This window comes from Mesoplodon densirostris, chromosome 10 (assembly GCF_025265405.1).
Source record: "Mesoplodon densirostris isolate mMesDen1 chromosome 10, mMesDen1 primary haplotype, whole genome shotgun sequence".
Lineage (NCBI taxonomy): Eukaryota > Metazoa > Chordata > Mammalia > Artiodactyla > Ziphiidae > Mesoplodon > Mesoplodon densirostris.
Window position 1 is genome coordinate 37,170,930 of NC_082670.1, and position 134,408 is coordinate 37,305,337.

General features: G+C 45.0%; 2 protein-coding genes across 2 annotated transcripts; one reads left to right on the top strand and one right to left on the bottom strand.

Moving 5' to 3' along the window:
* The first annotated feature begins 28,639 nt into the window (after positions 1-28,639).
* CCDC167 (coiled-coil domain containing 167) lies at positions 28,640-43,977 on the top strand. The gene is made up of 4 exons (XM_060110041.1): positions 28,640-28,723; positions 41,836-41,930; positions 42,130-42,182; positions 43,626-43,977. Exons 1-4 carry the CDS (start codon positions 28,682-28,684, stop codon positions 43,727-43,729), a joined length of 294 nt encoding a protein of 97 aa, XP_059966024.1. The 5' UTR covers positions 28,640-28,681; the 3' UTR covers positions 43,730-43,977.
* A 1,241-nt stretch (positions 43,978-45,218) lies between these two features.
* CMTR1 (cap methyltransferase 1) lies at positions 45,219-106,893 on the bottom strand. The gene is made up of 24 exons (XM_060109479.1): positions 106,741-106,893; positions 104,623-104,760; positions 94,886-95,037; positions 93,236-93,394; positions 87,960-88,052; positions 86,481-86,552; positions 85,251-85,345; positions 85,060-85,132; positions 79,848-80,046; positions 78,966-79,084; positions 76,842-76,938; positions 76,390-76,522; positions 75,526-75,705; positions 55,672-55,728; positions 54,850-54,907; positions 54,277-54,345; positions 53,152-53,283; positions 52,125-52,247; positions 51,355-51,446; positions 50,427-50,495; positions 49,010-49,057; positions 47,953-48,065; positions 47,229-47,337; positions 45,219-46,587 (listed from the first exon to the last, which is right to left on the bottom strand). The coding sequence occupies exons 2-24, from the start codon at positions 104,753-104,755 to the stop codon at positions 46,455-46,457; spliced, it is 2,508 nt and encodes an 835-aa protein (XP_059965462.1). The 5' UTR covers positions 104,756-104,760; positions 106,741-106,893; the 3' UTR covers positions 45,219-46,454.
* Positions 106,894-134,408: the final 27,515 nt, after the last annotated feature.

Genomic DNA, 134,408 nt, shown 5'->3' on the forward strand with positions numbered 1-134,408 from the left:
CTAAGTGCTTTACATTTGTTATCTTATTTAACCCTCCCAATAACACTATGGGGTGGTTACTCTTACCACCATCATTCATTTTACGGATAAACCAAGTGTTGGAGCTCAGAGAGGCTGAGAAGCTTTCCCAGCATCACACAGCTGGTAAATGGCAGAGACAGATTCGAAATTTCTCAGTGTGGCTCCAGAGCCTGGGCTGTGGATGCTCCCAGGAGGCTCTCATGGGCTCCCTGTTTACTGCCTTATCATGTGCCCCCAACTCCTCTAGGCACTGTGGGGACGGGGCACAAGCAGAGTCCCCTCGAGGCATTAGATCCATCCTTGAGGAGTCAGAGACTGATAGAAGGTCAGAGCTCAAAAGGACTACAAAAATGCTTTTCAAAAGGGGGTCTCTGCCCTGGGGCAGTAAGGGAGAGGTTGGAAATGTGAGGGGTGGTTCTGGTTGCTTCGATGCCCGGGGGTGGAGGCGGGGCACTACTGGGATGCTAAACTGTCCCTCCCTGCATGGGAGGGTCTCACAAAGAATAGACCCCCTGAAAATGCCCACAGCGCCCTCATTGAAAAACTCTGGGACCTTTCATTCTTCAGATGAGGAAATAAAGGGAAGATCTGCTTGGGGCAAAAAAGGCAGTAAGGCCAGTCTGCTGGGAGGCAAAGTCAGGACTAGAAACTGCTCTGCTGACCCCCAGGCCAGGGCTCGCGGCACTCTGAATGCTGCATGGTGCTGCCCCTTGCACACACTTAAACAAAGAGAAGCTGACCAAGCAATTTAGTGTGGGGATGGGACGGAGGGGTGGCCTCATTTATTAAACACCTGCTGCATACACATAATCATTAAGTTCTATGATAACCCTGTCATCTTGCAGTCCCCAGCTGGAGGGGAGTGCTGGGAGTTGGAGAGCATGAGGGTAAGTGGAGGCAGATTTGGGAGAAGCATGGACTGCAGTGAACTAACAGGGCTGACTATTGGTTTTGAACCAGGACATAACTTTACCAAATTTGTGTTTTAGGATACTAACTCTGGTGGCAGTGCTTTGCACATGCTGTTCCCCTTGTTGGAATGTCTTTCCCAGGCTTGCAAGCTCTCTGCGAAGCATTCCCTGATCCCTGGGAGTTTGACCAGGTGCATCCATACTCCTTTGTTGGATGGGAAATGCCCAAAGGCAGTGGCTGGATCTTTTTTTTTTTTTAAGTTAATTTACGTATTTATTTATTTTTGGCTGCGTTGGGTCTTCGTTGCTGTGCGTGGGCTTTTCTCTAGTTGCGGTGCACGGGCTTCTCACTGCGGTGGCTTCTCTTGTTGCGGAGCACAGGCTCTAGGCACGCGGGCTTCAGTAGTTGTGGCACACGGGCTCAGTGGTTGTGGCTCACGAGCTCTAGAGCGCAGGCTCACTAGTGTGGCACACGGGCTTAGTTGCTCTGCGGCATGTGGGATCTTCCCGGACCAGGGATCAAACCCGTGTCCCCTGCACTGGCAGGAAGATTCTTAACCACTGAACCACCAGGGAAGTCCCCAGTGGCTGGGTCTTATCTTTGCATCCCCAGGCTCTGGTCCAGTGTCAAGTACATAGTGGGAGCTCCATAAATGCTTATGGAATGAATGAATGAATGAATGAATGAATGAATGAATGGAGTGATGAAGGCCTGACTGAGACAGTGACAGCAGACAGAAAAAGGAAACATGAAGGCAAATTGAAGGAAGATGGACACGGCCTCTTGACAGGTTAGATATCAGAACTTATATAGCACTTACTGTACAACAGGCACCGTAAGGGAGGTACTATATTTTATCCCCATTTGACAGATGAGGAAACTAAGGCTCAGTGAGATTATGCAGCCAGTAAGTGCTTGAGGTCACAGCTAGTTAGTGGAAGCGCCAAGCTTTAAACTCAGACAGTCTGGCCGAGGGTTCATACTCTTAACTTCTCGTCTGTTGATATTTTATAAGACTTACAAGGGCTGAAACATGTGAGTAAAGTCGAAACCATCCTTCCTGGTAAACTAGGATAATGATGCTCAGGGACCCCAGGTCTTCTGAACTGTAATCAGTGGCATTATCCCCACCTGTTCACCTCCCTCCCATGCGTCACCTCAAACATTCCAATAGGACCCAAGCTTCAGTCCCTACAAAAGGTACAGCCTGCATGCACCTGAAACTATCACAACATTGTTAATTGGCTATACCCCAATATAAAATAAAAAGTAAAAAAAAAAAATGCCTGGACCAAAGGGAGAGAGTCCTCACCTTTTCAAGACCCAGTGTGCAGAAATGGGGGCTGGGGAGCCTGCTGGAGTGCCAGCAGGAGTCAGAGCCCCCCGCCCAGCGGCTTTTTGCTGCCCCAGCAGGCTCTGGGCGGACAGCCAGTCCGGCCTGTGGTGCCATCTCTCTGCGGCGCCTCCTTCTTCACCCAAGACACACTCCACACGCTCAGGTTCCTTTGTGGTGGGGGTTTTGATTAATTTTATTCTAATTAATTCAGTAATCTCAAGCTGTTTGCAAAATCTGCACCGAGCGCTGCTCTGTGATGGATCTGCAGAAGGTGCTGCAGACAAACACACGATTCATTGCTCCATTGGCGCTATATATATCTTACAGCTGGGTGAGGGTGGGTTGGGGAAAGGAGCATGAATGCTGCCCGCCTGCCGGCTCTCAATGTCACTTCCCAAAGGCCCTCTCTTTCCCGGGCTGGGCTTGCTGACTATGGTCCCACTTCTGCCTCTTCTTTTTTTGTGGGACCTCAGGTGGTTTGCTTAACCTCACCAACTTCAGCACCCTCACCTCAAAAGTGGAGATGAAACACCTGCCCTGACTACCTCATAGGTGCTCAGAGCCAGCTAGAGTGTGGGGACAGGCTTGAGAAACTGTACAGAAAACTGAAGGACTGCTGATGTCATTACTGGAGAGGAGAGGGTGACGGTTAAGGCTCAAACTAGATTTCCTGCCTCGACCTCTTTCTAGCTGCATACCTTGGAGAGGTTACATCACCTCTCTGTACCTCAGTTTCCCAATCTGTAAAATGGGGGTGAAAATAGCACCCACCTCATAAGGTTCTTGTAAGGAGTAAATGAATATGGGTTTTTAGAACAGTGCTTGGCAAGAAGTCAAGCACTAAACAGAATATTATTACGGTTATATTTGTCATCTTCATCCCTTTAAAATCTTCCCCATGCAACACAAGTGCTCAGTTATGCAAGAAGCCTTTTCTGATTAACTTGTACCCCAGTCCCAAAGAATTCATCCTTCTCTCATTTCTCTGAATGTGTTGAAGTCTTCACCCATAATCTCTGTGTCTTCTTTAGGTGGCCCATTTTCCTTCTTGCTCAATGGAACACCCCAGGTTACAGGGCCTATCTTATCCTAAGTCTATAGCTCTTACCATGGTGGGATTAAAGGGGCTTGGTCGTTGGCTGTTTCAGAAGCCCCATCCAAAGGGACTTAGATGCAGCAAGATGATTAGAAGGGAACTCACCCTAAAGCAGGGTTTGCTAAGTATACACAATGATTTTACTTTATATCTAAATAAATATAGAAAGTTTTTTTAATTGAGGCAATGTCAATTTTCTATGCGAACGATGATTATCTTTTATACAGAGGGACATATGGAAATGGTGGAGGAGGATCCCTCCCCTTGCACCCTTGGAATCTGTACTAGTACTGTGAAGAAGAAAACCAACCAGCAAACCAACCAACCAGCAAACCAACCAAACAACAAACCAATCAACCAACAAGGTGACAGAATGAGAAGGGAGGTGATGCTTTAGATGGGTGGTCAGAGAAGGCCTCTCTGAGAGGGTGTCATCTGAGCCAAGCCCTGAGGAATGAGAGAAAGCCCATTGCGTGACCATCTGGGCAACCAACACTCCAGATAGAGGGTACAGCTGTGTAAAATCCTTGAGGCGGGAATGAGCTTGGGGCGTTTGGAAGAATGGGATAGTGGCTGAGGGAGACAGCAGGATAAATTAGAGAGGTGAGGCCACAGGTCCTGATCAAAAGGCCTCGTAGGCCAGGGTAAGGAGCTAGATTTCATTCTAAATGCGTTGGCAGCCCCGGGAAGGTTTTAAGCAAGAAAGTGACACAACCGTATTTATATTTTTAAAGGTCACATTAGCTGCCTTTCTAGGATTCATCTATCCATCCTTCCATCCATTCATTAACAAGATTTACGGCACATCTACTGTGTGCCAGTCTGTGCCAGGCACTGGTGGTTCAGAGTTAAGCAGGACATTACCCTCCCCTCATGGAGCTCAGCTGATGAGAAAATGAACACAGACATGTTTAAAGGCAGGGTGGCAAGTGCCACGGTAGAGCTGTGTAAAGGGCTTGTCCCTGGAGGAATGGTCTGGGATTGGGAACAGGAAAAGCTATTGGTTAGAGAAGTGGTTCTCCAAGCTGAGGGGCATCAGAATCCCCTCCAGGGCTTGTTGAAAACGGATTGCTACTGCAGGCACCCTTCCGCCACAGATTCTGATGCATTAAGTCTGGGGTGGAGCCTGGAAATGTGCATTGCTATCTGGTTTCCAGGTGGTGTTGGTGCTGCTGGTCCAGGGATTGCACTTTGAGAACCACTGGGTAGGAGCCTTTTAGCTCCTGTGACCAAAAAATGCTATTTCCAGGAATCCGTTTCAGCACTTGGGACCTGGACAGCTCCCAGGATCTCCCTTCAATGTTAATCTTCCACCCATGCCTGAGACAAGGGAGCCCACTGAGAACAGTAATTTCCCCACCATCTCCCTCCACCTGCTGTGCCTTGGATTCCACTCACAACCCCTCTTTTCCCCTCTACCTCCTTGGGAGGCACGTCTTCAAAGTCTGTCCTGAAACTGAAGGAGGAATTTCACTCTCAGTTGCCTTCATTGATTCCTTTCAGGCTACAGAAGACCTGTTACCACTGAACCCAGCTCCCAGCCAGCCAGCCAACAGCCCTCATCTCCCTCCTTCTCCAATCAGTGCCCTGGGCTGGAGAATTCCAAGTCCCCCAGCCTTCATCTGCTTGTCACAGTTATTCACCTCACACCCTGGTGGTCAGAGTCTCCCCACCCCCTTCCTCTCTTCCTGCCCCGTGCCTTTCTCTGTGCCCTGAATGTCCCCTTCTCTCCCTCACCAGCCTCCACCTGTCCTCACCCCTTTGCCCATCCCCTCTGTGCTAAATTTGGCAAGCTCTCCCATGAAAACCTAAATAACCAGATTCCTGTTAATCTTAGCCTTTAGTCCGTCAAATGGACAGGACTGAGGCCTCTAATATCAATCAGAGCCCCTAATTTCAAAATTTACAAAAATTCCCAAATTGGAGGTTTTCCCAACTATCCTTCAAGACCAGGATTCTCCTTGGATTTCCAGCAGTCAGCTGATCCCGCTCCCTTCTCCTGCACCAGATTGTAAACTCCCCAAGAGCGAGGAGCTTGGCTTGGCTACTCAACTCTGAGATAATGTGCTCAGCACAGGGCCCAGCACCTACTAAAGGCTCAGTAAAGGGCCCCGTTATTATTACTGTTATCATGATTGCAGTGTTGTTGTTATTGTCACCTACTCTCCTTGTGCCTTGCTCAATGCCTGGCACACAGGGTCTCAAAGTCTTCCAGGTAAACACATAACAGAATGCAGAGTTGTCGTTCTCACCTCCCCGGTCTCACCTCCTAATGCCTCATTCGCCTGTAACAGCTCCTCCCTTGTTTGCCTTTTTTTTTTTTTCTTACTGCCTCTGTGTTCCGAGCCAGAATATTTGAATGATTTTTGTGCCATAACTCACCACCCCTAATGCCCAGATCTTGGAAGCCTGGGAGATTAGTGTCAGGAGATTTGGTGGGTAATGGGTTCTGGGCAGTAGAAAATGGCCCCCTTTACAGAGATACAATTATACAGGCTACATTTCCTTGGCTTCAGACACAGCCACAGACCTCGGGAAACCTGGCAGCAGCACAGATGGTGCATAGGGGCCACGTTCTGTAGAATATTCTCCACTTTCTCTAAACAAGCTGTTGACAAATATATAAGAACCGAGATGGTTTTCTTTTCCTTCTTTTTTTTTTTTTCCCACTTTAGCCAAACACTGCAGGCCCTCGTGAGTCACAAAAGTTTTCAGATATTACTCAGGAATGTAGGAGGAAAACTCCATATTTTCTCCTGTCAATGGTTTGGTTTTCTTTTTTATTTACTAGCATGCCACTGGGTAAATTGAACCCTGAAAAACATTAAAAGGAAATAAACATATCTCTCAGCTGCTCATGGACCTAGCGCTCGCCAGGGAGCTGAGTTATCAGCAAGCCTCCCCAGCCAGGGATAAACTTGCAGACTGGAGGTGGGGTGGGGTTCTGGGGGCCTGCAAAGCAGGAAACCTTCAGGTCCTCCCTCCAGGCATGTTGGAGCTCCCTTCCCATCCACCAGCCTGCAAGACCCATGAAAAACAGCTGCATTCAGTGTCCACAGTAGCTCTGGGCAGACAGAATGATTCCCTTTTATCCCCACCTTTCTAGTCCCTGTGCTTCTCACCAACCCACTATACACACACACACACACACACACACACACACACACACACACACACACCAGCAATGACAAACAAACCAGAACCACAGGAGGAATGTCATCTCAGAATCATACCTGCATGGTTGAAATCAGAGTGTGGGTTGCCTGAGAGCGTTCTTATGGCCTGTTTACAGTCACTGAGAATCAATACTTACTTTTGGGAAAGAAAAAAAAATATATATATATATATATATATACACATACACACATATATATATCTGTGGTGGATGGAAGGATCTCTCTCACTCTGAAAACCATGACAGATGAGTTTTGTTCGGCCCTTTATGCATTTTAAAGGTGCATTTAAACTCATTACATTAGAATCTGGGTCAGTGGTGGCACCCATCCAGCCCTGGCCTGGACGCCTTTCTTTCTCAGCCGGGGGGCAGCCAACCAGGGCCTTGTTCAGAATTCAATCTCTCCTGAGTGGCGTGACTGCTTCTTTCTCTCTCTGCTCAGTTTCCATGAGGAGAAAAACTGGGTCCTCTCCCCAGGTGAGCAACCTGGGCGAGGTGGGTTTATAGGGGTGAAGGCAGAAGCTCCACTGCCCTGTGGTCTTCAGAGGCCACAGCCCCACCACAGTTGTGACTCAAGGCTGATTGGGATCATGGCAAGTAGCCCACACAGGCTCCAGGAATACAAAATACATTCTGACACTCATTCTCCGGCTCAAGAACACGCAGTGGCTCCCATTTACCCACAACAACTAAGTAGGCAGGGACTGCCTGGAGCTTTGGGTTGAAAAGGACTCTAAGGCCCGTGTGTGGCTCAGCAGGGAGAGCGCAGTGATTGACTAGTGATGTCTGCCATGAATGGAGGAAGGAGATTGGAGGCACCCATGCTGAAGAGCTATCTTCCCTGGCTTACAGAATTAAGTTCAAATACCTCTGTTGCTCTTCCAGACCACTTCACTGTCAGGCTTCTCAGTTCCTCTGCAGGGTCATTACTTACTCCTCTCCAACAAGGCCACTCTAGTCAAGCCAGGCCTCACATCGTACTTGGCATGTGCCACCTCAGTCCAGCCTCTGTGCCTCAAGCTGGTACCCCTACCCTCCTGCCATCTCTCCATCCTTTGGGTATGAGTTTAATTCCTACTACTTCTTAAGGTCCAGCTCAAATCCTCTTCTCCCATTAAGCTTTCTTAACTGCTTCGGTCCATACTGGCTCTCAAGGGCATTACCATATATTGAAATGTTTGAGTGTTAGATGTGTTTCCTGTTTTCAAGAGCTCATCTCCCCAACCCGATTGGAACCACCCTTACCCCAACCACCATTGCCTCCAGATAAGAATCACATCTTAATTTCTTTTGCATTCCTCACAGCACTTCCTGCGATGCTTGCCAGGACTCAGCCTGGCCACAAGCACTTGCTGATTACGAGGCCTTCCACAATTTTAACTAGGTGCTTTGAGATCTCTGGGGTCCTAGAAACCAAACCTATGGGGCCAATGATGGAGTCAAATGGGCCTGCCCTGGACCGGTTATCCCCGAGATCCAAGTTCCATTCCTGACTCACTGTGTAATCTGTGGCTTGGGCATAGCTTAACTAAATTTCTGGGCCTTGATGTGCCCATCTGCAAAATGGGCAGCCACTTTCTGCACACCGGGCAAGGGGCAGAGTTTCACCCTCCATCCTGCCACCAACTAGCCGGTGACACATGGTCAGGGACCAGGTCTCCTTGAGCCCCATTGTCCTCCCCTGTCAAATAATATTCTCAGTGGGGAATAGGTGTCCAGGAAGGGTTTGTTCCTTTCTATTTGATCCCTGAAGCACAGTAGAAGAAAGAGGTGAAGAAGGGGGAGATGGGGGCTTCCCTGCTGGCGCAATGGTTGAGAATCCGCCTGCCGATGCAGGGACACGGGTTTGTGCCCTGGTCCAGGAGGATCCCACATGCCGCGGAGCGGCTGGGCCCGTGAGCCATGGCCGCTGAGCCTGCGCGTCCGGAGCCTGTGCTCCGCAATGGGAGAGGCCACAACAGTGAGAGGCCCGCGTACCGCAAAAAAAAAAAAGAAAAAAAAGCAAAGAATGAGTTGGAATTTTCAAGATGGTGAGATGTAGGGGGAGAGGGGTGAATGTGCTATAACTGAGACATAGCACATTCTCAGCATATATGCTGAGAGCTTGGGGAACTCTGGAGAGAGAGATAAATTTTGTCCTGAGAGACCAAGAAAGGTTTTCCAGAGTGAGTGGAGCCAGACTCTGGTGAGAAGGACCTGGACAGGCCAAGGCTGGGAGGAAGGGCATTCCTGGCTGCGAGACAGGGTAAAGAGGCCGTGACTGAAGGACAGGGATGGTCGGGTGTAGGTTGAGCACAGTGTGCACAGGAATGGGGCAGGAATAGTGGAAGATGAGTTGTGAGTGTTTTAAACCCCGTATGGGGTACGACTTGGAAACTCTGTACAGATGCCTAGTGTGTAACATGTATAAACTTGCTTAACCTCACAACAGCCCTATGAGACAAGTACTCTTATAATCTCCTTTTGCAAATGCAGAAACCAGGCAAAGGTAGATTAAACTTCTTGCTCCAGGCTTCACAGCAGGGAATGGTGGGGCTGGGATTGGAGTCTGGGCAGTGGAGTTCTCAGCCTGGTGCTCCCCTGAGACCCTATGCACTCTCACAGGGCCGTGGCTTCACAGAAGCTACTCTCAGCCCTTTCCCTCTACCCACCCTGACCCCCACTTCCCTCCCCATGTGGTATCGTCTGCGGGCAATATTAGTGCCTGGCTGGCTTATAGCAGTACCAGGTGATTTTGATCTTGGTCCTGAGGGAAAGCGAAGAGAAGGGGCTCCAGGGAAGCCCAGGTAAGTCCAAAGCAGCCAAAGAGAAAGGCACATCTGAAAAGCAGACCCCAGATTCGTTCAGACAGGGTCCTCCTTTCATTTTAGGGGTAACATTTCCATCAGGAAACATCATGTGTCTAATCCTGTGTATAGGATAGGAAGATAACAAACATCCATATATTAGTGTGTTTCTTATGTTGTCTTATTTATACCTCCCATCAATTCCATGAGGTTGACATGCTCACCCTCGTTTTACAGATGAGACAAAGCACAGAGATGGTAAGTAACTTGCCTGGGTTTGCCCAGCTCATAAATGACGGAGCCGAGACTGGCGCCAGGTCTGCGTGACCCCCAAGCCCACACTCAGAGTCGCCTGGCTCTTACAAGTTCTCTGTCAGAGACCTTTATATCCATGACAGAATTCTGTTCAGACACTGCTGCGTCTTCCCTCACCACCCTCCCCTCCCCCTCCCATCCTGCTACCACAATCTGTAGTCAACATAGGTCTTGAAAAGGCGACAAAGCCACAGACCTCCTCAGAGTTTTGTTAAAATGTAGTATTATCATGCAAGAGCTGAGAGAATTGTTGCTAGAAACACTACTTGCTTTACTCAGTCCTGGCACGTTCAGAAAGCCCGTCCTAAGACGTGAATCTGAGCGACTTCGGGCACCAAAGACCTTGGACTGGTTCTCCTCCATCCCCCGCCTCTGGGAAGGACGCCTCTTAAATACTTCTGAGCAGGAGAAGGGCCACTCCCCGAGATGGAGATGTGCGCTTCCCTCCCTTTGGCCACAAGTCTATAATAACCTCTCCACAGGCAGAGGCCCAAAGCCGGAGTGCCATGCTGCACAACTCCAGGGGGCGCCATTCACACAGAGCGCAGCGTGCCTCGGTCCCTGGGGCTGCTGCGTCAGCCCACCTCCTCACGGACTGGCCTCGGCCTTCCAATGCCCCATTGTCCATCCCCTCAATCCTTCAGGGACTTTGTACTGGTCCGAGGCCCACCCACTCCAAGCTGTGAGGCATCTTTTTTTTTTTTTTAACACCTTTATTGGAGTATAATTGCTTTACAATGGTGTGTTAGTTTCTGCTTTATAACAAAGTGAATCATCTATACATATACATACATCCCCATATCCCCTCCCTCTTGCATCTCCCTCCCTCCCACCGTCCCTATCCCACCCCCGTGTGGCATCTTAAGCCCAAACTTGATTCTGACTGATGGCTGGATGCTGGGCAGCCCACATGTCTGGAGTTCTTCCCGGGAGAAGCCCCAGGTACAGCCCAGTAAATCAATAAACAAATTAATAAGCAAATACTGCTGTCTACTGAGCAGGACTGGGACTCCGGGCGAAAAGATTTCAAATCAACGACAGATGGCCACAGGGCATGCCGGGAACCAGGGCACCATTTTTCGGTGGAATTTTCAAAGCCCCCGTTGCTCCCAGGACTAGAAACAAGGTTGGGGGCAGAGGCCAGCAGGGAGCAGCAGGGGGACAGAGCCTGTTGTCAAAAAAAATGCCTTTCCATCCTCAGCTTCATCTTTCCTCCTCACTTGCTCCAGTTCACTGTTTCCTGCCGAGAGCAGGGCTCGGTGCACAGCTGGCAGGAGCTTTGATCTGGGTACCAGGAATGATGTTGTGGGTGACAAAGGAGCCACGAATCACACGAGGTACCAATTAAGGGCGTTGGCCCTTTATCATTGACTCGCAAGTACACGGCAGCGGCTCTCTTCTCTGCTGGTCTGTCAAGTGGAGGGAGGCCAGGTGGATGCAGGTGCCTGTGGGAGGGAACTGACCCCTGTGGATGCCACCCCCATCACCCCATTCATGAGAGAGTGGGCAAGTAGAGTGCCCAGGGCCTCAGATCGGGGTAGCCAGCACCGGGTTCTCTAGGCAGGGAGGTCCTAGAAGAAATCTCCATGCCAGCCCCCTCCCCCCGGGTATGCAGAGGCCCAGAGGCCAGGGTCAGATGTGAACAGAAATGTCTGGACAGCTGAAAATAGACTCAACCGGACCCCAGGAGAACCTCCAGCCAGGAGGCCTGTGGCGCCCTTTTCTGAGTCTCCTGAATGACCTCGTCATCTCTTTTGTGCTCACAAATGCCACCCAATGGCAGCCCGCTACAGCTGAATAAGGCAGAGAGAGTGTCTGCCTGGGGCCCTGGCCTCTGGGCTGCCTGCCAGGGCTGTCAGGCTGCCCAGACTTCAATACCAACAGAGTTAAGGGACAAGAAAACAGCTCCGGTAAAGACTTGGAAGCTGGGGAGGGAAGTGACCTGTCTTGTGAGGCGACAGAGTTCAGGTGCCCAGGGCTTTCTGACACGAGGCTGTCGTGAGGCCCATGCAGGCGGGCTCCCCCGCCGGCTGGGCACAAATGGTGCCTGTAGTCAGCAGAGCCAGCCTCATGGCGCTGCCCTGTCTGGCTGCCCACGGCTTGTGCTGCTAAGGAGCCTGGGCCCACCATTTCCTTTGCGGTCATTGGGGAGGGGTCTTCCCGAGCTGCCGCAGCTCTTGGCAAACACTCTTCAGAAAGGGGGGAGGATGCCCCCCTAAACGCTCTGGGACCCTTGGAGAATTCTGATCATGAAATGCACGTGCCGAAAAACCTCTGATGACCCATTGATGGCCCAAAACAACGTCAGAAGTCACAAACAGCACTACGTTCCGTTCCTTTGCTGATTCCAGCAATCCCTGGGTGCCTGCTCTGTCTGTCCCAAGCACCTTTGGGGAAGGTGTCCAGGTGGTGACAGTAAGCAAGACTTATGTGGTTCCTACCCTCTCTGAGCTGGCAGTGAGGAGGGGGGCCTGACTCTGAGATTCAAAAAGTGGGCTAGGGTGTGTGCGGGAGGGGAGATACTCCCTAGAGGGAAGGTGGGACCTCAACTGAGCCTGGAAGGCCAGCTGGGCTGGGGGCAGGAGTGCATTGCAGAGGGTGGGGAGGGGGCTGGCTGAAGGCAGAGGTCAGGAGGAGCCAGTCAGCCAGGGAGGGAGAAAAGGAGGCCAGCCTGCTGGAGGGAGAGGGTGTAGTGCAGACATGCACCTCTCCCTCTCCAGGTTGGGTGAAAGCACAGAGGCCCAGCCTCAGGCCCTGACTGCGGCCTCCCAGGCCACTTGCCCTCAGGTGCTGCTAGTTTGTCACCCCCTCCCTCCCATACCAATCACCACGTGAGAGGAAATTGGAGAAAGTGAGAGAGAAAAAGAGATCAGCTTCGGGGGACAGGCTGAGTCTGCTTCCTTCTTGGCCCCAGGGAAGCCAAGAGAAGCCACACAGCTTTGGATCAGAGCACAGACCCTGGAGCTGAATCCTGCCTCTGCCTCTTACTAGCCGTGTGGCCTTGGGTGAGTCACTTCCCCCTCTTTGTGCCTGGAAAAAAGAGGTAAAAATAGTACCAGTGTTCAGAGGGTTGTTGTGGGGATTAAATGAGTTAGTGCATATTAAGTGCCTGGAGCAGCTCCCAGCTCGTGGCAAGAGCCCTGTAAGTGTGACTCATTCATTACCCTGAGAGAACAAGGTGTCAGCCTCCTCCAGAGGGAGGTGCCCTGGGCTGGGCCACTTCAGCTGGTGCAGGGACAGGGAGACACGAGTGAGAGGAGGAGAAAGGGAGAGAAGTAGCCCAGGAACCACAGGCTGCTCCCACCTCCTGAGCGAACAATGGAGAAAAGTGGGAACCCACGGGGCCCAGAGGTACATGTGCATGTGTGTGTGCATGAGAGATTTACACACAGGCAAATGCACTCATCTCAAGTGTCCAGCTTGATTGGTTTTTACACACTTCCATCACATCAGAATGTTCCTTCAGGGACATTGGTCCTCAACACAGTGTTCATCAAAGCAGGGAGCCCACACCTCCAAGGGGACAGGAAATAATCTATTGGGGCACAACTTCTATCTCTTCTCTCTTGTCCTTTTCAATTTCCCTCCTTGTATGTACTTTATAATGTACATAATATAGTAGCACAGTTGTGCATGTTTAGAAGTTATTAATAGATAAACATACATTTGCGGGGGATGTGACTTACTCTTTCCTGCTTGTCCCTTCAGCCCTCCTCAGCCCAGCCCTCAGGCTCTCTGCCCTACGGAGTCAGGTGGGATTTGGCCAATGGGAGGGCTAATGGGAAGAGGAAAGTGCAGTTGGGGAATTTATTCCGATGGCTCCTTCCCTGCAGGTCCACTTCAGGTGGCCGTGTCCCTTACTGGAAAGCTCCTCACAGTTTGGCTGTCTCCCTCCAAATGTGGGTGTACCACTCCCTCTCCTCCCCTGTGGACCGAGGGGTGGTCACAGCTCTGCTTACTGCACTACCCCTTATGGTGCCTCCACACCCACACCTTTATAAAGAATCTTTTGTAAATAAACTTGCTTGAATTACCCTAACATAAACAGGGCATCTGTTTCTTCTTCTTTTTTTTTTTTTAATTTATTTATTTACTTTTGGATGCATTGGGTCTTCGTTGCTGCCCGGGGGCTTTCTCTAGTTGCGGCGAGCGGAGGCTACTCTTCGTTGCGGTGCATGGGCTTCTCATTGAGGTGGCTTCTCTTGTTGAGGAGCGTGGGCTCTAGGGACGCGGGCTCAGTAGTAGTGGCTCGCGGGCTCTAGAGCGCAGGCTCAGTAGTTGTGGCACACGGGCTTAGTTGCTCCGCGGCATGTGGGATCTTCCTGGACCGGGGCTCAAACCCGTGTCCCCTGCATTGGCAGGTGGATTCTTAACCACTGCACCACCAGGGAAGCCCAGGACATCTGTTTCTCGCTGAGACCCTGACTGATATACAGGCACATCCTCAAATATGTTTTACCCACAGGGATGTGTGATCAAAATATTTGGAGATTACCGTTTACTGCACAGTATGGTGCCCATTTGTGGATCAGGACCCATCAGGGCAGTCTTCCTCTTCCTGGGGGAGAAGCAAAGGCAGCAGTTTTCAGAGTTTGCTCTCTCCTCCAAGTTTGGAAGCAGCAGGCATTTAGATAGTCTGCTTTACAGGGTGGAGTTGACTGGACTCCCACTTGTGGCTTACCAGGGGTTCTTCCCCCTGGGAGACTGATGGCCAGGAGGTGGTGACAGCGCCCTCCTGCCCAATGAGGCTGTCTCTCTGGGTCCCGTTTCCTGTTGGGGATTCAGCTGACTCTCAACTGGCTGGTACTTGATTAGTTCGGGGTCTTAGGGGCAATGAGATGACAGCCTCACCCTGGATGACATGAGGAGAGTTTAGTAAAGAGCTTGTTTGGAAAGATGCAGGCAGGGTTTAGGGAAACTGGCAAGGGTGCTGCAGCACCCAGGGCTGGCAAGAGTGGGGAGCCCCTGAGAGAGCAGCAGTGTGGGGAGGGCTGCCTGATGGTGGGTAATCACGGGTAGAGGGACATGGCCAACCAGTGGTGACCTTGCAGGGAGGAAGCTGGAGTAATAAATTCCCTGTCCTCACTCCCCTCCCTTCCTTAAGCCCAACTGGAAGCCAGAAGGCAAGGGAGCCCTTGGATGCGTCCAGAGAGGCAGTCGTCCAGGCCTGGGAGCAAGGCACTGAAAACTCACATCCCAGGGAGCACGAGGAATGTCAGAGGAAGACATCTGCGCTTCCCCCTGGGCAGAGCAGGGTAGGCAGCTAAGCAGTGATCCGACTAACTCCAGGCGGGAGCCACCACAGGGAATCCAGGCAGGAGGCAGGAGGAGGGGTGCTCGCTCTCTCTGATTCCTTACAACCTCAAAGAGAGGAGGCGAGGGAGACGGGAGGCCATATATAAAAACACTGGTGCCTCCAGCAAGCCGTTTAGGAAGAGCTCCAAGCCTTGTTCACTGCAAAACACACCGATCAGGCTTTCCCTTCCTCCTGAGAAGGGGAGACCTGAATGAGAGGTGGAGCGATGGGGGAAGGGGTTCTCTCTCCCTCCTCCCTGGGAAAACTCAGAACTCTCAGACCCGGCTCTGCATCTGTCTAACTGAGTAGCTCTGAGCAGGATCCTGCGTTTCTCTGGGCCGCAGTGTCCTCCTCTGGAAAGTGGCAATAATAACACCCACTTCCTGGGGTTCTTGGAGAAGTGAATGTGACACACGTGTGAAAGCACATGTTCCTCCCCAGAAGAAACAGAGGATGGTGGGCAAGTGCCATTTGATGGAATACCCAAAAGGAATACTCATCTCTAAATGTGTCTTGTTGAAATAACAGGACCTTTCCTTCGCCCCCTAAGGGTTTTCTGACCATCTTCATGGGCACCCCGCCTTGTGGGCTCCAGGAGCACAGGAGGGGATGGAGGCTGGATGTTGGGTTGGAGATCAAACAAACACAGACATGAAACAACGTGAGAACTCTGGAAGGGACAGGCAGGGTTTCGGGGTAGTATATATATAGGAATTCCGAGAAGGGGGAAATAGGGCCAGGGGAGCCAGCAAGGAAAATGTCAGAATTCCAGGTGAGAGGAGTCACCAAGTAAAAGCAGGAGTCTGGAACAGGCAGGGCAGGGAGCTCTCTGTGTGCTGGGCAAGCTGGTGGGAAGGGCCAGATATGGGTCCTGGAGTCCCTGCTCTCAAACACCACATCATGTGACTTGATAACCACAGATGTGGAGACCCTATCCCAGAGAATCCCCTCCAAACCTTTGCCCCTCCTGTTCCCTTTCTGCTGCCCTCTCTGAGCAAAACCCCATCCCTGAATCCATCTAGTCATCTGCTTTCACCCTCCAGGCTGCTGACGTCAACAAGAGAAAATGATATCTTCTTGTCAGTCTTGGAGTCCCTACAAATAAATTTATTCATTCACTCATTCAACAAATATTTATTGGGCTTCCCTGGTGGCGCAGTGGTTAAGAATCTGCCTGCCAATGCAGGGGACACGGGTTCGAGCCCTGATCCGTGAAGATCCCACACGCCACAGAGCAATGAAGCCCGTGCGCCACAACTACTGAGCCTGTGCTCTACAGCCCGTGAGCCACAGCTACTGAGACCACAAGCCACAACTACTGAAGCCCACGTACCTAGAGTCCGTGCACCGCAACAAGAGAAACCACTGCAATGAGGAGCCCGCACACCACAACGAAGAGTAGCCCTTGCTCGCCGCAACTAGAGAAAGCCCTCACACAGCAACAAAGACACAACGCAGTCAAAAATAAATAAATATATTTATTTTTAAAAATATATATATTTATTGAACATCTCCTATTTATATCCACTATTCTAGGCCCTGGGGGATACATCAGTGAATTCTGACCTTTCCAGCACTGCCTCCCCCCACCCAATTTCCCAGTTTTACGTCCTAGTGTAGAGAGACAATAAACAAAACAAATAAGCAAAATACATAGTAAGTACTATGGAGGAAAAGGAAAGAGACTTGGGAGGGGGTTCAATTTAAAGAGAACAGCCAGAGAGGATCTCACAGAGAAGGTGAGTTCTGAGTAAAGACCTAGAGGAGGTGAGAGGGAGCCATGTAGTCATCTGGAGGGAGAGCATTCCAAGCAGGGGGAACAGCAGGTACAAAGACTGTGAGGTGGGAGCATGCCTGGCACGTTCGAGCAATAGCCAAAGGCCAGTGTGGCTGGGTCGATTGAGCAAGTGAGAGTAATAAGAGGTGGGGGGGACCCAGTTGTGGAGGTCCTTGTAGGCTATCCTAAGATCCTCTTTCTCAGCTGAACCCTCAACACTGTATTTGGTTTCCCTCTTTCAAGCCACACTGCAATTATTTCAAAATTTCAAATCCCCTATACTGATTAGGGTGTAATTGGCCACAAGTAATAGAAAAACCAACTGGCAGTGGCTCAAAACATAAGGACATATATTATGTACTGGACAAGTATCTGAAGGTAGCGGGTCCCAAAACTAGTTTAGCAGTTCACAGATGTCATCAAGGACCCAGAGGCTCTTCCTATTTTTTCATTCTGCCATCCTCAATGTGTCTCCTCAATGTGACAAGGTGGCTGCTGCAGTTCCAAGCCTCACACCCCTTCCCAACAGCTTCCCAAGTAGAAATGAAGGAGTCAGGGAGAGAAAAATGTACGTGTAGAATGAGAAGACAGGAAGGCTTTCTTCACACATATGTCTCTTATCATGGAAGAAAACAATTTCCTAGAAGTCCCAGCATATTATTCCTTATGTCTCATTTTCAGAATGAGGTCACATGTCTATTCCTAAGCCAATTACTAGAAGAGAGAAATAGACGGTCATCATTGATTTGTACCAATCATGATTAATCTGGGGGCTGGACACATTGACTCCTGGAGAAAACTGGGCTCTCCTAGCAAAGGAGGAGGAATGCTGGGGGGTAGGTGATGGACAGTATCTGCCATGCCCATCCCAGTTCCCACTGCTCCCCTCCTGGAGCACAAAGAAAACAAAAAACTTCAGGGTCCTTCAACCACCTGCCTGCCCTCCCACTCCATCTATCATCCCTCCAGCTACATCCTGGATCCCCGCTCCATTGAACTCACCACTGCTCTTCCAAAATCTGCCACTCTGCCTGGATTTCCTGTCCCAGCAAATGGCAACACCATCCATTTGTCTGAGGCAGAAAGGTGGGTGGCTTCCTAGACTCTCTCCCTCACTTACTCTCCACATTCCCTCTTTAATCACCTCCTTCGTAGCTCTCCAAGCTCCTTCCCATCCCTACTGTGACTGCTCAGGCTCAGGCCCTGGACCACTGCCACAGCCTCTTAACCTTGTCCCTGCCTCCAGCTTCACCCACTTCCAGACCAGGGCTGGGAGTAAACTGAGGCAAGCGAGACACCTGGGGGCAAGATGTGTGGCAGCCCTGCTCCCCACCATCCTCCATACTGCAACCAGCTGATGCTTCTAAAACACAAATCTGATTACAATGCCACTGATGCTCAGAACTGCCCAGGAACTCCTCTCTGCCTCAGTAAGGAATCAAACTCCTTAGAATGGTCCAAAGACCAGCCCCCCATCTCATCTTCCCAGCCTCCTCTCCCCATGCACTTCATGCTTCAGTCATTCTAGTCTTCCTCATGCCTCCATCATTGCATCCTGGGTCCTGGGCCTAGAACACCCTTCAGCCATCTTCTGTGCTCCCCTAACTCTTTTTTTTTTTTCTTTTATGAAATATGAAAGACTTACATAAAAGGTATAAGTAATAATAAAATTGATACCCTTATATGACCAACATCACTCAGCTTAAGAGATAAAACATTACCAACACAGTAGAAACCCCCTGAGCGCCTGTCCCCAGTCACATCCATCTCCCCAGTTATTGAGATAATCTCTAGCCTTCTAGTGGCATGAGGGATCTTACTTTCCAGACCAGGGATCAAACCCTCACCCCCTGCAGTGGAAGCGCAGAGTCTTAACCACTGGACTGCCAGGGAAGTGCCAGCCTGCTTTTGACATTTACTGTTTATACAGCGTATGTTTGAGTAGTTAAAGCAATGTATAGTATTGTTTTGAATATTTTGCATGTTTTGAAACTTTAGGGAAATGGTATTATATGGTTTATGTTCCTCTGCAAATTGTTTTTTCAAACAACATTATGTTTGTGAGATTCATCCGTGTTGATGTGCATAACTCTAGATCAGAGGTTGGCAAACTTTTCTGGAAGAGACAGGTAATAAGTATTTTAAACTTTGCAGGCTCAACAATCTGTTGCAACTACTCAACTCTGCCACTATAATGTGAAAACAGCCATAGACAACATGTAAATGAGTGAATATGACTGTGTTCCAATACAAGTGTAATTGCAAAAACTGTAATTACAAAAAAAAAAAAAAATCCAGCAGCAAGCTGGATTGAGCGTAGTTTGCTTATCCCTGCTTTAGACCATCATTGCTGTATAATTTTTCATTGTATGACTACACTACAATTTATTGACCCATTTTTCTATTGATGGATATAGTTGATTGAATTATTGTTCCCAACTCTTTACTCCACGACTATATAGAACTATACATTTACATCTTTTGCCATGTGGAGGGGATGGAAAACATATCCCTGCTCCATTAACTTTGAGTTTGACCCAGCGGAATTTAACCAAGAGAATACTAGAGAATGTGATGCATATAGAGGTTATAAATGGTTTAGTTTGGCCTCCTGCCATTTGCCATGAGAAGAGCATGCTCCCAGAAAACTGTTATCCCTTCAGCCTGAGTCTCCAAATGAGAGATACATGGAGCAGATGCAAACCTAAGCAGAATCACCCCAGCTGAAATCCTGTGAGCAAGAATTATATGTTTGCTGTTGTAAATCACTGAGATATTTTTAGGATTATTTGTTACACAGTATTATTGCTGCAGTAGTTGACTAATATGATGGACATTTAAGTTTAAGAAACAATTCTTTGCTATTGCAACAATGTACATGATTGTAGTATGTCAGCTGGTGCACCAGTGCATCTTTAACTTTTCTAGTTAATGCTGATTTGTTTTCCAAAATTTTGTACGAATTTACACTCCACCAGCAATGTATCAGAGTTTCCATGGCTCCACATCCTTGTCAACACTTGGGTTTGTCAGATGTCTGCAGATCTGATGGGTGCGAAATTGCATTGCCTAACTCTTACTCATCTTTCCTTTTCTCTGAGACTCCTTCCTTAACTCCCCAGTCTGAGCTAGACCCACATTCTCAATGCATTCATAGATCCTTAGGCTTGCCTCTCTCACAGTGCTGGGAACATGGTATTGTATTTATCTTTTAGTCTGTCACCACACAGAAAGCCCCTGTCCCCCAGCCCCAGTACAGAGCTCAGAACATAGTAGGCACTTAATAAATGATTGTTGAATGTAGGTTTGATGAGAAACTTTAATCAGGCTGGTCAGCTCTTGCCTTAGGGGAGTGTACTAGCCGAGACAACTACCTCATCAGAGGTACAACACACACATCAATGTGTGTAAAAGGTCAGAGACTGATTGCTTTTCATGTGTGTATCTGATTTGGGCTTTGAATGCTACTTGTTTTTATGCTAAAAATGTGATCAGGCCAAGGTGGATCTCAGGGGACTAGCAGTAGCTAGAGAAGTGAGTGAAAGCTAAACCTTAAGGGTCTGGGAATGTTTTATAAGCAAATGCAATCTAAAAAATCAGGCTGCTTGCATAGTAAATAGCTAGCATTAGTTGTACACGATTCCAAGCACTTCATACATATATGGAGACTTACCACAACCCCATGGGGGTAAATATCAGAGGAGGAAACTGAGAAAATCGACTTGCCCAAGGGTGGAGGACCTGGATTGATCTGAACTCAGGCAGTCTGGCTTCAGGGCCTGAACTTTTAAACACCATCCTCTCCTGCTGTTCTGGAAACCATCACACACACACCAAAAGCAATTGCTCTAGAGATCAAGGGGCCTGGCATCTCCCAGAGCCCCCTTCTCTGAACGCTGAGAACCCCTTTGGGTGGCAAGGTTTCGTTTGGCAAATCCAAAGGCCAGAGTTCTGAGAGATCCTAGGGAAGGCATCTCTGCTGCCAGTTGGCATGATGGAAAGAACACAGGTCTGGGAGACAGGAGGCTTAGGTTTTAATCAAAGTTTGAACACAGGGGCTTCCCTGGTGGCGCAGTGGTTGAGAGTCCGCCTGCCGATGCAGGGGACACGGGTTCGTGCCCTGGTCTGGGAGGATCCCACATGGTGTGGAGCGGCTGGGCCCGTGGGCCATGGCCACTGAGCCTGCGCGTCTGGAGCCTGTGCTCTGCAACGGGAGAGGCCACAACAGTGAGAGCCCCGCGTACCGTAAAAAAAAAAAAAAAAAAAAAAAAGTTTGAACACAGTCTTACTTTAGTTTATTTTTTTTGTTGTTGTTGCAAGAAGAAAAAAAAACATTCAAAACTCCCAAAATGAAGAGGAAAGATATAAGGGATGGGTGGTACTGGTAGAACACCCAAGGGGAGATAGATAGACTATTGATAGGACCGTGCATTCCTTCTGTTCCTTTCTCTCTGGGCTGAAATCAGCATCTCATACCAGGGTCAAATTCCTGGGAGATGAAATCTGGTTGGCTTAGCTTCAGTCAGGTGTTTTTTTTTCCCCCGGTCCAATCAGCTATGACAAGGAAGGTGAGATCACGTAAACCTCAGAAAAGGGGGTGCTGCTGTGAGCTAGGCAGATACATCTAGATGTCTAACAAAGTTACTAACTCACTGTAGACCTTAGGGAAACCATCTTCCTTCCTAGGACTTGGTTTTTCTCAGTTGTAAAATGAGAGATTTGATCTGTGTCTTGTTCACCGTAACATCTACTATGCATGACACAGAGTAGAAGCTTCACAAATGTTTGCTGAATGAATGGATGGACTCGAGCAATCTCTATATTACTTTCTGATTCTGGCAGTCTGTCTTCTAGAATTCTTATATGTGAGATGTGTGGGTGCTGGGAGCTGACAGGGAGGATGAAGAGTTAGAGGAATATAGATAGACACTTGCTGGAGGTGACCAGGGAAGCCAGCTTAAGCAGTCTTTTCTGTGGGCATCTTTCCAGTACCAATCCTCTGTCCTCAGCAAGCAGCCTCCTGGACAGAATTTGGCTTCGCTAATGGACTCTGTGCCTGGAGGGATAGTGCCCTTTATAAGCTGTTAAACTGGCTTCCTGACAATAGCCAGCACAGCACCACTTGGTAACATGGTCCAAAGGAGAGAACACTGGATTTGACTCCAATATCAAGAATCCAGACTTTTCCACTTATTATGTGGCCTGCATGGGTCACTTAACCCCTCTGAACATCAGAGTCTTCATTGGCCAAACGAATACGAGAATATTTGTTCTGCTTCACGTTCATAGAAGTTCTCGAGGGATAGTACATGTAAAATTATCCAAAATACTTGAGCTACATTTATGGTGTGCTAATGAGGTATGAGGCACAGCATTATGTGCTGAAATGGATTATTTTAATATAATCTTCACAAAAATTTTATGAGGTGCCTACTATTTTATCCCCATTTTACAGATGAGGAATCTGAGACTCAGAGGTTAAGTAACTTGCCTAGGGTCACACAGTTGATGAGCAGCAGAGCCAGGTGCCACATTCTGAACCACTAAGCTCTACTGCCTTTGTTTATGTTCCAGTGGCAGATGCATGACAATGGGCTGGTAATTATTATTATCACTTCCCAGGGCCTAAGCTCCCTTGCATAAGCTAAACACTGAGATTTAAACATTGAGAGTCCAGTTGTGTAGACACAGGAGACCAAAATTTGGATTCCAGAAAAGCAGAACTTCAGGGTTCCCTCAGAAACAAAAACAAACTCAGTCTCCAAACTATATGAATTCAGAAATCTCTAGGCTGTAAGTGAGAGAAACCCAGCTCAAACTATCTTACTCAAAAAAGGGGATGTATTGGCCTCCATCCTGGGAGGGGCAAGGGTAAGGAGCCTGGAATCTCAGCCCCAAACATCCACAAGTCACTCTCTCTCACCACCTCTCACAGCTGCTGCTTTATTCATGCTGCTGGCCTCCCCTTATACTCCTCAGGAGCCTCTTTTCATAGAAGGGAGCACAGCTATCAGCAGTTCCAGGATCACATCTCAACAGCTCTGCAACCAGAGCTGAGATGAGGTTTCATTTCCCAGCTAGAGATTAAAAATCTCAGTGAAGAACTCCTATTGGCCCAGCTTGGGTCATGTGTTCTCCTGTCTGAATGAATCACTATGGCCAGGAGCATGTGGTTCTATGACTGGCTACCCTGCTTGAGTTATATGCCATCCGTGTGACAGGTGGGAGTGGGTTTGTTATCAAAAGGCAGGAGGCGGTAGAAATGACAACACAGATATGGACTCTGGAGGAATCTCTGAAGCCAATGGTCACCCCAATTTGTGTCCTCTCCAGTGGTGACCTCCAAACTTTCCTCCTTCTCATTCCGCATCTCTACAAAAAGGTCACCTAATGGGCTGTTTCATATTCCTGTCTCCTTCTTCAGAGGGGTTCAGGTGATCTTCTATACAGATGGAAGAGTGGGTTTGTCCTCTTATGCAAACCATTTTATTCATGGATGTACCTCAGCTTCCTTGTCTGCAAAATGAGGGTGACTGAGCCTGCTTAACTTTCCTTACAGTGCTATGTGAGGACCCACAGAGCTAATGGCTGTGAAAATTTGCCTTAGAAAGAACAAAGTGCCATATTTACAAACACAGGATGTATTTATTGATTTATTTATGCTCCTTTGTGTTCTAAAAAAGGATTTGAGGTAGTTTATCAAAATGCACACAATACAGTGAGATAAAAATAGATAAAGTGATAGAGCAAAGTGAAAACAAGGGTAGAAAAAGAAAATAAAGCCAGGGAGAATGCTAGTACGTGGAAACCTCTGCTCAAAATCCTTGAACAGGTTCAGATCTGAGCTTCATCATGTACAAAAAAAGTGCGAAGCATGATCAGTTACAAAAGGTAGAGTAGCCATGAGGTAAAGACCTGTTAGCATGCCAGGAAGAGCCACATAGCTTTTCTTGGTGCTAATATCTGATAGAAATTTCTTCTGGGGCTTCCCTGGTGGTGCAGTAGTTGAGAGTCCGCCTGCCGATGCAGGGGATGTGGGTTCGTGCCCTGGTCCGGGAAGATCCCACATGCTGTGGAGCAGCTAGGCCCGTGAGCCATGGCCGCTGAGCCTGTGCGTCTGGAGCCTGTGCTCCGCAACGGGAGAGGCCACAGCACTGAGAGGCCCGCGCACCGCAAAAAAAAAAAAAAAGAAAGAAATTTCTTCTTATCAAGAAAATATTATGGGATGGAGTGATCTGCATATTCAACAATACTTAGATTTCTGTCCTTTTATTTTCACGATGTTCCCTGACATCTACTTCAGGGTGTCATGTGGATTCATCATCTATTTATGATTTGATTTAATTTAGCTTAAATTACTGGATACCAGCTAAGTAGGAAGCAAAAACATTATTTTCAGCTATTTTGCTTTTTTTCCTATTTATGGGAAAATGAGGTTGGGTGCAGGAGTGGTACATGAGTTCCCCAGTGAAGTATGGGACAAAAAGTTCGAGCATCTTGGCTTAGCTGAGGCATAAAAACCACTAAGACATAAAACTGATCTAAGCAGGCCATAAAGACACAGCTGCCTTTGCCTCAGAACCTGGGCTATAATCTGCTGTCCTGGAACAAAATTCAAACATAAATCAGCCTCCACTGTATTTTTAACCACCTACAAAATTCTTCATTTCCTGCCTGAAATGCTTCTGACAGTGAATGATTCCATTCTCCCCCACTCCTGCTCTGAGAAGGTGCCCTCGGGGCAGTGGTAGGGGTCCAGGTCTGGGACCCATGGGTCAGGCAAGCCCAAGATGGGACAAGGGATGGAAAAATTGACCTAAGTGTCTCCATGACAAATAAGCCAGGGTTGTGGCTAGCCTATACAGTGTTTTCGTGCAGAGTTGAAAAAGGCGCCTCCTGTAGGCACAAGAAGCCCTTGGGTTCCCCTCTGGAGTGTCCTCTCCCCATCTTCACCTGACCCAATCTCGTCTATCCTCCAGGACCCATAGCCTCCAAAGCCACCCCCAATACTCACAGCATTCTTTTTTTCCCCTGAGCTCCTAATGCATCAACAGTAAGTACCAGACAGCTGGCTTTTAATTATATGTTGCCTGGCATTCACTATTTCATGTTGTCAGTCTGTCTCTCTAACTAGACTGAAGATATCTTGAGGGTAATGATTGGTTCTTATTTTATATGTCTACCTTACAGCCAATGAGGGTGCCTTACATCTGGGCACTTTACAAATAACAAGGCCATTAAAAATAGAATCCTAGGGCTTCCCTGGTGGCGCAGTGGTTGAGAGTCTGCCTGCCGATGCAGGGGACACGGGTTCATGCCCCAGTCCAGGAGGATCCCACATGCCGTGGAGCGGCTGGGCCCGTGAGCCATGGCCGCTAAGCCTGCGCGTCCAGAGCCTGTGCTCCGCAGTGGGAGAGGCCACAATGGTGAGAGGCCCGCGTACCGCAAAAAAAAAAAAAAAAAAAAAAAGAATCCTAGGGTATCTAAGCTGTCTAATTTTTCCACTGTGCCCATTTCACAGACAAGGAAATTGAGAGCCAAAGAGGAGGGTTGACCTGACCAAGGTTATGCAGTGAGAACCTGGCCTAGCCAGGAATTAACCGATTTCTCCTGTCTGCCAGTGCAGTGCTCGATTTTCCTTAAAAACTTAGCTCTAAAACTCCCAGATAGACAGTTCAGGACCACAGCTCACTGGAGAACAAAGACAGACAGACAGACAGCTGGCTCGCAGTAACCCATCTGCGTGTGGGCAGAGTTTACAGCAGGAAGCCAGGCCAAGCTGCGTTAGGCTCAGCAAACAGCCCCCATGGGAATCAAAGCTGGTCTTTTTTTTTTTTTTGCGGTACGCGGGCCTCTCACTGTTGTGGCCTCTACCGTCGCGGAGCACAAGCTCCGGACGCGCTGGCTCAGCGGCCATGGCTCACGGGCCCAGCCTCTCCGCGGCATGTGGGATCTTCCCAGACCGGGGCACGAACCCACATCCCCTGCATCGGCAGGCGGACTCTCAACCACTGCGCCACCAGGGAAGCCCCAAAGCTGGTCTTTTATGTATCCGGGGATGAAAGGAATGTTGTGGGTTACCTGAGGCTCTTTCAGCCTCCCCAACGCCATGGGGATAACCACCATCTGTGGTGTCTGGGCACATGAAACCCAAAATCGATGGTCTCAGTAGGAAAGATGAGTAGAGATGTGAAGAGGGGATCTCCTCTCTGCGGAGAGACACTTGTGTATGTTAGTGGCTGTCTTTTGCAGTAAACTACGCATCCTTGATAGCAGGAAACAACCCAAGTATTTGCCCCAAACTCCTAATGACAGATCGTTTACAGTAATGTCAAAGCTGATAGAAACTGATATCAAAACAATAACAAAATATATGAATGGCAGCAACTGCTAAGCGAAACCCTGTAATGAAAAGCTGGCAGCAGGTACATCAGTTCTGCTGAGTCTCTCCTGGTCACTCACAAGCCACAGTACCAACCACTTAGTAATTCTCACAATGACCCTATAAGTCTGACACAATGAGCTTGTTTTAGTCATGGAAACTAAGGCTCAGCAAATTTAAGTATCTTGCCCCAAGTCACACCACTGTTAAGTGGCAGAGCTGGGACTGGAATCCCGGTTGGCCTCACTCCAACCCACATAGGCTCTCATTCCAGCCCCACTTCAAGTATTTTGTCCCATTAGCAGAACCGTGGAACAAGGTTTGGCTTGGAGAATCCAAGGCTCTTTGGGGAGAAGGATGACAGCTCACGCATCATTTCACAGGGAATGGGGAAGAGAGACATGGGACTGACATGAGACGTATCCAGATCTATGTGACTTTTTCTTGGTGCCAAACAAATGCGGAAGGAACCACTTTTAAAAGAACATAGTGTTTTTCCTCCTCTTCTCACCTTCCCTGGGCTTGTGCCTCTGACAATTGGGAAGCACAGACTCTGGTTTTTCTGGATCAGAACCAATGATATGAAGAGTGTTCTGACAATAAATGCTGTTGATTGACAGTTGATGGACAATGTTCTTGATTAATTTTTTCTTGGGCTGGGTGTTAAGCTAAGAACTGCACTAAACAACTTTTTTTTTTTGGCTGTACGCGGGCCCCTCACTGCTGTGGCCTCTCCCGTTGCGGAGCACAGGCTCCGGATGCGCAAGCTCAGCGGCCATGGCTCACGGGCCCAGCCGCTCTGCGACCGGGGCACGAACCCGTGTCCCCTGCATTGGCAGGCGGACTCCCAACCACTGCGCCACCAGGGAAGCCCTGCACTAAACAACTTCTGAGCAGCCTGCTTCCTGTTCAGACAGAATTTACTACTTTCCCTCTGTGGCCTCAGTCAGGCGGTCAGGCGAGATGGTATCTCAGTTCCCCTCCTGCTCCATCATTCAATGACTCTATCAAGAAGAGAAAACAGATCTGAAAACATTTTTTTTTCACCCAAACACTGCATCAGGGTTATTATTCACACACAGAAACACAGACTCCAACAGAGAGATAACTGGTCAGAAAATAAGGAGCTTCGATTCCCGTCTCATAGTCTTTGACCCCATAATTCCACTTGTGAGAATTTATCTTAAAGAAATAATTCAGATGGTTATCTGGCTGAAATACGGATAGGGAGCTGATGTGTAGTATTGCGTGAATGTGTGAGGATGGAAGAAGGTAAGGGGTTAACCAAAAGGTAAAAAATAAAGACAGAAACTGTACTGAAAAAAATCTCAAAATGAAGAATATATTATTTATATGCTAATATTTATGTGTGTGATATATAATAGGCAAAGAGATTACATCTGTGGACTAACAGTGTATCCATAATAAATGACAGTATAAAAGGCAAAACGATAATAATAATAGTTCAGAAGGACAGAGCTATGTACACAAAGATGTTTGCTTTAGTATTATTTGGAGGTAACGTCCAATATAATAATGTCCAGTACAAGAATGGGATGTATTCACTTGGTGGCATATACGGCCTTCGCAAATGATGATTTCAAAACATGGGAAAATGTTTATTCCAAATTGCAGTTCAATATCCATTAATGAGTCATGAAATAAAATTAATAGGTGTCCTGCCACCAAGTTTTTTTTTAATGAAATAGACTAGATTAGAAAATATTTGAATGCATCAAAGATGGTAAAGGTGTTTATCAGGAAAATTTGGTTTCAGTTATATGGGTAACTGGGTCATGATACAAAATTTTATTTTTTAATCATTGGATCACAGTCAAACCATTTCAAAGGACATAGGTCTACAGCATACCGTACAGTAGGATTACAACAGTATAATACAATGTCTGAGACCAAGCCTGGGTCGGAATATACAGAAACAAATATAGGAACTGTATTAAGAACAGTAGGGTAAAGGATGCTGCTTTTCACTTAAAAGTTTTCTGTGACGTTTGTAGGCTGTTTCTGTTACAATAAAACAAGAAAAATAAGTAAGCACAGACAAAAAGGAGGAATAACAACAGAAGGTCATGATCAGCTCCCAAAGGGCCAAGAGGCTCAAGATGGGGCTTCATGGAGGATCAGTGCTTCAGGATGGGCCTTGGAGGTCGGAAAGAACTTGACAGAATTGAAGGGATGGGAGCTGGCCTCAAACTGGGCAGGGTGGTCACAAAAAGGAAGAAGGGTACAGAAGACGACGGGGTGAAGAAACAGCCTCTCTGTGCTGTAAAGTGCCTTTGAATTCGTAAGGAAAGGGCCAGCTCCACCCCTGGGTGGGCCGTCGTTCCTCCCGGGCCAATCTAGTTATCCTCTTCCCACCACCCGCTAGGTTGAAGCCTCAAAGAGCGGTTGCCCCTCATAAACATGGCCGCTCCAAGCTGGCCACGCCCCTCAACTAGATGGACACCGCCAGTAGTCCCACCTCCCGCCACGTCGGCGGCCAATGAGGGAGAAGCACAGGGGTTTGCGCATGCGTGGCGCCGCCGGTGGGCGAGTCCAATAATGACTCCGGGAACCCGGCGAGTAACATGACTAAAAAGAAGCGGGAGAATCTGGGCGTCGCACTAGAGGTGAGGGGGAGAAAGCGGGGTGGGCCACGTCATGAACTGCCTTCTCCCCGCGGCGGGGTAGTGGGTCGGCCCGGCTGCAGGTTGGAGGAGGGAGTGAGGGGAGGAAGTGAGGGCGACGTGGGTTTGGGACACGGCCCGCTGGGGGAACCGAAGGTTGGAGAGCCCGAGGGGCCACGAGAGCTGGGAACAGAAGGCCACGGGACCTCCAGAGAGGAAGAGACAGGCAGGTAAGGGGAGCACCAAAGAGGGCGTGACACCGAAATCTTGAGGCCCTGAGGGGAGACTTTTAAGTGAAGGGGACCCAAAAGGGTTGGGTACTCGCAGGTGAGGGGATCCCAAAGGGTTAGAGACCTGTAGATGAGGGCACCCCCAGAAGTGAGGGACCCCATACTGTTTAATGTATTACTGGTGGCTTAACTGTCCCTTGAGATGGGGAATTTTTCCTCCGGGGTACTAAAGCATGAAGCTTGAAAATTACTTTGGGAACCTGTGGGAATTTGTAGAGAATTCTGGAATGGTGATGTTCGCAAAGAGCTTACAAATAATTGACTGCATATGGAAGGAAAGAAAATTGATGAATATCGAGCAGCTGCTATTTGTTACTTTATTTGCGCTCACTACAAACCTGTGAGATTTTTACAGATGGGGAACCTGAGGTTTCAAGTAGAGCCCAGCCGTTGAAACGGTTGAGGCACCGAGAATCAAGCACAGGTGATTTGCCTTCTGGTGCATCTTGTTTCTCCTGTGTTACTGTTCCCCCTTAGATCACCCTCCCTGGGGTTGCAAGGAAGATACTGGGTAATTGTCTTATTGAGCTTACTACCAGTTGAGTGGTTCTCAATCTTAAGAACGCATTAAGAATCATCTGTCTTAAAAATGGAGAGTTGAATCTCCCCCACCCCGAGTAATTCAGTAGGACTTGGGTGAGTATTTTTAACAAAGAATCTGTATTTTTAACAAGCTACACCAGTGTTTATGCAGGAGGTTTTAGTACCACCCCTTGAGAAATATTGGCCAACTTGGTAGGGAAAAAAACGATGGAAATGTGAATCTCCTTGTAAGAGAGACTATAGATGCTAAAATGAGATGGCACTCTGAAATGGAACTAGCCTAGACTTTATAGCCTGTATTAGAACATGATAAGCTGCTATAACAGAGAAACCCCAAAATTCAGTGGCTTCAAGAACAAGAAAGTTGTTTGTTTTTTTTCTAACAGGCTAGAGCAGGGATCGGCAGATGTTGTCTATAAAGGATCAGATAGTAAATATTTTAGGCCTTGTGGGCCATATGGTCTCTGTTGCAACTACAGTTGATCCTCATTGTTCACAGATTCCATATTTGTGCATTTGTCTACTTACTAAAATGTACTTGTAACCCCCAAATCAGTCCTCGAAATGCTTTTGTAGTAATTAACAGGCTGACTCAAAGCGTCAAGATTTGATTCACCTGAGACCCATGTGTCTCGTTAAGGTGGAACAAGGCAATGCTGTGTCTTATTTTTCAGCTCTTCTGTGTGCTGTAAACAAGTGTCCTTTTTCTGGTGTATTTACTGCCAAGTTTCTTGCATTTTTGTGCTTTTCTTGGTGATTTTGCCGTTTAAAATGGCCCTCGAGTGTCGTGCTGAAGTGCTATTTAGTCTTCCAAAGTGTAAGAAGGCTGTGACATGCCTCATGGAGAAAATATGTGTGTTAGATAAGCTTTCTCAGGCATGAGTTATAGTCCTGTTGGATGTGAGTTCAGTGTTAATTAATCAACAATATGTATTAAATAAGGTCTCTTTAAACAGAAGCACACACAAAACAAGGTTTTGTATTGATCAGCTGATAAAAATGTTGTGACCAGAGGCTCACCAGAACCTAACCTGGTTCAGTATTTGCTAATTCATTGTTGGCAACCTTATAGAACATAACTACCACAAATAATGAGACTCAGCTGTACTCAGATAGGATGTCTTAGCACAAAAGCAGCCATAGGCAGTATATAAATTAATGAGAGTGTTCCAATAAAACTTTATTTACAAAAACAAGTCATGGACTGTATTTGGCCCACAGACCATTGTTTGTCAACCCCTGGTCTAGAGTACCAGGACAGTGTTGGTTCTGCCATATTCCTTCCGTCTTGTGGCTCTGCTGGGGGCCAGGGCCTGTTGTCACCTCATGAATGAAACTAGGTTGCATTCCATTGAGGTATCCACTGGTGGGAAAGAGAGAGTGGAGAAAGCACACCCACTGTCTTAAGAATTCTGGGCCCAGAGTGCCCGCTTTCCATTGGCAAAGATGCAGCTAAGAGGCAAAGCCTGCAAGGGGTAAGTGGGACATGCATTCATCAGCTAGGAGGCCATGTGCCCAACTACAGCTCCATTGCTATGGAAGAAGAGTGTATTTTAGTGGACAGCCCAATTCTCCTCAGCAGACTCCATCTTACCTCACAGTGTAGTTTTGAGGATTAAATAAGACAGTATTTGTAAAGTGCCTAGCACGTGCAGCACAGGGTGGATAATCAACAAACAGTGCTTTCTTATCAGTAGCCTTCGTAGTTCTTTCGTGTCCTTCCATCGTGGCTAAGTCAGCCCCCTTGTTTGGACTTTAGTTTCCTCATCTGTAACATGAAGGACTTGAATTTCACCAGGGGTTACAGACACAAGACTCGCTGACTGTGGTCCACATATAGATCATAGATGATCATAGATGTCTTTTGTTTGGCTGACACGGGTTTTAAAAGTGTTTTGAATTTGGTGGGGTACATGCTCTCCTAGTGCCGTATACCAGTCACCTTCACCCCTTTATTTTCTTAACCTATCAATACCAATATAGATATTTACATTGGCCATCTTGATGTCAGGTTACCTTTTGCTTGGATATTCTAAGATTTGAGCTCTGCCACTGTGCACCTGAGAAAAAACTTGGCATCTAGCCATCTCCTCACATTGTTCCTCCTTTGCCCCCTGCAGATCTGAGTATTGAATGTGTGCTGGTGCTCAGTAGCAGTAGATATTGTCCTGTTATTAAAAGTCGTGTGCTCAAAGCCAGTGAAGTGGTGATTTAATCAAAAATGTTAATCTGACAAGTGCAATAAAACTCCCACAAGTGAGTGATCTCAGCACCTGCAAACAGCCTCCACTTGTAATGAAGCAATTACTGAGCACTCCCCCTGAGGGTTGGCTGGGGCCAGCTGTACTGGGCAGTCACCTCCCAGGACACCAAGGCACCTCCCAGCCTTCCCAACTTGTGGCTCCTTTCAAGACCTTTTTATCCAACTCATTTGCCACCTTGTGAGATCTCAGATTTGGGAAAAACTGGCTATGAGTTTTATTCTGAATAATGAGAGAATTATAATTCAGGTGAGAAATCACCAGCTCTGGTACTGATTTTCAAGTTGTGTGGGAGGAGGGAAAGGTTGTATTTCAGTCTAAACTGACAGGAGGATTCTGGTCGAGGGAAAGGATGCATTTCAGTCTAAACTGATAGGATTTTGGCTGATGTAAAACCTGTTTTTTATTTATTTATTTATTTTGCGGTACGCGAGCCTCTCACTGTTGTGGCCTCTCCCGTTGCGGAGCACAGGCTCCAGACGCGCAGGCTCAGCGGCCATGGCTCACGGGCCCAGCCGCTCCGCGGCATGTGGGATCTTCCCGGACCGGGGCACGAACCCGTGTCCCCTGCATCGGCAGGAGGACTCTCAACCACTGCGCCACCAGGGAAGCCCTGTTTTTTAATTTCTGATAGTAATGAGCTGTTATTTGGTCATTGTACTTTTCTTCCTCAGCTGGACCATTCTTAGTGTCTTAAATGTTTCAACAGCCAGTTGGTCTTTAGTTAACAGATGTGCAGTGTCTTAGCTGACATCTTTAAGGGGATAACTTGGTTGGATCTGGTCCCTAGTACAAAAATCTGTCGGTTTGGAAAGGTTTTAGCTACAGGTTACAGAAAACTGACCTCAGTGACCTAATCAAACAAGAATATACTTTTTCCCATCACAAGAAATTTGGAGGGAGGTGGCTACTGGCATTGGTTCAAAGGCTCAGCTGTGTCAGAGCTGGTGTTTCTGCATTCTCTTAGCTGTTTCCTCTTAGTCACAAGATAGCTGCCACAGCTCCAGTCATCATATTCAACTTTAAGTCAGGGAAAAAAGAAAAAGGAACTATAACAATCGTTGTCCCTTTTATCAGCAAAGCATAAACTCTCTCAGTCGTCTCCCAGCCAACTTCTGGAACATCTCATTGGCCAGAACTGGGTCATGACCACCTCTGGCTGCAGTGAGGCTGGGAAAGCATCTGTTGAGCTTTTCTTACTTCTATGGTGGAGGCAGGCAAAGGAGGAGGGGTAGGGAATCAATGTTGTGTTGGCCAACTAATAGTATCTGCTAGAGGGAATAAAAGTTAATGGGAGTCTTTTTTTTTTTTTTTTTTTTTTTGCGGTACGCGGGCCTCTCACTGTTGTGGCCTCTCCCGTTGCAGAGCACAGGCTCCGGACGCACAGGCTCAGCGGCCATGGCCCATGGGCCCAGTTGCTTCGCGGCATGTGGGATCTTCCCGAACCGGGGCACGAACCGGCATCCCCTGCATCGGCAGGCGGACCCTCAACCACTGTGCCACCAGGGAAGCCCTAATGGGAGTCATTTAAAATTCACTGGAATTCTTATCAGAAAAAGGGGCCAGGATCAGTGACGATGAAGGGTAGGTGGTAGGTTGAGTGGAGAAAATGGCCAAAGCAGGATGAGCACCAGGAGGAGAGGAGTGTGGACACTTGTGATTGTGTAGTGTCAGCCACCACTGTGAGCTCCCTGGGGGTAGGGAGGAGCACTAAGTGGGGATGAAGACAGTCTCAGTCCTGGAACAGGCTGTTACAAGGCTGACAGGAACCTACCAGTGTTCTGAGACAAGGGATAGAAGCAGCCTAGTGGACTCTCAATAAATATTTACTGAATTGGTTTTGAGAGGCTATAGGAGGCACTTGAACCCTCACCCCTGACTTCTGGGCCCAGTTGAGTGGTTCATTGGTGAGAGATCAGGAGGCCACAGTGGAGCAGGCGGCTGGACACTGTCTTGCTGGCAGCTGCCCAGTCAGGGCTGGGAGAAAGGCTTGAGGCCTGCAGACACAGTTCAAGGGTGGCTGACCATTAAATGAGCCTCGCCTGCTGCCAGGCTCAAGCGACAGGTTGCCATTGGGCAGGTGATTTCTCTCAGCAGCCTGCGTCTGGCTCCACTCCATCTGATGGGGGTCAGGAGACTAAAACCTCATTACCTAACACGGCTGGATGTCAGCATGTGTGGAGTGGCTGTTTGCCAGCATCTTAATTAATGAATTCATAAGGCACGGGGTGGATGCCAATTCTGGAAAAGTGCTTTGAGCCTTTCAGTGATGAAGAAGCTTTTGCTACTTTATCAAAAAATATATATTGGGGGAAAGAAGAGAAAAGAAACCCCAGACAACATTCTGGCCCAGGGACAGCTGAAGGCTTCAGGTGAGGACTGACGTGGCTCTGCTTGCAGAGCCTCTCAGAGACCAGAAGCCCTCGGAGCTTGCGCGGGCTTCAGGAGGACCTCCACGTTCTTGACCTGGGGCGGGAGGTGACTCTCCAGAGAAATGACAAGTCCCTTGGCTCTCTGCTTTTCCTGTAAGTTGTTCATTGATTAAAAACCGGGGAGGTTTATTGTCTTCATCTGCCCAGCCTGGGAGAGAAACTTCTGATGATTTGGGAGCCATGGCAGAGGTTTTTGTTTTCTGCCCTCACAGAGCCTCCTCCACAGAAGAACATCCCTTAAGCGGTATCAGGGTAATCGGTCCTTTGGGGTTTGAGGATAGTCACCTGGAAAATCAAGGCCCATGACCCCCATGTCACTTGGCTGTGTGGCCTCAAGGCCCCAGATGGGAAGCCCCTGATTTCCTGCCAGAGACCATCTGGGCAGGTGGTCCGGCTTCTCTACCCATTGTAATAAACATTTTGGGGCTTCCCTGACATGTGAAAATGAGTGGATTTCCAGAAATCCGGTTCCCAGACTGCTGGGGCTGGAGCTGAAACAGCTGACACCACTCTCCGGGCTGTGAGTTATTAGCAAGTGAGAAGAAAAACTTTGGGGAAAGGAGGGCTTATCAGGCCCAACTAGCCCACCTTTTTCCTTCTCAAACCCGGGTCTGTTTTGTGTGTGTTTTGGAGGGTGCTTTGGCAGCGTAGGCGGTTTGTGGGAGGGTGCCTGGGATGCCCGTGAAGCCCAGAGTTAGAGAGTAATTGCCTTCAGTGTGAGGACAGACGCTGGGCTTGGAGACGCTCACTGTCTCCAAGCAAACAGATTTCAATCAGGTTCTCCCTTCACAGTGAGTATCTGTTATGTGGACAGAAAGCAAGCAAAGCCCTTATACAAGATTATTCAGAGTAGAGAATCTGTTAAAGCCAGATCAACAAGCTTAGATGGGTTTCGACTGGGATGTGGAATGATTTTGTTCCACAGAACCCTTCTTTGTCATGAATGTTTTCATGAGGGATTTTGGAGGAAGAGCTTGAAGAGGTGGAAGGAGCATAAGCTCTGAAGCAGAAAAACCCAGATTCAGACCCCAATTCTGCCACTTCCCAGTGACACGACCTAGGGCCGGTTGCTTAAATTCTCCGTGTGGGAGTTTGCTCCCCTGTAAAGGGGAGACTGTAAAAAGTCCCTTCCTTGCAGAGTTGATGCAGACATTGGGGAGCATACGGGAAGCTGCCCACAAACTGCATGGCCCAGGGTGTAAGGAGTGGAGTTGACGCCCAGGAGCTACGAGGGGCTCCGGGCTGTGCCTCTGAGCTCCTCCCACGTGTGCTGGTAGGTCACAGCACCGGCTCCCAACCGCCCGCTCCCCCGGGGACTGGCTGCGTGACCCTGGACAAGGTACTTCATCCCCGCAGCCCAAGTTTCCTCATCCACAGGGTGTGGGTACTGATGCTACTCCTCTCCCGCCAGGGTTATTGTGAGTGTCCTGTGAGGGAGTCGTGGGAGGTGCTTAGAGCAGTGCCTGGCACATATGCCTGCTACCGTAGTGTTGGCTGCTACTGGTATTATTGTGGACTTTGGGCTTCCAGAGGCTGTTCTGACTTGTGCTGTGCCATCCAGACATGTGAAAGTCCATGATTTGAGTTGAGCTCAGGTACCTTGACACCGTGCTCTTTGTTAGGTCTTGGTGCCCAGCAAGGACCCGGCCAGGCAGGTGCAGGATATGCCCCATGACCGCTGCTTTGACTCCTGAGGTTAACTCATTCCCAGCCACTTTTTGTCACTCACAGCCCAGAATCTCCCAAGAGCAAGGCCAGCAAGACAGGAAACAACTTCCTAAACCAGAAAGCACAGTGGCTAGCTTGGCAGTGCCAAGCCCCAAGGGTGCCTCTGCCCTTTCCCAGAAGAAAGTCTGGCCCTAGACAGTGGCTCCTTAGGGAGTGGGCAGGGAGCCACCTCCCAGGCTGTCAAGATGCTTGTGGGAGCACCATTCAGCCACCTTCAATAGTGCTTATTGGCAGAAAAAAGCTGCTGGGAGGCCTTGGCAACAGCCAGAACTGGAGCTGGCCCCCCGCGGACCTGGCCTGACCTGGGCACTGGGCACTTATCTGTGTGCGAGATGGCACTCACCTTCCCTGCCCCCAAAGAGGCCTCATTCTGGGCTTCCGTACTGGGAGGCTCCACATTCCTGAAAAGACGCCACCCATGGATTCCAGGAGAATTTTACAGTTTCTCTTAACACAGTGGTTTTATGGCATATAGGACTCCAGGGAGACTTCCCTAAAGCTCTGAGAATAGGGTGTTGTTCCCCAAGTCAGGTGGCAGAGGCGATTTTGCTCAGCTGTCTCAGGGCTACTGAACTGCCAGCCGAGCGTTCAGAGCTGCTTCTGAGGGAGGGGTCCTGGAGGAAGGCCGCAGGAAGAGACCCTGGCTCTGGTGACTGCCAGCAGGCGCGGTGGCCCCGCTTGGCTGGGGTCGGGGCCTCTGCTGACCTTGACTGTCAGTCTGACTTCAGAACTTCGAGTTCTTCTGCAGGAAACAGCCCCACCTCTGTGGAGAATCCTTGGTCTTATGCTTCTCCTCACTGAGCCTGCTCCTTTGCCCACTCTTGAAGCCACCCACCAGGCTCCGATCCCCCAGTCCGTGCCTGGTTAAGAAAGGCAGCGGTTCCCATCCTGACTGTGGAGGAATCCCTCGTGGGCCTTTCCTGCTAAAGTACAAACTTCCTGGATCCTGTCTCCAGGGCCTCCCCTGGGGCCCTCAACTCCCTCCTACGTGAGGGTTGCTCCTTCCCACTCCCTGCCCCATATATCTTTTCTCCCTTTCTTCTCCTCCCTTCTTCCCTGCCGAGGCTCAGACCAGCAGTCTCCATGAGCAGGTTTTAGCTACTTCTGGTCTTGGGGTCAAGAGTAGACTTTCCCACCAGGACACCCTGCATATTCACCACCTATTTCCCAGTCCCCTGAACTGCTTGCACACAGGTTTACACAACACCTACCAGGTCCTCAGCTCTATGTGACGTGCCACACAGTTGGCTAACTGTTATGGAGCTCACACCACTGCCTTACTGATTCCTTGGGTCCCTTTGCAGCCGTTTCACCTACTGACTGTCATCTCAGTGACTTAGACATACTGTTCTTTTTTCCTGTATAAAAATGGACACTTGGTCTTCTGAGTATAAACGTAATGCATGGACACTCCTTGTGTCCATGTTATTGTACATCAGGGGCATCCACTCTCTGCCCCGGCTCTGTGCCTGAATGAGTGCCAGTCTCAGTCCCTACCTGGGCTATTACTTTACCTGTGACAGTCACAGCCAGCAGTGCTGCCCCCTGCAGCTCCAGGGAAGTCCCAGAACTGAACCGGTTGGGTCAGCCGTGCCCTTCCTGCCAGTTGACCTACTATCCAGCCTGTTGGGCAGGAGTCCTGGGAGCCTCCCTGGCCTCCAGAGTGTAACCTCCTCTTCCCATTGGAGTTGGTCGGATCTCTTTGATGGGGCTTCTTCCTGCCTTAGTTCTGGGGCTTTGCATTCCTGCTCCCAGCTTAGCTGGGCACCAGGCGCTGTAGAGCCATGGCGTCAGTGAACCTGCACTCCAGCTGCTAGGCTCCACCTGCTATTCCACATCTCCTCAGATGCCCACCAGGGCCCAGACCACACCTGAGTCTGTTCTGCCCTTAGACGCTGCCCTAGACCTCTCATCCTCAGCTTCCAGCAGGCCGAGCCTCTACAACTTGGCACCAGCTCCAGACCCCACCCCAGCTTCAACCCCCGGCAGGATCATGAGGTTCCCAGCATGCCGTGTCCCGAGCCAGCTGGAGAGGCTGGCCTGTAGAGGCATTGCTATTGTGATGGTCCACCTGCAGGCCCCACCCCTGCTGAACCCCTCCATAGAATCAGGATGGCCATATCTGAGCCAGAGGGGCTCCCCTCCCTGCTGCTGCCAGCCAGTGACCAATGGAGAGTACTCTCCACCACGCACCCCGGCTTCTACCTCCTCTTACTCTTGCCACATATTAACTCAATTTTCTTTCTTTTCCCTACAGATCTAATGAAAACCATTCTCTGATAATAATGCTAGCAAACACTTGTTTTGCCATCACTCTGTGCGTTAGGCACTAAGGATCGTACACGTTTTGCCTCATGTCATCCTCACAATTCTTTGAAACAGGAAACATTATTATCTTTGTTTTACACATGAGTAAACTGAGGCACCGAATTAAGGAAGTCACCTAGACACACGGCAAGTGAACGGCCAGCTGAGGCATCTGATTACAGCCCACACTCCTTATTACCACATTTTTCAGGAACTACAATTTCAGGCTTCTGAGCACTTGGGCTCCCAACTGCTTGCCCAGTTCTGACCCTTATGCTTCCAGAATCTTCTTGACATTTGTCTCCTTATTCTGGTCCTAACCCGTGTTTTCTCTCCTGGTCCTGGCTATCTTGTCCTCTGTTGCCTTCAGCCTGGTGGCAAAGAGGAAGCTAATCAAGGACTATAGATTTGTTTTGGGGAATCTGTGAAGTGCATTAGCTATGTGCATGTCATTGAGAGTTGACTGAAAAGCCAACTAGGGGCTTCTTTTAAGACCCACTTCCTGGGTCCTCTCCCCTATTTCTGGGTCCATCTTGCTGGGCTAGCTTTGCTCTGTAGCCACCCCTCCCAACCCCAGCCACAACTAAAAGTTGCATCCTGACCCTCCCTCCCTGCCTTATCTGCGGCCAGTAGGTCACGAGAATGTTGGCACCCGTTATCATAGCTGCTTGAGAACTGGCTTCTGCATCAACACATGCTGCAGGGTGTTTAACTGTTAGTGGGGTCACCTTCTGAGGGTGGGTCTGCGGCCTACTGAAGAGCCTCCTGACAGTCCCAGACTCCCCCTCACTCAGCCCATATCAAGCAGCTGGGTTATAAAGGAGAACTTGATATTTAGAAGGGAATCAGAGAGAGCTGCAGCAGGACATACATACTCATAGAGGGAGGTTAGAACTTGAGTCCCTAAAACCTTGATTTGTTAGTCTGTTTAAGCTCATTAAAAAGTGGTAAGTGAAAGTGGGGTATTCATGGAACTGCAGATACATTGGGCTCGTTCAGATAAAGGCCTCTAGCTGCCAGCTCCGCAGGCCCTGCCCAGAGCATGACAGCAGACCAGCTTGGCCACTTGTGGTTTGCCAACCTCAACTTAAAGGTTTTGCTGAGCGTGAGTTCTTGGCCTCGCTCTGGCCCAGTTATCCCGTTTGGGCCCTTGGTAGCCTTGTAGAGGTGTTTAGGGATGGAAGTCCCCCAACTTCCTCCCCAGAATGACATGCAAACCAGGGGCTGGCCGAAGGTGGGGCAGGGAGAAATCTAACCTAGGACTAATACTTGCACTGGGTAATCCACAAAGTGCATAATCTATGTGCACATACAGCTGCTTCTCCTAGCTTCTTCCAGCTTCTGTGGGCATGAGGGGAGGATTTTAGACTCCCGGTGCCACATGAAGCCCAGCCCCTGGGCCCCACCCACACCCAACCCTACTCATTCCTCCATGGCTACAAACACAAGGACTGCAGTGGGCCAGGCCTTCTAGGACAGGAGCTACAAAGTCAGGCATCCTGAGAGGCCCAGCAGCCACATACACAAGTGGCGTGGGCCGATCTGGGCTAGACTTGACCACTGGGCTGCAGGTTTGCATCATCTGCCCTAGGGTCTCCTAGAGTTTGGCAAGATGAGGTTTGGACCCATGTAGCTGGATGACACAATACACGCTCAGCTTCATGAGAGAAGGCGTGGTTAATCAGCCGGGGGAAGGAGGCAGTACCACTCCAGCCAAGGGCCATAGAGAAGGCTTCACGGAGGAGATAGAGCATCAAGAATCAAGCTTTGTGTGGGACCCAGTGTGGAAGTTGGTGCTCTGTTTGTGGTTTCTACACCGGGAAGTGGAAACAGCAAGTCTTAGGGTACTGAGGGGCTGGCTGTGTGTGTTGGGGGTACTGCTATGAAGGGCAGGCTTCATGGTGGCCTGAAGCACCTGCTCCTCCCAGCTCCGTCTCCACTAACCTTCACATCAGGCTGTTGCTGTTCCCTGAGCCTGGCTTCCCAGTGCTCATTTCCCTACAGCGCAGGTTTCAGCATGGCCTTTGGCCTCCCAGGCACAGGCCCCATCTCCTGGCTGGGGCTGTTTCCCAGGACAGCCCTCCCTTTGGTGCCCGTTAGCAGAAAAGTGACACAATTAACCAAGCAGTTAACTCAAGGCTCTGCAGTTGCTCCCTCCCACCGGGCCCTGCTTCCAGAGCTGGAGTTGGCAGCAGGCTGGGGCTGCAGGGAAGTGGGTAGATGGTGTGTCCTTTGGGCTGGGCGTTGGGACGAGGGAAAGTAGCTGACCCAGAATGGCTGGGATGGGTACTGGCCAGGGGGAGGGGCAGAAGGCCCAGAGTCTTCAAGTGCAGCTCTGACACTGGCCCCAGAACACTGGCCAGGGATGCTGGGATTCGTAGTTGCAGTCATTGATTACCGTCTCGTCTGTCCAGGGGCCGCTCCAGAAAGGACTGGAGCAGAGAACTGGCTGAGACCGATAAGGACAGGAGTGTTCCACTGTGACTCCTCAGAAAAGTCATTCCACTTGGAGGACCCGTTCTCCCACTTGTGAAGTAGAGCCTGTGTCAGTATTCGCTATCCCTCCCAGGGACGTGGTGAGAATGAGTGAAGTCATATGGAAAATCAAGCGTTAGCTGGACCCAAAGCACTATTCAGTCAGCTGCTGTGAGGGACACAGGGCCCTCTGAACTCCCACCCACTGAGATCTAGGCTCCCACCAGGGCAGAGGTTCAAGAAGAACAGGCCCGGGCCTAGAGAGGTGGCCGATTAGACACCTGGAGACAGATGGACACAGATGAACTTTCAAAGCCAAATGCATGATACCAGGACCTTGGATGATCCAGTCCAGTATTTCATAAAACATTTCCCCATAACTCAAATTATTTCCCCAAGAACACATCTCTGAAACTATAATCAAAACAAATGGGAGAACTGGTACCTTTGGCATGCAGCCTTTCAGGAGCTTAGCTATTTTGCCCCCAAGTTACAGCTATGTTGATGATGGTCAATGCTTTTGCGCAAGAACCGAGTCAGAAACTAACATGAGCTGTACTGTCAGTAACTTTTATTGAATCTCATGGGAAAATGTGTATTATTACAGCTTAGGTTACTTTAAGATGAAGTGTACCAACAAGAAAACATGCCTCTGCTTTTTGGCCCCTAGATGTCTAATCACGCGTGGAATGCTTTGGAAAGGCAGAGGCTTCCTGCATCGTCTCGTTTCATTCTAGGAGCCGCCTGTGCCTGCCACATTCAGGGCTCTGGTTGCTCCTGCTGTGGGGCCCAACTGGGGCCTGTGCTGGGGAGACAGCTGACTGGGGGGGCTGCTCCTATCTGCCCCAACCCATGCTTGGCCCAGTGAGTCAGGGCAGCTTGGAGACCCTGAGCAACACTCAAAGCTGTTTCTAGCCGGGGTCAGCCTGCACCACGTGGAGGTAGAGGACAGCAAAACATAGTTACTAGTTTAAAGACTCCTAGAGGCTCCCTCCTCCCGCTCCCAGGATCCCAGCTGTCTTGAAAATTGAAAGGCTCTGCCACCCATCTCTACCTGCTGGGTGTGCTGTGTCTTTCAGATAGATGGGCTGGAGAAGAAGCTGTCACGATGCTGGAGAGACCTGGAGGCTGTGAACTCCAGGCTCTATGGGGCAGAGCTGAGCTCAGAGGCCAGGTAATGCTCCTCCCGACATCCCCCAGTCCTTCCGATCTGTCCTGGGTCCCCAGCCCTCAACTGCCACCCCTCCCATCCCCCTGCCACCAGAGACCTGAGCCCATGTTCCTCTTGTCTCCCTTGCTCTGGTGTGCCAGCTGCCCCTCAGGTGGGAAAAAGAAAAAGGGCCTGAGCCATTTTGACCCCTTCCCCCTCACAGGAGTTCTCTGGAGAAGGAGAAAAGCAGCCTGATGAACAAAGCCTCCAACTATGGTAAGAAAGCTCCCTGCCATTACCAGCCCCACCCTCACGTCCTAGGATCACAAAGTGATGGGGGTCAAGGGCATTCTTTGGGAGAGAGCCAGCCCCCAGGGGGTTGCAGGAACCAACTGAAGGCCCAGCATCCTGGAAGAGCAAGTTTGTTCCTTTGTTCCAAGGGAGATGGAGAGTCCTGTGGGTCTGTTCTTCTCCTGTGGGATGAAGGGGTATGGCTGTGGCCAGGTGAAGAGATCCTCACATCCACCCTGACTTGGGAGGTCTGTCCTCCCTGCCCCCTCCTCCCAGACCTCCACTTTCTCCCAGGAAAACCCTGCAATGGAGTGATGGGAATAGGGTCTTTGGGGTCCAGGGTGGAGGATGAACCTCCCACTGGGGTGCTGTGAAGGGCTACTGAGTGGAACAATGCTGCCACCTTCTGGGTGCTGGGTGCAGAGCCAGGTAGAGCCCAGACAGGGCACGGAGCTAGAGGGAGGCTGCTGGGCGCTGCCCCCAGCAGCCCGGGAGGAAATGGGTCTGCAGAGGCCTCTCAGGCTTGTCTGTTCTATTCACCCTGAGGGGCCAGACCTGGCCGAGAATCAGCCCTAGAATAGTCCATATGGCAGGGAGCCTCCTGTAGGAACCAGGTTGAATCAACACTGTTAGCACGGTGCCTGTCACATACCCCTACCCGGGTCCCGTCTGGCCTGCCCAGAGCTGGTTTGCAGGTATCTCCCTGCTTCCTCACACAGGGAGGGATGGGACATCGGTTCTCTCTCAAACCTAGCAATTTTCACACAAAATTGTAGCATTTACCACTCAAGTGAGCCCTCACAGAATACCAACCACCTGTGTATCATATGAATGGATACAGGCTGTAAAGTAGCAGGGCTTGCTTCCTCTAGAGGCAGCCTGACTGCCTTGCGGGCACAAACTTCCTCGTCTTAGCATACCTCGTTCCTGCTGAGCTGGGCATCCAGCAGGGCAGGACTAGAAGCACTGGTGGTGTGGGTCCACCCTGTCCCTGCCCTACTCCAGTGTCAGGCCCAAGGAGGTCCCAGCTGCCCTCAGTCTCTAATTGACCAGATGAGACACCCTGGAAGGAGGAGCACCATGGGGGCACCCAGTGACGGGCCAGAGGGCTCACCTGGTGAGGCCGTGCCACCACCTAGCTTGGCTTTTAGGTGTGGCCTTTTTGTGTCTCCCTCACATACTCCATCTTCAACTGCATTTGGAAAGAAATGGTTGAGCACCATTGGGGGTTGGGGCTTTTTTGGGGTCAGGATCTGTAGCCAAATCTGGGCAGATCGAGGAGGACAGTCATTTTTATGGATAAGGAGGCAGCTGGGAGGGAACACCTCTGTGCTCAGCAGTGTGTGTACCCATTGGTGGGATAGGTGGAGGCAGATGAGAGTAGCAGATGGGCCCAGACCACCTGTCCACCACCCTTTTTCCTTCCAGAGAAGGAGCTGGAGTTGCTTCGGCAGGAGAACCGGAAGAACATGCTGCTGTCTGTGGCCATCTTCCTCCTTCTGACGCTTATCTACGCCTACTGGACCCTGTGAGCCTGAGATTTCCCCAGTCAGCACAGGCTTCCCCTCAGCTCCGTGGTCACGGCCAAGCAGGCCCTTCAAACCTCAAGAGGACCAAGGTACAAGGGCCATTTCTCCCTGACCCAGACATCGGAGCAGGGCTTCCTGTTGGCCCAGCCCCTCTCGCCTCCCATTCCTGCTGTGGGGCTTGAGTCTCCAGAAGGGCTTTGTGTTGGCTTAGCCCAAGGGAAAGGCAATAAAGACCACCCTGGCTGCTTCTGTGTGCTGAGTAAATGTCATGATCTGGTGGCAGCTGGGGGCAGTGGGGTGGCATTCAGGATGCAAGGGAGGAGAGGGGCCTGAAGGTAAGCCCGCAGCTTCGGTGGGGAGTAAGGCGTTAGCAAAGTGCTTCCTAAGGCAAACCATGGTGGGCGCCATCTCGAGGACGTGGGCACTGCTGGGGCTGAGAGGCAGACCTTACACCACTCGTCCGCCACCCCCCCCAAACCCTGTCTTGCCTCCAGTCGGTGCCACTGCCTGTGATTATGGCAGAAAAATGCAGCCTGTGCAGCAAAGGGCAACTTGGGGACTTGAGGTGGTCGTGTGGTGGTCCCACGGGAGTGCGGAGTTAATCCATCTTCAAGAGGCTGCAAGTCTGGCGAGGTGTGGCAGAGCCAGTGGGCAGCCGGAGCCACGGTAATGACCAGACAGACTTACGGTGAGTGGCCAGTAAATCAGGCGGGGTTTGCAGGAGCGGCAAACACAGACCTACCCCCCCACCCCCACCCCCACCGCCCCCGAGCACAGCCCTCTACTCCCAGCACAGGGGCCAGGAGGGCTGGGAGTGGGAGGCTGGAGTAAGGCTGAGTAGGGCAACCAAAAGGATGAAGGGGCTTGGGAGCCGAGATCACACCAAGTAAGTAAAAGCAAGGAAAGGAGTTGCCCCGGGAGCTAAAGTAAGGCTGTGAAACATTAAGGAAGGAATCTGGGGGCCCAGGTGAAGGAGCTAAGCACATAGGCAGTGGGCTCTAAGGGAGAACCTGCACCGGTGATGGGACTGGTGGAGAAACGCTATCCTAGAGCAGAGAGGGAGAGGCGCCATCAGCACATGCACGGCCTCCAGTGCAGACGCAGAACAGGGGAGGTTGGCGGGGTCAGCGAAACCATCTCTCCCTCCCTTTCTTCCCCATCTAGTGGCACTAATTGGTCTGACGCCTCTGTTATTTTAGTCACACATACTGATCCTGGATTGTCACACTGCCCTGCTGGGCTGTAGGTTCATTCATTCTCTAATCCCTGCTTCTCACAGGAGCCACATAATTTTGACTCTTCCTTGGGCCCCTCTTTGGCAGCAAACAAACAGCAGCCCTGAGCTTGGACAAGGCTCTGATTAAACCCACCCTCTTTTCTCCCCTCGAGTACAGCTTCCTCCCCTTCACCTCCAGCCCAAGCTGTTTCATTCACGCAAGTCCCAGACCACAAAGCACCGAAGGACAAGCCCCAGCACGGAGCCACACAGGCATTAAAAATATGTTTATCTTTAATGATCCAAGATTCTGCAAGACACACTGATACCCAGAATTGGGTGGAAATACAGCATCTCAACGGTGCTGCTGACAGCCTGGGGGATGCTGGCCTGAGACCCCTGAGGTGGAGTCAATTCCAACCTCATGGGGAGCCTCAGTGCCCTCTATCTATCTCCATGGAAACCAGTCTAGCACTGGGATGAGACCCTAGGGAGCCCACAGGAGCATCTCTGAGAGGTATTTCCCATTAAAAACAACCACAGGTTCCCTCCCCCACCCAAAGCTACTGCCCAGCTTCCCCCTCCACCCGCCAAGATAGAGGAAATGGAGTGACCACAAAAGGACAAACAAAAGCAACTGTGCCTCCTGCTGGGGATGAAAAAATGGAGGGGGGAGGGTAGCAAGGTGGCTGGGACAAACGGGCGTGCCATGATTGCCGGAGGACTGGGTGCGACCCAACCCAACAGGACCTCTGTTACAGTGGGGCCACTACTGTTTGGCGCATAGAAAACGGCAGGTCTTCAAGGCTGCTTCCTCCCCTTCTAGAGCTGCCTGAGGTTTGGATCAAAAGGGGTGAGGCCCAGGAAGGCTCTACAACCCCAGGAAGCAGTCACACCTACCACCAGACAATGCTACCTGCATCCTGACGTGGTGTCAGAGATGTGGGGTCCACATGCCTCCCTTCCCGGCCTGCGGGACGGTCAGAGGTTTGGGCTGGGAAGAACTCCAGGGAAGACCAGGAGAGGGTAGGGGGAGGAGACAAGAAAATCTCCAACTTGGCATCAAAACAGAGCAAGTTCAAAGAAACAAAACCTTGATTTATATAGCAGCTGCTCCTGGCCAGCTCTCAACAGTGGGCCTCCTGCCTCTCAGAGTTGGCCCAATAAAAAGTTGGGCAACGCAGGGGCATGGCCGCCCTCAGGGCACTGCGTGGAACTCAGACAAGTGAGTCTACAGGATACGGGAAGGAATGGCAGAGCCGAAGCCCTGCTGCCCTCCGACAGACACATCCTCCACTGGCCCCATGTGCCCTGGGCCCTGACCTCAAACGTGCTGTAGGAGCTGCATCCTTCAGACTGAGTGCCGGCAGGGGAGACAGTTCCCAGGCAGGGCTCCGGGGAGGGAATTCCAAAAAGTGTCCCAGAAGGCCCCAATTGAGCTCTTCAGAGGACGCCACCAACCTCACGGCCAGGCTCAGGGAACGACAGGGCATTCGGCAGGGGTGGGCATCCTCAGGCGCTGTGCGTCTGGATGAAGGAGAGGACGTCCTCCTTGGACAGCTTGTCTGGGTCCTGGGGCTTCTGGGAGTCATGCACACGGATGCCATCCCCCCACTCCCAGAAGAGCCGGCCGTAGTAGCAGATGCTGGGGAGGAGAAGGGAGGTCAGAGGGCTGTACCCACGTGGAGCAGGACCGAGAGAGAGAGAGAGAGAGAGAGAGAGTGTGTGTGTGTGTGTGTGTGTGTGTGCGCGCGTGTGCACTGGGGGCGGGGGGGGGGAGGGCAGGTCTAATGACTCCAATTGAGAGTCTTCCCTCTGGCAGCCAAACGTACCTAGTAGGCCCTGCTCCCTGCCTTCTAGAACCAGCTTTTCTCAACACACAGCTTCTACTGCTGCTAATTGCATCCTACTGGATCCTCTAATTACTGATATTCCTGGTTTATCTGTCTCTGCTGCTCTAATAGAACAGTATTAGTGGGGTGACACACTGGTGTCAGTGGCTAATTACAGGCACATCAGGGCTACTGGCTGCTGTCGAAACCTATGACCAACAATCCGGCAACACACTGGGTCCGAAGGCAAGACTGTGGACCTCAGCATTAGCCCCGGCCAGGGTCGGGCCCTTCACACCCAGGACCCCCAACCATCACAGCCATACCCTCGTGGGGAGCCCCTGCGTGGGCAGCAGTCAGTCTCAGGACCTGGGTGTGCCCCGAGAGGTCAGGCTGGCATTCTAGCAGGAGTACTTGGGGCTGCAGGGGGCAGGCCTGGAAGAAGGCTACTTACTGAAATGGAGCAATGGCGTCTGAAGGGAGGTCAAAGGTAGAGTTCTTGGTTTTCTTGTTGTAGAAGAACTTCCTCTTGAAGCTTTTGCTGAATCCCATAGTCCATGGCTCTGACAGTAGGAAAGGGGGAAGAAGCCCAGAAAGGACACAAAATACCCATGGGGGACAGGTCAGGCCAATGAAGGGCATGCCTGCCTTCACGCCCATTCCTCCACTCCCCTCCCCTCCAAACAGCAGCAGAGAACAGCCTGCGAGGACACAGCCTTCATCACCCGCCCAAAGGGGCTCCAGGAAGATGACTAAGATAATTCTCAACAACTCTCCCCAGTCCCGCCAACCTGCTACCAGGGCAACATCTCCCGGGCCCTGGCAGAGGGAGTAGGAGTCTGTTAGCCAGAGGGCACTAAGGAAAAAGGATTCTACAGGTGATACGAATGGCCCAGCTTGACTTTCTGGATCTGCTGTTGCCCACTGCAAAGGCCCTTCTCCTGCCATGAGGACATCACGTGTGCATATACAAGTTGGGCTCCCCTCTCTGCAGCCCCAGCCCAACCCCCAGGATCCACCAAAGAACAGAAGAGGCTCAGGGAACACAGTCCCCCTCAACATACACCTCAAAGAAATGCGCACCTCAGTAGGGAGCCCTTAGCTCCTGCTCAAGTAGGGTCTGGGCCAGGTGCCCTGGCTGAGGGAGTGGGGTTAGGAAACAGTGGCTCATCACCCACCATTCACTGTCCTGACGATGTAGAGGCCAGTGGGCACAAAGTGCCGGTCGTCCCGCCCTGTATAGCTGAGCTTTGGTGTGCCACTGGAGCCCTTGATGATCTTCATTTCTAACCTTTATTTTCCAGAGTAGGCATGCAAACAGGAAGCGTGAGTGTGTGTGTGTGTGTGAGAGAGAGAGAGAGAGAGAAAGCCCTAACGTTAGTCTCTGGCTAATGTCAAAATCAGCCAACCAACCACAGTACTTTACCTCAGTTCAACATGAGAAACTGAGGCAGAGACTTGAGTTGCACCAGGCCACACAGCAAGTGAGTGAGTGCAGTGGGTTTAGAACTCAGGCTCTGAACTCCCAACTAAGCAATGGAGGCAGGGAAGTGACACATGCCCCTGCTATGTTGCTACTGTTTGTGGGGTGTCAGGGTGACACCGGTAAGGATAAGATGTGACTACGAGTGCCACTGGGTCTTCAGTTCACCACCCATGGCATCAGTGTGGCTACTAAAGAGTTAATTCGGGAGCACTGAGACCCAGCCCAGCTCCAGTGGCCACAGGGGCACACACAGGATGAGACTCTCAGATCTGAGCACCCTGCATACCGCTAAGATTATGAGGAAGCAGTTATGCCCCCTCTAGCCCTCCAGGCTCAATCTCTGTCAGCACCAGGAACTGGGATTTATAGTGTTTCAAGCAGCTTGCTGCTCTGCCCCTAGCAGGGACAATCGCAACTGTTACAGCATCAACAAGCCCGCTGCTATTTCTGCCTGATGCACACACCCCTCGTAACTGTTACAGCATCAGCGAGCCCATATTTCTGCCTGACGCACACCCACCCTGCTCCCCTCCTGACAGTGCTGAATCAGCTCTCAGCTGGGGGGCCCTTGGCTGCAGCTGAGCCATGCAGGCAAAGGAGGTGGGGGGCGGGTAGAGGCAGCCACCAGGGCAACTCACCGCTGTACCCCTAACCCACCTCTACAGAAAAAGAGAACGAATCCTGGACACTGCCATGCCCCCCACCCCAACTCCTCTCAAATCCTGAGCTACCCTGGCTGAGTCACTCACCTGACAAAAATCTTCTCCATCTCCTCCAGCCTGTATACCTCCTTCACCCTGTGGACAGACGGACAGAGAGCTGACAAAGGATTCCTGGTGGGACACTTGTCTGGGCAGCAGCTGGTAGGCAGGAGGCTGTGCCTATCCTCACCTTCTGCCTCAGGCCCTGCACCACCCAACGCACCACGAATGAGGACCCTTAGCCTGTCACTGCCGTCCTCCACAGACAAGCCCTAGGTTTCAGAGCTGCCAAGCATCCCCTGGAGCCTGCCCCAGGGCACCTGGGGAGCACAGCTATGGTTCAGGAAGTCAGGTGGGGGAAAGAGGAAGGTCTGGCAGATGAAGATGTCCCTGTCAGCATTCCCACCCTGGGTTACAGTCACCATCTCTAGAGGCCAGAACACCAAGGGCCAGGCTCTTGCCCAGGTCTGTCTACATGGATTTTAGGCCTTCCTGTAACAGAGTTGCTTCCAAATCGTCCTAATAGGCCTATTACCATTAGGGGTGAGGAGACCCCCCCTACCCAGGATGCAGGGCTCCTGTTTGATGCCCAGCCCTCCACCTCCGGGGGCCCCTGAACACGACTTAGGAACTGCTACTGAGTAAGGTGCCCAGAAGCCAAGCAACCAAACTGTCACAAGCAACAGAGACAGGACCCCTGGAAGCTGCTTCTCAGGACCCGGCAGACAGGACATTTTAAAGCACAAGAAATTACTTTTAGATTTTCAGAAGACTTCTAAAAGTGCATTCCCACTATTGGATTTAATCCTATGTAAATCTGTATTAAAAAGAATAATGAAAATGATTTTGATAAAATGTAAATAGATACCTCAGTCTGTAGTCACATGAAGCCCCAAAGATAATAACCTCAGACCTCAGCCCAGACTGGAAAAGTCTGTTCCATCTGTCTGCTCCCTGACTGTTACCCTCTCAAGGCCTAGAACTTTTACATTACCTAACGTGGCAACAAACCATGGCCGCCTTTCCATGCACCAAGGATCCCATTACCTCAAACCAACCTTTTCTTTTTCATGTTCAAAAACTCCCATTCCCTCAGCACCCTTTTCTTACCTGAAAAAAATGAGAAGGCCGGGATTGATATGCTAATGATACTCAAGCATGAATGTGTGGCTCACAAGGTGTGTTAGTGCTCTGTCTTAAATGAGGATGCCTTAACCCTGAGGAACGAACCTCTCCTGTGGAGGTTGGCCCACTGTGACAGGCAGGATGGGGGATACTCTGGGGCAAAGGAGTCACCTACCCAGCACCCCCAAGCAAATCACTCAATGGCAGTCTGATCTCTAATGCCAGCCTGGCCTGGTCTCCTCCACTGAGCCCTCCCACCCCTCACAGGACAGGGAGGCAGGCACTAGCCAGAAAGAAGCAATGAGAGAGGAGGATCTGGGGGGAGAGATGATCTGCTCACCTGATGGGATTCATGTCAGGCCGACTGGGCTTGGAAACAGCTTTCACAAATTTCTCAGCAAGCTGAATTCTACAATCCAAACAGTCTCTCTCAGAGGCAAGTAAGGGTATCTTTACCAGCACCCGCACCCCCAGGGCATTGTCATGGCACCAGTGAGAGAACACTCCTGAATCTGCAGCAAAACTGCTCCAAGAGGCAGCACTCATGTCTCCCAGGAAGCCCACCCTTGCCCTTCTCGTGATGTCGTCATGAACGCCCTCTCCCCGGCTCTGGACTCTGACCTCTACTTTCAATACATCTTGGTTGGTTTTCCTGAAGTGTAACTTCGGCTGTGTTCAGTCACCTCCACCAGAACTTCAAGCATCATCTTTATTCTGTGCATTGGCTCCTTCACCCCAAACCACAGATACCACAGTGCGCCCACTCAGATGAACCAACTTAGGAGTGACTTCAGCACCATGGCGGTGTAAGATGTCTCTCCTTTTTGTACCCCCCTTTTAAACGACTGATTAGGCATCTATCCACGAACAAAAGTACCTCTGTGGGAGTTTTGGGATCCAGATAAACTGACTTAAGTGGGACCACCAAGAACAGAACACATTCTTCAGAGGAGAAGACCCTCCCTCTTCCCCATAAGGTCACCCTCTTGCTCAACCTTAAAACAAGCATCACCTCTGATCTGAACAGCTGAGGCAAAATGGAGTGTGCTAGTATGTATGAAATCAAGGCCCAAGTCCTGGTAACCGGAAGTGCCAACACCAATTTCTCACCCTGCCCTTGGAACCAGCTAGTGGGTAGAAGAGGGAAACTCTAAGGATGCGATTAAGCAGAGAAAGCCTGGGTGAGGCCCAAGCCACAGAGGCTGCCGCCACAGAGCTGCCCTGGCCCACCCCGGCCCACCTTCCCTCCCCCAGGGCCCAGGTCAGACCGTTGGTTAAAGTGCTGCTCCCGCACGTCGCTGCCATTCAGCACAAGGACATCGAGGATGTGGATGGCACTAATCTTCCGCTGGGCCTTTCCCTAGAAGGACAAGTACACTGCCCACCCTGCCAGGAATTGGCCTGGGGCTCACTCCGCCCACTGTGGCACACTGGCCTCCATTCTACTTATAGCCGGGGGAAGGGAAGGGCTCTAAACACAGGATATTTCTCTCACCTCCCTCCCAGTTGATTCTCAGCACCAGGCTGGCCCATGCTTCTGAGCAGACAGAGGCCTGAGATGATGGGTGATGAGCCCCCTTGAATCTCAAACCCAGTGAGGCTGCCGCCATGGTGCTCCAGCAGGACCTGGCTTCCCACTCTGGCCAACTGTCCCCACTGACTGTTCTGAAAGTTATCTGTATGGCTGTAATACCCAAAGCTCATGGGAAATAACAAGTTGCTTCTTTCCCAAGGAATCCTTGGTCAATAACAATCAGCAGCTAAAAAATATGCAACAGGTTCACCAGGGACTTTGCTACACAGAGATGATCAAGATCTCCTAAACATAAGGAGACTGTGGTCCTTCCTACCTGAATATGCCATGGCTTAGAGCAACTACTCAAGGAGGAGGAACAATTACAAAGCACTCGCCAGGCCCTGGGCCCTGTCAGGCACCACATACACATAACCCAGTTAACTCGGGGCATGGGGGCGAAGGGACAGGCCCAGCTGTTCCCCAGATGGCAGAGCCATACACGTGAGCAGAACCACCTCTAACCTCCCCTTTCAGCTCATGGACAATCTCCACGGAGAGCAGAGTGTCCCGGGGTAGCTCTGTCTTCAGGTCCAGCTTGACCCAGCGGTCTGACTGGCGGCCATCCCATGTGTAGATCTGAGACTTCTATGGGCAGAGAGAAAGGGCCAGGTCAGGCAGACAAAGACATTGAGCGGTGAGAAGCTCAGCTCTCAAAAGGGCTTTTAGTTGGTGGCTACAAGCTGATGGGGCTGGGAAATGCCAGAAGAAAAGGTCTCGGAGAGATTAGTCAGTTACACTTCGTACACTATAATGACAGTGTTGTCCTCCACTGCCTCAGTGGAAGAGGAGAGCTCTGACTCTGTCCCACTGGGAGGGAACAGGCTCAGGGCACCACTCAAGAGGCCTGAGTTCATGATCAGAGGCCCTCAAGAAAGGTCCAGCTTGGTGTATGTCTGAAGTGGGTTTGGTGAAGGGTTCGGAGAGCAGAGCAGAGAGAAAGTAAAAAAAGATAAAGTGTGAGAGGATACAGAGAAAGTTAAGTGAGGAAGAAGAGAGAAAACTGTAAAGACAGCCCAGAGTGGAAGGAAAGAGCAATGAGGACTTAACCCAATTAAGATATAGAACTACCAAGGTTTTCCCTCACCTCATTTTAGACTCCAAAGACAGGGGATGACATGGGATGGTGGTGGTGGTGCAAAGAAATAGCTGCATGGGCTCAAGCCAGCTTAGCCTACTGACCATCCTGCTAGCCTAGGAAGCTCCACATCACAAGAAAGGAGGCAGTGTTCCTCCCTTTAGCGATACATGGAGGTAAATAAGCAAATACATGGATAAATGAAAGATAGAAAGAATGAATGAATGATGTTTGGCTAACTCAGAGGAAGGAAGGAAGTGAAGTTTCAAGAAATACCTTCCCTGCGGTCAAAGCTCCAGCTCCTTGGTGCCAAGAGAACGTGCACCAAGTGTGGCAGGCAGCTGTCCAGATTCCCATAGACAGACAGCAAGCTTCCAACACCCAAGCTGGGTAGGAAGCCGGCTGCAGACTTACCCCCAGGCCGATGAGGAACTTCTGCTCACTGCCAGACACCATGCAGCGGTAGTCGAGCACTGGGCGGATCTTCTCCAGGGTTTTGGAAGTAAGCAGTGTGGGCTTATAGCTGAAGATGTCGATCTCGGTGCCCTGCAGCCCCGGGTCAGAGAAAACACGGCTGGGTTGGGGGAAGGGACAGGTGCTCAGTACGGGTGCCTGGGGGTGGGGGGTGGGTCAGGGAGTTAGGGCAGGCTTGGGGAGGGGAGGGACAGGAAGCACTTGCTGTCTGAAACATGCCCCCTGCTCTACCTCCACATGCACTAACTGGGATCTAATTCTGTCTGCTTGGAGTGTTCCTTTAGGACCTATTAGGAGAGCCTGGGAAAGGAAAGAACACCAAGTCCCCAGAGTACGGATCGATTTACCAGAGCTATAAGGAAATGTCACCAGAATATAAAAGCCTTCCCTTCAATAAAACTGAAGGCAAAGACTTGCAAGCAGTTGGTTTGAAAGCAGTTAAGTAATCTCTCTACCCAATTCAGAAAAATTTACACGTGCTATTTTTTTTTTGAGGTCATCTTGAACCTCATTCTCCAGTCCCTAACCCTACAAAACCAGCACAATGGCCCATGATCTGGGCCAGATTTAAATAAAGCCCAGGGAAAAGCTGGAAGTCAGGTGGTAGGAAAACATAGGGCAGAAGAATTCTGAGGACCACTCACCAGAAACAGAACAGGGAGCCTAAGTTTAGGCCAGATCCACTGTGAGCTCTCCTGGCAGCCCCTCCTGGCCCTCTGACCAGCTCCCCAGCCTAAGATCATCCCATACTTCATGTTTCCCCTGCAGGCACACTCACAGGACCCTAAACTTGCCAGGGAGTGAGAGCCAGCACCACCCTTTGGGCAGCAGGAATGCTGAACAGAACACATCTAGGGCCAAGAATCTTCAGGCAGCCTGATGGGCTCCCAGGGAACTCAACACCCTACACCAAAATTTCCCATCTGTGGTGGCCTCAGCCCAGCCCCTGGGAACCCATGTGGTACCTGCACAAGCCCTCTGGAGGCCAGGCATCTGGGGGTCTCAGTGATACTACATCTAATTAGGCCTCTCTAACTTTTTATCTTCACCAGATACCAAGCTTACCTGGATTAGCTCGAAGAACTTAGATTTTGGGTCTGTGGAAGAAGGAGCAACTCTAGCCTGGTCTGGGATCTAAAACAAGACAGCAAAGAGCTTTGGTTTTCAAACACACTTTTGACCAAGGCTGTGTGTGAGTCTACGCAGGCAAGGGCATAGGCTCAGGCTGGGCAAGAGGAAATGGCATACAACAAAGGAAGCTGGGGTGGGGTGGGAAGTGGAGTTGGCTAATTCAGTCACTGCTCCCTTTCAGGCCCTGTGGTAGCACACCCCAAAGGCCACTTACCTTTCTCTGGGGCTCTCTGTGGTCAGTGTTGCTACCAGCAGGAAAATGAGGCCTGTTTACCCACCACCCTTGTCCATGCTAACCAGCCTGCAGGGCTAAACGAGCAGTGAAAGGGCCAAGGAGGTTACTCCCAACCATGCTGAGACATCCAATTCTGGAGTGCTGTGAGGGTAGGCAGACCTCTTCACTGGGGCGGGGGCGGGGAACCCTAAGGTGACCGGGTAGGGAGTCAGTCCCATTCTTCTTTAAAGTTTCCCTGCCCTGGAGCAAAAATGGGCTGGGGAGACACTCACCCCCCAAAGCCGGAGGCACTCTTTCCGGATCTCTGCCTGCCGAGGCTCACTCAGTGTCCTGGGAAAATGAAGCCGGTAAATGACTAATACCTCAAAGACATACAAGGAGTGTGCCTCCTGCGCACCCATCAGAACCTCAGAGAGAGGACGTCCGTGTGTACATGCACATACGAGGCCAAGCTGCCATTACCCAGAGTGCTTATAAGACTCCCATGCCTCTGCCTCTTGGAGACGGGAGCTCAGATGTACACAAAATGAGATGACCTCCTTGTCCCACCACAAAGGGAAGGGAGGAGACCACCCTCCTGACCACCCTGGATGTCAGGGTCCCCACACACCCTTCTTCCAATTACCCATCGGCACATGCTGGCTTCTCTGACAAAGGCCACATTGAGTCCATCCCGGTGGATGTCACCACGTCCCAGAAAGCTGAATTAACTTATGCTCACCCCCTACCAGAGGTTATCCTTGACCAGTCCTACATCTCCTCTTTTGATCACTCTTTACTCTGTGTCCCCTGAACATTAGATGTTCTACGCGTGCTATGCCATTCTACATCCTCTGATGCACTGTTAACAACTTTCCTGTATCCTTTTCCTGGGTTACTCTTGTCTGTCCAAAGACAACATAATCTTTGAGGGCAAGGTTCATGCCATATGCTTCTTTGGCATCCTTCACAGACTACAGCAAAGTATGAGATTAAAAAAGTAGGTATTTTTAAATGTTTGTGTAAATGAAATAAACAAGAGAGCTCAGGAGGAGGAACAAAACTTAAAGATCTTCCCTTGAAATAGGTGAATTCTGGAAAGGGGCAACACTCACGTGTCTTGAACAAAGGCATGGATTTTGGCCAGAGCTTTGATCTGCAGACTACAATGGCTAGAAGAAAAAAAATGATTTTATCTCAGAAGGATTACCAAAAAAGACAGCCAATAGACATCAGGACAGAGAAGTTTAGCCAGAGCAATGGCCATCTATGTTTGAGGGAGGGGCTAGAGAGTCAAAAGAGAAACCCCTCGACCATACCCTTAAGGTACCTGATGAAGGCTTAGGGTAAAGCAGAAGAACTGAGTCAAACCTTCCAGACACTCAGATCCCAAGTCCAGCTAAAAGGAAGGTTCTGATAGCATCCTTAAAAATTTGAAAGCAGTAGTGAATTGATTCTTTTTTTTTTTAAAGAATCTTAGTTTTGCAGGATCTTAGTTCTCCAACCAGGGATCGAAACTGTGCCCCCTGCAGTGGAAGCGTGGAATCCTAACCACTGGACCACCAGGGAATTCTCTGAACTGATTCTAAATAAAGCAACAACAGAGTGCAGACCCAGTTCAACTACACACTAAACTGACTTACCTGCACTAACAGCTGCCCTTTCTACTTTAGGCTCCATGACTCTTTGAGACACAACGTCTGGCTTCTAATTTTAAAAGTGAGACGTGATAAAGCAAGAAAATGTGACCCACTGACAAGATGGAAAACAGTCCAATAGAACAAAACCCAGAGGTGATCCAAGTTTTGGAATTATCAGACAGGACCTTTAAAATAATTGTGAAAAACATGTTAAAGGATCTAGTGGAAAAGGTATAACATGAATAAAAGATGGAGAATATTGGCAGAGATATAAAAACTGTATTTTGGGGACCTCCCTAATGGTGCAGTGGTTAAGACTCCATGCTCCCAATGCAGGGGGCCTAGGTTCGATCCCTAGCCAAGGAACTAGATCCCACATGCATGCGCAACTAAGAGTTTGCATGCCACAACTCAGGAGCCCGCATGCCGCAACTAGGGAGCCCATGTGCCGCAACTAAGGCGCCCACCTGCCGCAACCAAAGGAGCCCACATGCTGCAACTAAGGAGGCCATGAGCCGCAACTAAGACCCGGCACAACCAAATAAATTAATTAAAATAAATAAATAAATAAATAATAAAAACTGAATTTTTAAAAAGCAAAAACTCTAGAAATGAAAAATATGATATTAGCAATAAATGTTTTTTTACTTATTTAATTTACTGACATATAGTTGATTTACAATATTATGTTAGTTGCAGGTATACAACATAGTGATTCAAAATTTTAATATATTACACTCTATTTAAAGTTATAAAATATTGGCTATATATCCTTGTAGCTTATATATATATATATTTTTAAACATTTATTTATTTATTTATTTATGGCTGTGTTGGGTCTTCGTTTCTGTGTGAGGGCTTTCTCTAGTAGCAGCAAGCGGGGGCCACTCTTCATCGCAGTGAGCAGGCCTCTCACTATTGCGGCCTCTCTTGTTGCGGAGCACAGGCTTCAGACGCACAGGCTCAGTAGTTGTGGCGCACGGACCTAGTTGCTCCGCGGCATGTGGGATCTTCCCAGACCAGGGCTCGAACCCGTGTCCCCTGCATTGGCAGGCAGATTCTCAACCACTGCGCCACCAGGGAAGCCCCATAGCTTATATATTTTACACATAGTAGTTTGTACCTGTTAATCCCCTACCCCTATCTTGCCCCTCCCCTCCTCCCTCTCCCCACTGGCAATCACTAGTTTGTTCTCTAAATCTGTGAGTCTGTTTCTGTTTTATTATTCATTCATTTATTTTTTAGATTCCACATATAAGTGATAACATACAGTATTTGTCTTTCTCTGTCTGACTGATTTCACTAAGGTCCATCACTCTAGGTCCATCCGTATTATTGCAAATGGCAGAATTTCATTCTTTTTATGACTGAGTAATAAATATTCCATTGTGTGTGTATCTATATATCTATATATCTATATCTATATATATATCTCACATCTTCTTTATCCATTCAGCTGTTGATGGACACTTAGGTTGCTTCCATATCTTGGCTGTTATAAATAATGCTGCTATGAACAGTGGGATGCAGTCTTTTCAAATTAGTGTTTGTTTTCTCTGTATAAATATCCAGGAGTGGTACTGCTAGATCACATGTTGGATCAGTTTTTTGAGGAACCTCCACACTGTTTTCCACAGTAGCTGCACCAATTTACATTCTCACCAACAGTGTAGTAGGGTTTCCTTTTCTCCACATCCTCACCAACATTTGTTGTTTGATGATGGCCATTCTGACAAGTGCAAGGTGATCTCATTTGATTTGCATTTCTCTGATTATTAGTGATACTGAGCACCTTTTCATATGCCTGTTGGCCATCTGTATGTCTTCCTTGGGAAAATGTCTATTCAGGTCTTCTGCCCATTTTTTTTAATTGGATGGTTTGTTTTTATTGATATTTGAATTATATGAACTGTTTCCATATTTTGGATATTAACCTTTTATCAGTCATATTGTTTGCAAATATTTTCTCCCATTCAGTAGGTGGTCTTTTCATTTTTTTGGTTTCCTTTGCTGTGCAAAAGCTTTTAAGTTTGGTGGAATTTCTTTATTTTTGTTTCCTTTGCCTTAGGACCTGATCCCCCCCAAATTTCTATACTTTATGTCAAAGAGTGTTCTGCCCTTGTTTTCTTCTAGTTTTATGGTTTCTGGTATTACATGAGTCTTTAATCCATTTTGAGTCTATTTTTGTACATGGTGTGAGAAAATGTTCTAATTTCATTCTCTTACATGTAGCTGACCAGTTTTCCCAGCACCACTTATTGAAGAGACTGTCTTTTCTCCATTGTATATTCTTGCTTTGTCATAGATTAACCGACAAAATATAAAATGCCTCAAATTCTAAATTCAATGAAAATATCCTTCGAAAGAGAAATAAATGTATTTTCAAAAGACAAAAGCTGAAGGAATTACTCACTCTCCAACAGACTTGCACTAAAAAAGTAATTCTAAAATAAATTCTTTAGGCTTAAGGGAAATATCCCATTTATGTATATACCACATTTTCTTTATCCATTCATCTGTCAATGGACATTTAGGTTGTTTCCAAATCTTGGTTATTGTGAATAATGCTGCAGTGAACATTGGTGGGGGGGAGGGGGGGCTCATATCTTTTTGTGATCCTAATTTCAGTTCTTTTGGATAAATACTCAGAAGTAGAATTGCTGGATCTTATGGTAGTTCTGTTTTTTTCTTTATTGCACCGACTAGTTCCTCCAGTATAATATTGAATTGAAGGGTGAAAACAGACATCTTTGCCTTATTCTTGATTTTAAGTATAAAGTATTTAACCACTAAGTATGATGTTAGCTGTAGGTAGGTTTTCTGTAGATGTCCTTTACCAGATTGTTTTCTTCTATTCCTAGTTTGCTGAGAGTTTTTAATCATGAATCGATGTTTAATTTTGTCAAATAGTCTTTTTGTATCTATAAAAATTATTATATTATTTTTCTTCTTTATTCCTTTAATACAATGAAGTACAATGAATGATTTTCAAAAGGTATACAGATCTTGCATTTTTAGATAAACTCCAGTTGGTCACGAGTATCACTTATATATATTGCTAAATTTGATTTACTAACATTTTATTAAGGATTTTTATGTCTACGTTCATGAGGGGTATTAATTTATAAATCTGTAGTCTTTTGAAGTTTTTGTCTTGTTTAAATATCTATATATTTAAATGCTATAAATTTCCCTTTATTAATCCCTTTTTAATTCCTTTAAATATATATATATAAAGGAATATATATATTTATCTAGTCATCTGTCAATGGACATTAAAAGGCATATAAATTGGAAAGGAAAGCATACAATTATTTATTTGCAGAAGACATGGTTATATATGTAAAAAATCTTAATGAATCTACCAAACTACTAGAACTAAAAAGTAAATTAAGCATTCACACAAAATATGTAGTCAATATACAAAAATCAATTGTATTTCCATATACTAGCAATGAACAATTAGAAAAGGAAATTTTTAAAACACAATTTACAATAGCATCCAAACCCATAAAATTCTTAGAAATAAATTTAACAAAAGATGTATAACACCTCTATACTGAAAACTATAAAACTGCTGAGAAACATTAAAGAACCTAAATAAATGGTTACTTTTTGGTTCATGTATGGGGAGATTCAATATTGTTAAGCTGTCAATTCTCCCCCAAATTGACCTATAAATTTAATGTAATCTCCATCAAAAATCCAGCAGGCCTACTGTAGAAATTGAAAAGATGATTCTAAAATTTATATGGAAATGCAAAACAAAACAAAAAGAACACCTGGACTAGCTAATACAATCTTGAAAAAGAAGAACAAAGATTGAGAACATACACTATCTGATCTCAAGATGACTTTTTTCAAGGTATAGACATCAAGAAACATAACAAAGGACAGACAAGCAGATTAATGGAAACAAGAGTGCCCTGGGGCTTCCCTGGTGGCGCAGTGGTTGAGAGTCCACCTGCCGATGCAGGGGACACGGGTTCATGCCCCGGTCCAGGAAGATCCCACATGCCGTGGAGCGACTGGGCCCGTGAGCCATGGCTGCTGAGCCTGCGCGTCCGGAGCCTGTGCTCCGCAACGGGAGAGGCCACAACAGTGAGACGCCCGTGTACCGCAAAAACAAACAAATAAACAAACAAACAAAAAAAAAACAGAGTGCCCTGGATAAAATCACACATATACAGTCAAATAATTTTCAACAAGGGTGCCAAAGCAATTAAGTGGGAAAAGGAATAGTATTTTCAACAAATGGTGCTAGAACTGGATATCTATATGGAAAAAAAGAACTTCGACCACTACATCATACCATATACAAAAATTAATTTCAGATGGATTATGGACCTAAACATATAAGCTAAAATTATAAAACTTCTAGATGAAAGCAGGAGAATACTTTCATGACTTCAGTATAAGTGAAAAATTTTTAGAGAAAACAAAAATCACCAACAAAAAGAAAAAACTGATAAACTGGATTTCAGCAGCAAAATTTAAAACTTCTAGGCAGGGCTTCCCTGGTGGCGCAGTGGTTGAGAGTCCGCCTGCCGATGCAGGGGACACGGGTTCGTGCCCCGGTCTGGGAAGATCCCGCATGCCACGGAGCGGCTGGGCCCATGAGCCATGGCCGCTGAGCCTGCGCATCCGGAGCCTGTGCTCCGCAACGGGAGAGGCCACAACAGTGAGAGGCCCGCGTACGGAAAAAAAAAAAAAAAAAAAAAAAAAAAAAAAAACTTCTAGGCAATTCAATTGAAAAGAAGTAAAATTATCTCAGTTCGCAGATGACAGACCTTTTATGCAAAACACCCTGAAGATTCCATGATAAACTGTTATAATAATCAAATTTCAGCCAACTTGCAGGATACAAAATCAACAGACAAAAATCAGTCACATCTCTATACACTAACAATGAACAATCTGAAAATGAAATTAACAACTCTATCTACAATAGCATCAAAAACAATAAAATACTGAGGAATAAATTAAATCAAGGAAGTGAAATACGTACACTGAAAGCTACATAACGCTGCTGAATGAAATGAAAAGAGACATAAATAAATAAATGGAAGGGCATGCTGTGTTCATGGATTGGAAGATTATTGTTAACATGACAATAATACCCAAAGCAATCTACAGATTCAGTACAATCCCTACCAAAATCCCAATGGCAGTTTCTGCAGAAATAGAAAAATCCATCCTAGAAATCATATGGAAACTCAGAGGACCCCAAATAGCCAAAACAATACTGCAAATGAAGAACAAAGCTGGGGACCTCATATATCCTGAATTCAAAAAAACTTACTACAACACAGCAGTAAAACAGTGTGGTACTGGTAACAAGACCAATGGAACAGAATAGAGAGCTCAGAAATAAACCCTCATATATATGATCAAATGATTTTCAACAAGAGTGCCAAAGCATTCCATGGGGAATGGATAGTCTTTTCAACAAATGGTGCTGGGAAAACTGGATATCCACATGCAAAAGAATAAAGTTAGACTCTTACTTTACACCATCTATAAAAATCAATTCAAAATGGATCAAAGGCCTAAACATAAGAGCTAAAACTATGAAACTCTCAGAAGAAAACAGGGAAAAGCTTCATGACACTGGATTTAGGAATGGACTTGAAGCATAGGCAATAAAAGAAAAAAACAGATAAAATGGACTTCATCAAAATTTAAAACTTCTGTGCATCAAAGGACACAATCAATATAGTAAAAAATCAACCCACAGAATGAGAAAAAATATTTTCAAATCATATATCTGATTAACAGATTAATACCCAGAATGTATAAAGAACTCCTATAACTCAACAACAAAAATCAAACAAACCAATTTAAAAATGGGCAGGGCTTCCCTGGTGGCGCAGTGGTTAAGAATCCGCCTGCCAGGGCTTCCCTGGTGGCACAGTGGTTTAGAGTCCACCTGCCGATGCAGGGGACACGGGTTCGTGCCCCGGTCCTGCAAGATCCCACATGCCGTGGAGCAGCTGGGCCCGTGAGCTATGGCCACTGAGCCTGCGCGTCCAGAGCCTGTGCTCCACAATGGGAGAGGCCACAACAGTGAGAGGCCCGTGTACCACACACACACAAAAAAAGAATCTGCCTGCCAATGCAGGGGACACGGGTTCGATCCCTGGCCTGGGAAGATCCCACATGCTGCAGAGCAACTAAGCCTGTGTACCACAACTACTGAGACCACGTGCCATAACTACTGAAGCCCACACACCTAGAGCCTGTGCTCCACAACAAGAGAAGCCACTACAATGAGAAGCCCATGCACCACAACAAAGAGTAGCCCCCGCTCACTGCAGCTAGAGAAAGCCCACACACAGCAACAAAGACCCAACACAGCCAAAAATAAATAAATACAATAAATTTATTAAAAAAAGAAAAAAAAATGGGCAAAGGGAGGTGTGGCCACGACGGCAGAGTAGGAAGACCCTGAGTTCACCTCTTCACATGGGACACCAAAATTACAATTATTTAGAGAGCAACTGGCTATGAGAACAACCTGGAGACTACCAGAAGAGATTTGCTAGATATAAAGAAGAAACCACAATGAGGTGGGTAGGAGGGGTAGAGATGTGGTATAGTCAAAACCCACACCCTTGGGTAGGTAACTCACAAATGGAAGGATAATCACAACTGCCCAGGTTCTCCCCAAGGACTGAGGCATCTGAGCCCTGGATTGGATTCCCCAGCCCAGAGGCTTTGCACCAGGAAGATGAGCCCCATAATGTCTGGCTTTGAAGGCCAGCGGGGCTTACTTACAAGAGAGCTGGAGGGCTGCAGGAGACAAGAGACTCCACTCTTAAAGGGCACATGCAAATTCTCACATACTCCCAAGTCCCAGCACTCAGGCAGTAATTGTAAAGGAGGCTGCATGAGACCCACTTGGTGATCTTGGAGAGTCTCCCAGAGAGACAGGAGGCCACTGGGACTCCTCCTGGGGACACAGATGCTAGCAACAGCCATTTTGGGGGAGCTTATTCTACCATGAGGACAGTGGTGTGTGCAAGTGCCATTTTGGTGTCCTCCCTCTACCTATTAGTGCTGGGGGCTTGCCCACCCACCAACAGGCTAGCACCAATCCTGAGACCGCCCCCCCAGCCCCTTTTGACAGCTGCCCTAGGACTCAGCCCCATCCACAAGCAGCCAGCACCAGCCCCTGGTCCCCCAGGGCCCCACAGCCACCACCCCAGGATCAGGCCCCACCCACCAGAGGGTCAGCACCAGCCCCAGGACCCTCCTGGGACAGGCAGTCAGCCACAATGGGACCCAGCCCCGCCCACTAGCGAGCTGGTAACTACCACACAAGGTAGGGCCTGGCGGCCAACTGGGTCAGGGGCCAGCCCCACCTAACAGCACACCCACAATAGTCAACCCTGCCACAACCGAAGGGCCCATGCAGCCCATAGCCCTAGAGCCCATACCTCTGGTAACCAGAGAGGAGTGTGTTGCTGGGCCCCATACGACATCTCCTATATAAGTCCACTTCTCCTAGGCTAGGAAATGTAACCAACCTACCTAATACATAGAAATAAACAGAAACAGAGAATCAGGCAAAGTGAGGAATATATCCCAAATGAAGACATAAGACAAAACCCCAGAAGAATTAAGCGAGGTGGAGATAAGCAATCTACTCAATCAAGGGTTCAAGGTAATAATCATAAGGAAGCTTAATGAACTCGGTGAATGGATGAACACAGTAAGAAGTTTAACAAAGAGTTAAAAAATATAAAGAAGAATCAAACAGAGCTGAAGAATCTAATAACTTAAATAAAAAACACACTAGAGGGCTTCCCTGGTGGCGCAGTGGTTGAGAATCTGCCCGCCAATGCAGGGTACACGGGTTCGAGCCCTGGTCTGGGAAGATCCCACTTGCCACGGAGCAACTAGGCCCGTGAGCCACAACTACTGAGCCTGCGCGTCTGGAGCTTGTGCTCCACAACAAGAGAGGCCGCGACATTGAGAGGCCCACGCACCGCGATGAAGAGTGGCCCCCGCTCGCCGCAGCTAGAGAAAGCCCACGCACAGAAACGAAGACCCAACACAGCCATAAATAAATAAATAAATAAATAAAATTTTTTTAAAAATGACCTCCTTAATGGGTTTAAATAAACTGTTTAAAAAATAAAAACACACTAGAAGGAATCAGCAGTGGATTTGATGATACAGAGAAATAGATAAGTGAACTGGAAGACAGAATAGTATAAATCGCCTAAGCTGAAAAGAAAAAAGAATTTTAAAAAATGAGGACAGGGTTTCCCTGGTGGCGCAGTGGTTGGGAGTCCGCCTGCGGATGCAGGGGACGCCGGTTCGTGCCCCGGTCTGGGAGGATCCCATATGCCATGGAGTGGCTGGGCCCGTGAGCCATGGCCGCTGGGCCTACACGTCCGGAGCCTGTGCTCTGCAATGGGAGAGGCCACAGCAGTGAGAGGCCCGCGTACCGCAAAAAAAAAAAAAAAAAAAAAAATGAGGACAGTTTAAGAGAACTTTGGGACAACATCAATCATACTAACATCTGCATTATGGAGGTCCCAGAAGCAAAAGAGAGAAATGGGGGCAGAGAACTTATTTGAGGAGAAAATAGCTCAAAAATTCCCTAACCTAGGAAAGAAAACAGACATCCAGGAAACACAGAAGTCCAGGCAACACAGAGAGTCCCAAACAAGATGAACCCAAAGAGGTCAACACCAAGACACACTATAATTAAATGGCAAAAATTAAAAGATAAAGACAGAATCTTAAAAGCTGCAAGAGAAGGGCAACTAGTTACATACATGGGAACTCCCATAAGACTGTCAGCTGACTTTTCAACAGAAAATTTGCAGACCAGAAGGGAGTGGCATAATATATTCAAAGTGATGAAAGGGAAAAAAAATCTACAACCAAGAATACTCTACCTTCCAAGAACATCATTCAGACTTGAAGGAGAGATAAAGATTTTCATAAACAAGCAAAAGCTGAGAGAGTTCAACACTAAACCAGCTTTACAATAAATGTTTAAAGGGACTTCTCAAAGCAGAAAAGGCCACAACCATAAATACAAAAATTAAAAAAGGAAAAATCCCATTGATAAAGGCAGATATACAGTAAAGTTAGCAAATCAGCCACTTATAAAGCTATTAGGAAGGGTTAAAGACAAAAATAGTAAAATAATTTATATCCAAAATAAGTAGTTAAGGGACACACAAACAGAAGTACATAAAATATGATGCCAAAAATGTTAAACGTGGGAGGGGGAAGAGGGAAGTACAAATGCAAGGTGTTTAGAATGATTCAAACTTAAGAGATCATCAACTTAATAATCACGTACATATATATAGTTATGTATTAACCTGACAGTAACCACAAACCAAAACCTTTTATAAATACACACACAAATGAGAAAGGAATCCAAACATAACACTAAAGACATTCATCAAATCACAAGATAAGAGAGCAAAAGAAAAAGAAAGGAGCCAAAAAGAATGCAAAAACAACCAGAAAACAGTGAACAAAATGGCAATAAGTACATACCTATCAATAATTACTTTAAATGCAAATGAACTAAATGCTCCAATCAAAAGACATGCAGTGGCTGAATGGATTAAAAAACAAGACCCACATATATGCTTCCTGTAAGACTCACTTCAGATCTAAAGACACACAGAGACTGAACGTGAGGGGATGGAAAAGATACTCCATGCAAATGGAAACTAAAAGAAAGCTGGGGTAGCTATACCCGTATCAGACAAAATAGACTCTAAAACAAAACTGTAACAAGAGACAGAGAAGAACATTATACTATGATAAAGGGATCAATCCAACAAGAAGATATAATAATTATAAATATATAGGCATACAACATAGGAGCACCTAAATACATACAGCAAATATTAACAAACATAAAGGGAGATATTGACAGTAACACAGTAACAGTAGGGGACTTTAGCACCCCACTTACATCAATGGACAGATCATCCAGAAAGAAAATCAATAAGGAAACACTGGCCTTATATAACACATTAGACCAGATTGACTCAATAGATATATACATAGAACATTCCATCCAAAAGCAGTAGAATACACATTATTTTCAAGTACACGTGAAACATTCTCAGGATGGATCACATGCTAGGCCACAAACCAAGTCTCCATAAATTTATAAAGACTGAAATCATACCAAGCATTGTTTCCAACCACAAGGTATGAAACTGGAAATCAAGTACAAGAAAAAAACTGCAAAAAACAAACACGTGGAGGCTAAACAGTATGCTACTAAACAACTAATGGGTCACTGAAGATATCGAAGAGGAAATAAAAAAATACCTAAAGTCAAATGAAAATGGAAACACAATGATCCAAAAACCTATGGGACAGTTCTAAGGGAGAAATTTATAGCAATACAAGCCTACCTCAGGAAATAAGAAAAATATCAAATAATCTAACTGTACACCTCCTTTATGAACTAGAGAAAGAAAAAGAAACAAAACCCAAAGTTAGTAGAAGGAAAGAAATAAAGATCAGAGCAGAAAGAAATGAAATAGAGGCTGAAGAAAACAATAGAAAAGATCAATGAAACTAAAAGCTGGTTCTTTGAAAAGATAAACAAAATTGATAAACTTTTAGCCAAATTCATCAAGAAAAAAAGAGAGAGGGCCGAGATAAATAAAATCAGAATGAAAGAGAAGTCACAATCGACACCACAGAAATACAAAGGAAATTTTAAAATTACTACAATTATATTGACAACCTAGGAAAAATGGATAAATTCCTAGAAATATACAATCTCTTAAGACTGAATTAAGAAGAAATAGAATCCGTTGAATGAATGGATAAAGAAAATGTGGTGTATATATATATATATATATACACACATATATATATAATGGAATACTACTCAGCCATTAAAAAGAATGAAATAATGCCATTTGCAGCAACACGGATGGACCTAGAGATTATCATATTAAGTGAAGTAAGTCAGAAAGAGAAAGACAAATGCCATATGATATTACTTATATGTGGAATCTAAAATACGACACAAATGAACATATCTATGAAACACAAACTGACTCACAGACATAGAGAACAGACTTGTGGTTGCCAGGGGGGAGTGCGGAGGGAGAGAGAAGGATTGGGAGTTTGCGATTAGCAGGTGCAAACTATTATATATAGGATGGATAAACAACAAGGTTCTACTGTATAGCACACAGAAATATATTCAATATCCTATGATAAACCATAATGGAAAAGAATATAAAAGAGTATATATATGTGTAACTGAGTCACTTTACTGTATAGCAGAAATTAAACATAACACTGTAAATCAACTATACTTCAATAAAATTTTTTTAAAAAGAAGAAATAGAAAATATGAACAGAGTGATTACCAATGATAAAACTGAATCAGTAAAAACAAACAAAAAACATCCCAACAAACAAAAGTCCAGGACCAGACAGCTTCACAGGTGAATTCTAACAAACATTTAAAGAAGAGTTAATACCTCTTTCTCGAACTACTCTAAAAAACTGAAGAGAAAGGAATGCTTCTGAACTCATTCTACTAGGCTAGCATCACCCTGCTACCAAAACCAAAGACACCATAAAAAAAGAAAATTACAGGCTAAATATCAATTATAAACACAGATGTAAAAATTCTCAACAAAATATTAGCAAACTGAACTCAACAATTTTTTTAAAAGATTAAGACTGGGGCTTCCCTGGTGGCGCAGTGGTTGAGAATCTGCCTGCTAATGCAGGGGACAGGGGTTCAAGCCCTGGTCTGGGAGGATCCCACAGGCCGCGGAGCAACTGGGCCCGTGAGCCACAACTACTGAGCCTGCGTGTCTGGAGCCTGTGCTCCGCAACAAGAGAGGCCACGATAGTGAGAGGCCCGCACACTGCGATGAAGAGTGGCCCCCGCTTGCCACAACTAGAGAAAGCCCTCACACAGAAACGAAGACCCAACACAGCAAAAATAAATTAATTAATTAATAAACTCCTACCTCCAACATCTTAAAAAAAAAAAAGATTAAGACCATGATCAAATGGAATTTATCCCAGGGGTGCAAGGATGGTTCAATATCTGCAAATCTATCAACATAATACACCACATCAACAAACTGAATAAAAATCGTATGATCATCTCCATAGATACAGAAAAAGTTTTTGACAAAACTCAACATCCATTTATGATGAAAAAAACTCTCAACAAAGTTGGTAGAGAGAACATATCTCAACATAATAAAGGCCATAGATGACAAACCTACAGCCGACATCATACCCAACAGTGAAAAGCTGTAAATCTTTCCTCTCAGATCAGGAACAAGACAAGAGTGCCCACTCTCGCCACTTTTACTCAACATCATCGTATTGGAAGTCCTAGCCACAGCAGTCACACAAGAAAAAGAAATAAAAGGTATCCAAACTGGACAGGAAGAAGTAAAATTGTTACTGTTTGCAGATGACATGATACTATATACAGAAAATCCTACAGATGCCACCAAAATGTTATTAGAATAAATGAACTCAGTAAAGTTGTAGGATACAAAATTAATATTCTGAAATCTGTTGCATTTCTATACACTAACAACAAACTATCAGAAAGAGAAATTAAGAAAACAATACCATTTACAACTGCATCAAAAAGATGAAATACCTACAAATAAATCTAACCAAGGTGGTAAAAAGACGTGTACTCAGAAAACTATAAGACATTGATTCATTCAAGAAACTGAAGATAACAAAACCAAATGAAAAGATATACTTTCCATTTGGATGGAAGAATATTGGATTGGAAGAATGGATTCCAGTGGGTTGGAAGAATATTGTTAAAATGACCATACTACCCAAGGCAATCTACAGAGTCAGTGCAATCCTTATCAAAATACCAATGGCATTTTTCACAGAACTAGAACAAATAATTCTAAAATTTGTGTGAAACCGTAAAAGACCACAAATATCCAAAACAACCTTCAGAAGAAGAACAAAGCTGGAGGTGTCACACTCCCTAATTTCAAACTAGGGAAATAGGGTCAATTAATCTATGACAATGGAGGCAAGAATATACAATGGGGAAAAAACAGCCTCTTCAATGAACAGTGTTGGGAAAACTGGATAGCTACATGCCAAAGAATCAAACTGGCCTACTTTCTCACTCCATACACAAAAATAAACTCAAAATAGATTGAAGATTTAAATATAAGTAAGACTTGAAACCATAAAACTTCCAGAAGAAAACACAGGCAGTATGCATCAGTCTTAGCAATTTTTTTTTTGATATGTCTCCTTAGGCAAGGGAAACAAAAATAAACAAATGGCACTACATCAAAAGCTAAAAGGCTTTTGCACAGCAATGGGAGGGAGATATTTGCAAACAATGTATCTGATAAGGGGTTATAATCCAAAATATATAAAGAACTCATACAACTCAACATCAAAAAAAAAAAAACACCTAGATGAATGGATAAAGAAGATGTGTATATATATACATAATGGAATACACTCAACTATAAAAAAAGAATAATGCCATTTGCAGCAACGTGGATGGACCTAGAGATTATCATACTAAGTAAGTCAAAGACAAATTCATACTATATCACTTATATGTGGAATCTAAAAAAATTATGCATATGTACTTGTTTACAAAACAGACTAACAGAAATAGACTCACAGACACTGAAAACAAATTTACGGTTACCCAAGAGGGAAGAGGAGGGGAGTGATAAATTAGGAGTTTGGGATTATCAAATATAAACTATATAAAATAAATAAACAACAAGGTCCTACTGTATAACACAGGGAACTATATTCAATATCTTATAATAAACTATAATGGAAAAGAATCTGAAAAATACACATGTTATATATATATATATAACTGAATCACTTTGCTGTACACTAGAAACTAACACAACATTGTAAATCAACTATACTTCAATTTAAAAATAAAACACCTGATTAAAAAATGGGCAGAGGATCTGAATAGACATTTTTCTGTGGAAGACATACAGATGGACAACAAACACATGAAAAGATCATCACTAATCATCAAGAAAATGCAAATCAAATCCACAATGAGATATCACCTCCCCATCAGAATAGCTGTTATCAAAAAGACAACAAATAACAAGTGTTGGCGAGGATATGGAGAAAAAGGAACATTCGTGCACTACTGGTAGGAATGTAAATTGGTACAGCCACTATGGAAAGCAGTATGGAGGCTCCTCAAAAAATTAAAAATAGAACTACCATATGATCTAGCAATTCCACTCCTGGCTATTTTTCTGAAGAAAACATAAACGCTAATTCAAAAAGATATATGCACCTCTATGTTCACTGCAGCATTATTTACAATAGCCAATATACAGAAGCAGCCTAAGTGTCCATCAACAGATGAATAAAGAAGATGTGGTATATATACACAAAGGAATATTACTCAGCCATAAAAAAGAATGAAATCTTGCCATTTGCAACAACATGGATGGACCTAGAGAGTATTATGCTAAGTAAAATAAGTCAGAGAAAGATAAATACTGTATGACTTCACTTATGTGGAATCTAAAAAACAAAACAAATGAACAAACAGAACAGAACAGAAATAGACTCATAGATACAGAGAACAAACTGGTGGTTGCCAGAGGGGAGGGGAGTGGGGGGCAATGAGTGAAGTCAGAGAGGGAGATTAAGAGGTACAAACTTCCAGTTATAAAATAAATAAGTCATAAGATGCAATGTACAGCATAGAGAATATAGTCAATAATATAATAACTTTTTATGGTGACAGATGGTAACTAGACTGCGGTGAACATTTTGTAATGTATAAAAATATCAAATCACTATGTTGTACACCTAAAACTAATATGATATTGTAAGTCAATTATACTTCAATAAAAAATAAAATTTTAAAAATAAAAATGGGCAAAAGACTTGAATAGACATTTCTCCAAAGAAGATATACAAACAGCCAATTTGCATATGAAAACATACTCAACATCATTACTCACTAGGGAAATGCAAACCAAAACTACAATGACCAGTTCAGACACAAACAGTTACTTTGCACACCAATATTCATGGCAGTATTACTCTCAATAGCTAAAATGTGGGGAAAACCCAAATGTCCATCAACAGCTGAATGGATAAACAAAATGTGGTATGTACATATAATGAATTATTAATTAGCCTTTAAAAAGGAATGAAATCCTGACACATGCTACAACATGATCAATCTTGAAAACATTATGCTAAGTGAAACAGCCAGACACAAAACGACAATTAGTGTATGAATGCACTTATATGAGGTACCTGCAATAAGCAAATTCATAGAGATAGAAAATAACGGAGGATACCAATGGCTGGGGATAAGGGGAATGGGAGTTACTGTTTCATAGGTAGAGTTTCTGCTTTGGATGGTTAAAAAGTTCTGGAAATGAATCGTGGTGATGGTTGCACAACAATGTGAATATACTTAATGCCACTGAATTATACATTTTAAAAAGGGTTAAAATGATAAATTTTATGTTATGTATATATATTTTTTAATTAATTAATTTATTTATTTATTTATTTTTGGCTGTGTTGAGTCTTCATTGCTGTGCGCGGGCTTTCTCTAGTTGTGGTGAGTGGCGGCTACTCTTCATTGCAGTGCGCGGGCTTCTCATTGTTGTGGCTTCTCTTGTGGCAGAGCATGGGCTCTAGGCATGCAGGCTTCAGTAGCTGTGGCATGTGGGCTCAGTAGTTGTGGCTTGCGGGCTCTAGAGCTCAGGCTCAGTAGTTGTGGTGCATGGGCTTAGTTGTTCCACGGCATGTGGGATCTTCCTGGGCCAGGGCTCGAACCTGTGTCCCCTGCATTGGCAGGCGGATTCTTAACCACTGTGACACCAGGGAAGCCCCCTGTTATGTATATTTTATAATTTTAAAAAGGACTCAGGGCTTCCCTGGTGGCGCAGTGGTTGAGAGTCCGCCTGCCGATGCAGGGGACACGGGTTCGTGCCCCGGTCCGAGCGGCTAGGCCCATGAGCCATGGCTGCTGGGCTTGCGCGTCCGGAGCCTGTGCTCCGCAACAGGAGAGGTCAAAACAGTGAGAGGCCCATGTATCACAAAAAAAAAAAAAAAAAAGGACTCAAAAAATTTTTTAACTTCTGCTTATCAAAAGACACCATTAAGAAAATGAATAGGCAAACCACAGATTGGGGAAAGATATTCACAACACACCAGACTTGCATTCAGAATATAAAAATAATTCCTACAACTTAATAAAAATGCAAATCAATTTACAGGTTGCTTAAGCACTCTGTGCAGTTGGGAGCATTGAGAAGTCCAGCTTTGCCATGCGTCCACACACACCCATATCAGATGGCAGCGTGGCTCAACAAAAAGAAGTCCAATTATTCAACACACTTTTGGAAGATTTAGCCACAGCAATCAGAGAAGAAAAAGAAATAAAAGGAATCCAAATCGGAAAAGAAGAAGTAAAGCTGTCACTGTTTGCAGATGACATGATACTATACATAGAGAATCCTAAAGGTGCTACCAGAAAACTACTAGAGCTAATCAATGAATTTGGTAAAGTAGCAGGATACAAAATTAATGCACAGAAATCTCTTGCATTCCTATACACTAATGATGAAAAATCTGAAAGAGAAATTAAGGGAACACTCCCATTTACCACTGCAACAAAAAGAATAAAATACCTAGGAATAAACTTACCTAAGGAGACAAAAGACCTGTATGCAGAAAACTATAAGACCCTGATGAAAGAAATTAAAGATTATACAAACAGGTAGAGAGATATACCATGTTCTTGGATTGGAAGAATCAACACTGTGAAAATGACTATACTACTCAAAGCAATCTACAGATTCAATGCAATCCTTATCAAACTACTAATGGCACTTTCACAGAACTAGAACAAAAAATTTCACAATTTGTATGGAAACACAAAAGATCCCGAATAGCCAAAGCAATCTTGAGAAAGAAAAACGGAGCTGGAGGAATCAGGCTCCCGGACTTCAGACTGTACTACAAAGCTACAGTAATCAAGACAGTATGGGACTTCCCTGGTGGCGCAGTGGTTAAGAATTCACCTCCCAATGCAGGGGACACGGGTTTGAGCCCTGGTCCGGGAAGATCCCACATGCCGCGGAGCAACTAAGCCTGTGCGCCACAACTACTGAGCCTGTGCTCTAGAGCCCACAGCCACAACTACTGACCCCACATGCTGCAACTACTGAAGCCCGCGTGCCTAGAGCCTGTGCTCCACAACAAGAGAAGCCACCACAATGAGAAGCCCGCGCACGGCAATGAAGAGTAGCCCCCGTTAACTGAAACCAGAGAAAGCCTGCACACAGCAATGAAGACCCAACACAGCCATAAACAAATTAAAAAAAAAAAAAAAAAAAGACAGTATGGTACTGGCACAAAAACAGAAATACAGATCAATGGAACAGGCTAGAAAGCCCAGAGGTAAACCCACGCACATATGGTCACCTTATTTATTATTATTTTTTTTTGCGGTATGCGGGCCTCTCACTGTGTGACCTCTCCCATTGCGGAGCACAGGCTCCGGACGCGCAGGCTCAGCGGCCATGGCTCACGGGCCCAGCCGCTCCGCGGCATGTGTGATCTTCCCAGACCGGGGCACAAACCCGCGTCCCCTGCATCGGGAGGCGGACTCTCAACCACTGCACCACCAGGGAAGCCCGATGGTCACCTTATTTTTGATAAGGGAGGCAAGAATATACAATGGAGAAAAGACAGCCTCTTCAATAAGTGGTGCTGGGAAAACTGGACAGCTACATGTAAAAGAATGAAATTAGAACACTCTCTAACACCATACACAAAAATAAACTCAAAATGGATTAAAGACCTAAATGTAAGGCCAGACACTATCAAACTCTCAGAGGAAAACATAGGCAGAACACTCTATGACATAAAATCACAGCAAGATCCTTTTTGACCCACCTCCTAGAGAAATGGAAATAAGAACAAAAATAAACAAATGGGACCTAATGAAACTTAAAAGCTTCTGCACAGCAAAGGAAACCATAAACAAGATGAAAAGACAACCCTCAGAAGGGGAGAAAATATTTGCAAATGAAGCAACTGACGAAGGATTAATCTCAAAAATTTACAAGCAGCTCATGCAGCTCAATATCAAAAAAACAAACAACCCAATCCAAAAATGGGCAGAAGACCTAAACAGACATTTCTCTAAAGAAGATATACAGATTGCCAACAAACACATGAAAGGATGCTCAACAGCACTAATCATTAGAGAAATGCAAATCAAAACTACAATGAGGTATCACCTCACACCAGTCAGAATGTCCATAATCAAAAAATCTACAAACAATAAATGCTGGAGAGGGTGTGGAGAAAGGGAACCCTCCTGCGCTGTTGGTGGGAATGTAAATTGATACAGCCACTATGGAGAACAGTATGGAGGGTCCTTTAAAAACTAAAAATAGAACTATCATATGACCCAGCAATCCCCCTACTGGGCATATACCCTGAGAAAACCATAATTCAAAAAGAATCATGTAACACAATGTTCACTGCAGCTCTATTTACGATAGCCAGGACATGGAAGGAACTTCTCTGGGAGACTTGGGATTGTACTCTTAGAATGACCTTTACAACACCTGTTTGGCCCCCCTAAGAAAGCACTTCTATTGATTCATTGCCACTATACAACTCTCCAACCTATCTAGAAAACTGTTCAATAAGGCTTGCCCACTTAGCAAACTGAGCCAACTGTCACAACTTTAAATTATCACCACTAATGGGGAAGGGGGAAAACAATTAATGAAGGTTAAAAAAAACCCAAAAACCAGCATTCACATGGCCTATTTGGGGCACTCATGGACTGGCAAAAGCTTTGGTAACAGAAATTTCCAAAGCATGTTATATATTTGCTTTCCAGCCATCTCTTGCTTCCAACAAGGGGACTTCACAGGGCAACAAACTATGATGGCCTTTTACAAATGGAAGCAATTAAAGGGAAATTACTCCTTCCTCTGAGGACACAGAACAAGTCTGCTCTCTGTCAGGTTTCACTATCATACTCAGGCTCCCATGGGCAGGGGTATGCCAGCCAGGCTCCCACTGGCCACCCTTGTGACAGGGCATGGGAGCAGGATGAAAGTCCTCAAGGTACCCAAAGTCCCAGGGAGCCCTGGAATGAGCAGACCAATCCCAGTTACCAATTTTTCAAAATTAACAAAGTGATACCAACAGCTGGTCATTCAGTCCTTCATTCTCTGGTCTTTCTTGATAGCCCAGTGGTGCCAGCAAAAAAAAAAAGAAACAAAGAAAAAAACACATTGGTTTGCTTACCTTTCATTGGACCGTATCACGTAGTCAGTAAATTCATGGTCTCCCTTGATCACCTCCAAGGGGACCACAAGGTTCACGTCGGAATCGGTGTTCCGCAGCTGGTTGAGTTTAATATTGACTGAGAAGAGGTAATCCCGCACGTCATCGATGCCCACCTTCAGGCCCTTGCACACCACATACCTGGCAGGAGATATCCTGTCACTCCACTGAGCAAGGGCTTCTCTCACTTTTCCCTTCCCCAATCCCCTTGCTGAGTCGTGAAGCTCTTGTCTATGCACAAAGAACAGCACAGTCTGTGTGTTGCAAAGTTCACCTCAAACCCTTTCTTTTTATGTTGGGCTGTATTTCTACTCTCTATGGCTGTGGTTCCCAACTGCCCTGTGACAGGTTGGCTGCATCACCGTCACCTGGGAAGTCTGTTAAGTTAAAGACAACCAGACTCTCCAGGGACAGGGCCCAGAAATCTGTGTTTTTAACAAGCCACTTAGAAATTCGGATTGGCCACATCTTCTCTCACATCGTGTATGGACACTGTGTCCCACCTGGGATGCCAACAGTGACTGTGGTTAGTGGCCCACTTAGTCCCTCCAGGTGACCGTTCTATTGGTCTCCTTCTCCCTCCCGGGCCAAGCCAAGGGTTGCCCACGTAAGTGTGGTGAATAGGGTTTGTGGAAAAGGAGGCAGAGGCTGACGGGTACATTGAAGAACCATTAAAATCCAAATCCTGACTCCTCTTGGCTCCAATCACTTTTTTTAAGTCAAGGTTTTTAATGTAGCTTGAGTGGTCATGCCAGAGATGCACCAGGATTTGCTGTTCTGACATTTAGCCAACTAGTCTGATTAAAATGGAGAGGAAAGCCTCACCTCTCTGAGTTGGCAGGACGGCTGGTGATCGGCTTAAAGAGACATACTCGTTCAAAGCAGCAGTACAGCAGGTAGATGAGCCCCACACTGAAAGGTGTGAAGAGGTCAAAGGTTTTACAGATGAAGTGGCCTCCTAGATGAGAGAGAAAACACCAGTAGCAGTCAGCAGCTTCTATTCCACAAGGTGGGTAAGGCAGTCTCAGGGAGTATGATGAAGTCAGGGACCCAGCAGCTGGGTCCATTAAAGTCACAGGCAATATAAGGGAAAGACTCAGTTTTAGAGGGGACTTTGGGGATTCTATGGCACTTTTCCCCCTAAATTCCTCATTCAGCCACCTGTCACCTAATATAAGCAGATTTTTTAACTTCCAAGCCAACCCCTATACATGCTCTTATCCAACAGGGCCTCTAAGAGGTGGGTCTGGGTGGGGAGACAGCAGAGGCAGTGTCACCTGTCCTGACAACGGACAGCGCCATGAGGAACTGACAGAGCAGCAGCTGTTTGCTGAGGATCTCCTGCAGGTTCTCCTGTCCCTCCACTGAGAAACCCTGAAACGAGAGCACAAGGATCAGGGTAGAAAAGAGAAGTGATGAGGACTGAAAAGAGTACCCCTACCTCATCTTCTGTGAGATTTCTTGAAGTGTTTTCATTGATCTCCACCATCTGACTGATAAAGATACAGCTTGGTGTTTAGATTCTTTGGCGTGGTCACATGGCTCACTGTGGTGAAGACAGCACCTGGGACCCAGGCCTGACTACTGAGCCAGTGCTGTTTTCCTGCTCTATCACTCCCGGGGATGGAACCAAGTCTGCTCCTCCAAGGAGATGGTCCAGAAAATTTTAAAACTCACATGGGAATCCAAGGGAAGAGTACGGCAGAACAGAGGCAAAATACGCTAGTCACAGGCCAACTACAAGATAGGAAACTGAATGCCCTGGTGAATCCAGTGAGACCCAGGGAGCACATGTGGCCTGAAACTCTGCAAGGGGCTCGCTCAGTCGTGGGCTGACCACCGAAGAGGCCCCAGTCTGGTGACAGGAGAAAAGTTAGCATAACTCTGACAGTCACAGTAATCTCTTTCTCTGCGGACCAAGGATTTATTCACAAAACCCCCTTTCCTGTCCCAAGACCATGGAGCCTCTCCCTCCAGCTGGCAGTCTCTCTGGCCAGGGTGTTTGTTCAAAGAATGTACACTGCTGTCCTTGGAGTGGTCTCCCTCTCTGTGAGATCCCAGCAGGGAGCAGACAGCCATGCTCACACAGAAGTGAAGGAGGCCAGAGGGGCTGTGATAGGAAGAGAGGGGAGTTGTTGTTTAATGGGTACAGAGTTTCAATTTTGCAAAATGAAAAAGTTTTGGAGATCTGTCTCACAATAGTGTGAATATATTTAACACTACAGAACTGTAAACTTAAAAACGGTTGCAATGGTAAATTTTACATTATGTGTTTTTCATCACAATAATTAAGAAAAGTAAAGAGGTTGGCCTCCATTAAGCTGGGCCCAGCCTGGCCAGGTCTCCAGAATCAAAAATGTTTAGCAACGTCTTCCAGATTTACAGATGCTTCTTACAATGCATGTCTGTTTATGGGGGGAATAGACAAACAAATAAATCAGCCACACAGGTCACCAGTCTAAGCTGCCTAAGCCAGAAGGACAATCCTTGAGTTTGCCACTCTAGCTGACAAACTGCAAGGCTGCCTGCCTCCCAAGCACTATCAGATCCCTCAAGCACAGGTGAAGCAGCCCCTCCCTCCCCTCCACCCAAGCCTGTCTATCTGTTGTCCCCTGCTGTGCACAAAGCTTTGGTGAGGGAGGTGCATGTTCAGATCCTGTGCTGATATCCTAAACATTTCTTCACCTCTCCACAGGGCTACTGCTTGAAAGGCTACCCAAGGGGCTCCAAAGGCTCTTCTCAACTCTGGCCATGTCACCCCGGAGCAACTGCAACGTTCTCTGACCCTCCTCTACATTAATCTGTGGCTCATTCCAGAAAAGACTACCTGCAGCATCAGATTACTGGGTGAGAAAGCTGCAGGGTACTTGCCTCTATACATCAAATACCTGCCCAAGAAACAGGCGACTTGAATATTCACTTTAGCTCAGCGATTGACCGAGCCTCCTGTGGAGTCCCGGAGGACTCCTTTGAGCTGCTGCCTTCAGTTATGCGGTCACCTATTAGCCCATCCAGAGGCTTAGGAGCGGCCATGTGTAGACAGCCTCTACCAGGAGCAGCACCCAGGTGACAAATGACGGGAATGTTCTTCCCGGTCAGCTCTGCCTAGCTCATCTTAGTCATGGCCCCCCTCTCACCATGTCTCATAGCCAACCAAGGCCCTTTGAAGAAGTGAGCTGAGAAGGTCCACTTGCTCCAAGCAAAGATGCCCACAACATCACAGCCTTGACAAAGTTACCACTGAAAAGATGCACAAAAAGAATAGAAACATACAACACACATCCCTACTATCTGCCCTTCCAGGGCAGCTAAAGGACCAACCAAAACAAACAAAACCAATTCTCAAGCCTCTAACATGATAAATCCCTAAAGCATCACCCTATGAACAGCAGGTCACCTACCCCATCAGCCATCAGAAAGTGGACACCCTTGCGATCTGTGTTATCCAGGACAAAATTCCGAAAAGCAGTGATGTTCTCCGGGCGGGTGATGTCTCCATCTCCATCGATCCCACCCTCACCTGACAAGACACAAGATTCACATTTAGCTCATCTGCCCTGTGCATCCCTGGAGCTGGGACACAAGCTCTCTGGGGCTGTGAACACAGGTACCAGGTGGACCTCGAGGCCCAGGAGAAAAGCCCCTGTGAGGAGCAACTCACTGAAGGACCCATCATACAAGGCTGCCTTGCAGTGATGGACAGGAGGCAAAAACAGTGCCCTGCTATAATAAAGCAGAGTTCAGAAGGAGCTGACCAGCCAAGAGTCATCAACTGAAACAGAAGGTCTTCATATTCAAGATCAAAGTTGTGTTTAAAGCACCTACATTTAGGAACCAATATCAATTTCTTAATAAGAACTGTTAACAAAGGACTTAGGATTTGCTGCCAAATCACAAAAAGCGAGCCAGAGTGGAGGGAACTGCTGGAGGGCTGCTGAGCTGGCTAGAGATGGGTGTGGGTTTGTATGTGTTAATAAACCTGCCAGTTCTCAGCCGGAGATCAGGCAGTTTCATTATCTCCTGTCACCACAAGAGAAGAAAGGAGGAAGTAATATGGCTCTGATGAGAGTTTGCCTAGTGGAGTATTTAACCTGTACCCACAGGCCTGGGGTAAAAAGGGACAGTCGAGAGGGAACCGAGACCTTCATGACATTGGCTGGGAACCCCAGACTCAAGAGACCTGGGAAAGAAAACATGGCAAGTGGATAATAACTACTTCTGACCTTAAGTCTTCAAAGAGAACTGCCTCTCATAGCCCCTGGTACCCTCCTCCACGTCCCTACCGTAGTAAGGTTCGAAGAGCTCACTGGAGGCCGAGTAGAAGTCTTCCAGCTTAAAATCGTTAGGACCCTTCAGAGTCATTCCAAAGCCCTTTGCGTGCCACTTCTTCCTCCACAGCACATACTCCGAGAAGCCACCTGGGCCTGCACAGACGTCAGCAAAGTATAGAAGCTCAGCTTCCCGGTCCTTCACCAGTGGTTTCTGCAAAGGCAAGTGGAAGTCAGGGGAGGAAGGGAAAAAAGATGGCTAAATGGGGAGCAGGAAAGAGAAGGCAGGGGGAGTAAAATAAGCCTTTCAGCAAGCACAATGCAGAGTTCTTGTGGCCAGAGCCACAAGCGCCCAGAAATGTGTCCTCTGTGATCATTGCCCTCCAAAGTTTTTGCCCATCCCCACCTCAAAACACCCCTGATGCCTTTCAACCCACCAGGCCTAGCTCAGACTCCTAATAAAAACATCTTAATGGGCATCTAAGTGTGCATTTTTTATTTCTCAGCATCTTTTCCTCACCATATCCTGCCTTACAAGAGTCCCACTGAGCAGAATAGATGTTCTAACCCCACATTACAGATAGGGAAAAAGAGACCCCAAGACACAAAGCGACTTGTTCACAGACAGTCCGCAGCAAAGCTAAATCAGAATCCCATCAGCCTGACCATTAGATGCCGGCCTTCCTGTCCAACCAGAGTCTGAAGGGCTCTCACATCACCCCCTCCCAGCCACAGGGACTATCTTTCCAGATCATAGCCTCTGCTTCCCTTCTCCCCTTCCTCTGAGGCTCTCCCTTTTTTTTCCAATTAACTTTTTATCATGGAATAATTTTAGATTTACAGATAAGCTGCAAGAATAAAGTTCGCATATACCCTTCACCCAGTTTTATTAACATCTTACATTGTCATTTGTCAAAACTAAGAAACTGACACAGGTACATTACTATTAACTAAAGTCCAGACTTGATTCAGATCTCACTAGAGCCCTTGTTCTGTTCCATGACCCCATCCAAGATACCATAGTGCACTGAGTCTCCTCCTTTTTAACACCCACTCCCTCTCCTGCCTTTGCTCCTCTGCTAGCCAGGGCCTGGGTGGTGCATAGCTGGGAGCTGACAAGGTAGAGAGAACAGGAGACAATGCTGTACAGCTTCCGGGCAGCCATCAGAGCACCCACCCACCTAAGGAATAACTAAATTACAATAATCACTTGTATTTTTATTGGATTATAGTTTTGGCCACTTGAGTGGCTTTAACTCTTAATCTAAAATATTGGGAGTTCCCTGGTGGCCTAGTGGTTAGGATTCCCGGTTTTCACTGCTGTGGCCCAGGTTCGACCTTTGGTTGGGGAACTTAATCCCGCAAGCCATGCAGCACGGCCAAATAAATAAATAAAATAAAATGTACGCTGCATGCAGACCTAGATTGTGTGTTTACACTTCTCTTCTACACACCTGGGCCCTAGATGATGAATTCTACTTGTCCCAACCCTCCACAGCAGAGAGGATAAACCATCTGCACTGGTGACAAGAGGTTGAGTTCTAGAGGGGGTGACTGCAGGGGACCCTCATGAACATCCAGCAGAAAGGGGCTAAGGGAGCTCAGCCTTCTCTCTATATAGGTTTGGCATGGCTGGGTGCTTGTCCAGAGCTCTGTTAACTGCTAGATAAAGATCAGAAAGCTTCAGGGGAAACAGTTATAAGAAAGAAATGGAAATACTGATGCTCAGGATCCAGTCACTTTCTAGGTGACAAGGGCCTTGCCTCTGATGATGGTTATCTACCTTTATCAAAACAGTGAAAAAGTCTCAGGAGAAAGTGACTTTAGCTAAAAATAAACTTCATCATCCTGTGACAAGCCCATTCAGAATGCTGGGATATATCAGTTCTTCCTCCCCTACCCCTGCCACTCCACCCTAGCATACTTTTGTTCCTGAGCCATCAGTTTTCATACTTTTGGATTATATTCATTTGCACACACAAAGAAAGACCTAATGGCATTTGCCGAGAATATTATGCAGCACTTCCCAGGCTGCAAAGTGGTAGTGAGGCAGGGGTCACAATTTTAAGGCCTGCACATGCTAGAAAGAGTGAAAACATTGTTCCTCACTGCTGCCCATGTCCTAGCCACAGGCTCCAGCCTCTCTGGGTGAGCAGACGGCCCAAAGGAAGACTGGGAGAAGGAAGGGGAATGAATCGATGAAAGCATCTCACCTCCAAGAAGAGGGCATAAATATGATCTGTTCTGTGATGTCAAGATGTGTCATACCCTCAGGCCACAGCCAGAAGGTCCTTTCATAGAAAGGACATCTGGGATTCTCACCTCTGCCATTTACTGGCTGTGCAGTCAAAGGCAAGTCCATAACTTATGTCTTTAAGCTCGAGCTTCCTCAACTGTAAACTGGGACTAATGCAGGTTATTTTTTAAGGCTATTAGAGGATTAAATGAAGTACCATATGTCAAAGACCTTTAGAAACTGTACAATACTAAACAAATGTAAGATAACATTATATTCAACTAGATCAACTTCCTTAGAGTCAAAACTCTGGTCCTTTCCATCCTTTCGTCTTTGCAATGCCTAGCACTGTGCTCCACATGCAGCGGGCACTTTGTAAGTGCTGTCTAATTTCTTCTAAGACAGCACTGAAACTTAAAGATCTACATTCAGTTTTTGTTTCCTGTTACGCTTCACAGCCGATGTTTTCTTACCTCAACAATAACCCCAAGCACACAAGTCCCTCACATAACGTTTTGGTTCATAATATGCTTCCATATACCCAAAGAATCTAAATTCCCTTCTTTCCTTTGTCCCTTCCAATTCTTGTTTATGATTTCTTTATTTCCCTACCCCAGCCTCTTTTCTTTTTCCACAACCTGCAGAAGCAGAAGCACACTGAAAAACCTCAGAGACCCTCCCTCTGGCTTCCCACCTCCAACCTCCTCACACTTTCCCAAGCTTCAAGTTCTCCACACTCTTATTCTGTAATTCGCCTGACCCAAGAGCCACTGAGACTCTGGTAAACCTGGGCATGTGCCTGGGGCTTCCACCACTCCCAGCTCTGCTGGGAGAGCTCTAGAGTGTGTCGCCTGAAAAACACACCAAGCCTGCCGGGCTTGGCTGTCACTCTGGTCCTTGGGGGAAAACAGAGGTGAAAAGAGAGAAGAAAACACTAGGAGCTGAAGAGAAATCACTTTTTATAGTGTAGTGCAGAAGAACATCTCTGAAAGGGCAATTCTCCATGGCCACTGTCAATCAATTCAAGTCAAGAAGCTGCCTGAAGCATCACAAACACGGCTGCCTTTTCCTATGTAACTGATATCTCCACCCACGACCGGAATGGGACAACCCTGATGCCTACTTCATTTTCCTGACAGCGAAAGACAATAACCAGATACCAGCTGCTGGAGGCGTTTAACATTCAAAAGCCCAAAGTGATGCTGTGACTTCCCAGCGGCTTGACAGAGTTCCTCTGCCATGCAGGGGTTTAAAAGAAATCATTTGGAGCTCAAAAAATTAAATCAACATTATATCAACCTAATTTTCTCAAGATGCTAATTCCAAGAGCCCTTTTGTGCAGCTTGCTGGTACTGTAAAATGAGGAGGGAGACCTGGGAAAGAAAAATAACTAAAGACTGGAGGGGTCCGCCTACCAGTTTCGCCAGCACTGAAGAAGCAGTCAGGTGGGTGAAGCCGAAACATTAAAGAACTTGGAAAACAAGTTTCTTTAAGCAGTGGATAATCGGGGCCTAGTAGAAGGAGGGTGAGTGAAGCAGAAACAGGTTTGGGAACAGCTGGCTCCTGGACCCTTCACTGTCAGAGAGAACTTTCTAGGACTGGGTAAAAATGCTTTGAAACCCTGAAGGGAATGTTAGAATGAAATTTCCTTTTTTCTTTCTCTATCATTATGGAGGGTCTGTGTTCAGAAAAATGACATGTAGCAAAGTAGAAAATCATTTTGCTCTATCACTTCTTGAGAAGGGCCAAAGACTGGTAATTATGATCCCACACAAAGCTTGTTCAGAGAGGCAGAAAGGGAAAGGGGCCATGTTTGAAATCACAGATTTTAGAGCTGGAACAAATCTTAAGAGTCTTTTGGTCCTACTCCAGCCCTCTGGCAGGTTAGTAGGGCTAATTTCAGAGATGAGGCAGCTGAGATCCAAAGAAGGTGTGAACCTAAGCGACACCACCTGCGACTAAGTGCTGCACTCCATGCCCGCCCTCAACCCTCACTGAACACAGCCTAGATCTTCAGACACAATACTGATTTTAAATAGACCAGTGAAAGAACCCAGATGCCCACATTTCATTCAACACTCAAACATTTCCCAGAGTACTGCCCTCTCATACCAGAAACAGCAACCAAATCAGATGATGTCACAAGTTTCAATTTGGAACACTCACTGTAAAGACTGTATACAGTCATCCCGCAGTATCTGCAGAGGATTGGTTTCAGGACCCCTGCAGCCACCAAAATCTGCAGATGCTCAAGTCCTTTATATAAAATGGCAGTGTACAGTCGGCCCTCTGTATTGGTGGATGCAGAACCTACAGACACAGAGGGCTGACTGTACTCAGACTCTACCTCATCCATGGTAGGAAGAAAGCAGGGGAAAGCTCCCTGGTGGCAAATGGCCTCCACACATCAATGAGCACAGAAAGGCTTTACAAACCCCCAACCCTGTACCCTTATCAGCTCTCCAGTCTACCAGAATTTCCAGAACACAGGCACCATGGGGAAAGGGGTCACATCTATCTCCTTCAAAATTATATTCCTGGTACTGTGCCTGGCACACAGTAGGGGTTTCGATAAATACACGTTTAATGAATGGAGGAGGGAGGCCTGTGTTCTAGCTCATGGCCTCGTCTCCCTGCTCCCTAGGCCTATAGATGCACAGCTGCTGCTTTTGTCAGGAATGCCGCTGCTCCACCCCTGTAAGCCCTGCTGCCGCCACTCAGAGTGAGCAGCAGGGTCTACAGAGTTGGGCAGGGGGGGACTCAGGGCCTGAAGCCCTAGAGACAAGTGCTTACTGGGGCACTCCTGGGACCACAGGAAGCACTGTGGAACCCTACCTGAAGAGCTCAAAGCAAAATATATCTCTTTCACAAAATACATCTCTATCACCTAGCAGGAATACTCTCCTAGCACTGCACAAATGGCAATTTCTGAACCACTGAAGCTCAAGCTCATTTGGTACTGTGAATTCAGAAGCAAAATCTTGTTCTCACCCCATAAGAGTCCCTCGGATTTGTAAACATGCGATCGAACACAAAATCCATGTTAGCCATCTTCATTGCCGCCCTGCAACAAAGCAAGACAGAAAAGTGTGCCTCAGTACCAGACATATGGAGAGCTAAGGCTCAAATGAAAAGGTAGAGCAGTGTACATCGGGGTGAGGGGGAAGGAAATGTCAGCAAACCTGTTTAGGAAGAAGACTCCTCGGATCATCTCGTAGGGATTGGCCCGGGTCCGAGCTCGCCGCATCTCCTCCCCATCCAGGACATCAAACACATTCTGCCCAGAGAGAATCAGAACCTGAAGGTGAGCATCACCCTTTGGGATGAAACAGGTGTCTTAACGAGCTTGAGGGGCCTGATTCACAGCCCTCTGAAGAGCTAGGCTCCTGCCGTATCTCAGTTCTGAAATGACCAGATGTGTGACCCTAGACAAGTCACTCAATCACTGACCCTCAACTACCTCACCTGTAAAATGGTACAAAATTAAAGGGAAGTAAGCATGTGCCTGGCACATGGTAAGTGGTTAATAAATGGCACGGGGTCACCTCCTGGCACTGGTAATCCTCATAACAAATCTGCTTCTCCACTCCAGCAGCAACTTCCCAAGGGACCAGAGTTCTGATATGAAAGGTACCCAGAGAGAGGGTAGACAAACCAAGACCAGAGTTTTCTGAGGGCGCCTACCACACAGGAGGGAACCCTTCTCTGTTCTCTACTATTCTCTCTGAAAAAAGAAAGCCTCACCTTACCTGAGTTCCAGTCACCTTAAGGATATTCCCAACACTCTGCCTGCCAGAAAAATAAGCTCTGTGAAGCTAGTCTGAGGCCTTGCTTCTTCTCCAACCCACTTCCTCCTCAGAGTTTACTTGGCTCATTCTGCCCCAAGCAATGCACTTCCTGACCCAAAGACAGGCCAAAAGACATCAAGGGGAGGGTAACACCAACTACTTCTTTTAATTTTTACAACAACACTGGGAAGTGAGTATTTTCTCCCCAATTTATAGATGAGGAAACTCAAACTCAGAGAAGCTAAAGCAAGTGGCCCAAGGTCACACAGGGAAAAAAAAAATGCTGCTAAACTAGGATTTGAATTCAGCTCTATCTGATGCTACACAATGATTCCGAACCTTTCACTATGCCAGGCCCCCTTCAGGATTACAATGAACCAACCCACTGAAATTAAGTGGTTCCTTTCCTGGCTACTGATCACAGGGATAGCACAACACTACAGGGCAGGAGAGCCACCAGGAAAAAGGACACCTCACAGAAATGTACCAAGCTACCTATCTGATCTCAAAGAAAAATCTTAGCTAAACTTCAGCCTCCCCACAACTGACTCAAAAGAACAAGAAAAGCCCAGCACAACCCCTCACACAAAATCTTCAACTCCAGCTCTAGCCACGAGTCCTTACCTTACATTGCAACACACTGTGAAGCAGCTCTTCCCCGCAAAACTCTGTTTCATCTTCAATAATCATCTTTCTCTACAGGGAGGAGAAAACAATCAATAATGACCACATGCGACTGTATTTGGGGGGATGGATGGAGAAACTAGGGTTCTGAGTGAGTAGAGCAAAAGGGCCCAAAGAACATCCATCCCTGAGGGGCGGGAAAAAGAAAATCCTAAACCCCTCTGGCTCTAGTCCAGATGGCTGTGAGATGAAGCAGCCCCCTGGGTACTCTGACTAGAGCACCATATGCATACAGGACTCATGAATGCTGAGGCTGAGAAAAGCAAACAGGAAGGAGACATCCAAGCTGTCTGTCCCTAGAGTGTGGAGGCAGAAGGATGGGGAATGCCCCAAATGACAGAAGCCTTTCCCTCAACCAGGAAGCCTCTTGCTCTGTGAGGAGTACGAAGGCAGGATACCAGGCACTGACCTGGTAGTGTCACAGAAAACAAGGGTGAGGGAGCCTCATGGGGATGTCAAGCCCAACTTCATGTCTGAGTGAGGCTACCTCTAAATCAGTGATGCTCAAACTTGGCGTTCTCAGGTTTACACTCTTCAAGATCACTGAGGAGCCCCCAAAGAGCTTTTGTTTATATAAGAGATATGTATATATATATTTGAAGTTAAAACTGAGAAAATGTTTAAATATTTACTAATTTAGTTTAAAAGAAGATGGTATATTAACATAAATAACATTTTTATGAGAAAAAACTATATTTCCAAAAAAAAATTTATTGAGAAGAGTGGCCCTGTTTTCCATTTTGCAAATCTCTCAATATGGCTTAATACACAACAGCTAGATTCTCCTGTCCACATTTGCATTCAATTGGTCGTGATATCACATGTCATGGTCACTGGAAAACTCCACTGGACACTTGTGAGAGAATGAGAATGAAAAAGGCAAATAACTTTCCAGTATCATTATTAAAATAACTTTGACCTGGTAGACCCCGTGAAAGGGTCATGGAGATCCCTGGAGGTCCCTACACTTTGAGAACTGCTCTCTAGACCATGCTGACTTGATATAGCTATCTACTTTATTCTTATAATTTTCCAGAAGGAAATTAAACAAATTTCCTCCGTAACAACTCCCTCAATACTTTCTGAGGACAGGGATAGTGTCTTTTTATCTACCTGAAACAGTGCCCAGCAGTGACCAGAATATACAGATGTATAATAAGCTACTCTAAAAAGCAACCAAGAGGAAGACAGAAGTTATGCATTTTGTGCTGCCTTGCAAGTTAAAGGAGGAAAAACCCTGTCTGCCTCATCTGCCAGGGGCATATCCATAAAGCCCCTGACACACTCTCTTGATGCAGAAGGCTCAGATTCACATTTTTCTTAAACTGTGAGTACACAGATGTACACAACTGACTTGAGGAGGAGAAAAGTCAGGAGATAAGTGCCAAGAATTCAGGGTACATTTTCCTGAAATCCTACCTTTCCCACAACCATCCAATCGCTCATTTCCTGAGTGTCAGGAATTTCAGTGGTACATTCTGGGAACCATGACACCTGCTCACAGGCACTGGGCTACAAACAAAAGAGAGGGAAGTAAGTCAGGTAAGACAGACCCTCAGGGCTGTGCCCCAACTCACCAGGGCTTCCCCAAAACGATCAAGAGGGACTCAGAGTGAAAAGGGTCCAGGAAGCTGAGGCCACTAGCAGTGTCAGACATTAGAACTAAGAGCCAGAATTCTAAAGTTTAACTTCTGAAGGCCAGGTCCAATTCTGGTTTGAATCCTAAGGAACGCCCCCAACTTACAAAGTTTCTTTCATTTGTTCCAATATTATTTGATGAATACCTACTGTGGGCTAAGAGCTCAGAATGCAGAGTTAAAAAGATATGGTCCTAAAAACAGAAATATAGATCAATGGAACAGGATAGAAAGCCCAGAGATAAACCCATGCACATATGGTCACCTTATCTTTGATAAAGGAGGCAAGAATATACAGTGGAGAAAAGACAGCCCCTTCAATAAGTGGTGCTGGGGAAACTGGACAGGTACATGTAAAAGTATGAAATTAGAACACTCCCTAACACCATACACAAAAATAAACTCAAAATGGATTAAAGACCTAAATGTAAGGCCAGACATTATCAAACTCTTAGAGGAAAACATAGGCAGAACACTCTATGAAATAAATCACAGCAAGATCCTTTTTGACCCACCTCCTAGAGAAATGGAAATAAAAACAAAAATAAACAAATGGGACCTAATGAAACTTAAAAGCTTCTGCACAGCGAAGGAAACCATAAACAAGACCAAAAGACAACCCTCAGAATGGGAGAAAATATTTGCACATGAAGCAACTGACAAAGGATTAATCTCCAAAATTTACAAGCAGCTCAATAACAAAAAAACAACCGAATTCAAAAATGGACAGAAGGGGCCTCCCTGGTGGCGCAGTGGTTAAGAGTCCGCCTGCCGATGCAGGGGATACGGGTTCGTGCCCCGGTCTGGGAGGATCCCATATGCCGCGGAGCGGCTGGGCCCGTGAGCCATGGCCGCTGGGCCTGCGCGTCCGGAGCCTGTGCTCCGCGGCGGGAGAGGCCACAACAGTGAGAGGCCCGCATACCGCAAAAAAAGAAAAAAAAAAAAAAAATGGACAGAAGACCTAAACAGACGTTTCTCCAAAGAAGATATACAGATTGCCAACAAACACATTAAAGAATGCTCAACATCATTAATCATTAGAAAAATGCAAATCAAAACTACAATGAGATACCATCTCACACCAATCAGAATGGCCATCATCAAAAAATCTAGAAACAATAAATGATGGAGAGGGTGTGGAGAAAAGGGACTTGCACTGTTGGTGGGAATGCAAATTGATACAGCCACTATGGAGAACGGTATGGAGGTTTCTTAAAACACTACAAATAGAACTACCATACGACCCAGCAATCCCACTACTGGGCATATACCCTGAGAAAACCATAATTCAAAAAGTCATGTACTGGGCTTCCCTGGTGGTGCAGTGGTTGAGAATCTGCCTGCTAATGCAGGGGACACGGGTTCGAGCCCTGGTCTGGGAAGATTCCACATGCCGCGGAGCAACTAGGCCCGTGAGCCACAACTACTGAGCCTGCACATTTGGAGCCTGTGTTCCGCAACAAGAGAGGCCACAAGAGTGAGAGGCCCGCGCACCACGATGAAGAGTGGCCCCCACTTGCCGCAACTAGAGAAAGCCCTCGCACAGAAACGAAGACCCAACACAGCCAAAAATAAAAAATAAATTAATTAAAAGAAGGCTCAACATTAAAAAAAAAAAAAAGTGCTCATCAGTAGTAACCAAGGAAAGAACATTAAAACCACAGAGATATCATTATACACCCATGAGAATGGTTTAAAAAAAAAAAAGAGTCATGTACCAAAATGTTCACTGCAGCTCTATTTACAATAACCAGGACATGGAAGCAACCTAAGTGTCCATCAACAGATGAATGGATAAAGATGTGGCACATATATACAATGGAATATTACCCAGTCATAAAAAGAAATGAAATTTGAGTTATTTGTTGTGAGGTGGATGGACCTAGAGTCTGTCATACAGAGCGAAGTAAGTCAGAAAGAGAAAAACAAATACCGTATGCTAACACATATATATGGAATCTAAGGGGGAAAAAAAGGTCATGAAGACCCTAGGGGTAAGATGGTAAGACAGGAATAAAGACACAGATCTACTAGAGCATGGACTTGAGGATATGGGGAGGGGGAGGGGGAGGCTATGACGAGGTGAGAGAGTGGCATGGACATATATACGCTACCAAGCATAAAGTGGGTAGCTAGTGGGAAGCAGCCGCATAGCACAGGGAGATCAGCTAGGTGGTTTGTGACCGCCTAGAGGGGTGGGATAGGGAGGGTGGGAGGGAGGGAGACGCAAGAGGAAGAGATATGGGAACATGTGTATATGTATAACTAATTCACTTTGTTATAAAGCAGAAACTAACACACCATTGTAAAGCAATTATACTCCAAAAAAGATGTTAAAAAAAAAAAAAAGATATGGTCCTTGGGACTTCCCTGGCAGTCCAGTGATTAGGACTCTGCGTTTCCACTGGAGGGGGCACAGGTCTGATCCCTGGTTGGGAAACTAAGATCCCGCATGCTGTGCAACGTGGCTAAAAAAAAAAAAAAAAAGACATGGTCCTTAACTCAAGAGGCCTATAGTCAGAGCAGTGGGGACACAGAGAAGTACACGTAGGATATAAGTCCATGATAAGGTAATTACATCAGAAGACTCAGTGCAATGAGTCTCACCTCCTGATACCTTTCATTCCAAGACAGAGCAGAAACTGGCATCTCTAATGCTGCTTCCTCTTAATTTTTCAATTACTTTCCTTATCGAGCTAAAACAGTGGTTTTCATCCTGGCTATACATTAGGATCATCTGCAGACCTTTTAAAAAGTACTGATGCCTGGGCCTCACCCTCAGAGTATATGATTCTATTGGTCTGAGGTGGGGACTGGGTATAAGTATGTTTTTAGAAGTCTCCAGGTGATTCTAACGTGCAGCCAGAACTAAGTTCACTAGGCTAGAAAGACATGGATTATAAAACCTAAACAGGTGGCTAACCTGCACTGGCAGCTCCACACATTCCCTCCAAGCAAGTGTGGAGAAGAGATTCACCACTGTGAATTGAAGTGATGAGATTAAAGGCAATATTACATGCTCTGAAAGGCATAAAATGGTATCACAATGCAAGGTCTTGAGGGCAAGCCAACCACCCTTAACAGAGAAAAAGTTTAAAAGAAAAATTACTGAAAACTTTGTCAATGAATCTGGAAGTGAATAATGGTTTCTCCCCCTGGTCAAATCCACCCCCGTTAAGCATAAATAGCTGTGAATTATAACCTCTAAAAAGAAGCTCATATACACTTTGGATGCCCCTTTGGAGAGGAAAAGCAGACTCAATCTCCCCATGGAAGTCTGAACATTAAGGCTACCCACAAAGTGGACTTTGAAGCTTCATACCTTGCACTCCATATTCCTGGGCTGCAGTGGCCACTGAGCACTCTCCGTGTGGTGACTCCAGGAACTGGACATTCACCTCAGGCTGCCCAGACTCATCTACCTTAAAGAAGTGGCCACCAACTAATAGTTGAGCCAAATTCTTAACCAAAAGACAGGACATCTTTTTTAAGAGAAAAAGTAAATTATGGTAAATGATAATTAGGACAGCTTTGCCTCAAAAAAATTTTTCATGGAATTCCCTGGTGGTCCAGTGGTTAGTACTCAGCACTTTCACTGCCACGGCCCAGGTTCAATCTCTGATCAGGGGAACTAAGATCCTGCAAGCCGTGCAACATGGCCAAAAAAAAAAAAAAATTATTTTTTCCCAATAGCCTGTCTACATTAAAAACTGAGATTTTATGAGCAAATTTCAGATTCTAAGTTTGCAAAGTTAGTTCTAATTCTGCCCCATTGAGAGGATGGGGACTCTTCACTTGTTTTCACACAAATGAGGACATGGAAAGCACCAAGTATTTCTGAAGTAAAAACCTACATCTAGCCCCAGTTACAAATATTTGCCCTATTCTGCCTGTCTCGTCTCCTCATAACTACAAGGCAGCACAGCAGGATCACCCCCAGAACCCATTAGCTCCTGGCTTATCAGGATCTTACTCTGACACCTTATTAGGCTTTTATCATGCACAGGTTCACAGGACTTCTTTCCTGAACTGGAACATCAGTTCAGGAGACAAATAAAATATCAATTTTCCAGAGCTCAGACCCACATCTGAAGCTCAACTACAGCAACTATGTGGAAGGCTAGATATCTATGTTCTATTTTCTCTAGTTTCAACTCTATAATGGTAATATTTTACCATTATTTTTAGGTGCTTTTATTATACCTACTTCAAATCCTCTGTGGAATAAGGTAGGGCATAAATAAATAAATAAAAATAAAATCTCAACATTACCTGTGCCATGAAAAAGGATAGAGCCTCCTTTGGTATTTAGCAAACTCATATCCAAGGAGATAAGCAGACTAAACCCACAATAGAAAAGCTATATGGCATAAACAAACACCTATAAACCTGTGGAGGTGCAAGGACCTTGGAGGGCACCTAATCCAGTCATTCACACAATGGGAGAGTAGGTCCTCATTTGGCCCCATTTGAATCCTTTCAGCAAAAGGAGCTCACTACCTCATTAGGCACCTTCGTCACTGGTGGAAAGCTGTATCTATTTATTAAAGTTCTCTGTGGAGACACACTCTGCCTTCTTGCATCTTTTTTTTTTTTTTTTTTTTTGCACTACACGGGCCTCTCACTGGGTGGCCTCTCCTGCTGCAGAGCACAGGCTCCGGACGCGCAGGCTCAGCGGCCATGGCTCACGGGCCCAGCCGCTCTGCGGCATGTGGGATCCTTCCGGACCGGGGCACGAACCCGTGTCCCCTGCATCAGCAGGCGGACTCTCAACCACTGCACCACCAGGGAAGCCCTGCCTTCTTGCATCTTATACCCACTGGTCTTAGACAGTCCTATATGAAGCAACAGGAAACAAATCCACATCCCACCATATCTCCCCCAGACTACTGTTTTCCATTTTGGACACCCCCAGTATCTTCCACACAAGAAACTAGCTCCAATCTCCACTAACCACTCTGATCATACTTCCTCTGGAGACTTCTAGTTTGTTAATGTTAATATGGCTTCATAAAGCCATAAATGGCTTTCCTGTCTCCTCCTCTCCATATCAGTTACCTCTGGTTCAGCTCGCCAGTCCACATTCAGCTCTTGGTCAAAGCCTTGCAGCGTCAGACCCAAGCCTCGTCGACCTTTCTGATTAGAGGCCTCAACGATGTCTTTCCGACCCTGGCTGTATTTACCCAATCCTTCACCTTCCTTGAAGCCCATCTTGGCCTGAAAAAGAGAAGTAATGGTGCATTTATATAAATAAACAGACATTTATTTAGCCCTTATCATGTGTCAGACGTGTTAAGCCCTTATCATGTGTCAGACGTGTTAAATATAAACGAGTAAGGCCTAAGGTTTTCCTTCTAGCCTAATGAAAAGAAACATAAATAAATAACTGCAGTTTAACTGTGGGCCCAGTGGCTGTCTACTCTGGAGGTGAAACTCTAGGGCAACTATAAGTTGGATAAAAGAGAAGGGACCTCATAGCTGTAATTAAAGGCACCAAGAGTATATAATGAATCTCATCGGACATTTGCACAACTACCCTTCCAGCTAATTTGTCTGAATAAGTGAGAAGTAGATCCAGAGTAAAGCTGATAAAGAGAACATAATTTAAAATGGAACCGTTTCAAGCGGCAACTTCTAAACCTTACCCTTTAACCAGTCAAACAGCCTTACTAAGCAAGGACAATGAGGGCTTGTAGCAGCCCACTTAATCAAGAGATTAACTGAAAAATCACTTCATGTAAAACTGAGGTATGGGAGATACTATAAGACTCTGGACAGAAACATTTTTTTAAATGTCACAACTAACTAAAAAGCTTACATTAAACTCTAGAGTCACTGAACCCAGTTACATACCCCCAAAACCAGAGACCCGAATCCCAAAACCCACACACCCTTGTCTAATAAAAGAACTCCAATCCTAAGAAGATCTGATTTACCTAGAAGGTCTGGAAGGGGCATTACCAGCTCAGGAGCCGCATGAAATTCCTACAGTAGCCACAAATCTTTCCCCAGGTCAAAGAGTCTGACTCAGTCACAAACTTCCCCATCTTCCACTTCCCCAAAGTTTTTGGCCCCAACCCAGAATCCTGACTATGACTTCAGAAGTGGCAGTTCTCATTCTTAAATGAATCCAACAGAAAATGGAGAGGTCAACTATAATATTCTTGAAGCTAGACAGAAGACAAACTTGGATTTCCCTAACCTTTGCACATACACTAAAGTCTCATAAGGAAAGTAGCAGATCTTCCTTTTCACCTTCCTTCTTGTGGTATACCAATGGGGGTACTGAAGTTATTAAGGAAAACTAGGCCCTCTTTTGGAAGTAATACAGAAGACTACTACTCCCATTTATTTTATACCTAGGAGTGAGCAGGATTTTAGTCATTTCTTTTGATATCACTCACTAGAGCAAAAAATCTCAGCATGAAGTCTCTTTATCCACAGACACACATTCATGTGTTCACATATGCTCACAAGAACTCAGCTCTGGACAGGACAGGAGAAGCAGGCCTGAGCAGCCACTTCCCGTGGATGATTCAAATGTGATACTTCTATCAAGAAGGGGTCACACTCTCTCTACTAAACTAAAGCAGAGGAAAAACTCATGCCCTCACTTTGCTTCTTCTCATACCAATACAATTTCCCTTCTCTCACTCTGCTAGTAGAGCTTCAGAAACCCAACCCAACCCAACCCAAGCCCTTACATACCATAAGCTTCTGGGACACACTGTTATACATGGAATAGCGAGAAGAAGTTCCCTCCACAAGAGAGTCTGCTTTGAATGCATCATCAAAAGAGTCTGAGCTGCGTTGCTTCCCCTCAGTCTCACTGTCAGACCCACTTAGGCTTGTAGCAGATGCTGGAAAAGAAAAAAGGAAGATGTTTTGGTGCGTTTATGGCACAATATAGCCTCTAGAAGTCCAAGTTTCATTTATTCAACTAGTGTTCAGTATATGCACTGCACACATAAAGTTCATTAAATGACCCAGGTCAAATGTATTCTCTACCTCTTACAAACTGTGTAATCTTGGGCAAGTCACTGAGGTTCCTAATGGTACGTGACACACAACAGGAGTTCAAAATATCAGTTTTCCTTTCCCATCCCTTACACAACTGGGATGGTAATACCTTCCTCATAGGGTTGTTTGAAGATTAAGTGAAAAAGTGTATTTGAAAGTATACTGTCAGATATAAAATGTATTTATTGATGATATGATTGTTATTTCTGCTATTTATTATTTGAATATCAATTTCCAAACACTGATACCTGGTTTCATTTTCAACAATTCTATCACAGGACTAACAGTTTCTGATTGTTTAACCTCCTAGTTTCCTGTTTTCACAGTCCTTCGAACTTGTAGGTGAGATGGTGGATCTACAGCACAGCCCCAGAGAAGAGCCGGCTCACAGGGGGAAAGAGGGGAAGAGAAAGGGAGAAGTGAAGGGGGAGGGGAAGACAGGAGAGGAAGGAAAAAGAGAAGCAAAAGAGAGGACGGTGAAGATGGGGCGCTCAGGCAGCAACAACAGAGGCGGAGAGTAGAGGAGCTGCACTTAAAGGCTCCAGGAGGGAGCTGCTGGCCTGAGTGAGCCAAGCCTCTATCTTCACTGTCAGCAACCTTGGTGCCAAAGGATTCCAAAAAAGACCCACCTTAGCAGCTGCCGGAAGTGGTGGGTTACCTGTCTCCTGGTCAAAAGTGGGATAATCCACAGTCTAGATAGTCACTGTAACTGGGTCTTTCCCCATCTTCTATAGATACGTGAATCTCTTAACTTAAAAGATATTTCAGGACTCCCCTGGTGGCGCAGTGGTTAAGAATCTGCCTGCCAATGCAGGGGACATGGGTTCTAGCCCTGGTCCAAGAAGATCCCACATGCCACGGAGCAACTAAGCCCGTGTGTCACAACAACTGAGCCTGTGCTCTAGAGCCCGCAAGCCACAACTACTGAGCCCACATACCACAGCTACTGAAGCCCGCACTCCTAGAGCCTGTGCTCCACAACAAGAGAAGCCACCGCAATGAGAAGTCCACACACTGAAACTAAGAGTAGCCCCTGCTCGCCACAACTAGAGAAAGCCCACGCACAGCAATGAAGACCCAATGCAGCCAAAAATTAATTAATTAATTTTTTAAAAAAAGATATTTCAGGGAATTCTCTGGCAGCCCAGTGGTTAGGACTCAGTGCTTCCACTGCCAGAGCCCAGGTTAGATCCCTGGTTGGGGTACTAAGATCCAGCAAGCCACGCGGCATGGCCAAAAAAAAAGGTATTTCGGGCTTCCCTGGTGGCACAGTGGTTTAGAGTCCGCCTGCCGATGCAGGGGACATGGGTTCATGCCCCGGTCTGAGAATATCCCACATGCCGCGGAGCGGCTGGGCCGTGAGCCATGGCCACTGAGCCTGCGCGTCCGGAGCCTGTGCTCCGCAACGGGACAGGCCACAACAGTGAGAGGCCCGCATACCGCAAAAAAAAAAAAAAAAGATATTTCAACCCAATATAATTTTATTGAGGTTGTTTCTTAAGGAAAACCCACCCAAATTTGGAAATAGATTGTATCTCAAAAATCTGGTGGGCTTCCCTGGTGACGCTAGTGGTTGAGAGTCTGCCTGCCGATGCAGGGGACACGGGTTCATGCCCCGGTCTGGGAAGATCCCACGTGCCGCGGAGCGGCTGGGCCCGTGAGCCATGGCCGCTGAGCCTGCGCGTCCAGAGCCTGTGCTCCGCAACGGGGGAGGCCACAACAGTGAGAGGCCCACGTACTGCAAAAAAAAAAAAGAAAAAAAAAAAAAATCTGGTAAACAGGGGACTTCCCTGGCTGTTCAATGGTTAAGATTCCACACTTCCACTGCAGGGGGCAAGGGTTCGATCCCTAGTCGGGGAACTAAGATCCCGCATGCCGCTATGCATGGCAAAAAAAAAATCTGGTAGACAATTTCTGCATATTCCCATTGAAAATGGTATTAAACTGCAAGTGAGGAGGAATGCGGAACAGGAAATAAGGGTGGTAGTATCCAATCTGATCCCAAGGTTTGAGAAGTTGTATAGTGCTCAACAGTATACAAATCTCATTAATAAGTAATTGTGCTTATTTAAGAATAAAATTTTTTTAATTCAATTTATGAATATTATTCTTACAAACATCTATTAGTTGTTAGGATATAAATGCTTGTTATTTAGACCTAAATACTTAATAAACTAAACTGTTAGGTATTTCTTTTGGTATTTTTAGGGCATGGTGAAAATTGTTAAGGCAGCACTAAGAGTGCCAAAAACCAAGAAAACTTGGGAACCTCCCTCTGTATTGAAATGGTGAGATCACCAAGACACATTGTCAACTGAATAATAGAAGACCTAGACCATGTTCATGAACATGGCATCCTAACTCTTGTGTACTAAAGAGGGACAATAAAAATATAAATTTTTATTTCTGGTAATTGCAAAAAGAGCTTTTGGAAGGAAAGATATACAAGACCAATAAAAGTGATTATCCACACATGTGGGGTTGAGGCATGGAAAAAGAATACCAAAATGATTACTTGGAACAAGTGAAAGGGGAAGAAGTGAAACTTGATTTACATTTTTATATCACTAGAGTTTATATTGGCTATCATTTTATATTTTTGACTTATGAACCATGTGAATATATTATCTCAATTAAAAGATAATATTAATTATCTTAATTAAAATTTTAAATAAATGTAAAAAAAAAAAACTAACTTAGCAATGTAGCACAATTCCTTTAAGGAAGAAAGGAAGTCCCTGAGAAGAGATGTTGACTCAAAGTTTGGCTGCTTGTGGGAGGTATCTGAGGAAAGGCACAAAGGGCAGCCGTGTAAAAAAATTATTTATATATACCCAAAATGGGCATTATACAGGTATTCAGAACTTGAGGATTACATCCTAATTCTAAAGACTGTGTAAAGACACCCATTTCCCAGTGAGAACACAAACTAAGGGTTGACATTCAGAGAAAAGCAAAGTCTTCCCCAGCACCCCAGGCCTGACTCTCCCTTCCACGGTGCTCCAGTAGCACCAGTATTCATACCATCAGCACAGCACTCATCACACTTCCTGAGAGCTAGTTGTCACATGCCACCCCACTGGACAGGGTCACTCCTAGAGAGCAAGGACTCTGCCACAACCAACATTCTATCTCCAACACTTGGACTAAGGCTTTGCATTTAACAGAAATGAATTAACCGCTCACTGTAGTGAATTTAAAGAACTATCACCCAGTTGTCATCTTTGCTAAGCACCTACTAAGTGTACCTCAGGATATTTCCTCTTACAACACCTCATACATGCAGTGCAAGACGTTCAGCCCTCAAAAATATAAGGAAGGAGGGCTTCCCCGGTGGCGTAGTGGTTGAGAGTCCACCTGCCGATGCAGGGGACACGGGTTCGTGCCCCGGTCCGGGAAGATTCCACATGCCGCGGAGCGGCTGGGCCCGTGAGCCATGGCCACTGAGCCTGCGCATCCGGAGCCTGTGCTCCGCAACGGGAGAGGCCACAACAGTGAGAGGCCCGCGTACCGCAAAAAAAAAAAAAAAATATATATATATATAAGGAAGGGTACATGTCATTATATATTTGCCCAAAGCCATGGAGTGTACAACATCAAGAGTGAACCATCATATAAACTATGAACTCTGGTTGATAAGGTTGTGTCAGCACAGGTTCATCAACGTAACAAATGTAGCACTCTGGTAAGAGATGATGCTAATGGGAGAGGCTGTGCATATAGGGGCAGGGTGTGTAGGAGATATCTTTGTACTTTCAATTTTGCTGTGAACCTTAAACTGCTCTAAAAAAAAAAAGAAGTCTTTAAAAAAAAGGTTTTTTTAAAGGTTCAACAACAAAAACAACAAAAAGTTTAAGCATGAGGATGGAATACCTATATCCTAGCAGAGAACTGAGTCCCCCTTGGACGATCACTTAGCACCCTGCACCCCAGTAGGCTGAAAAAGGACATCTGATATTGTTTAACAGATCAGACAACAACTTTGGTTCAGGACCTGTTTTATAAACGGTCCATGCTATATACAATGGAGTATTATCCAAAAGTAACAATCTTACCCCCAGAGAGCTTAAAACTCCAATAGCTAAAATAAATATGCATTTTTAAGGGTAAAACATTTTGCAAAAGAAAGGCAGGTGAACATGTGTGAAAAAATTAGAATAAACTTAAAACCAAAATTCTGGCTCCTAAGGAGGAATTCTGGTTGAGAATATCCCTGAATGAGAGGCACCAAATCTGCCTTCGTCCTTTTAAAAAGGTGGCTGTTCAATTCCCTCAATAAGGAGCTGACTCGCTTACATGGACCAATGCAGCACACGTCACAGAGTGCCAGAGACTGCTACTCAGAAGGAAAGACCCAGAACATTAACAATGAGTAACCATGGAAACTGAGATGTGCGGTGATATTTATTTTGTTTTGCCTTTTCTGCATTTTCTGTGTGAGAAATAAGAATATATTACTTTGAAAATTAGGGTTTAAAAGAAAGCTATAAAGAAATAAAGTATCGGGCTTCCCTGGTGGCACAGTGGTTGAGAGTCCGCCTGCTGATGCAGGGGACACGGGTTCGTGCCCCGGTCCGGAAAGTTCCCACATGCTGCAGAGCGGCTGGGCCTGTGAGCCATGGCCGCTGAGCCTGCGTGTCTGGAGCCTGTGCTCCGCAACGGGAGAGGCCACAACAGTGAGAGGCCCGTGTACCACCAAAAAAAAAAAAAAGAAATAAAGTATCATTCTAAGCCTTGTGCAGAATTTGGTTCCTTTCCAGAGAAATCTTCAGAGGACAGCAGATATGAGGGGAAAGACCTTCTGAGTAGCTTAAAACTAAGCCTGGGCCTCTCATCTCTCATTGCCCACGTGAAGGAGAAATGTGCTCTGCAACAGGGCTCCCATATGTTAAAGAACTGTGCTTCCAAAGGTGCAGAGTCTCTTCACTCAGTTGCTTCCATGCCTCCAACCTGTACCGATTAGTGCAGGAATGGGGGCAGCTCCCTGAGCACTGCCCTATAGTTTCCCTGGGCAGCCCAGGAATCCAGAGACTAACCTAGAAGCTACAATGTTAAATCAGCTGTTATTTCTTTCACCAGCTATCTGGAGATTCACAGGTCTATCTATATAAAGGTTAGGAAAACCTGATGTCCTTCTCAAAGGAGAGTGTGCCCTTGGTCCAGCTCTAGGGAGTAGCCAGGCTGTTAGGTTTGCTTAAGGATCCATCACTGGGCACCCATCAATGGTATGAATATCATTCCTGGGCATGCAGGGTTCCTGCCACCCTCAGATCTCAGAGAGAGATCTTTTGTTTTCTTTGTCCTCATGCCATTTTTGGACCAAAATGACAGGAAGAACCAAATTTGGGTGCAAGGCTCATTGGACAAATCCTTGGTGGCTCTGGTGCAATATTCTAGCACCAGACTCTGGCACAAAGATCTTTCCACTCCATTCCTCTTCCTTAGGTGTTACCTAATGTACAGATAGCTGTCCTGTCCAGGTTCTGAGAATGAGGTTGATGAGAGCTAAAATATCACCCTACAAGGCTTTTCTTTGTGAGATCAAAAAGTGTGCTGGATAAGCAGATAAGCCTTACTTCTCTCTTTTATTTCATGTGCTATTTAAAGCCAATTCTCAGCCTGACATGATTTAAGACAAAGTTCCCTAGATTAGTCCTGATGTCCACAGACTGCCACAGCCACTACTCATTTTCACCCTGGGCCTTTGGGGCCACTCTTTTCAGATGAAAAGAAGACAACTGTCTTGGCTGCAGCAGGAACTAAAGAGGAAGTTCAGCCTCCCAAGACTGCTAAGAATTTAGCAAACACTGAGCAGACAATCTTGTGATGAGGATATAAATTAACAGGAGTAATAAGGTCAGTCTATTAAAATCATGAGTTTCATTAAGAACTTGCCAAAATTGGGTGGCATTCCCATTTACCTCCCCAGGAGCTCCCCTTCTAAAACCTACCAGAGAGCCCAAGACATTATTTAGAGCTTTCATTTAAGATTTCTTCTCTACCTGATAGAAATCATTACTCTTAAGTCAGTTTAAAGAAAACAGGTTCATTTTATAGAAGAATCAGAGATTTCCCAGCTACTGACAAAATTTTCCATAACAGAACAGTAGGTCAAACATGCCAAGATTAAAAATGACAGTGACAACACACAAGGAGGGAGAGCTCTAACCACTACTGGCCAAGGTGAGCAGCACACAGATGCAGAAGAATAAATTATGGACTTTAATAAACACCACATCCTGCCTAACAACTGCTGTGGAATACACTCATTCCTGGTTAAAGACTCAATTTCTCCTTCATGCCAGAAAAATGGTAACTCGTTAAAGCAATTTAAACAGACACCAATAAAGGAAGTTTTTGATTAAGGTCATGAATCTGGGCTGACAGGAAAACGATGGTGTTTCAGGGAAAATGGCCTATTTAGCGAAGAATTAAACCTGACGGAGGGGAAGGCACTTTCAGTGTGGTGCTGGTGAAGGAGCCCAGCCACTTCCAAAGCAACATGCTGTGGGAGGGCCAGGAGCCCACATTAGATGCACAGCTGAAGAGAAAAGGAAATTGTCTTGGGGTCTAGACCACAGTTTCCCTGTGACAAACAACCAAAAAGAAAAAAATGACCTCCATCTGAATCTCCTTGCTTCAAAACGTTATTTAATAGCAAATTTCCAAGAGTTTCTTTAGGCTTGAAAATGCCTTCAAATTCCTCTTAAAATACTCTAAAGAGTATATGATGCCCCAGTGGCCATGACAACAACATCCCTTTTCTTCTTTAGTCTGGTCAGGTGTTAGACTCTGACTGGCAATGCAGCTACCCTGTCAATAATGTAAAATAAAAACCGATTAAACTAAATAGATCTATTAATGAGTCATCACATTGATCTAGCAGAGAAAGCACAAACAAGGCCCAGACAGACAGAAATAGCAGCTACTTTTTTTTTTTGTACTCCCTAAAGAGTATTTTTCAATCATCTGTTCAACAGTACGTCCGGGTAGAAGGGGTTGGAGCAAAAGGAAACACACCTGCTTTAATGCAATGACTTGAATAGGAAAGCCGCATATAGATCTCAGGGGATATGTAGTTTCTGGCGAGACAGTTAACTACCAGGGCACACTGTCCAGGGGATGCGTAAGAGAAGCCAACACAGAACAGAGATGATATAAGTGCGAAGTACTTAATGAAATGATCCTCTGCAGACTGGAGGAGGCATAGGCAAAATGAATGAGGCAAAGCATTTTAAGCTTCTTGGAAAAGATACTACTGTTGCCTTCCATCAGTTTTATTCAGTAAATATTTACTGAGCATTTATTCCACACCAGGCATGGGGTTGCAGGGGGAGGGGCACAGAGAGCAGTCTTGCTGATGAAGACACCAGACTCCAGCCCTCAGAGGTTTTTTGTCAGTGTGGAGCTGCCCTTCCTAAAATTAGCTGACCCAGGGAAATCTAACAATGTTTGTTTGCCTCTGTCTCCTGCCTCATTTTTCTGCAAATGAAAGGGACCAAACGGCCTATTGCCAGACACATACAAGGTACAGGCCACCTCTAGATTTCCATTCTGTACAAATAGCAACAGTCAATCCTGACTGAGTCATATGGTGCTACTTCTAGAAAAGGTTAAAGACGTGGTACAATTAAAGGGAGTTCGTGGGAGGGTGGGAGGGAGGAGGATAATCTCAATTCACAGTCACATTTTTAAAAGCTTGAAATTTAAATTAGACTGGTTCCCTTGAAAGATCCTTAACTATACACCTTCCTCTACCTGGCAGCCATTCTCTTGAGAGCAGACCTCCCCCAAGATCCCCTTAGAACCAGATACCTCCACCACCTAAGTATCATTTATTCCCCCAGGCACGCTCTCCCTTTCTTGCAGGCCATTTCTCCCACTAACCCAGAGCCCTGCCCAAGGAGACTCTACCTTCATCAAGTTGCTCAAATCCCAGGTGATAAGCAAAACTCCCTTTCCTCAACAGGCCCTAGAACCTATATGCCCAATATATTTTTGCTCTCCCACTTAGTAACCTCAATTACATACAGCCTTTCTCACCTACCCTGGAATACACTGTGACAACTTTAAAGGCACACGTATCTCTACACACAAGGTTAGAAGAGAGTCTCTTGATCCAGCCAGGATCACAGCTGCCCCAAAGGCTTCATTAGCTGTATGTAAGGCCTGTCAAGCTTCTCCTTTCTGGACCAGCTACTCAGTACAACTGATGAGTAACTGCCCTTCAATGAGCCAACCAGTTGAGAATAAATTGTATTTTCTATCACCCTCAAAGGATTCTTCACACTCTTTTCAGTCATCCATCTGTCACCAAATTTCATTCCAATTTACCAGTGACCCAGCAGAGGATACAAAATGCAAGACGGCTGCTGTACTGGCTTAAATAGTGCCCCAAAAGGTCATGTCCACCCAGCACCTGGGATGGAAACAGGGTCTTTGCAGATGTAATCAAATTACGATGAAGTCATACTGGATTAGGGTGGGCCCTCATCCAATGACTGATATCCTCATAAGAAGAGGGAAATTTGAACACAGACACACACAGAGGCAGAGACTGGAATTATGCTGCTACAAGCCAAGGAACACAAGGGTCACCAGCAACCACCAGAAACTAGAAAAGGCAAGGAAGCGTTCTTCCCTAGAGCCTTGGGAGGGAGCACGGCCCCGCCGGCACATTGATTTTAGACTTCTAGCCTCCAGAAGTGTGGAGAATAAATTTCTATTGTTTTAAGCTACCCAATTGGTGGTACTTTGTTAGGAAATTAATACAGCTGGCAAGTAAAGTAAATGCAAATGGAACTACTTCTAATCGTTTGGTATTGCAGGCAAGCTCTGAGACGCTTCCCAATTTCTCATAGAAAGCACCTGTGGAAACTGTGAACATCTGTAACCCTAAAAAACAGGCAAAGCAAAATGCTAGTTTCAACCAGATCAGTGAAATCCTGAGAGCTTAAAGTAAACAGTCAACACAGGGATGCTCCAATTCATTTGGGTGTTTCTGATCATAACTGCTGAGGGAATTGAGGAAACAGAATGCAAAACCTTGAGGGGAATTAGGCCAGATCACTGCAGCAAAGAGCCCAGCCCTGTGAAAGAGCCCCAAGATCATTAACAGCTGAGAGCACAGGGCACTCAATGCTCACCACTACTTCCACCTGGTTTAAGGCAGCAAGAGTGCCACCTACTGAAGGACCACAACAGAACTAAGGCACACCTGTAAAAATTCCAATTTTTTAGTTAAAACATGTTCCCAACTCCCAGGAGGAGAATGGCAAAAGAGAAGAGAGTCTACAACCAGTATCTCTCTGTAGAATTTGCCTAATCTTCCTCAAGAGACACTGAACTGTATTCTGCCCAACTCAGGCATCAGCGATTCAAATAACCAGATGGTCAGCGGCCTCTGACCACACAGGCAAGCTTACCTTTTGCTGCATGATTGACAGAGGAGGGAGGTTCATCGTCAGATGTAGAGCTGAGGTTCAGGGCAAGCTCTGCAACTCTTTTCTTCTGTTTCTTGAGAGGGGCAGTGCATTCTGAATCATTTCTCCTCCTCATTGTTGCTGCAACCACAAATCCAGATAGTCAGCGGCCCTTGTCAGAGACACTAGGATCACAGCAGGAATTCCAAAGAATGGGAATGAACCATTAATGCATGAACGTTGGCAACTCCAAACAGCTTCCATTGCCAGCACTTGAAGAGCTTCTTCCTCAGAATGAGGTCCAGGAAGGATGCTAGCCAAGCTCTGGTTTTCAATAACAGCTGTTAGTTTTCCTGGAAAATGTGGTGCTCACAGACCCAGCAGCCTCTGGGCCACTGGTGTCAGATACCAAAAAGTCATGGATCAACTCCACGAGCCACAGGAGGAAAAAGACCTTGCATACTTGTTATTCTGTATTTTTGATGCAACACTGGCCATGCGTGACAACCATGTACACTAGAAATTAATTATGAAACCTGATGAATATCAACAAATATTTCCAAGGTGAAAAAATCATCCCAGAATGATTGCTACATCACCATTATTATTTCACCAGGACAATTAAGAGATTATACAATATGATACAAATGTTGGGTTTTGGTTTACTTCAGGATGTTTGAAAACATGGGAGAATTGGGCAAGTTTTTAAACGGAGTAAGGAATGGAAGTAGTGGTTGACTTAGGACTGAGAAAACAGAAGAGTGGGAAAGTTAGCAGGACCGGAGGTAGCCATATCATAGGACTCAGGTACAAAAACAATTTTAAGAACAAGAACCCACCTCCACAAAAAAGAATGGAAACAGGCAAGGCACCATGTCACCATCATCCATGCCCATGGGTAAGCATGAGAGGCAAGCATGAGGGGAAAAAATGAGATGGAATGAAGTGATTATGAGATTCCTGAAATCTTAAGGAATGATCAAATTAAAGAACAATTAGGAGTAGAAGTGAATACAGTGTGGTTTACACACAACCGTTGGCTATAAGAGGACTCAGAAAAGAGAAAGTACTCAAAAATAGGAGCCAACAGGTGGGTGCTCAGCTGCGCTGCAATTCCTTAGGAAAGGGGAGTTGCAGGTGCACAAGAACAGGCTTACAGTATGGGTCACAGCAGCAAGAGAGTGATGAAATCCAAAGATACCACTGATCCCCTCATGATTCAAACATGAATCACGTTTCACTTCTCTCCAGCTCAAGGATGAGGCAGCCTACCCAACACATAATCTCATCCTTCCTAAGGAGGCAGCCTCTTACTAGGCACAGGCAGGGGCTATCTGCGGAAGTAGGAAGAACAGGAGACGTTGAACAAACAGAAAGCAAAACCAGGCTGAGCCACATTTCACTTTAAACTACGGTGTTAAATAACCCCTCACCCCAAAGGCCCATAACGTAAGCAAAAAGGGCCCTCTGATTCCTAGCGACTCCGGGGGAGACTGGAAGCACAGGAAACTCAAGAACTGTGTTGAGGTAGGTGCCAACAAAGGAGAGGAAATAGCGTCCGAAAGGCAGGAGATACCGATGCTCCTCCCAAACCACCTTAGATTTGGGCCTTCCAAATCACCTCATTCAACCCTCTCCTTTTCCACTAAAAGAAACTGAGGCCCGAGAGGGGAAGGCCGCACAGCTAACCAGTGCCCAGCTCAAGTGACCTACACATCCAAAAGAATGTGCCCTGGCAGAGAACTTCTAAGTGGAAGGCAGAAGGCCTGGTTCTACCTGCTGCTCCCCCAGGGAAGGGGTTCAAATCCCCTCTCCAGTCTTCTCTACCTGGGCCTCGGTTTCGCACTACCACCCCTATTCATAGAGGGAAGAGATGAGCTCACATCTCCCCGGGCCAGTCTTTTCATTTGTAGATAACGTGAGTGTCTGAATGTGTGCGCAGAGACGTTTGGCAGCGGCAGCTGGTGGACTGGGGATGGGGCGCGGGGAAGAAGGGTATAAAGGAGGAAGGGAGAGAGAAAGGGCGGTGAGGGTCACGACCGCCCGTGGGGGGCCGAGGGGAAGATACTGAGCCCGCGGGCCCGCCCGCTCGCTCCCCCCGGGCCGCGCGTCGGCACTCACGCTGAGGGAAGAGGGCGAGCTGCCAAGGAGCGGAGAGGGGGGGATCAGGCCGCCGACGCCGCCGCCACCAGGCCTGGCCCTGCCGCTGCCAGAGCCGCCTCCTCCTCCCCAAGTTTCGCTTCCCCACAAGCCCGCCCCGGTCCGCTGGTCGCGTAGTCGCGCTCGGGTCCCGCCCTGCGGGACGCGCAGCTTGATGACGTCAGGGCATCCAGCTCCCTCCACCCTCCCGGGCCCTGGCCCCGGGGCAGACGGCTCTAGTTTTGGCCCGCCCCACCCCCTGCCCCCGAGCAGCCCAGAGCGCCTGCGCAGAAGACCCAACGGGGAAAGGATACAAAAGCAAAAGTAACCAGGTATCTTCCGGCCTTGCGTACGAGACACAAATATTAAAAACAAAAAAGGCCAGGTGCCATCACATCAACTCATCTCTCTTAATCTCATTATTATCTTAATTTTACAGATTAAGAACAAGTTTAGAGAGGGAATTCCCTGGCGGTCCAGTAGTTAGGACTCCACGCTTCCATTTCTGGGGCACGGGTTCTATCCCTGGTTAGGGAACTAAGATCCCACAAGGCCCCCGGCGCGGCCAAAAAAAAAAAAAAAAAAAAAGGAACAAGTTTAGAGAGGTAAACGGAAAACTGGTTGAGCGCAGAAACCCAGTCTTCTTGTTCACTGCTGTATCCCCAACACGCAGCATACAGTACATTCTCTACAGATATTGAACGAAGGTCCAGAGGAAAGAAAGAAGGCCGCCTGTGGCATTTTACCATATGGACACAGATGGCTTCCTTTGCCAAACCCCTCTTCTGATCTTCAGACCAATATGGCCAAAAGTCTGACGAACATCCTCACTCAGTTACTTCACACCCATAGATTCAAGTCTGACCTTATATTCTCCCATAAGCCTGCTCTTTTTCCAGTGAATTACACCACCATTGGTCCAACCAGAAATCTCCTCTCATGCCCCAGAGCCTCCAGTATATACTTTATTGCGTTTACCTACAAATTATCCCAATCTATCCATTCTCCATCCACATTGCCACTAACCACGCACTCACCTTCTCTCCTCAGGATTTCTCCAATAATCTCCAAATCATTGTCCCTGTCTCCAGTCGGGATCCCTCTAGTGCAGTCTCCACAAATCAAAGTTATTAAAAGAAAAAAAAACGAATTTGATCCTGTTACAACCCATCAATGATGAAAGCCCATCAATGGCTTCTCACTTCTCTTAGGATGAAGCCAATGTCCTTAGGATGGCACACAAGACCCTCCCATCTGACCCCTTCTGCAGTCATACTTTGAGCTACTGGTCCCTTAGTTCTCCCCATTGCGGTTTTCTCTTGGTTTCTCAACCACGCCATGCCTCTCGAAAGAGTTCATCCCCTTTCCTGGATTGCTCTTCTCCCTCTCTTTGCTTGGATAATGTCCACTTATCCTGAGGCCTGTTTAGTGTTCTTATCTCTGGTAATCTTTCCTGACCCCACAAGTCTGAGTGGGGAGTCCCCCTAAGCTTCCATAGCCTTCTGTCATTCACTATCAAAGCACTCACCAGTCTTGTATAATGACCCACTGACTCATCTGCCTCCCCACTCAGCTGTAAACTTTGTACAGGAAAGGTTATGTCTGTCTGTATTAAATCCATAAAATTTAATATTGTGGCTGGTAGTAGGTACGCAATAGACATTTAATTGAATATGTGGAAGTATGGAAAATGAATGAAGGTTAAGTGATGTGCCCCAGGTCACAGAGCTAGGAAGCAACAAATGAGCATTTAAACTGTTCTAAAGCTGTGTCTTTCCACCTCACCAGGGGTTCTTAACATGGGTTAAGACATTATTCTTAACATGTATTGGATACCTTTGGTAATCTTGTAAAGCTTGTGAACCCATTCTCAAAATGATAGTTTGAAGGGCATAATATACTATGTATAGGATTACAAAGGAAATTAATTATTTGAAATACAGTTACTTTTTTTTTTTTGCGGTACACGGGCCTCTCACTGTTGTGGCCTCTCCCGTTGCGGAGCACAGGCTCCGGACGCGCAGGCTCCGTGGCCATGGCTCACGGGCCCAGCCGCTCCGCGGCACGTGGGATCTTCCCGGACCGGGGCACGAACCCGCGTCCCCCGCGTCGGCAGGTGGACTCTCAGCCACTGCGCCACCAGAGAAGCCCCGAAGTACAGTTACTTTTAAATTGTGATTTACTTTTAATGTAAAGCATTAAATAATGAGAGAATGCATTCAAAACACAGGAAAATTAATGATAAATTTACTTTTATATATATGAGTAAATCCAGTGAATAATGCTGGAACAACCAGATAAATATATAGGGGAAAGATGAATCTTGATTCCTACCTTACACCATATGTAAAATTAAATCAAAATGGATCAGACCTGGGCTTCCCTGGTGGCACAGTGGTTGAGAGTCCGCCTGCCGATGCAGGGGACACGGGTTCGTGCCCCGGTCCGGGAAGATCCCATGTGCCGCGGAGCGGCTGGGCCCGTGAGCCATGGCCGCTGAGCCTGCGCGTCCAGAGCCTGTGCTCTGCAACGGGAGAGGCCACAACAGTGAGAGGACCGCGTACCACAAAAAAAAAAAAAAAAAAATGGATCAGACCTAAACAAAGAGCAAAAACGGAAAAGAAAAAAAAAGCTTATAAAAGAAAACATAGGTGACTATAGTTAGCAATAACGTATTGTATATTTGAAAGTTATAACCATGTGAGGTGCTGGATGTTAACTTACTGTGGTAATCATTTTCCAATATATACATATATCCAATTATTATGTTTTACACCTTGAACATACAATGTTGTATCAATTATATCTCAATAAAACAGGGGAAAACAGAAGTTTAAAAAAAGAAAACATAGAAAAATATCTTTGCAGACTTGGAGTAGACAAAGATATTTTTTACAAAGGACCCAGAGAGCATTAATCAGAAGAAAAAATTGAGAAAAATAGACTTCACAAAATAAAAAGGCTTCTGCTCATCAAAAGACACTGTTAAGAAATTGAATAGGCAAGCCACGGACTGAAAGAAAAACATTCACAGTACAAATATTTGACAAATGACTTATTTCCAAAAAAATATATAATACCCAACAACAAAAAGAGAAACAGAAGTTTCCAATTCCTGTCAAAATGGAGAAAACACATTCCATCCCATTTCTTCCACTGAATGCAATTTATAACCTAGGCAGAATGCATGCAACACCTATCTGAGGATTATGAAAAGAAATGGTAGCAGAATTCTTCTTTTTTTAAAATAAATTTATTTATTTTATTTATTTATTCTTGGCTGCGTTGGGTCTTTGTTGCTGCGCGCAGGCTTTCTCTAGTTGTAGCGAGCAGGGGCTACTCTTCGTTGCGGTGCATGGGCTTCTCTTGTTGCTGAGCACGGGATCTAGGCACGCAGGCTTCAGTAGCTGTGGCATGTGAGCTCAGTAGTTGTGGCTCGCGGGCTCTAGAGCACAGGCTCAATAGTTGTGGCACAACAGGCAGGCCCAGCTGCTCCGGGGCATGTGGGATCTTCCCAGACCAGGGCTTGAACCCATGTCCCCTGCATTGGCAGGCGGATTCTTAACCACTGTGCCACCAGCGAAGCCCAGCAGAATTCTTGGAAGGAAAAACAGAAGTCAAAGAACCACCAAATCAGGGTGAGTTTCCCAGTTGTTCCCCCTCTGGTATCTCCTGGACAGGACTGAAAGGCAGCCTGAAACCTGGAACGTGTAAGGGGTGCAGATGGAAAGGGCTCCAAGAAACCATCTATTTCTTATCTCAGAAGCAAGAAATAAGTCCCTATAGGTCAGAGAAACTGGAGGAAATCGCGTGGTTTTTGTTTTGTTTCTTTGATTCACTTAAGGTTCCTCCATGTCTTTTCATAGTTTGATAGCTTATTTCTTTCTTTATTTATTTTTGGCTGGATTGGGTCTTTGCTGCACATAGGCTTTCTCTAGTTGTGGCGAGCGGGGGCTACTCTTCATTGTGGTGCATGGGCTTCTTACTGCGGTGGCTTCTCTTATTGCAGATCATGGGCTCTAGGCGCGCAGGCTTCAGTAGTTGTGGCTCATGGGCTCTAGAATGCAGGCTCAGTAGTTGTGGCTCATGGGCTTAGTTGCTCCACAGCATGTGGGATCTTCCTGGGCCAGGGATCAAACCTGTGTCCCCTGCATTGGCAGACAGATTCCTAACCACTGCGCCACCAGGGAAGTCCCAGCTTATTTCTTTTTAACACTGAATAATATTCCATTGTCTGGATGTATCCCAGTTTATTTATCCATTCACATACTGAAGGACATCTTGGTTACTTCCAAATTTTGGACATTACAAATAAAGTTTCTATAAACATTCATATGCAGGTTTTTCTGTGGACATAATTTTTCAATACATTTGGGTAAATACCAAGGGGCACAATTACTGGATCATATGTTAAGAGTATGTTTAGTTTTATAAGAAACTGCCAAACTGTCTTCCAAAGTGGCTGTATCATTTTGCATTCCCACCAGCAATGTATGAGAGTTCCCACTTTTCCACATCCACACCAGCACTAGGGTTGTCAATATTCCAAATTTTGGCCACTCTAGTATGGGTGTAGTGGTATCTCGTTCTAATTTGCATTTCCCTGATGACCTATGATATGGAACATCTTTTCATATACTTGTTTATTATGTGTGTATCTTTGGTGAGGTCTGTTAAGGTCTTTGTCCCATTTTTTAATTAGGTTATTTGTTATCTTATTATTATTATTTATTTATTTTTTGGCTGCGTCCGGTCTTAGTTGCGGCACGCAGGATCTTTCATTGTGGTGTGAGGGCCCAGAGCTCATGGGCTCTGTAGTTGTGGCACGCTGGCTTAGCTGCCCCGCAGCACGTGGAATCTTAGTTCCCTGACCAGGGATCGAACCGCCATCCCTTGCATTGCAAGATGGATTCTTAACCACTGGACCACCAGGGAAGTCCCTTGTTATCTTATTATTAAGTTCTAAGAGTTTTAAGAGTGACTGTCCGGTTGTTCTGGTATCATTTTTTTTTCTCTAGTGCCATTTTTTAAAAGACTATCTTTGCTCCACTGTACTGCCATTTTTCCTTTGTCAAAGATCAGTTGGCTATATATATGCAGGTCTATTTCTGGGCTCTATATTTTGCCCATTAATCTATTATATAGGGGCTTCCCTGGTGGCTCAGTGGTTGAGAATCTGCCTGCCAATGCAGGGGACACGGGTTCGAGCCCTGGTCTGGGAGGATCCCACATGCCACGGAGCAACTGAGCCCATGAGCCACAACTACTGAGCCTGCGCGTCTGGAGCCTGTGCTCCGCAACAAGAGAGGCCGCGATAGTGAGAGGCCTGCGCACCGCGATTAAGAGTGGCCCCCACTTGCCGCAACTAGAGAAGGCCCTTGCGCAGAGACAAAGACCCAACAGCCAAAAATAAATTAAATAAATAAATTAATTAAAAAAAAAAATCTATTATATATATGCAGGTCTATTTCTGGGCTCTATATTTTGCCCATTAATCTATTTGTCTATTCTTTTGCTATATCTTAATCACTATGGCCTAATAGTAAGTCTTGAAGTTGAGTACTGTCAGTCCTCCAACTTTGTTCTTCTCCTTCAGTAATGTGTTGGCTATTCTGGATCTTTTGCCTACCCACAGAAAATTTATTTTTTTAATATTATTGCAAATATATTTTTGTTTTTTTATAGAAGTAAAATATACATAAAATTTTCTATTTTCATCATTTTAAGTGTACAATTCAATGACATTAAGTGCATTCACATTGTTGTGCATTCAACTACATTTTTTCCCATATACATGTATCTATTCTTTTTCAAATTCTTTTCTCATTTATGTTTTTACAGAATATCGAGCAGAGTTCCCTGTGCTATACAGTAGGTCCTTGTTGGTTATCTATTTTAAATACAGAAGTGTGTACATGCCAATCCCAAACTCCCACTCTATCCCTCCCCCCAACCCTTCCCCCCAGTAACCATAAGTTCATTCTCTGAGTCTGTTTCTGTTTTGTAAATAAGTTCATTTGTATCATTGTTTTTAGATTCCACATATAAGCGATAGCATATTATATTTGTCTTTCTCTGTCTGACTTACTTCACTTAGTATGATAATCTCCAAGTCCATCCATGTTGCTGCAAATAGCATTATTTCATTTTTTTAATGGCTGAGTAAAATTCTATTATATATATATACCACATCTTCTTTATCCATTCATCTGTCGATGGACATTTAGGTTGTTTCCATGTCTTGGCTATTGTAAACAGCGCTGCAATGAACACTGGGTTGGATGTATCTTTTTGAACCATGTTTTTCTACAGATATATGCCCAGGAGTGGGATTGCTGGATCATATGGTAGCTCTGTTTTTAGTTTTTTAAGGTACCTCCATACTGTTCTCCATAGTGGCTGTACCAATTTACATTCCCACCAACAGTGCAGGAGGGTTCCCCTTTCTCCACACCCTTTCCAGCATTTATTATTTGTAGATTTTTTTTCATGGCCATTCTGACTGGTGTGAGGTGATATTTCATTGTAGTTTTGATTTGCATTTCTCTAATAATTAGTGATGTTGAGCATCTTTCATGTGCTTCTTGGCCATCTGTATGTCTTCTTTGGAGAAATGTCTACGTAGGTCTTCTGCCCATTTTTTGATTGGGTTGTTTGGTTTTTTGATATTGAGCTGCATGAGCTGTTTGCAAATTTTGGAGACTAATCCCTTGTCAGTCACATCATTTGCAAATATTTTCTCCCATTCTCTGGGTTGTTTTTTTGTTTTGTCAATGGTTTCCTTTGCTGTGCAAAAGCTTTTGCATTTACTTAGGTCCCATTTGTTTATTTTTGTTTTTATTTCCATTACTCTAGGAGATGGCTCAAAAAAGATATTTATGTCATATTTATGTCATTATGTCATTTATGCTGCTATTTATGTCAAAGAGTGTTGTTCTGCCTATGTTTTCCTCTAAGAGTTTTATAGTATCTGGTCTTACATTTAGGTCTTTAATCCATTTTGAGTTTATTTTTGTGTATGGTGTTAAAGAATGTTCTAATTTAACTTTTTTACATGTAGCTGACCAGTTTTCCCAGCATCATTTATTGAAGAGACTGTCTTTCCTCCATTGTATAGTCTTGCCTCCTTTGTCGTACATTAATTGACCATAGGTGGGTAGGTTTATTTCTGGGCTTTCTATCCTGTTCCATTGATCTATATTTCTGTTTTTGTGCCAGTACCATACTGTTTTGATGACTGTAGCTTTGTAGTACAGTAAGTCCCCTACATATGAACGAGTTCTGTTCTGAGAGCATGTTCGTAAGTCCAATTTGTTCGTAAGTCCAACAAAGTTAGCCTAGGTACCCAACTAACACAATCAGCTATATACCACTGCTTTTACACTTGCTTCCGGACATCCTGGGCTTGAAATAAAAATACTGTACTACTGTACTACTGTACTCTATTCAGTACTATACAACCACTTGTAGAGGATGCACACATGTGACAATGTATGCCAGACACATGAACTAACTTACGTGATTGGACATGCGAACACACGTTTATATCTTTGAAATTTCACAACTTGAAGGTTCATGTGTAGGGGACTTACTGTACAGTCTGAAGTCAGGGAGCCTAATTCCTCCAGCTCCATTTTTCTTTCTCAAGATTGCTTTGGCAAAAGACCCCGATTGCTTCAGGGTCTTTTGTGTCTCCATACAAATTTTAAGATTTTTTGCTCTAGTTCTGTGAAAAATGCCATTGGTAATTTGATAGGGATTGCATTGAATCTGTAGATTGCCTTGGGTGGTAGAGTCAGTTTGACAATATTGATTCTTCCATCCAAGAACATGGTATATTTTTCCATCTGTTTGTATCATCTGCGATTTCTTTCATAAGCATCTTATAGTTTTCAGGGTACAGGTCTTTTGTCTCCCTAGGTAGGTTTATTCCTAGGTATTTTATTCTTTTTGATGCAATGGTAAATGGGATTGTTTCTTTAATTTCTCTTATCTTTCATTGTTAGTGTATAGAAGTGCAAGAGATTTCTGTGTATCAATTTTGTATCCTGCAACTTTACCGAGTTCATTGATGAGCTCTAGTAGTTTTCTGGTAGCATCTTTAGGATTTTCTATGTATAGTATCATGTCATCTGCAAACAGTGACAGTTTTACTTCTTCTTTCCCTATTTGGATTCCTTTTATTTCTTTTTCTACTCTGATTGCCGTGGCTATGGCTTGCAAAACTATGTTGAATAAAAGTGGCAAGAGTGGGCATCCTTGTCTTGTTCCTCATCTTTTAGGAAATGCTTTCAGCTTTTCACCATTGAGTATAATGTTAGCTGTAGGTTTGTCATATATGGCCTTTATTATGTTGAGGTACGTTCCCTCTATTCCCGCTTTCCACATAAACTTTAGAATCAATTTGTCAATACCCACAAAATAACTTGCTGGATTTTGATTGGGATTGCACTGAATCTATAGATCAAGTTGGGAAGAACTGACGTCTTGACAATACTGAGAATTCCCTATCCATGAACATGGAATATCTCTCCATTTTATTTAATTCTTTGATTTAATTCATCAGAGTTTTACAGTTTTCCTCATATAGATCTTGTTTATATATATTTTTTTGCTTAGGTTTTTTTGTTTGTTTGTTTTGGCTGCACTGTGTGGCAGGCAGGATCTTAGTTCCCCAACCAGGGATCAAACCCATGCCCCCTGCAATGGAAGCACAGAGTCTTAACCACTGGACCACCAGGGAAGTCCCTTGTATATATTTTGTTAGATTTATACCCAGGTGTTTCATTTTGGGGAATGTTAACATGAATAGTATTGCATTTTTTATTTCAAATTCCATTTGTTCATTTTTGGTATATACGAAAGTGATTGACTTTTGTATATTATCTTGTATCCTCCAAGACAAAGGTTTTTTTTTTCATAGATATTATACAATAACAACAATAAAAACAAATAGCCCAATTTAAAAATGGGCAAAAGAGTTGAATAGACATTTCTCCAAAGAAGTATAGAAATGTCCAACAACCATATGAAAATATGCTCAACATCACAAATCATTATAGAAATGCAAATCCAAAGTACAATGAGTTACCACCTCACACTCATTAGGGCGACCACTATCAAAAAAACAAAAACAAAAAATAACAAGTGTTGAGAGGATGTGGAGAAATTGGAACACTGGTGCACTGTTGGTGGGAATGTCAAATGGTGCAGCCACCATGGAAAACAGTATGGAGCTTCCTCAAAAAAATAAAAATAGAATTAATGTACGATTCAGCAACTCTCCTTCTGAGTATATATCCAAAAGAACTGAAAGAAGGGTCTCAAAGGGCTATTTGCATACCCATGTTCCCTAAGCATTATTTACAACAGCTAAGAGGTAGAAGTAACCCAAGTGTCCATCAAAGGATGAGTGAATATACAAAATGTAGTATATGCATACAATGGAATATTATTCAACCTTTAAAAAGGAGGAACTTTTATCACATGCTATAACATAGATAAACCTTGAGGGCATTATGCTAAGTGAAATAAACCAGTCACAAAAAGACAAATACTGTATGATTCCACTTATGTGAGGTATCTAAAGTATCTAAAGTAGTCAAACACATAGAAACAGAAAGTAGAATTGCCAAGGACTGGTGGAAGGAAGAAACGAAGCTGCCATTCAGTGGGTAAAGAGTTTCAGTTTTGTAATATGAAAAACTTCTAAAGATCTGTTGCACAGCAATATGAATATAATTAACACTACTGAACTATCCACTTTAAATTTATTAAGATGGTGGACTTCCCTGGTGGTGCAGTGGTTAAGAATCTGCCTGCCAATGCGGGAGACATGAGTTTGATCCCTGGTCCAGGAAGATCCCACATGCTGTGGAGCAACTAAGCCCATGCACCACAACTACTGAGCTGTGTTCTACAGCCCGCAAGCCACAACTACCGAGCCCGTGAACCACAGTTACTGAAGCCCGTGCACCCTAGAGCCTACGCACTGCAACTACTGAGCCCACGTGCTGCAACTACTGAAGCCCGCGCACCTAGAGCCCATGCTCCACAAGAGAAGCCACCACAATGAGAAGCCCACGTACTGCAACGAAGAGTAGCCCCTGCTCACCACAACTAGAGAAAGCCCACATGCAGTAACGAAGACCCAACGCAGCCTAACTAAATAAATAAAAATAAAATTATTAAGATGGTAAATTTTGTTATGTGTTTTTTTTACCACAATTGAAAAAAACAGCTATTATAATCATGATCTAATAGAAGGCCTGAAGACTCTTAACATGAATAGAAAGATAGTAAGTCTCACCAGAGAAAGAAAAGATTAAAAAATAACCAAATGGGAATTTTAGAATTGAAAAATATGGTAAGAGGAAACAAAAATTTCACTAGATTGGATCAGTAGCAGAATGGAGATGGCAGAGGGAGAGTCATTGAAATTGAAGGTAAATCAATGGAAACTATCCAATCTGAACAACAAAGAGAAAAAATGAGGGAAAAAATTGAACAGAGCTTCAGGGGCCTGTGGAGAAATACCAAAATGTCTAACACTCATGTCATCAGAGTCCCAGAATGAAAGAAGAAAGAAAAAATACTTGGTGCAGAAAAAATATTTTAAGAAATAATGACTGAAAACTTCCAAAAGATGGCAAAAGACATAAACTTACAGATTCCAGATGCCTAGAACTCTCTAAACAGGAAAGACTTAAAGAAATATATTCCCACACCTGTCATAATCACACTGCTGAAAACTAAAAGCAAAGACAATATCTTGAAAACAGAGAAAAACCATGTATCACATATAGGAGAACAACAATTAGAACAACTTTAGATTTCACATCAGAAATCTCAGGAATGAAGGAAGAACAATAAAAATGGAAAATATCTAGGTAAATATAATAGACTGTTTTTCTTCTTTTAAGTTCTTTAAAGTTTACATGAGAGTTGAAAGCAAAAAATATAACATTGTCTGATGGCGCTTTCAATGTGTATAAACATACTATGTATGACAACTATAACATAAATAGGAGAGGGCAAAAGGACCTATACAGTGATAAGGTTTCTATATTCCACGAAAGTTGTAAAATACTAATTCTAAATAGACTGTGAAAAGTTAAGTATGTATATATAATTCCTAGAACAACTTCTTAAAAAAAGATTCAGGAATTCCAACTTCTGAAATGGCATAGTAAGGACCTCTGAAAATACAGTCCTTCATAAAAGCAATGAAAACACAGGCATATTTGTCAAAATCAACTTTTTCAGAACCCTGGAAATTAACCAAGACTTGCAAAAATCCAAGGAGTGTTTCTTCAATAAAAATTGTTTCAGTAAGAACAATGCACTTTGTGGCATTTTAACTTGCCCAAATCCTATCTCTTTATTGCCAGCTCCATGGTAGACTTGAAAACCAACAGCCTTGTAACTATGGTGGCTGTGAAAACTAGCAACCTAGAAGCCACTGAAGAGAATAAAACAGGTTTGGAGCTCCCCAAAAGCCCTATCCCCAGAGAACTGTCAATATTTTACCTATCTGGCACTATCCCCAGAGAATTGTCACTATTTGACCTATCTGGCAGCTTGCTGAAAGTCTCCATTCTCATGGCTTGTCTTATTTTACCTGACTCAGAGGTCACTCTGTGCAAACAGTTCTATTTGCAAGGCATTATCAAAAATAATCAGTGGCAATTGTTTAACATAGCAGCTGCCTGAAGCATCATTACCAGATGGAGATAACAAAAACCTTCAAAGGAATATCTGGAAATGAGTTGCCCATAGAGATCTCTGAAAAGCCCCAGAATATTCCTGGGTATCTAGAAGGCCACATGAATGTGCAGGGCTGTGCACATGCCCACGAAAGACCTGAGAAGGCCCTAATCTCTCACCTCTGACTGACAGTGAGGCTCTATACAAGCGGGAGGTGAAGGCTAAGGCAGATTTGTAAACTGCCTATTAGTGCACTGAAGCCACATCCCAACAAAGGCTAGGAGATTTATTAGCTCCAAGCTTTTAAGGAAATCTGTCCAGTCGTTAGCTGACCATTAAGCTAACCAAGCAGAGACTTCAGTGTCCATGCATGACAAAAAATACAGACTTTATAGAATTAGTTCAGGAAAATCACTGAAAAACAGCAACAAAAACAAACGGGGGAAGGGGGTGGGTGTCTCATATCCAGAGTTGCCACATTATTTTAAATATCCAGTTTCAACACACAAGGAAATAGTAAAGTATGCCCCAAACACAGGGGGGTGGGGGGAAGCAGTCAATAGAAACCATACCTGATAAAGCCCAGAAGTGGAACCTAGTAGACAATGACTTTAAATCAGCTATTATAATATGTTCAAAGAATCAAAGGAAACCATGTTTGAAGAATTAAAAGAAAGTATGAGGACAATGTCTCACCAAATAGAAAACATCAATAAAGAGATTTTTTTTAAGGGAACCAAATAGAAATTCTGGAGTTGAAAAATACAGTAACTGATATGAAAATTTCACTACTGAGGCTTGTATGGGAAGAACTGTGTCCACCACAAAATTCATATGTTGAAGTCCTAACTCTCAATACTTATTTGGAGATGGGGCTTTTAGGAGGTGATTAAGGTTAAATGGAATAATAGGGGATCCTCAATAAGTTTAACACCTGACTTCTCACCAGAAGTCATGGAGGCCAGAAGGCACTAGAATGACATATTCAAATTGCTGAAAGACAAAGACCATCAACCAAGAATTTTATACCCAGCAAAAGTCTCCTGCAAAGAAAAAAAAAAAAAAAAAAAACCTGTGTGGGGGTAGGAGGGTCATAAAGGAAAAATTAAGACATTCCCAGATAGGGACTTCCCAGGCAGTCTGGTGGCTAAGACTTCACCTTCCAATCCAGGGGGTGCAGGTTTGATCCCTGGCTGAGGAGCTAAGATCCCACATGCCTTGTGGCCAAAAAAAACAAAAAAAAACCCCATAAAACAGAAGCAATATTGTAACAAAGTCAATAAAGACTTTAAAAATGGTCCACATTAAAAAAAAAAAGTCTAAAAACAAGACATTCCCAGATAAACAAAATCAGATTATTTGTCATTATGAGAACTGCCTTACAGGCTACTGAAAGGAATCCTTCAAGCTGAAAGAAAGGACACCAGACAGTAAATTGAATCCACACAAAGAAATATATAACACCAGTAAAGGTTGCTTCAAATTCATTTTGGGAGGAGGCAAATGAAAACAGTAAAGAAATTACATTCAGAATTCTGTCTTATATTATATATATGCCTCCCCTTATATCACAACATATCAAAAACTGCAGAATGCAGCTAAATCATGCTTAGAAGTAAATGTTATTGTATTAAATGATTCTATCAGAAAAGAAGAAAGGTCACAATTCAACAATCAAAGCTTCCACCTTAAGAAACTAGACAAGGAAGAGCAAATAAATTCAAAGTAAGCAGATGAAGGAAGTAGTAAAAATAAAAGTAAAAATCAATGAAATTCAAAACAGAAAAATAAAGAAAACAAAAACTGGTTCTTTGAAAAAGTAAGTAAAATTAATAAACTTCTTGCCATCCAGAGGAAAAAAAAGGAGATACAAATGACCAATTTCAGGATGAAATGGGAGTATCTTTATAGATGCTGCAAACATTAGAAAGATATAAGGAAATACTGAGAACATCTCTATACATATAAATGGACCAATTGATATGAACAAATTCCTTAAAAACTACAAAATACCAAAACTCAGCCAAGAAGAAATAAATTACCTGAATAGCTCTATATCTGTTTTTTTAAATTGACTTCATAGTTTTAATTTTATAAAAAAACTTCAAAAAAATTCAGGGCCAGATGGCTTCACTGTAGAATTCTACAAACATATAAAGAAGAAATTATACCAATTCTACACAATATCTTCCAGAAAATAAAAGAGAAAGGGACATTTTGCAAAGTGTTATATGAGGCCAGCATTATTCTGATACCAAAACCAGAAAAGGTCAATAGAAGAAAATTGGGGAGTTCTCTGGCAGTCCAGTGGTTAGGACTCCACCCTCTCACTGGCCAGGGTGCAGGTTTGATCCCTGGTTGAGGAACTAAGATCCCACAAGCCACATGGCACGGGTGAAAGAAGGAAAAGAAAAGAAAGGAAAGGAAAAGAAAAGAAAATTGCAGTCCAACATCCCTCACGAACATTAGAAACAAAAGTCCTAGACAAAATACTAGTGAATCAAATCCAGCAATGTATGAAAAGAATTCTACACCTTGGCCAAGTAGTGTTTATCCCAGGAATGCAAGACTGGTTAAATATTAAAATATCAATGTAATTCCTATTAATAGACATAAAAATCAAACTTCATAATCACATTAATTGAAGCAGAAAAAGCACTTCACTAACAGACATAAAAATCAAACTTCATAATCACATTAATTGAAGCAGAAAAAGCATTTCACAAAATTCAATGCCCATTTATGATTAAAAACTAGCGATAAAAGGGAAGGGTAGGGCTTCCCTGGTGGCACAGTGGTTGAGAGTCCGCCTGCCGAGGCAGGGGACACGGGTTCATGCCCCTGTCCGGGAAGATCCCACATGCCGCGGAGCCTGCGCGCGCGTCTGGAGCCTGTGCTCCTCAACGGGAGAGGCCACAACAGTGAGAGGCCCGTGTACAGCAAAAAAAAAAAAAAAAAGCTTTCCCACTGGGATTGCAACAAACCTGAAGAACAAACCTGCCTCTACATTGGATATATTCCTTTAGCTCTAACCTTTGTGCTCTGTTGCCTGCTCTGCACATCTCTAGAGGAATGCAGCCTATAACCTGAAATATACATAATAGCCCTTTCTCAAGACTCTGCCCCCCAGGCTTGACCTTTAAAGGTGTAACAATTTTCATTCACACATAAAAAGTTGCAGAATAGAGAATAACATTGTCTTGTTGGAGGTTTACAGGAACATCATGACCAGACCCTACATGGATAACTACAAGAACAAAGGATTATCACATCCTCTCTGCGTCTGGCTGGCACCAAGAAGTTTGCAATAACCAGCCACACACCCTCCTCTTTTCGTATAAAACAAGCCTGAATTCTAACTCAGGTTAGATGGTTCTTTGGAACACTAGTCCACCATCTTCTCGGTCTGCTGGCTTTCCAAATAAAGTTGCTATTCCTTGCCCCAACACCTCGTCTCTTGATTTATTGGCCTGTCATGTGGTGACAGTGTGAACTAGGACTTGGTAACAAGATCAGGAAGAAAGCAAGGATAAACACTTTCACCTCTCAATCAAATCCTACTGGAAGTCCTAGCCAGTACAATAAGGCAGGGGGATAAAACACATATGATTGGAGAGGAAGAAAGAAGAGGATCTTATACACATGACATGAATATCCCAAAGAATCTACAAAAAAAAGTTCCTAGAGTTAATAAGTGAATTTTGAAAGTTTGCAGAATTCAAGGTCAACAAACAAAAATGGATATTTCTATATATTAGCAATTAACAATTGGATATCAAATTTTTTTAAATACCATTTACAAAAGTGTCAAGAAAATGAAATGGTCTAAAAAACTTGTTCAGAATGTATCTGCTAAAAAACCCTACAAGATTATGATGAAATAAATCAAAGACCTATAGAGAGAGAAATACCACATTTATGGATTGGATGATTCAATATAGTTAAGATTTCAATTAGTCTTAAATGATCTATCAACTTTGTGCAATTCCAATAAAAATGCCAGGAGGAATTTTTGTAGATATAAACATACTGATTTTAAAATTTATGTGGAAAAGCAAAGGAACTTGGATACCAAAAACAATTTTGAAAAAGAAGAATAAATCTGGAGAGTCCATACTATCTGATGTTTAAGACTTACTACTAAAAGAAAAAGACTTACTATAAAGCTGCAGTGATCAAGGCATTGTAATAATGGCAAAGGAATAGACACATAATCAAAGGAAGAGTAGAGTTTAGAAATAGACTCATACAAATGTGGTCAATTGCTTTTTGACAAAAGTACAAAGACAATTCAGTGATGAAAGAATTGTCTTTTCAACATAAGGTTCTGCAACGCCATTTCAACATCCATATGCAATCATCATTATCACCATCATCTTCAAATAAACTGTACCTTGATACAAAAATTAAACCAAAATGGATCATTGACCTAAACATAAACTCTAAAAGTATGAAACTTCTAGAAGAAAACATAGGAGAAAATTTTCATAACCTTGGGTTAGGCAAAGAGTTCATAAATGTGACACCAAATCATGATCTATATAAAAAAAAACATTGATAAATTGGACTGCATCAACACTGAAAACTATTGCTCTGTAAAAGATACTATTGGGCCTCCCTGGTGGCGCAAGTGGTTGAGAGTCCGCCTGCCGATGCAGGGGATACGGGTTCGTGCCCCGGTCTGGGAGGATCCCATATGCCGCGGAGCGGCTGGGCCCGTGAGCCATGGCCGCTGAGCCTACGCGTCCGGAGCCTGTGCTCCGCAACGGGGGAGGCCACAACAGTGAGAGGCCCGCATACCGCAAAAAAAAAAAAAAAAAAAAAAAAAGATACTATTAAAAAAATGAAAAGAGAAGCTACAGATGAGAGAAAATATTTGCAAATCATATATCCCACTACACACTTGTATCCACAATATATAAAGAACTCTCAATATTCAACAGTAAGAAAATAAACAATATAATTTTTTTTTACTTTATTTTTAAAAAATTTTTGGCTGCATTGGGTCTTTGTTGCTGTGTGTGGGCTTTCTCTAGTTGCAGCGAGCAGGGGCTACTCTTTGTTGAGGTGCACAGGCTTCTCATTGTGATGGCTTCTCTTGTTGTGGAGCGTGGGCTCTAGGTGCATGGGCTTCATTAGTTGCAGCACACGGGCTCAGTAGTTGTGGCTCACAGCTCTAGAGAGCAGGCTCAGTAGTTGTGGCGCACAGGCTTAGTTGCTCTGCAGCATGTGGCATCTTCCTGGACCAGGGCTTGAACCCATGTCCCCTGCATTGGCAGGCGGATTCTTAACCACTGCGCCACCAGGGAAGCCCCAACAATACACTTTTTTAAATGGGCAAAAGATTTAAGCAGATCTCTCACCAAACAAAATACATGGGTGGCAAATAAGCACCTGAAAAGATACTCAACATCATTTGTCATTATGGAAATGCAAATTAAAACCACAGTAAGATACACACCTATTAGAATGCCTATGATTTTTTAAAAATCTGACAATACCAAGTGCTGGTGAAGATGTGAAGCAACTGGAATACTTATCAATTGCTGATGGGTATGGAAAGTGGAACAAGCACTCTGGATAACAGTTTGGTAGTATCTTATAAACTGGAATATATATGTACCTTATTACCCAGGAGTCACAGTGAGTTATTTACCTATATAAGTGAATCTTATGTTCACACAAAAGCCAAATACAAATGTTTATACAGAGAGAAGTTCTATTCATAATTGTCTAGAAAGAACTCAAATGTTCTTCTATAGGAAAATAGATAACCTATGGTACACCTTTACAATGGAATACTACATAAGTAATAAAAAGGAAGAAACTATTGACAAAGGCAACAAAATGAAAGAATTTCAAATGCTGAGTGAAAGAAGCCAGGCTCCAATGGTTACATAGTGTATAACTCCATCTACAGGACATTCTGGAAAAGACAGAACCATAAGGACAAAGAATAGGGCAGTAATTGTTAAGAGTTAGGAATGGGGGAAAGGTGTGACCATAAAACAAGTGGGATCCATAAGGGACTCTTTAGGGTGTTGGAACCGTTTTGTATCCTGATTGTGGTGGTAGTTACACAAATCTACACATGTGTTAAAACTTATAGAACTGTACACTAAAAAGCCAACTTAACTATACGTTGTTAGTTATCAAGAACATGCAAATTGAAACTACGATAAAATACAACTTCACAGCTTCCCTGGTGGCACAGTGGTTGAGGGTCCGCCTGCCGATGCAGGGGACGTGGGTTCATGCCCCGGTCCGGGAAGATCCCACATGCCACGGAGCGGCTGGGCCTGTGAGCCATGGCCTCTGAGCCTGTGTGTCCAGAGCCTGTGCTCTGCAACGGGAGAGGCCACAACAGTGAGAGGCCCACATACCGCAAAAAAAAAAAACAAAAAAAAAAAAAACTTCACATCCACTAGAATGGCTAAAATTAAATACACGGGCCAAACCAAATGTTGATAAGGATCTGGAGCAAACATGACTCTCATACATTACTTGGAAGTCAGTGTGGCAGTTTCTCATGAAGTTAAACATACACTTAACCTATGACCCAGCAATTTCACCTCTAGGTATTTATAAAGAAATGAAAAAATATGCACACAAAAACACTTGTAGGGCTTCCCTGGTGGCGCAGTGGTTGAGAGTCCGCCTGCCGATGCAGGGGATACGGGTTCGTGCCCCGGTCTGGGAGGATCCCACATGCCGCGGAGAGGCTGGGCCCGTGAGCCATGGCCACTGGGCCTGTGCGTCCGGAGCCTGTGCTCCGCAATGGGGGAGGCCACAACAGTGAGAGGCCCACGTACAGCAAAAAAAAAAAAAAAAAACACTTGTAGATGAATGCTCATAGCAGCTCTATTCATAATCACCTCAAAAATATAATATGTGAAAGAAGCCAAGCATGGGAGAATATCTATGCTATGATTCTATTTATATGAAGTTCAAGAACACTCAAAACTAATCTATGGTGATATCAAAACAGTCGTTGGCTCTGGAACAGAGGAACTGACTGAAAAGGGGTATGAGGAAACTTTTTGGGGTGTTGGAAGTATTTTATAACTTGATTGAATTCGTGGTTACACAGGTACATACATTGTCAAAATTCATGAAACTGTTCACACTTAACGTGTGATTTCACTGGATGTAAAATTTACCTGAATAAAAAAAAAATACCTCATATATATATCAGTGAGAAAGCTGTTGCTTGACTTAAGAAAACTAAATTGTGAGATGGTTTTTGACACACAAGTTTTGTTGGAAATTCAATCAATTTTGAATTTTTGTTTTGATGGTCAGAATTGTTGAAAATCCCCATTTGTAGACTCATAAAGATTTATTTTTGCAAATGGAATTAAAGCTTCTAAAGTTTTTTATAAATCAAGGCAAGAATAATGCTTTCTCAAAGAATACTAGAATTCTTCCAGTATGTTTCAGTTAAATTCCAATTGTATATTTTTTGTTCTAAGATCAATGAATTCATCTTCAGTTAGATCAACAACTTAACATCTTTGATTCAATTTATGTAAGAAAGAAATGGATTGCATATCTGTGATTTAACTTAGAAGCCATAAGATAGAAATAACTTTTGAAAGACTTCTGAAGTGTTCCAGAAATTTGAAGACTTCTCTTTTCAAAGAAATTGACAGAATTTTGCATTACAACTCCATCTTAGAAAAGCATATCTTCCAGTTTCTTCCTTATCGATCACTTAACTGAAAATGTTTTTTAATTTTTTAAGAAGCATATATAACATTGACCCCATAACATTTAATTGAAAGATTTAACTCATTCACATGATTAAAAGTATGTCAGGTAAGCCAATACTTGAAAAAATTTTTTCATAACGTCCCAAGAGTGGATTTTCTTTTCGTTCTTTCTTTTTAAAATTTCTGTTCAAGTAAAACTTCTGCCCTTAGTTTTAAAAAGTGCTTGAAGGCATATCTTCATGAAAACCAGCAAACTTCTGTGTGGTAGAGAAGGAATTTATATTTTGCTCTCATATCTTTACAAAAAATTTTAAAATGCATTTGACTCAAAGATCTGCCTCTGATAAAGTTGATGACATTTATGGCTGTTGACAAAACTTCTTTTTCAGGACTGTTAGAAGAATCTTTTTGCCAGTGCTTGTCTGTGTAAAAAGACAATGAGTGATGAGAAGAGTTTCCTTTCTCATGAAAGTAGCAAAACTAGATGCTTTAACAAGCATCTCAGGGGCTCCATCAGTGCAGAATATGAAGGTTTCTTTCCAAAGTTTTATTTGGCAAACAATATGTTTACCATTTTCAAAATGTTCATAGCCTTTGTAGTTTCCAAAAGGACTCACAAAGTAAGAATTCTTCTTTGATGGTATCAGCATGAGTACAGGATACAAAAAGAGGGAACTGGCTACATTGAAAGCCACATCTTATTTAGATGCCCTCTTAGCCTGGGCAGATGTAAGACGCTCTTTCAATTTTGCTGACATTATACTTCAATTCACATTAATTTTTACACATACACACCCCACTCTGGCTTTTGTGTTCTAACACATTCGATAATGCAAGTGAAACAGTATAATACATGGTCATCACCATCACTTCCTTTTCTTTGACATTTCATTTTAAATTGGGTTTGTAAAAAAATATACTAAAGAAAGCTAAAATAAAGCATTTGATTCAATTTACTTATTTAATTTTTCTTTCTTTCTTTCTTTCTTTTTTTTTTTTTTGCAGTACACGAGCCTCTCACTGTTGTGGCCTCTCCCATTGCGGAGCACAGGCTCCGGACGCGCAGGCTCAGCGGCCATGGCTCACGGGCCTAGCCGCTCCGCGGCATGTGGGATCTTCCCAGACTGGGGCACGAACCCGTGTCCCCTGCATCGGCAGGCAGACTCTCAACCACTGCGCCACCAGGGAAGCCCCTAATTTTTTTATTTTGAAATAATTTTGGACTTAAATAAAAGTTTCAAGAATAATACATAGAATTCTCAGATACCCTGGACTAGATTCCCCAATTGTTAACATTTCACCACGTTTACTTTATAATTTTCTATTTATACACATATGCAGCTCTTTATATATATGTAGTTTTCTCTATTATCATTTTATACACACATACATACACATTTACCTCTCTATATAAACACAGTTTTTATGAACCATTCGAAAGTAAATTGCAGGCATGATACCTCTTTATCCCTAAATACTAAAGTGTTTGTTTCATAAGAACAAGGATAGTCTCTTACTTAACCACAGTATAATTATCAAAATCAGGAAGTTAACACTGATATGATACCTTAATCTGCAGACCTTATTTATATTTCACCAATTGTCCCATAATGTCCTTTGTAGTAAATAATTTTTTTGGATAAATGGCTAATGAAAATGTGATATATATATATAGATATAGATAGATATATAAATATAGATATAGATATATATAGATATACACACACATATAAGGAAATCCTATCATTTGCAAAATACAGATATAACTAGAGGGGATTATGCTAAGTGAAAAAAGCTGGATAGAGAAAGATAAATACTGTATGGTATCACTTATATGAGGAATTTAGGGGGGAAAAAAGTCGATCTCATAGAAACAGAGAGTAGAAAAGTGATTGCCAGGGGCTGGGAGATGGGGGGTGGAGGATATAGGAAGAGGTTGGTAAAAGGGTACACAAACTGTCGGTTATAAGATGAATAAGGTCTGGGGATCTGATGTACAACATGGTGACTATAGTTGATAATATTATATAGTATAATTGAAATTTGCTTAAAAGAGTAGAAGTTAAATTTTCTCACCAAAAAAAGGGGTAAATACTTGAGGTGACAGACGTATTAACTTGATGGGGAGGGGGATCCATTCACAATGTATACATATATCAAATTATTACACTGTGTACTTTAAATATCTTACAATTTAATTTGTCAATAATACCTCAATAAGCTGGAAACATTTTTTTGGTCTAGGGACCTATCCAGTATCATACATCAAATTATGGAATGTCTCTTTAGTTCTCTTTAACCCAGAACAGTTCCTAAGAGTCTGTAGTTCATAACCTTGACATTTTTAAAAAGTTGTTTTGTGAAATGCTCCCAAATTGGAATCTAATGTTTCCTCATGATTAAATTGGAACCATGAACTTTTGGCAAGGATAGCATAGAAATGGCACTGCTGTGTCCCTCTTATTGCAGGGGAGGGGCATGATGTCAATCTGTACCATTACTAGTGATAGTAATTTGATCAGCTGTTTAAGGGGGTGTCTAAGTTTCTCCCCTGTAAAGTTACTACTTTTCCCTTTGCAATTAATAAGTATTTTGAAACTATATACATGTTCTGTTCCTCATCAAACCTTTACCAACTAGTTTTAGCATCTGAGGATGACCCTTGCCTAAACCAATTTTCACCGTATTATCTTCTAAACGGTGGCTTTCTAACTCCATCATTCCTTCTGAATTTTATGGTTGGCATTCTATTTTAAGAACTCTTCCTTCTCCCTAATGTACGTATGTATATATGTATGTGGTTTTAATAGCATTAGGTTATTATACATTACTGTTGTTATTTATTTTAATGCTCCAAGTGACATTTTTGACACAATTTTATATGGTTTTTAAGTAAATTGTTTTTATGAAGCTACAGATAAATGAGTAATTTGTATGTTAAGTAAAATGATATTCAAGAAATATGTATACTAAGTTATAAAACATGGCAAGTTTTACACTTTATCTGGTTTTATCACCTTTAATGACTTTTAATCCTCAGACAGACATATGGATTATAGCAGCAGTAGCTCAAAAATTATATCCTTCCAAGAATCTCACTATTGTTGCACATGGTGTTGAATGGTTTTCTGTGCCTTCCTAGAAATAATGGTTCTTGTTTTTTACATCACAGTTTTTTCACAAAGTTTTTATCATATATATTATATCACATAGTAATACAGTGTTATAATCTTATGGTTTTTAGGATAGTCAAGAAAAGAAGGAAAAATATATTTATAGAGTCTTCCATATTAACCCAAGTATTTACCATTTCTAGTGCTCCTCGTTTTTTCCTATGGATTTGGGTCATTTTCTGGTGTCATTTCCTTTCAGTCTAAATTACTTCCTTTAGTATATCTTATAAGGCAGCTCTAATAGCAACATGTTTTCTGTCTTTACCTAGTAATGTCTTTATTTTGCTTTCATTTTTGAAGGGTAGTTTTGCTGGATATAGAATTCTTCATTCAGCACACTGAATATGTCATTCCACTATCTTCTGACCTCCCTTGTTTTGGATGAGAAGTCTGCCAACAGTTGTATTAATGCTCCCTATATGTGGAATCATTTTTCTCTTGCTGCTCTCAGATTTTCTCTTTGTCTTTGAACACTTAGACTATGATGTGTCTACGTGTGGATCTCTGTATTAATCTTTCTTGAGGTTTGCTGCATTCTCGGATACACAGATTCATGTTTTCATCAGATTTGGGAAGCTTATGACCATTATTCAAAAAAAAAAAAAAAGCTCTGCCCTTTATTCTCTCAACTCTCCTTTGGATACAACCATTAGACATATGTTGTATGCCTAATGTCTGTAGGATGTTGTCCCACAGGTCTTTGACCACCATTTATTTTCTTCAATTTTTAAAAAAATCTTCAGTTGGGTAATTTCTACTTATTTATATTCAAGTTCAATGATTCTTTTTTCTGCCATCTAGAATCTGCTACTAAGCCCCTCTACTGAATTTTTCATTTAGTTATTATACTTTTTGTGGTAAAACATATATAACATATAATTTACCATTTTAACAATTTCTAAATGTATATAATTCAGTGGCATTAAGTACATTTGCATTGTTGTGCAACCATCACCACTATTCATCTCCAGAACATTTTCATCTTCCCAAACTGAAACTGTTACCCATTAAACAATAACCCCCTATTCCCCCTCTCCCCTCAATCCTTGGAAACCACCATACTTCTTTCTATCTGTATGAATTTGCCTATTCTAGGTACCGCATATAAGTGGAATCATGCAATATTTGTCCTTCTGTGACTCACTCTCTTTGCTTAGCATGTCTTCAAAATTCATGCATGTTGTAGCCTGTGTCAGAATTTCCTTCCTTTTTAAGGCTGAATTATATTCCACTGTATGTATATACCACATTTTGATTATCCATTAATCCATCAATGGGCACTCAGGTTGCTTCCATCTTTTGTTATCATGAATAGGCTTCTTTGAAAATGTGTGTGCAAGTATCTGCTCATGTCCCTGCTTTCAATTCTTTTGGGTATATACCCAGAAATGGAATTACTAGATCATATGGTAATTCTATGTTTAATATTTTTAGAAACTGCCATACTATTTTCCACAGCAGCTGCACAATTTTACATCCACACTAGCAAATGCACAAGAGTTCCAATTTCTCCACATTCTCCCTAACGCTTGTTATTTTCTGGGAATTTTTAGTGGTTTTGTTTATTTTCATAATAGCCATCTTTTTTTTTTTTTTTTGCGGTATGCGGGCCTCTCACTGTTGTGGCCTCCCCCGTCGCGGAGCACAGGCTCCGGACGCGCAGGCTCCGGACGCACAGGCTCAGCGGCCATGGCTCACGGGCCCAGCCGCTCCGCGGCATATGGGATCCTCCCAGACCGGGGCACGAACCCGTATCCCCTGCATCGGCAGGCGGACTCTCAACCACTTGCGCCACCAGGGAGGCCCGATAATAGCCATCTTAATGGGGGTGATAATGAAGTGATATTGCAATCTCATTATGGTTTTTATTTGTATTTTCCTAATTATTAGTGATGTTGAACATCTTTTCATGTGCTTATTAGACATTTGTATATCTTCTTTGGAGAAATATCTGTTGAAATCCTTTGCCCATTTTTCAATTGGGTTGGGTTTTTTGTTGTTGAGTGGTAGGAGTTCTTTATATGTTCCAGATATTAATTCTTTATCAGATATATGATTTGCATATATTTCTCCCATTCTCCCTTTGATGAACTAAAGTTTTTAATTTTGATGACGTCCATTTATCTATTTTCTCTTTTGTTGCCTATATTTTTGATGTCATATCCAAGAAATCATTGCCAAATACAATGTCATGAGATTCTCCCCTATATTTTATTATAAGAGTTTTATAGTTGCACTCTTACATTTAAGTCTTGAATCCATTTTGAGTCAATTTTTGTAGATGATGTAAAGTAAGGGTCTAACCTCCTTTTCTTTAATACGGATATCCAGTTTTTCCAACACCACTTGTTGAAAAGATTGTTCTTTCCCCATTGAGGTCCTTGCATCTCTGTCAAAAATTATTTGACCATATATGCAAGGGTTTATTTCTGGGCCCTCTATTCTATTCCATTGGTCAATATGTCTGTCTTTATGCCAGTACCACACTGTTTTGACTACTGTAGCTTTGTAGTAAGTTTCAAAACCAGGGAGTGTGAGACCTTCAATTTGTTTTTCAAGATTGTTTTGGCTATGAGGCACCTCAAGATTCCATATGAATTTCAGGATGGATTTTTCTATTTCTGCAAAAAAGAAGTTCTTGGGATTTGGATACGGATTGCACTGAGTGTATAGATTGCTTTGGGTAGTTACTGTATTCTTCAACTCCAGAACATCCTTCGGTTCTTTTCTTACTATTTCCATCTCCTTATGAAGAATCTCTATATGTTGACTCATTGTTGTCATAATGTCTTTTAATTCTTTAAACATAATTTCCTTTAGTTCTTTGAACATAATTATGTTCAGCCTCTTTGAAGTCTTTGTCTGCTAAATTCAATATCTATAGTCACTCAGAGTCGATTTATTTATTTATTTATAAATATTTATTTATTTATTTTGGCTGCTCCACATCTTAGCTGTGGCACGCAGGATCTTCGTTGAGGCATGTTTAGTTGTGGCATGCAGGATCCTTAGTTGCAGCATGTGGACTTCTTAGTTGCGGCATGTAGACTTCTTAGTTGCGGCATGCAGACTCCTTAGTTGCAGCATACAAACTCTTAGTTGTGGCATGCATGTGCGATCTAGTTCCCTGACCAGGGATTGAACGCAGAACCCCTGTATTGGGATCACTGAGTCTTACACACTGGACCATCAGGGAAGTCCCCCAGAGTCAATTTATACTGACTATTTTTCCAAGTATGGGTCACACATTTCCATTTCTTTGTGTGTCTTATAATTTGTGGTTGTTGTAGTTCTTGTTGAAAATTGGACATTTTAGATAATATCTTGTAGCAACTCTGAATTATAATTCCCCCCCCTGCAGGTTACTGTTATTGCTATTTGTTTGTTTCTTTATTGTTTCTCTGATTAGCAACTTGTCTGGGCTAAATCCATGAAATCTGTCCCTCCTGCAGTATACAGCTAATGATGTCTCTGTTCTGTTTTTGTGTTTTTTTTTTTTTTTTTTTTTGCGGTACGCGGGCCTCTCACTGTTGTGGCCTCTCCCGTTGCGGAGCACAGGCTCCGGACGCGCAGGCTCAGCGGCCATGGCTCACGGGCCCACCAGCTCCGCGGCATGTGGGATCTTCCTGGACCGGGACATGAACCCGTGTCCCCTGCTTCGGCAGGCAGACTCTCAACCACTGCGCCACCAGGGAAGCCCTGTTATTTTTATTTAATTTATTTGATTTTATTTTTGGCTGTGTTGGGTCTTCAGTTGCTGTGCGCGGGCTTTCTCTAGTTGCGGCAAGCGGGGGCTACTCTTCGTTGCCATGCGTGGGCTTCTCATTGCGGTGGTTTCTCTTGTTGCGGAGCACAGGCTCTAGGCACATGGGCTTCAGTAGTTGTGGCACATGGGCTCAGTAGTTGTGCCTCATGGGCTCTAGAGCGCAGGCTCAGTAGTTGTGGCGCACAGGCTTAGTTGCTCCGCGGCATGTGGGATCTTCCCGGACCAGGGCTCGAACCCATGTCCCCTGCACTGGCAGGCAGATTCTTAACCACTGCACCACCAGTGAAGTCCCTGTTATTTTTTATTCTTATTTTTATTTCTGTCTTCCTGAGGATTGCCTCATGTACTGTGTAGCTTAGTGGCCAGCCGCTGATCCTGATCAAACAGAGCTTGTCTTCAGCCACCTCAAGCCAGTAAATCTTCTGTCCTCTACTGATAGATCTGTGTATGGGTGGCGAGTGTATTCATAGTTTAGGCCATTTTCAGTCTTATCCAGCTTTTACTTTCTGCCACATCCTTTTGTATTTCCTCTGCACATACATAAAGCCTCAGGGCTGGCCAGGAGTGTGTCACTGACTTGGGCCCTCTCTGATCTCTGTGCATGCATGCAGCCTCAGCCTGGAACATGCTTGCCCCAACCAAGACTACAACCTCAAGCTAGCAGAGCCACTGGCCTTCCTCACTTCTACCTCTGAGATTGTCACTTTCACCAAAAACACTGTTGGGTGTGGCCACTGTCCTCTGCTCCAAACTGAGTGAGCCCCCATTGACCACAGCAGAGAAGGTGCTGGTCCTGACTGTCCTAAAATTTAGAACCTCTGTGTCAGATAACCAGAGGGGGAGTGTGATGGAGCAGGCCCAGGCCAGAACATCACAGATTCTCACTATTCTTACCTGAAGTTCAGCAGTTTTTCAAGCATAAATGCTTCTCAGATTGTTGTATGATTTTGTTTCATTTCTGGGGAACTGAAATGGTTTTGTCAATTTTTCTTTATGTCAACTATTCCTTTTGTCCTAGTTTCTTTTGGGGTAAATGATATGCTGATCTCTTCACTTGGCCATACCTGAAAGTCCTGCCTCCAGTTTTCTTATTTTAAATGCTCAGTATGTTCTAAGGAAAAATAATATGCAAATATAGCCTGTACAAATACTGTGTGTTCGTTCATGCCTTTACTTCAAAACACAGACAATGTGCAAAGAGAGTTCAAAGACAAAAGTAAAAGAAAGAACCTCTGCTACTTGCATAACTTGTTACTCTATACATGGCCTGTATTATGTGTTAGCAATAATAAA

What these genes read in the sequence shown, in the direction of transcription:
- CCDC167 (XM_060110041.1), top strand. Translation starts at nt 28,682, where the DNA reads ATGACTAAAAAGAAGCGGGAGAATCTGGGCGTCGCACTAGAG. An exon ending in ATCTGGGCGTCGCACTAGAG is followed by an intron (nt 28,724 to 41,835) that starts GTGAGGGGGAGA and finishes TGTGTCTTTCAG; the next exon opens with ATAGATGGGCTGGAGAAGAA. An exon ending in GAGCTGAGCTCAGAGGCCAG is followed by an intron (nt 41,931 to 42,129) that starts GTAATGCTCCTC and finishes TCCCCCTCACAG; the next exon opens with GAGTTCTCTGGAGAAGGAGA.
- CMTR1 (XM_060109479.1), bottom strand. Translation starts at nt 104,755, where the DNA reads ATGAGGAGGAGAAATGATTCAGAATGCACTGCCCCTCTCAAGAAACAG. An exon ending in GCTCTTCGAACCTTACTACG is followed by an intron (nt 79,085 to 79,847) that starts GTAGGGACGTGG and finishes GTGTCTTGTCAG; the next exon opens with GTGAGGGTGGGATCGATGGA. An exon ending in GCTGTCCGTTGTCAGGACAG is followed by an intron (nt 76,523 to 76,841) that starts GTGACACTGCCT and finishes TCTCTCATCTAG; the next exon opens with GAGGCCACTTCATCTGTAAA.